The sequence below is a fragment of the Diaporthe citri genome, assembly GCF_014595645.1.
Source record: "Diaporthe citri strain NFHF-8-4 chromosome Unknown scaffold_1, whole genome shotgun sequence".
Lineage (NCBI taxonomy): Eukaryota > Fungi > Ascomycota > Sordariomycetes > Diaporthales > Diaporthaceae > Diaporthe > Diaporthe citri.
Genome location: NW_025064846.1, coordinates 4,193,998 through 4,313,662, shown reverse-complemented (window position 1 = coordinate 4,313,662; position 119,665 = coordinate 4,193,998). Strand labels below are relative to the sequence as shown.

The following is a 119,665-nucleotide window of genomic DNA, read 5'->3' as shown; positions in this document are numbered from 1 at the left end:
GTTCTGCCCTCTTAACTCCAGCCGTGCTACTGGGCTACTGAAAGCTTAATGGCTCACCCCGGCTTGTTCTAGAAGGAATTCTCGCAGGCTTCCCTCCACACCCTCAATTCCATCCCACCCCGAGACATGGAAAGATCCACAAGGTGACCTCTTGCGGCATTGCCTGCCATCCATTCCGACTTTCCCTCCTCAACACCACACTCCTTGGCGGGCACGCATTCCTTTCCTTGAACCCCCCCTGGCAATCCGGAAAAGGCGGCAGCAATGGCGACGCTGCGACTTCTGGTAAGCTCCACGAGCACCTGGGTGGTCCGTCGTGAGACGTCATAGCCCACCTGCGCCCTGTTTGGGTGCAATTGAACTCGAGCTGACCGCTGCTGCTCTTCCGTAGATGCGCAGCACATCGGCGCGACCGGTGCTCCCCTCAAAAGCTCAACAGCACCCCTACCGTCGACTCCAAGCCATTTCTGCCGCCCACCGTGCCTTTACTGCGAGCAGTTACCTCCGGGAGGGTCGTGACAAGAGCAAGGCTGAGGGCGAGTCCAAGTCACTCTTGGATGTCGTCGAGGAGGGCGCCAATGAGGGCACCAAGGGAGAGGACAAGAGTGCCGCCAGCACGACGTCAAGCGCTACCGCCGGCAAACCTTCCGTGACCTCCAAGATCCACAGATCCAGCGACTCGGGCCCGTCTGCCATCTCGTCGTTCAACGACACCGACGAGGACTGGGAGGCCAACCCTAACTGGAACATCAAGAACTTCAAGGAGCTTCCGCACAAGAACTTTGGCGTCAACCAGCACATCATCATCAATGCCGAGTTCAAGGAGGCCTTGCGCCAGATCCCCTGGCAGTTCCGCGCCCCCGTCCGCTACTGCTTCGCGTACGGCTCCGGCGTCTTCCCGCAGAGCAAGCCTGACGGCCATGTTGCCTCGGCCGAGGAGATCGCACGCGTCCACCCCAAGGCGCCCCCTGCGGTTCAGAAGGCCCAGGATGGCACTCCAAAGATGATCGATTTCATATTCGGCGTGACCTTCACCCAGCATTGGCACAGCTTGAACATGAACCAGCACCGCGATCACTACAGCGGGCTGGCTAGCTTGGGCTCTGGTGCCGTGTCGTATGTGCAGGACAAGATGGGCGCAGGCGTGTACTTCAACACGCACGTCGTGGTCAACGGCATCCTCATTAAGTATGGCGTGGTCAACATCGATGCCCTGTGCCATGACCTGACCGAGTGGGACACACTGTACCTGGCCGGCCGACTGCACAAGCCCGTCAAGATCCTGCGCGACGATGCCCGCGTGCGCCTCGCCAACCAGATCAACCTCCTCTCGGCGCTGCGCACCGCCCTCCTGCTGCTCCCGGATCGCTTCACGGAGCTGGAGTTGTACAACACCATCGCGGGCATCAGCTACCTCGGAGACCCGCGAATGACGCTGCCCACTGAGAACCCGCAGAAAGTCAGCAATATCGTCGGCAACAACCTGCCCAACTTCCGGCGCCTGTACACCCCTCTGATCGAGAATCTGTCCAACGTCGAGTTTGACGATCCGCGCTGTACCGAGCCCCACTGGGAGTGGGATGAGGATGCGAATCTGAAGCTCCAGCAGGACATGAACCCCATCAAGCGCGGCAACATGGTCCGTAGACTCCCCAAGTCGTTCCGCTCGCGGCTGTACTTTCAGTACCAGAAGAAGTTCGCGATCCCGCAGCTCGAGTTCGACGAGATGATGGCTGCCGACGCGTCCTCGTCGGCCAAGAAGCGGCTGGCCGGCGGTGGGTTTGAGACGAGGATCGCGCAGGACGACCCTGCGGAGCTGAGAAAGAATGTCCGGCGCGTCATCAAGCAGACGATCGGGTGGCCAAGCACTACGCAGAGCCTCAAGGGTCTACTTACAGGCGGTGTGACAAAGAGCTTTGGGTACGTGTGGGAGAAGATTGAGAAGTACCGCGCCGGCCAGAAGAAGCCAGCACCGGCGACGACTAAGGACGCGGGCGAGAAGAAGGATGCCGACGAAGCGAAGACGACCAGCTCTGATCCCAAGGCTGACAAGACGGAGAAGAAGGAGTGATTGAGTAGTGAGCCAATTGATTGACGAGCAGCAACCGTGCGGAAGCCAAGAACTTCCCAAAAATGAGCTGAAGCTCGGTATCTGGTTTCTGAGCTCCAACAATTTGATGCTGGAAGTTTGGAGGGGCAACCTTGCGACCGCTTTCCTTCCATGGTTGGGGAACCTCCTGTCCTATTCAGGAGAACGGCCAAGGTCATTCAAGCATCCATCCAGTACTTGCCATCTCGCGAATGCATCCGCAGCCTTTGGGAGCTAGCGCTGCTTCAACGGCACGGAGAGAGCAGACACTTGCCATTTCACACCGAAATGGCGCTTTCTTTTGTCTCATGGAGGATGCCATATCGGAATGGTCTTTGCATGATAGCGAGGGCATTTGATTATTTTGTACGAATGGGCGGGAATGGGTAGCAGCCCGCGAGTGGCTCCAAAAAAATCAGAAAAGAAGACCTGTGGCTCTGCATGTGGGTTGAAGCCCACGAGAGCTTTGCTCGAAGTGGAAGTATGCAGGCGGTGGTGCGCCCGGGTACCCACGAGGCCAGATCACGGTTCTCCTGGGCAAAGCCTCTATCGAGGGACATTGAAATCAATGACGGAGAAAATGTAACAAAACTTGCTGCCTTATGGCTAGCTATCACCAAATGACATTTTCACACGTTTTCGGCACCTCCAGTGACATGTTTGATCAAGCGCTTTCACTCGACAGATGCAGAGGGAAACCAGCCTCGAAGGTGGGATTAAATAAATGCCAGGTAACAAAACGCTTCGCTAAAATACATCAGGTATCTAATTGGAGCCGATGACGGTTCTCCAACAACACAAAGAAATATGGACCGTTGAACCGTGTCCTCGCCGCGCATCTCACCAGCCGGTGGTGACAATATCATCCATCCCTCGGTTTGTCATTCTCGTCTAAGGGCTGTTACGGACGGCGCGGCTGGGGTGGTCAAGAGCAACGATCAATGTGGGCGAGGGCATTACAGCGTCAGTGCCGCCCCAATTTCCCTCAACAGCATCTGTTGTGACGGTGTGCTCTCGCTAGCTGGGGCCGCAAAGTCGCTGCGCCCCTGGCTGGGTCCGGTGGGGCCATCCTCGCCAGTAAAAGGCCAGTTGTATTCGCTCTTGTCAGAAGAGGAGGAGAAGCTGCTTCCCGACGGCTGCTTGGCGCGGTGGCCAAAGTAGGAGGACTTGCTGGCCCTGCGGCGAGGGGGGTTACGGTTTGAGCCGGCCTGGCTCATCTTGGAGGTGTCGTGCTTGATGTCCGCGTTGGCGATGGTGTTGAGCTTGGAGTCACTGATGTAGGCGGTGTTGGTGGTTTTCATGGTGTAAAAGGAATCCATCTTGGGTGGGGTCTGAAGACTGAAGTTTTTTTGTCCTTGCAGATAGAGGCAGTGAGCGATGGAAGTGTCCGTGTGTTGTTGTTGAGAGGCGGCGGTGTGAGTGAGTGAGCTGTTGGCAGTTGTGGCGATGATGCAGAGGTGCTTGGGGAGTTGGCTACGCGGTCTCGACCGCTTCCTTTATATCTCGAGGAGCTTCACTTGAGGTCCCGATATCAGCCCGAGATGACTTCATGTCCACTCGAGTGCATATTCCAAATGGGCATCAAGTCCGGACACCACGTCGTACGGTTCCTCATGGCCCTGGTCTGGCCACATCATGACTCCCCTCTTCTCCGCGTTAGGGGTATGCGCGCGGCAACGCGAATGACATTGGCGAGAGCGCTTCATTTGGTATCCACATGCTTTGGACCACAGGCTGCCGGGACGACAGCGCCGGCTCCCGTTGGGGACAGCTCTGCCCCAACTCGAGGGCGTTGCCTCCAGGGATGCTGCCTTGTTCCTCCTGGCGTCAAGCCAGGTCTACGGACAAGGCGAAATCGTATCAATTCCAGCGTGGCGAGGAACGAGTCGTATTGCGAGCTGGAAGGCGGTCATTGTGGGGATGAACCGAAAGTCGAGGGGTTGAGATCAGGAACGACTTGGCCAGAATCAGGGTCGTCGGCTCACCAGGATGGGAGGACAAGCTTCATTGGCCTAGAATGACGCAGCATTGTTTCTGAGCCATTTGGCAGGGGCCTGTCATGGTGCTGGTCATGGCAGGGGGCCGTACGTAAGCTGATGGGCCAGGCATGCAGGGTCTTTATCGATATGGTTATCTAATCTCCCTCGCACAGCCTCGTTCCACGATGGCAGCTGCAGCCCATCATCACAAGAGCTTCCAAGGTTCTTTGTGGCTGGCCAACTCATCATGAAACGCGCAGCATCAACACAGTATCTCGAGGATGCCAACTGTGTACATTCGGATGTACTAGTATTGTAAACTCACTCGGATAATGAGAACCTGTCCTGCGGCATCAATCTACTGTACTGTGCTTCGGCACTTTGAGTGCATTCCTTCCAAGATGCGTCTGGAAGCCCCCCTCCACCTTCTCAACCCCTGATCATCCTCGGGTATGCAGTGCCTGGGGTATCCATCGTCTCAATCACCGCTGCCACAGCCGGGTGCAGTCCCGCAGCGACGGCCTTGGAAGCCCACTGGGCCATAGACGCCTCCCTGTACGGCTCCTTGCCCGCCCCAGCCATCGTCTTCATGTTGTCCAGCGGCAGGACCAGCTCCCCGACCTGGTGGACGTACGTCACAGGCTGCCGGGGCTCGTTCCCGACCACGTGCCGCACGATGTCGCTGACCGTGCTGTCCACGTACACGAGGTCCAACGCCCCCTTGGCATGTGTGCATTTGGGCACCGTCCGCAGCCTGTGCGAGTAGTCCACCAGCGCGTTCACCCAGTCCATCTCGGCTGCGCGGCCCACGGTGTCCTCGCCCTCGCGGATGATGGTCGACGGGCGGTGGATCCACACCTGAAGGCCGCACTGCTGGCTCACGCGCTCCAGGAAGCGCTCGTTGGTCCACTTGGAGGCGATGTAGCCGTGCGAGCCGCCTGGGGGCGGGCTCGCGTCGGTGGCCGACACGGCGGGGAAGGTGGCGCGGCCTGGCTTGAACAGCGAGACGCCCACGGACGACACGTAGTGGATCGGGGTGCGGCGCGCCAGGCACATGCGCGCCAGGTACCTTGTCGAGAGCACGTTGGCGGCCTTGATGTCGCGGTAGAACTTGAGGTGCGACGTGTCGGCCCCGTTGTGGATGACGGCGTCGACCTGGTCGGAGATGGCCACGGCGTCTGCCTCGGAGAGGCCCAGGCGAGGCTCGCGCAGGTCACCCTCGAAGTACGTGACGCGGTCGTCCTGACGGAGGTGGGGGAGACGTGCGGCGAGATCTCGCACAGCTATGCAAATGACCTTCTTCACCTGAGGCTGGTTGTCGAGCAAGTGGTTTAGCAGGTGGCGCCCAAGCAAGCCGCTGACACCCGTTAGGAGAATCGTCTCCGGCTTGGCTTTGGCCACAGACGCGCCCAAGGTCTCCCCGTGGAGGGCGAGGTGTGCAAAATCTGCTGGGAGGGTGGACTCGGCCTCGTAGTCAATCTTGCCGGTATCATCGATGTTCTGCTCCTGCAGGGAGCTCCCAGAAGTAGACTGGCCATCCGTCGTCAGGTCTCCGGACTGGCTGGATGGCGAGACGTCACTGCCCGACGTCTCTTCCTCGGGAGTCAGACTGCCGCTCAACTGGGGCACGATCTCCGGTGGTACGTTCTCCGCGACGTGCTCAGCAATATTGACCATGGTGTCGTTCCCCATGATTTTCAGCACGGGCACGCTGACATGGTAGTGTTTCAAGAACCAGGCACGCACGTCGACGGAAATCAGAGAGTCCGGGCCGATCTCGCTGCTTCGCATCGCCATGAGGTTCTCATCGGGCGTACTCATCTGGAGCACGTTTCGCAATTGTGCCGCAAACGTGTCTGGTGATTATCTTGTGTTAGCAAACACATCATGTTGTCATCTCGCCCGGCAGGGTACCACAAACCTTTGATGATCTTCAGGAGTTCGGCCTCAGTCTTGCAGCCTTTCAGCATATCTGCTATCGTTACGTTGGTGGCCTGCCCAGCACTGTCTCCGCCGGATCTTGTGCGGTGGTTGACAAAGAACGAGAATTTGGGGTCTTTGCACCACCTTGGCCTCTCTTCGGCCGCTGCGTCGATGTCCAATAGCCCTGTGGAGACCTCCGGTCCATGTTCAGCATTGGGCAGACCTGCTTCGATGCCCTCTGCGAACAGCTGGTGGAGGTCCTCTTCTGAAAGGTGCATTAAGGCCGTCTTGGAGACGGTGAGATCGAGCGCCTTTCTGGACTCTCTCTCCATGTACCCAGCACCTGTGATGGTGTCAACGTTCAGAGCCTGTTCAGGTTGTCACACGTTAGCCTAGTTGCTGCAGGAGCAGTACTTCTCCCATCACGTTCATATTCTGTACATATGAGAGGCTTGAAACCCCCAACGGGAAATTCACTTACCGAGCCAGTCAGACCACGCTTCCTCCGATTCGCCGCCATGGCACATATGAACATGTTTGCGGCGGCATAGTTTGCTTGCCCAAGATTGCCCACGACACAGTTGATCGACGAGAAGAAAATGAAAAAGTCCAGGGGCTGATGGTCGAATATACGGTCCAGGAAGATACTTCCGAGCACGCCGGACAAGCCCACCATCCAGTAGGTCTTGTCACCCTTGAACATCTGTGTCGAGTCCAGCCTGGAGATCTCGGCCGACTGCGTGGGGGACGTTGTCCAATCCACGATCGTCGAGAGGCCAAAGTTACCAACGAACTGTCCGTTGACGTCTTCCAAGGGCGCAGGGGTGATTTGGCTGTGACTGGCCTCTTCCGAGTGAACTTGAGCGTATCTCCAAGCCTTCTGTGCCAGCTGGCCCAGAGTGTCGTCTGGCCTGCCCGTGGACGGGTTTCCATCAATAGCGTACAGCGTGTGAGCAGTCTCCTTGCGGATATGCGGGGGAACGAGACCCATCATCGTCGTCTCGTTCTCGGATGCGCGTTCAGTGAGCCCGACGAAGGCCCTGGCGCCTGCGGGAATCAACGGGCTGGCCTGTGCCCTGCTGAGGTAGGCAGGGATCGAGGAGTCTGAGGTGTACGAGACGCTTACTCCCTTCTCAACCGACCGGGCATCTATGGCCTTGGAGATGTGACTCGGTGCGTTGTGCACAGCGAGCGTCTCACCAGCGAACATGGGAGCACAAATCGCCTCCGCGGTCACATAGGCAGCCGCCGACGAGAGGACAGTGGCTGGCGACCGACCGGCTAGGTCGATAGGGATTGCGTCCTTGACGGGGATGCTGAGAATAGGCGTCAAAGATGTGACAAGGGCCATGTACGTCTTCTGTCTAGCCTTCTCTTCGCCAATGATGATGTATTTGAATCTCAGGGACGTCCTGCTGGCATAGGGGAGCGAGTGCGTGATCCGAAGTTGGATTGTTGGCTCCGAGCCCTCCAACGAGGAGCCGTAGTGGGACAACTTCTTTAGGACGAAGTCTCTTGCCGGACTGTACCGCAGCTGGACCGCAGCCGAGTCGAGTTCAACTTCATGCTGGATCGGGCGGAAGACAGAGTTGTACCTGTCGTTCGGCTCGGAAATATCACGAAGCCGTGCGACATTGGAACGGCCCGAGGCGTCCAGGAGGACCTCTGACTCCACGGTCCACAGTATATCGGTTCTGTCTTCGGCAACCTCAACCTGGAGCCTGAGCAGGGTCTCCGCGACTTGTCGCGCGTCGACCTTAGTCGCATCCGGCACGTCCAAGAATTGGAGACGCAGGCCTGGCGTCTCGAGCATTGCCGTGCGTCCGAAGCCAACCATCATGTTCGCATAGGGCTCGTCAGCTTCTCGGCCACTAGTGAGCCACAGGAGTGTCTTTCCGACCTCGAACATTTGTTTGAGGTCCTGCCAAGTGTCCGGCTGGATGTCGTCGAGGACTGCGCCGTCGAGGTCAGCGAGACTGACGACCGTGGACGTCGCGTCAATCAGGTTGTAGTCCACATCAGCCAGGGTCTTGAACACGAGGGTATCGGCAGCATGAGCTCCCAACAGCGACTACAAGCCGTGGACGATGGGCTCAGTCTCGGGCGTCTTGCCACCCACGATGACGAGCTTTTCGATCCGATTAGCATCGGGCGACGAAGACAGGGGCTCGCGCAGGAACTGGACCTGCTGGTCGACGGCCTGGGTGACCCAGACGTTGACACCGTAGACATCCTCCTGCGTCTGCCGTGTGATGGTGTCGATCCCCGAGAAACCAGTCTTCTTCAGTATGTGGGTCCACTCCTCGCCGCTGACGAAGGGGGTCAGCGTCCGGCCCTCATCACTACCGAGCCACCAGCCGTCCAGAGGCCCGAAGATGAAACCGCCGGTTGTGCAGTTGTGACTTCCTTCGCCAATGACCAAGAAACCACCTGGCTTCAGAATCTTCCGGATCCGGAGCAATGTCTTCTCCAGCTCAGCCGTGACGTGCACGACGAGGGAGCCGACAATGACGTTGTAGGAGTTGGGCGCGTAACCCTGCCCAAGCGGATCTTTCTCTAGATCGAACACCTTATAACGCATTTGGTCGCCATAGTCTGCAAAAATGGTGGCGGCGTTCTCAAAGAAGCCGGCGGACACGTCGGTAAAGGTGTAGGTGAGGAAGTTGTTCCCTAGCGCGGGCAACATAATACTCTTCGTAGCACCGCCAGTATCAGGGTGAGATTTGGCAGGTATGAACAGGCCATTCGGGCTACAGCACTGTAGATATACCATGTTCTCACTCTGAATTGCAAGATACTTGCTTACCTACCCGATGTTCGCGGCACCTAGAATACCGAACTTCAAGGCGTCTGCTTTCTTCTCTGCAATGGGCGGGTTGTTCATCTGCCGCAGTCTCTGCACAAGTCCCAGAAATGAAGCCATCGCTACACTCGACGTTGGTTCGATACCAGGAGGCTCGGCTTGGCCGTCATTCAATCATGATAGGGAATGCAATTCAAACAAGTTAATGCGTGCCACCGCCATGCCATGAAATGAGAACCTGCCCGCGGGCGACGTCCTTCCACGACGAACCCCCCCCCCCCCGGGGGGCCGGAGGTGCTTCTATTCCTGCATTAGCACATATGCATGAAAGACGGTGTTGCATCTATAAGATGGTCGGTTGATTGCCCAGGTATGCACGTCATTCCTGGGCCGCAGTAGTTGCGGGCTACGGCTGCACGTTCGGAGTTGGCGTCAGCCTTGTCTTACCGAAGTACCTCTTTTGGTTTTGGAGGGTACCGTGATTCGGCCTCGGATGCCTTTAGAAATGCGGCCAGCTTTATGTCCGCAATGTCCGAGCCCGAGGGGGGTGCCACTCGCAGACGGGATTAACCTTCAATGTTTGAGATGCACAGGGTTTTGCAAAGTACCAGAATTAGGTATCTAGATGACAACGCGAGTGGCATACGGTGTCACTCTCTAGAATTCCATAGACGAACTATGGCCACACATGGCCTATAGGCTCTTCAACACACGCTACGCCTATCAACCAGAAATCTCAGCGATAGGATGTTGATTCGGCTCCAGTCTACTGTCTTCAGAACTTCCTCGCCGTGACTCGCATCCACTGATTGCTGATGTAAAGGATGGTGTAAAACTCGACGACCCACGGTTTTGTCACGTTGATCAGCTGGAAGTCGAATTCTCGCAAGAGCTGTTAGGAAAAGGCATATGTCAGCATGAATAAAAGCAAGCTTATACCAAAGGCCCGGGGACGACGGGTATGACAGGTCCAAACTCGAAACATGGAATACGGGCCTCGACGTAGACTTTGTTGAGCTCCATCACGGCCAGCGGCTTGCCAGAGCATATGTACCGACCATGTCCGAAGGACAGGTCCACTACCGAGGTCATCCTGTCGCGCTGGGCTGGTGAAACCCCCAGCCAACGCTCCGGGCGGAAGACGTCCGGGTCGGCGCCGAATAATTCCTGCACATAACGAGAATTAGCTCAATCTTCTGAAGACATGCGCTCCGGTCGAACCTGCGATGGAACTGACCTTGTTGCGCAACAGACCGCGCTGGTTGACGGCAATCTTGGTGCCCCCGGGGACGAATTGTCCAGCGAGCGTGTCGCCATTGGGAGGGACCACTCTGGGGAACGTGCCGATATTGATTGGGTGGTACCGCCGCGTCTCGTGGATGACGGCCTGCAGATAGGGCAGTGCCTTGGCCTCGGCGTTGGTGATGGGGGACGAGATTTTGCCCTCCGCAATGCCTTGGTTAATGTCCTCCTGCAGACGATGATAGGCGTGTGGGGTCGTGGTGAGGAAGAGCATTGTGCAGCGGATCGAGATGGCGGTGGAGTCAGATCCGGCGATAATTTGTAGGAGGGCTTCCTGCTCTACTTGAGGTTGGGTCAAGCCACTCCGAACGAAGGAACCCTAAGTAAATACTATACGTCAGTCCTTGTAGGAATCAAGTATTGAGTGCAAAGCTTGAGGATTTGCAAGCATGTCTGCCTGGTCCTTGGCATCTGAGTTGAATCTCTTGGACACGGCCTCTTTGGACAGCCTGCATAAAGAATACACGGGTCAGCTTCCATCTCAGTCCTTTTCAAGACACACCATCTATATCACTCACCGCATCAAAGGCCCAATACCCCTGGTATCCGTAGTCTTGGGCCCGATGAGCGCCAGAACAAACTTTGAAGTAAGGATAGCCCTCAAGATAGGGACTTTGGCGCATAGCGACATGAACTTCATGCCGGCTTTGGAGGACTCCACAAAGTCGTGAACATCTCGATTCGCCTCGATACACTCAAAGCTTTTGCCATAAGACACTCTCTAGAGCGTGTCCAGAGTGAAATACTCGGCCACGTTGCCCCAATCCATGGGGCGCGTGTCCTTATCTGTAGAGGGATAGGTGGACCGCAGCAAGGCCTTCAGCTCGGCGAGGGTATCGTTGATGGAGCTCTCAATGGCCGGGATCTCCCGGAGGGAGTAGCCGCCGTTGGTGCTCGACTTGACGAACGTGTGAAATGCATCGTCGGTGGTGCTGATCATGTTCTCCTCGTACGGATTGACGCGGAAGCTATGATACCAACTCGATCTTCGGTAGCCCGCACGTACGCTGTTGATCTGCCGCACGACGCCGGCGTCGTCCGTCACGAGCATATCAGGGGCGACGCGAACCAACGGACCGCCATACCGTTCCTGTGTTTCCTCATACTGGATGTCTGCTCGGTCCGACATGACAGTGCGGACCATCCAGAGGCGCGAGATTGATGCCCAAAAGGGACCTCGAAATTTGCGTAGTCGGTACCATGTCAGGAATGTGGATGCCACATAATATAGGATGCAGAGCCCCCCAAGAGTAGGAGCTAAGACCCCTGAGCTTAGGGGTTGGAGCGCCGACAGTGCCATTTGGAGTATCAGCTTTGTCAAAATGTTCTCACTCCAAGGCATATGCCGACAGTGAAGAACAATAATGGATACGGAGATTGTGTGAACTGGACGACTTGATAAGCTCAGTATGGCCATGCTGCATGTCAGTGTGGGGTTACCAACCTAAGGAGAACTTTGGAAGTTTGCGGGTTGTAAGAGCTCCCTCAAAGTAGTGGTACGACTATTGTCAGCCCGGTTGGTGTGCTGATCTTGTAAGACTCAAATGCCCTGGAAGATGGACATCGGCTTCTTAGCTGCATCGGAGCGGGCTTCCTTTCACTGGCAGGCGGATGTCTCATGCATTAGGTTGAGGGGATCTGCACGTCAGATAGGACACCAATGCAGACTTAACCAATACGAATAGCCCGTCATACGGACAAATTCATTTCTCTGGCGTTTTCTCGTAGTGCGATTCTTCCGGAGCTGTGCCGAGGAATTGAACTTGAAATGTGGTATGATGAAACTGAGCCCCCCTTGCATAAGTATGGGTGTGAGCTCCTTTAAAGTCGAGAGGCGATCCACGGCCAGAATGTCTTGAAGTCCAGCTTGTGTTACCATTATGTACTTAACTCTTCTACGACTAGTTCTGCGTTGACACAAAAGGAAAGCTGCCCAATTTTGCTAATACACAAGATCGGAAATCCTGACTGCACGTAATTGTAGGTACGGACGGACCTGTTCCTCAGTCCATTCCCAGAACTTCGCCGTTCCCCCAGTGCCACCCTCCGACTCTGGCTTCGTTGCTAAGTTCAGGTCCTGCCTGACAGGATATGTACGACCGAATGGGACGACTGGCAGAAGAGAATTAGCCACGATCTACGGTGTCGATTCAAACATAGGCGAGGAGGGGAAAAAGGCTTACCCCAGCACCCAGTCTTGCTGAGGGTGATATCCCGCGAGAGGCCACCGAACAGTTCCGTGTACGCTCCGTTGACCGGTGGGTACATCAAGATCTTGACAAAGATCTTCATGAGGAAGCCTTGGTCACGGTACAGTTCGGACTGAAGATTGCCTGGATTCAGGGGCACGCTTATGACGCCGTTGGCCTGCGGTCGCAAGGCATACTCTACGCCGTGGGCCCAGTTTCCCACTTTGCTGTACCAGTACCGCTCGCTGCCAGACTTCTTGGCCATGGTTCCGGTCTTCATTTCTGGCGTGGCACCGATGTTCTTCTCAGCGAACATTTCTCCCGCTACCGAGGATACCCACACAACGCGTACTGTGTTCGGTGGCGCCCTATTCTCACGAGGATCAGTCGGTACTCAGGTAATAACGTTGAATAAAACAAGGTGGAATGCGCTGCTATGGGGAGTGAGGGCGACAAGTCTTACGATTGGGCAGTCGATACTAGCACGGGCGTGAGCAGCTTCGCCGGCAAGAAGCCACCTAGCACGTTGACGCCGACGTGCTGCTCATAGCCCTGGGGCGTAGTGGTTCCAAAGCACATGTAGCTTGCTCTCCTGGGCGAGGAACTGCTCCACTGTGCGCTTGATGGAGGCGAGGTCCGCGAGGTCCAGACGCAGGTATTTCAAGGCGCCGGTGGAAGATGGCACGACTTTCTTGATGGCTTCGATGGCCTGTTTAGTCTTGTCGGCCGATCGAGCCAGCATGTAAACAGAGGCATTTCTTGGAGTAGAGTATGCGTGAGAATTCCTTGCCTGGTGAGAATGATTAATCAGTGGGGGACATGATGCTTGTAGAAGTGACTATAACCCACCAGCACCGGCATTTGCACCGGTTACGATGTAGACCCTACCAGACAGGTCACACAAATCTTTCTCCGTGAAGCTGGGCTTCGGCGGGAACGACTGTGTCAAGTTGCTCTTGATCGGCATGGTGATAATTATTCGTAGATAAGCAGCGGAGATGGGAGCAGAGTTGGAGTGAAAAGCTTGGAACTTGCAACGCGGAACCCTTCGAATCGAGTCGAGTCGCCTTTGCTCCCAACATACCAGGACGCAGATGGCGTGAGGAGGGGCAGGCAGGCCCCTCATAATTTGGAGACTTCTGCGTACGGAAACTTTTGTGACACGTTGGGTGGTGCCTGGCATGCAGTTCGAGTTACACAAGGCTGGCTTGGAATTCGAGTTACACGAGGCTGGCACCGGTGGGCTAAACTGAGTTGGGATCCTGGCCCCTGTCCGGAATGCCTTCCGATGCCTTATGCAGTCAAACGGATCGTAAGCTGCACGTTCGGAGGTCACATACAGGGGTTCATCATGAGGGGGCCCCAGTAGTTACAGGCAACGGAAAGTACTCCGCAGACGCTTCGTGCGTCTATTGAATACACGCAAAAGTTCAAAGCTGCACGTCCGGGTATTCCGTATAGACCGAAGGGCCGCTTCCATTTACAGCACATAGACCATACGTATCCAGATATTTCTTTTTAATGGCCACCCCTGCTTTGTCATTAATGAGCTTACCAGGAGGCACTCCAATGCATCGGGCACCGAAACCAGCAGGATTATAGTACTTTTACGTAGCGGTTCGCCACGTGCAGGGAGGTGCAGACGGGGCTTTGGAATGACAGCAAGCCAGGGATAAATGTCATATGCTTGTTTATTGTCTGCGTTCGGCACCTTATCTTGGCTTTATAGAACTAAAAGGTACCTGCAATGCCAGCAGCATGAGATAACCTTAGGACTGTATACTGGCTCCCTAACATTCAACAGTAGAGGGATTCCGGGTCCCCAGATGCTGCCTACGTAACCAGATGCTTGAGCATGTACTTGAGCACATATGAGTGGCAAGTAGATCCCGTCCGACTGCATCAGAGACACGGCCAATCAATGTTCTTGAATCCCGAGGGACTAGACCCAGCACCTGCCAGTGTAAAACAACACCAACTGCTTGTCTGGAGTATAATGTACTGTACCGTAGTGCCATGTGCAGACCCTAAGGATTCATCTGCATTGTACATGGTTCGCTTATTTGCATGATACGCAGCAGTATTATGCAACAAGATTAGTTTCATGCGTATGTAGACAACATGTAATTACAAAGTGTTGGTCATGGCCTGGGAATGAGCAAGCTGGCAGTGTGCATAGCCTTTACAACCAACGGACAACCAAAATTAGATGACCTTGCGTAGTTTTCCTAGAGAATCTCATGTGATCATCCTATTCCTAAACACAGCCAGCGGAGGCATGGTTCCGCTGTTCCCGGCGGCTGCCTATTCGAACGAGTTTCAACTCTACAAACTGCTGAAAAATCCTTGCGCTATTGGAGACTTCCAGCCGCCAGCCATACGAATGAAGGACAAGACTGCTACTTAGTAGGAAGGACGCAGGAGTCGGAGCATGTCCATAGTGGGGCTTGACAAATTGGCGGCAGCAAATCACCCAGCAAAACGGCGAGTGGGCAGGCCGCAGTTTTAGGCCCAGACGCGCCAGCGAATCGTGAAGAAAACAAAGTCACCGCAACACAGTGCGTCTGGTCAGATAGACAGGTATTTTTGAAGAAAGGGGGCCATCTGGGCCTATTTATGTCTGACCCTCTCGGCCCGAAGCGAAGTGGGTGGGTGCCAGGCGCCACAGCCGCTGCCTCACCAGGCATAAGTCAGGATTCAAGTAAAAGCCAAGAGCAGTAAGTCTCATTTAGAACATTGCGAGTGTATGTGGCACTGCATGGAGAAATGAAGTCTATCTAGTACAAAGAAACTTAAATAACCGGTACCCAACCGCATTTACACAGAGAATGGTCCGATCGTCTCCCCTCGGAGCTTTCCCTCTTTCTCCAAGGCACTGTTGATGTTTTGCATGAGCGACTGATGGATCATACGGAAGTCTGTGGTGTACGTTAGCAATATGACTTGGAAGCGGCATCAAGGAGTTTTTCATACCCCAAGCCGAAGACATGCAAGCGTAGATGCCCCAAACCCAGAGTGTTTTGCCATCGCTGATCTTGCGGACATCTATGGTATCCCACGCACCACCAACGATTCCGGGCCCGCTCTCCCCAGTATAATGGATCGGTACGTCGATTAACTCAAACCGCTCGAAGAAACCCTTCCTCAGTCGTTTGTGCGAGAGGTACTCCCCGCCCGAGTAGTCAACAAACTCAGTCAACAGCTCGGTGGTGGCGATCGGAGCCCCATTCTTGAAAGGATTAATGCCGTTTTCAGGATTTATATGGCCGTTTGCATATAAATCAAGAAATAGGTATTTCCTTTATTAATTGCACGCAAACGGCAGAGTGCTTGGAAATAACTATACCCAGAGATGGAAAGTCTGCAAATAAATAGTATGGGGATTCCCCCTCTTCTGGTAGCAAAATATCATCTCTCTATCGCCACTAAATCTAAGACCCATCGACCTCGCCCTGGAGTATTCGAGTCGGGTTGGTAGCATTGCCGCCGACTCGGGCCGGACTGGCACCCTGCCAGGCTGTATCGGTGACTACGATTTGCCGTTAGCTAGGTGTCCCAGGGTAGGGGACGGAAGGCGAAGTAGTGAAGGGGAAAAACCACTGACAGTTAGAGATGAGCTCCGTCAGATCCCCGGTATCAGCGAGAAAGACGGCATAAGTTGTTGAGATTTGGTAGAAGGTACCGTCCGGGCAGACACACGCCTCGGGTGTCGAGCTGCATGCAGGCAGCGAGGTGTTTGAACTCCGCCGGAAATTCGTGGAGCTCGGAAACGCAGCGCCGATCGCTCAAAGCGCGGACAAGACAAACAGTGCGGAAATCATGCTGGCTGTCAAGAAAACGAAAGACAAACAAAGCCTACTATAGTTGACAGACTCGAGAGATCATGAAAACACTGCACGGAATTCTCGCATTCTCACACTTGAAATATATACATGCACATATCGACATTGATATATATGAACGTGTATAGCCCCCATGAACTTAAGGCATAATTACTTTTGGTTATTGAAGGAGTTGATTATTCATTGAAGGACTGAATTATTTCAGCCCCGTTGCGCCACTCATGTCCTGTATTGGAGGATTGAGGCGCTGCCGCCTCCCAAGGAAGACCTTGTGTAACTGCTGAACGAGGCATTACTCTGGATCAAATGATGTTCATTTTTGGGTATTGCTGCAGTCAGCCGGACGGATTCCCGATCACTTCGGAGGTTGTTGGTGACAAAAGCCTGTCAGCCCAGTAAGATTACTTGAGTATTTGAACCGCTCAAGCCACATATATTTTTAATCATGATCTACTCGAGGGATCCCGTAGGCTGTTATCTGTGCTGTGAACTGAGTCCGCATTTCATAGCCCCCTGGATGCTCATTCAGCCTGCTCAGCTCCGCGAGAACGTCAACGTTGGCCGAATCCTTCTTCGGCAGGGGATGGTAGGGGTGTTTACTGGACCAGACGATGCATGCAACCTCCTGAGGTCAAAACCCCGTTGTGTGCTGTGTGCGTCTATGATCTTGGAGATATCTCATTAAACCCTACTGGTAATGGAGCTTCCTTCATTTGTTGCTCGTTGCTGCTTCAGCATCTGACTGGTTTGTCTTCTGGGTGGCTCTTGGAGTGAATGTGTAGCAGACCCTCAAATTACCAGAAATCAGGGCTTGTTTTGTCTCTGTGCTGTCAATGAGCAAAGGCTAGGTCCAATCAATTACCAAGGTTCAAGACTTGTCTTTTCGCCGCTCCTCTTTCTGATTCCAAAACTCACTGGCAGAACACCTGGAGAAATTGCCCCTGGACTACGACACCACTAGTCAAGCAAATAACCATTGAGAGCAAGCTTTAACGAAAATGCTATCTTTTCAGGGTAAGCTGAACTACCTTCAAGTAATCTAGGCTCAACAGTTAGGAGGCACTGCTTCTATATCAAGTAACAAACGCAGTACATTCTGAGCCGGTGCTTGGGTCTCTATCCAAAAAAAAAAAAAAAAAAAAAAAAAGCCTCCTCTTCCGAGGACCGCGAGAGGGTGCAGTTCTAATGCCACTCGGCGTGTATATTTCCCCTATTTATTAGACTCAAATTCATGGATGATATCTTTCACCTTGTCCAGCAACTCATTTTTGTATCCTTTTCAACCTCGGTCGTCGCGTCCAACCTATTTCACGACTTCTAGATGTCCTTTTGACTATCATTCATTATTCCTCCCACCCTCTTCATCAGCAAAAAGTCATCGACAGCGTTGTCCACTATATGGGATGTCCGAATAGTGCTTTTTCTCCCTCCATTCCCAGTCTTGAGGTCCCAAACCGCTTGCTCGCTAGGGGCGCATTGGCGAAAATGAGGATAGCTGCTTGTTTCTGCCTACTGAGTAGTATCCCAATTAACAGAACCTTACGGATTTTGGCACCAAGAACGTGGGGTTTGACTCTCTCCTTGTGAAGATAACATCGTTTGGCTCCTTGATGTGATCCGTGGAGCAGTTGGCTTTGGCCTGCAGCTAATTGTAGAGATTTAGGATTTGATGCTTTAGCCGAGCAACATTCGCAAGGTGGCCCTTTTGGGCAGCTTTTCCGGATGCAGCTTGGGCGACGCAAATGAAGAGTTGATCTTTCGGCGACAAGCTCCCCGTCTAAGAAGAAAGCGATGCAGTTTTCAAAACCACTTGAGAGCTTCCGGGCGGCTGGGACGACCACCGGATATTCCCAGCGTTGGAGTCCACCGCAGCGTAGCAATGGCTGCACCCTGTCGCTTGTGGGGACAACGTTCTACACCGCATGGGCACACAGCAGCCAATGGCGGCAGGCCTGTTGCGGCCCCTGACATGCAGCTCGGCGTCTACAGCACCTGCAGGAGAGGCTGGCATGCGGTGTCAGTAGACTCACAACAGAGCATGTACTTATCCGACGTCGGCAGCAGGACCGACAGACATTCGACAACCTCTTGGTCGGCATAGCCTCAACAAATTGCGTCTGCTTGACACCGACGCTTTCTTGTTTCGACTCTGGGCTCTGTTCTCGGTTCCTGGAGTTGTGAGCAAGTCCTGGGTGAACGTCTCCTTTGCTGTGGGGTGTCATGCTTAATCCACAAATAAGACTTTGATGAGACGAGGCGATAAGTGCTTGCCCGCCTGACGGCGCTCAACATCATCGGCAAGCTGACAGCAATATCTTCCAACTCTGTGGGGCGAGGCGACACGACAAGTGGCGGGGTTGTTCTAAGGTGCGCAACGAATCCGCCTACACGAGGAGCTTTAGTGTTCGACCCTTACCTGGTCATGCGAGCCTCGATTATGGGTGCACAGCAATGTTGTTTGGGCGTCATCCGGGTACCATTCGCCAGCATCTCGGGCCCCACGAGACCAGCCGCCGAGCAGGGAACGGGGGGAAAGCATTACGAAACTTGATGTTGGCCGTGGCTTATTGTTCTCTGAAACCAACAGTTGCCAATCCGTTCATTCCATGGACCTACCGCCCACTGTCCCGGACATCATCTCCCTCTAAGCGAGACAATGGTTACACGTCGTGTTCGGCAGCCCCGCCCGTGCTGCTCTCATAAGCCTGCAGAGCCTGTGCTTTGAGAAGGAAATCTCGGATCGATGGGCACTGATGTGGATTGTCTGCACAACACGATGCTGTGTGAGACTGCAGGTCACGAGCTTTCGCAGGGCGCCGCTGCTAAACACGCTTTGCAGATCATTGCAGCTATTGCTTGGAACCTCGACGCAATTGGAAGCAAGTGTGAGAGGACCCAGAACGCCCCCATATTTGCAATTGATGGTTGAGAACATCCCCAGCAAGCAGTGGGACAATGTGACGGAATCTGCAGCGGATGAGGATGATGGGCACGCGGCGGGCAGCCGCCTCGCAGACAAGCAGACAGCCGCTCAAGGGGAAGTTGCTGACATGGACGATGTCTTACCGCGCTTAAGGACATTTTCTCCGGCGGACCAGCCCTCTGGCGATAGCTAATGCTCCGCTCTTCAGACAACGGAAACGTGAGATGCAAGCCACGATCGATACTGTCCCTGCCCGCAGAGATCGTCTGCACGAGATCGAAGACCGTCCGCCGCGATACCAACTTAATCCCTACCACTGGCGGCCGGGGAGGGGATCCGATGGTGCAACGAGGAATCTGGGAAAACCGGAGGACGGCGATCAAAGCCGAGCATTGACTGGCCACGGTTGACGAGTACACACGCGCTGAGATTTGTGGCGTGCCTGTTTCGTGAGCCTGTGTATCGTCGGAGCCGTTCTGTGGACATCCTGGGCACCTTCACGATCAAATGTCAGTGGCAGAGTGGTGGACGGCCTTTGCCGTGCTCCGGCGGAATGTCCCTCTCCTCCCAAATTCGGGGCAACATTGGGAGAGCTCTGGCAAGCTTTGACGGACACCCGAACGGAAGCAAGTCCTTTGCCGAGATTTGCATTGACAATACTATCTATGGAGGGATTTGATATTTCGAGGACAAGAGGCAAGGACGAACTCGAAGTCGAGGGTAGCCTCCACATACACGCTTCTGGCTGGCTCTTGCATCGCTGGCGTCCTCGGAACTGGCTGAGAAAGACGTCGAACTCTCGGCGCCTTCCGACCATGTATGCGCTGTGAAAGGGCAACGAGAGACGAGCATCCTGGCAACTGCTACCAAGCATCAAGTGACGCCTGGTCGGGTCTCGCATTGCGGTTTTGGCCACGGTGCTTTGCTAACATGTCTAGCCTGGCCCAAGCAGGCTCTTTTTCGTCTCAGTCGTTAGTGTCAGATCTAAGCCTGTGCTTGTGAAGCGTGTGCAGGTGTCCCCTTGGTCTCAACGAATCGTCTCGGGCTGTGATCCGACAATGTGCTGTCAGCCTGTCTCGCAATGCTCGCACCATCACACCCACACCCACGTGCACAATTCGGTGTACTTGCACTTATGTGATCGTGCTCAGATGCCCAGGCGCGCATTACGGAGAAGTCATCATCATGTGGAAGAGGAGATGTGCGCTGTGGAGGACAGGAAGTCGCCGTCTGCGGGCTGCAGGCACAGCTCCTCTCCTCTCCCGTGGTTGATTCGTGGGATTGCTGTTTCGTTCCTGCCTCGTCGGGACCTGCTCTTGCTCCTGCATTTGCTAGTTGCGTCGGATCACTGTCGTGCCTCCCCTCCATCTGCCTCCTCGCATGGTGGCTGTCTGTGGTCCACTCGCGCCTTCCTCCCAGAGCATCATCTGCCCAACATAACACTGGACGGCCCAAGGCAAAACCCACGCTCCTTTCTGGCCGTGCCTTTTCATCCCTGGTGGTCTCTTCTTTTCTCTCATCTCCATCCTCTCCAGGAGTCAACAACCAGCAGTCTCTGTCCTCTGATATCTGACCTCTTTGTCTCGTGTGCCCGGCACCCTGAGCATCTCAACCAACTCCCAAAGCCACCCCTCAGCATCAGCCACTGTACCGCGACCGCCTCTATCCCCATCCTCACGATTGAAGCACCAACATCCAATTCAGCTCACAACTCTTCCCAGCCAACCAGCCACAATGCCTCCTCGTCCTTGGCAGAGGGGATCCGGGAATGGCCCCGACTCTAATGGAGAGGCTCTGATCTCGCAACCTCTGGGTCAGCGTTTTCCAGCCCCGGTCAAGGCTCACATCGCCGCAGCCACCAGCGAGTTCGTTGGAACCTTTCTCTTCCTTCTGGTCAGACTTTCTGTGTCCTTCTTCACATGGCTTGCTATGTTCAAAACTGGGCTGAGAACTGACTCTATCCAGTTCGCGCTGGGTGCCACCCACGCTGTCAACACGTCTCCTTCCGCCTTGGGAGGAGTAGTCGATATCGCCAGACTGCTCTACATTTCCTTGGCTTTCGGTATTTCCCTGGCTGTCAATGTCTGGTAAGAAGTCTCACTCCTCACTGCTCCCAGTCAAAGGCACCACGATCTGTCAACTGGAAGTTGGGCCAAGGAATCCTGCCTTCGGAGTGTCGCACCTCGGCTGAACAGCCGGTATGGCGCATCGCCGACTCAGTCCCCAGACTGATTTCCTGTCACAGGGCATTCTTCCGCATTGAGGGCGGCATGTTCAACCCTGCCGTTGCCATTGCCATGTTCGTCACTGGTGGTATCGGCCTGCTGCGTCTGGGCTTGGTCATCGTCGCCCAGCTTCTCGGTAGCATTGCTGCCTCGGCCCTTGTCGTTGGTCTCCTGCCTGGTGACGGCATCGCTGCTACGACTGGTCTCGCTAACGACACCTCTGTTGTTCGTGGCCTCTTCATCGAGGCATTTCTGACGGCGGAACTGGTCTTTGTCATCTTCATGCTGGCAACTGAGAAGCATCGAGCGACCGCTGTGGCTCCTGTCGCCGTTGGACTGGCTCTGTTTATTGCCGAACTGACGTGAGTAAATCAACCCGTTGTTGCCACCATCCAGCTGACGTGTATCACAGGGGCGTCCGGTACACCGGTGGCAGTCTGAACCCTGCGCGATCCTTCGGTCCTGCAGTCGTGACCCAGGGGGGTTTTCCCGGCTACCACTGGATCTACTGGCTCGGTCCGATCCTGGGCGCCTTACTTGCAGCCGGGTTCTACAAGTTCGTCAAGGCGATGGAGTTTGATCAGATATCCCCCAACATTGATGAACCAGCTCCCAAGAAATCCGGCCCACCAGCCGGGAGCAATGGAATCCGCCATGAGGAGGGTGAAGCAGCTTAAGTGCTGGAGTTTGATCTTCATTTTTCTGTGATGCTCTGCAGGACACGCTCAAAGCCTTGGTCTCTTCTATTCTTGTGGTATCTTGCCAGTGTGGCAGGACTGACCTTTACGTCACATTATCTCACGACTAGACGACACGTCATGGACGGTGGTGTTCGGACTGTGGTTGGGGTTGCGTTCCACCCACCGGATCGACGGACGGGTTCGACATTTTTACTATCGTTGGTTTTCTTCATTGCTTTCTGGCTGTTATACCCCATGCTTTCACCACATTGAACATACGGATACCGACAAATCAACTGCCTTGCTATTCTCAATACAAGTCTTTCACCTTCTCAGCGTCCTTTGCGTGTTCCGTGCCGTCAACGCCAATACTCAACGCTCTAGTCTCTGCAAACTCCTCCACTGTGCTCTCGGCCTTTGACCTTAGCACCTGCCAAGCGACTGCGCCCAGAGGAAACCTCAGTGGAACTGGCTTGCCGCGCGACGCCATTTCATAAATGGCCTTGGACATGGCCTCGGGCCGCGACCAAGATTTGCGAGCTTCAGGGTTGTCCACATAGGCCGCGAGAATTCGCGCCGGGCTATCTGCGGCGTCATAGGCAGGGTGTTTGGCCAGAGTCGACATGCTAGATGTCGCGTAATTAGTGTCGATACCGCCAGGCTCGGCAATGGTGAAGTGAACTGTCTCCATATTAGCGGACTGCTTCGTTCGATCCATAGTCTGTGATAGACAGGAGATGTCAGGTACTTACTATTCCAATGAGGCCGCACCTCGCGCCTGACACTCTCCGTAAAGCCCTCGACCCCGAATTTGGCAGCATGATAGTAGGCATTGCCAGGGAAGGCCATGAACCCACCCATGGAGGAAATCTGTATTACAAGACCCCCCTGCTTACCACCATTCCTAGCATTGTCCTCACGCATAATGCGCATCGCATGGAGGGTCATGGTAGCGGTGCCCCAGAAGTCGGTGTCCACTACGGCGCGGGCCTTGGAGTGCTCCTCGTCTGAGGAGTTTGGCACCGCAGGGGAGTAGGGCAGGGAAGACTCTGTGTCGCCCATCAATCCGTGGCCGGCGTTGTTCACTAATATCTTGATTAGACTCGGGTTGTTTGGGAAGGATGCTCAAGTAGCGAGATGGTGGGGGACTGGGGAGGACGCTCTCGTGGACGTACCGAGGACATCGACGCGTCCGAAATCAGGGTGCTCGAGGACCGTCCCAAGGGCTGAAGTGATGGAGCTCGGTGAGGTCACGTCCAGCGCAACGACCAGCACGCGGGAACTGGAAGGAAGGAGGCCCTTGATCTTGGCTGGGTTGCGGGCAGTGGCCACGACACGGTGCGCTGGGTGGGCGGCTATGAGCTGGGCCAGGGACAGGCCAAGGCCGGAGGAGCAACCGGTGATGAGCCAGACCGCATCGTCAGGGAGGGTGTAGCCGGCATTGTTGGGGCCTGTGAGTGCGATGTTGGAGAGACTTCCAGATGGTGGAGTCATGATTGGTGATATCAAATGGAGATGGGCTTAGCGTTGCGGTTATTTGGCCCGAGGGTGTGCTTGGTCTTTGTGGGAACATCATGAGGGCTGCTGTTTGTTCTTATACCATTTCGACCAAGGCGATGTGCAATAATTGACCCTGGCGGAATGCAGCTCCCACTGGCGACGATACTGGTACCAGCCAACAGACGCGGCCGATCCGCAGGGTGGACCGCGGAGAGGGTCCCGCTTAGATGGAGCTCTAACAAATTGGCTATCGTTTTCAGTTGGTGCAAGATAGCATGCTATTTGAAGACAACGCGCGAGTCTCCCCAGAGACGGCCGCCGGCCGCTGCGGGCAGGGCCGAACCTAGCGGACCCGACTGCGGTATCGCCGTGCGGCCGCATCTGCCGCCTCGGAGTTTCGCGATGACTGCTCCACAGATATTAGCCCTTCGTGACAAAGCGCCACAAACTAGTATGAGGTGGGTAAGCGCTCTGGTCGCTCGGCCGTCGTAACGTAAATTGGCCGAAAATATGATCGAGAGGGCCAATCATCTCCGAGATCAATTGGCTTCTGCTCCTTTGTCAAGCGTACCAGAAGGCCGGCGGTCCCAAGCCCCGAATAGGTCTTTTCACCTGGACCGATTGCCTCCTGCGCTGGCAAACTCGCCCGAAAAATATTTTCAGGTCGGTTGAATTTGGACAATTGAAAGATTCATGAATTAATGGCCACGGAGTGGTCATACAGGCAGGCACATGGTCAGCAGCTGGGCTCATGTAGTCCGGATAAAGGTCTTGGATTGCTCTCAATCTACTGGTCGGCAGTCTCTATGCGTGTGTCCCCGATCCAACACAGTACGGGACCGGGTAGGCTGTGCTATTGCAAAGTCGAATGGGTCCAGTGACCCATTGCATCCCAGTGTACTCCTGTGTCGAGTACGTGGTCGTCTGCCACGGCTCGTAGCTCGGGGAGTCCACGCATCCCGAGATATAGTTTCCCGTGACGCGACGAATGTACGGGTTGCTGACGACAAGCCCGTACTGCCCCTGGGGGACCTGGAACGTAAACGTCTGGTCATCACTCGTTGTCCAAGTCCAAGTCCCTTTGCCTGGCATGTCGACGCCAAGTAAAGTCTCCAGGAAGGACCGCGAGATCACGTTATTTCCCTATTGATTCTTGTCAGCCATGCTTGCCGAGCAACTTAATAATCCTGAGAGGTGAGCCTGGATCACGTACGTAGGCACTGTTGGCAACTGAATATCCTTTGGTTACGGCCACTGAAGCGCCAGTCGAGCCGATGTTTCCCACGACTGGCGACATTGCAACATCCCAGTCATTGAAGTTCGTGTCCTGTGATAAATGAGATCAGCCAGCGCCGTGGAAGTGTATGGAGAAATGTAGAGTAGACATGACTCGACGACTTGTCGACCGACCAATACATCTGACGGCTGACTAGGGCAGTTCGCGGAGTCATAATTGAATCGAGATTCCTACTCACCGACAGCACTTGATACTCTACACTCTCGTCACATCGACGTTGGTTTGCGTGGCTCTCTTGTCTGGTTGCAACGCGGACGGGGTCGACCATTCTGCCTTGCAGAGTCTCGCGTGCCTCTTTGAGCTCATATTCGTAGTCCTTCATTACAACAACCGAGCCATCACTACCAGCAACAATAACATCGTCATGCTGCAGCACTCTGGTTGTAGGCTTGGCACGACCAAGACCGAGCAAGGCCACGATAGCCACGCATGTCTGAGCCAGCATGTTGTCGCGAAATATATCGTTTTCGGGTGGATCGGTAAGGGCTCTCTTTGCCTGGAAGGCGAGGAGGTGCAGCGGCAATTCAAGACGGTGTAGGGGGATCGTGAGCCCTCGGGAGACGTGTCCAGAGCATGTAGATGTGACAGCCCTAAACGGAAATCAACTTCCGAAGTCTGCGATATTTGACTTAAAGAGCGGCTGAGGTCAGTTTAAAGGAGTGGATTGAGAGGATGCTCTCAAAGACCAACGAGGTTGGCCAGCGTCTACTTAATTATTAAGTGAGCGCAAGATTTAGACAAACATTTCGAAATGGAAACGGATTCTGCGGAAGCCGAACGTCTCTGGGGAAGGAATCAAGACGCGAGGGCGGGCGCATCCACTACTTTACGAGGTGCCCCGGGCGCTGCCTTCATCATCTTTGCACTGGGCTGAAGCATGGCTGGCAACACCAGCGAACCAGGTTTTGGCATGAACGGGTCCAAAGCCACGCTTCTACACCCGACGGGCCACGAACACGCAGAAACGAAATTCAGGGGGATAGGAGCGGAACAAGTGTTGGCTAACAGCCCCATCGGTGCCTGCGCCTGCAATGGAACATGATACCGATTTTGAACTAGGTTGTGGAGCTCTAACGGATGCCCAGTCCGGTGGAGCTCCTCCTTTGCTGAGAGGTATTCATCGTGAGCGGAAGAGGTCTTCCCGGTCGCTCAGATAGCAGCCTTGCACATCATTTAAGCTCACGTGCTGAATTGGACTCGACGTAAGTGCAAAGGCTTATTCTCAATACACTCGATGGTGTGATTCTTTTTCGCCGATCGGCTCGGGCTAGCCCTCCGTCGAGCTCTCGGATAGTGCCGATCCTCCGAGGTGGGTAACGACAGACGTCGTGAGAGTCATGATGCTGGTCGGTTCATTCGATTTACCTTCGCCGCACGTGCGGGTTTTCCGCATGGGGAAGTCCCTTTACCTAATTTGCGCCTCTGGTGTTTGGGGCTGGAATTCTGTCAGGCTCTTGGCGAACTGCGCAGAACGAAATACATTGCCCCCGGCCGACCCGTCACAGGGAATACCTCTGTATGATGATGTTCTGGACTCGAAGGGCTTGTCACGGACTCCGAGAAAAACGGCATCACGGCACGCATAAATGCCAGAGCTCTGACTAATGAGCACAAAAACATCCCATTGAGTTTATATTTAGGGAGGCCGGCTCGTTATTGCAGGCATACATGCAACAAGTAAATAGCAGGTAATGGCTAATATCACGCCTGAAGGGAGGGAAAGGGTGGAACGAGCGGAGGGATTATGTAGGCTGTAGTTTGACTCAATCACGAGAAAAAGCAATTGCGAGTCGCGAGACATATACATTTGCTGAAGCTATAATCGGCGCTGGAACTCCATGGCACCTGTTAACGTCCTGAGAAACAAACTCTGCACAAACGCTCGGGCCATACGTCTGTGGCGGCAAGGTGAGATATGGTGACTCTTAGCTTGCTATCATCAAGAGCCTGCAATGTTTACCATGTACGTATGTATCATTTACAGATCATGGCTTGCCCCTGTTTGAGAGTCGATCCTGCACACAAATGAGCATAGTCATGCCTCCTTTTTCGTACATGGCTTTTTCATGGCCCAACAGGTGATACAGCACACCCATATTGTGAGATGACCTGTAATTATTGATAGACAGGCTCCTCACAACGGCTCATATATCACGAAAAAGTCGATTACTTGCCTCAATGTCACTTCATTTTAGTAGTTATTGGCTACAAAGGCCAGGTAAAATGATGAACATGTGAGCTCCGTAATTTCTACTGCAGCCCGAAAAGCTAGATCCCAGTCCACGCCCACAATGGGACAACCATACTGCATCTTTGGTAACTTAGATCTGTCGTTAACAGAACACTCACCTTGGTATTGACACCAATCTTGTGGAGGCTTCCCTGGTTCCTGCAGTGTCTGTGAAAGTTATGCCTATGCCAGAGAAAGACTTCTAGGCACCCTCCATGGATGCTGTTAGTTTTATTCTCGAAGCCAATTCATATTGTTCTCCCTCAGCAACCCTGATGCACTACTGGAGGAACACTGATGATAATCTGTTTATGTTCCACGTTTGACTTTCGTTACAGTGTTGTTGATGATTTAACATGAAATCATCCCAGACCTACATATCGCCCTTAGAGCGATCACTATTAAGTCGTTGGATGTCCTGAGTCCATGTGGTTGGTATTCATATGCGAGATGGCAAAAGAATTTCAAGTATATGTCTTAACCCGGCCTCATGGCATTCAGAGGGTGGTGACATCGAGGACTACATCACTGATTACGATACTGGACCTATGAATCACATATCGTTGACCTTGAATTCAACTCCAACATACATGCATGCTGCAAAAACGCCATTCGCCTTCCAACCGCAAAATTGAAGTCTGTCACCAGGGGCCGGGAGCGTGGGCATAGCCACGCTCGATGAAAAGCTTCAACCAGGGTGTTCAACAGAACGCATATTCGACCATATCTTAGAATATGGGTGCTGCCGATAGATAACCTTGGCATATCACCCACCCTTCATGTGCATGTGGCTGCAACGGATCACAGGAATGGGAATCCGGAAGCTCGTCGTCCCGAGCCCATGCTGTACTACTAGTTGCGTCCGCCTGTCAGTACGAAGAACGCCCAAACAGCTAAGAGGGCAATCATTGTTCCAAGATTCACCGTACATGTGGTCCACGTGATTAGATCAGAAGCAATCCTGCCGTTCTCTGTCTCTACAATGTGCACTTTTGAAGGAAGTCTCTCTCGAGCCTATCTCCACAGACTTTTTAGTTTGGCCGAAACTTTCCACACCCAGATGTGACTGTACGGTAGGTGAGTTGGATGGATGGTTCTCAATTTTCTCGTTCAGGTGTCGAAACAAAACGGGGCCACATGACGTCCCGACACATCTGTTTCAGAAGCTTCTTCGAAGTCGTCGCCGAACCCCCACCAAGCCTTCCCGTGCTGTTCAAGCTTAAGCTCCGAGTATCAGTGAGCCGCATTTGAACATAAACCCACAAGCCGACCAACAAGCATAAATTACACGCCGGGGTAGAGCTGGATATTTGATGTGGTGGCATACACCACGCCATTCTGGAGGGGCACACCTCCATAAAAACGTCCTAGTATAGCCAAGATCCCTCGAGTTCAGCCGATCATCCAGCAAGTCAACTAGCTTGATGGGGATGTTCCATTGATGTCTCATCTCGAAATCACAGATAACAATACCGAACCCTATTGCTTGAAGATTAAATCTAAAGCCTGGCACTCATGCGTGCTACTGATTATTATCACAGCCAATGGTGCCTAATTTGTAGGCTGTGGCGGCAATGCATTCCTGTATGAAGCAAGAGGAACTGTCCAAGGAGGATATTCATGGACGGCGTGATGACAGTCCATCTTTCGCTCAGACATAACAAGCAGGCCTTGGACTGACTCCCCGATGCAGCCCTAATTTTGCCGTTGTTTCTCTGCTCCATTGATTCTTCTTTTCCTTGAATATCGATATTTGCCAGGACAACATGGCGCGGGATCGCTTGTCCTCTCCTAGCGAGACGCAGTCGGCAGTAGTAATTGAAGAAAACGGGATGGACGAGCTAAGGAAGGACTACAGTTATACCTCTTCGACAGAGATCACTCGAGAGAAGTCCCTCACTTCCATTCGCAGCGATGTTGAACGCGTGGGACCGGAGCCTCTGGTGGCCAACATGGAGGAAATGGCACTCAAAGCACTCCATGTTGATGACGACCCTACACTGAACCCCTGGACGTTCAGAGTTTTCTTTCTCGGTCTGCACCCTCCCTTCGCAATGTGGCTGCTGCCCATCTAATTGTGGTTACAGGTATTGGGCTGTCTGCCTTTGGTTCAGCGCTAGGGACCATCTTTTTATTCAAGCCCCAGAGTGTGTCTGTGTCGATAATTTTCCTCACGGTCATATCCTATGTTGGAGGAGTTGCTCTCGAGGCCATCGTTCCCCAGAAGGGGTTCATTGGCAGATGGTTTAACCCCCATGCGTAAGTCAGCGGCAATCCCCAACAGTACCATCCTGACCGGCCGCTAATATGCACGGCGCAAAGGTTCAACTCTAAGGAGCACCTTGCCATTGTAATCATGTCGAGCAGTGCAAGTGGGGCGGCCTATGCGACAGAAGTTCTGGCAGCGCAAAAGCTTTATTGTAAGTTGATCTGGACCCCTCTAGATGTTTACGAGCCACGGTAGATGACCGTCAGCTTGTGTTTCGCACGACTGTATCCCAAAACCGGAACAAAAAGACAATCACTAACCTCTCCGTCAAAAGACAATGTCGTCCCCGAACCAGTTGTTGCGATACTCCTGCTTTTCATCACAGCTACTTGGTTACGGCATGGCCGGTGTACTCCGCAAAAGCTTGGTTTATCCGACGAGAATGCTTTGGCCCTCGATCCTGCCTCTAAGCTCGTTAATCGAAACACTCCACCGAGAAAGAGCAGAGATGAAGAAAAAGTTCAACTTCTTCTGGGTTATTTTTGGTATTGTGGCTATCTGGGAGCTGTTCCCTCAATATATCATGCCAATCCTGGTTGGAGTTTCGGTCATCTGCCTCACGCAGCGAAACAGCCTTCTCGTTGCTAATGTGTTCGGCGGGTCCGCAGGCAACGAGGGGCTTGGGCTCCTGGTATGGGATTCTTCAACATCTCTTCTCTTGACTCAAGGATAAGTACTGATCGAGCGTCTAATTTTTTAGTCACTATGTTTCGACTGGCAGTACGTTGGCACATCATGCTTCTACCTGCCACTCCAGACTCTCACCAACGGCTTCATTGGGTACATAGGCTGCATCGGCCTATTCCTCGGGATGTACTATGGCAATGTCTGGAGCGCAATCAAGTTCCCTTTTCTATCCCAACAGCTTTTTTCGACCAACTCGACCTCGACCCTTTTTGAGATATACAACCAGTCCGCGATCCTGGACTCAAATTTCGAGCTGGATAGGAACGCATTGGAAGCACAGGGCTTACCGTTCTTCTCCGCTACGAATGGGGCTTATCTGCTGACCACAAACCTGGGCATCACCGCAACTATAACTCATATCATATTATGGAACCGTGATGCGGTCCGCAGCGCCTTTGATTTCGATTTCAAGTCCACTTTGACTTACATCAAACGCCCAAGCCTCCTATGGCAAAGGAAATCCGCACCGGTTTCTGAAACAGGACTTGATCCTCACTACCGCTTGATGCTTGTGTACAAAGAAGTACCTGCTTGGTGGTATATCCTCATCCTCCTCGTGTCCACGACTACAGGCATTGCCTGTATCTACGTTCTCGGATCGACGCTCCGTAAGTACCATCATTTTCCTTTCACGGTTCCCCGCCCGTCATGTTTTGGATTGTTCCAGAATGCATCACTTCAGGCTCCGCGGCAGGTGATTAACACGTACTCAGCATGGTGGGGTTTTATCATTGCCGTAACTCTTTCGTTCCTCGGCACACTGTTCTTTGGCGCAATGTCAGGTCTTCTCGGATTCCAGGTGCCGATCACATCGCTTATTCAACTCATCGGGGGATATCTGCACCCTGGAAAGCCCGTGGCCAATATGTTCTTCGTGTTATTTGGGGCAAATGCCCAGGCTCAGGCTTTGGGGCTGGTTGGAAGCCTCAAGCTTGGACAGTACGGAAAGTTGAGCCCGAGGTGCACTTTCACGTAAGTCAGCACCGAAGTGACACCCAACAGCATTGCAGCGAACTAACTCGGACGGATAAAGTATGCAAATCATCGGCACATTGTTTGGTGCTGTGATCAATTATATCCTTATGACCATCATTACAGAGAACCAACGAGAAATCCTTCTGTCCATACAAGGGACAAACATCTGGTCAGGCCAGGTGATACAATCTTTCAACTCCAACGTTAGTAATTCTCCTGGGCCTTCAGTCTACCTAATTCATCAGGTTGACCTTAATGTCAGGCAATTGCATTTGGAGCTCTTTCTGAGTTCATGTTCTCCATCGGGGTCAGTATAAGTCCTCCCCTGACAGAGTTCCCCGTCTGCTCTGTCTTGGAATGCCTCAGAATGCATGAATTTAGGGTCCGTGGCTAACATAGTACGGTAGCGTACCTACACGTGGATTGTCCTCGCACTGCCTCTTGGCTTCGTTTTCCCATTGCCTTTCTATTTCCTGCATCGTCGTTTCCCGACATTTGGCTTTGACTATTTCGTCACGCCGGTGCTATTGTGGTATCTCGGTTACCTTTCCGTGGGCATAAACTCGTCCGTTGGCATCTATTTTGCCATTGGCTTCTTTGTTCAGTTCTGGCTCCGGAAGAAGCATCCCGAGTGGTTCATCAAATACAACTACTTGCTGGCTGCAGCAATCAGCGGCGGCACCGAAATGCTGGTATTCATCTCTACTTTCGCCTTGCAGGGTGGCAGTGGAAAGGCTGTTCAGTTCCCTGCCTACTGGGGAAACAATTTCCAGTCAGGCAACCCTGACTATTGTGCTCTGAACCCGGCCTTAGGCGGATGATAAATCAACGGCGACTGCTCCTGGGGAGCGTATGTATTTCTGAACACTGAGGATGAATTAGGGAGGCACACATAGCTAGAGTATCTGATATATCAATCCCATTTATCTTGTTGTTTTAGAACTAGTCTCCACAGCGACTCAGCGCCAGCTAGAGTACATTCTGATTTCGTAGGTGCTCGATGGGCTAGAACATTGCCCAGAGACTCTCTTGAGTATGTCGATCGCCATGAGCAATGCACAGCCCCAGGCAGCAGGCTGGAATGTTGGTCTCATTCAGTCTAGTCGTGCGAAGTCCCACAGGGGCGGTTGAAATATCCTTGTTCAGAGCCCTACATTGAGACTCTTGAGGCTGACGCTGGTAGCAAACAAAGGAGAATTTGTCACAGGTTGCATATTACCTGTCATTCATCATATCCAGTAGTGTCTGAAACAAGACTTATTCTTGATTCCTTCACAAAATTTGTCAGGTCACCAAAGAAGCAAATTGAAAGACACCGCAGAAAACTGAATTTGAGGGTTGTTCCACGGCATGTAATAATACATATTCCCCGAAGCTGGAATTCCCTCCTAAAATTGAACTTTACTCAGTTTCGATATTTCAATCAACCAAGTTTCACGTGGAGAGAACAGTAAAGAGGCTAGTAATTTGCACCCAGTCCGAAGAACTCGAATCACCTGTCTGACAAGCGGCGAAGACGGCAAACCTCAACCCCGAAGCGGAAATCCCTACGATGGCCGGTGATGACTACCAGAGGAGACTACTGCTCTGGATCTCTGCATGTTCTTTTTTCGTCGTTTTCGTAACTTCCATCTGGTATTGGTTCTATCTCCATTATTACCAAAAGGAGAGCTCAAGCAGCTTACTTCCACGAGCGACTGAATACCACGATCAACAGACCCAATACGGAGATGCCCAACAACAAGGTTATCAGCGCCCTCAATTTCAAGGTGGATACGAAAGTCACGAGCTCGAAACAGTCCATGAAAATACCCGGTGGAAGGCTGGTGGTGAGATGGGCGCAGTTGTGCCCGTCGCTGTGCCACCCCGGTCGGCCGCTCGCAACTCTTGGGGCGGCTGCCAACGCGACCGATTCCACATGAACATTATCTCTCCCCTCGGCAAAGGAGGCGTCGACAAGTCTCGACATCATGCTAAAGACCAACACGCTATCGAGCTGGCTACTGCCAGTGATGGGCGTCGACACTACTCAGTCACCTGCCCGGACTCAAGCGGGACCCCTCAGCTGACGCCAGAGACGGGGTCCAGCGCAGCGCAGACACCAGAAGGGCAGCGAACACCTCTTCCCAGATACACATTGGAGCCCTGTGGTAAAGATCCTCCAATCTACGCCGAGTCTGAGCCCAGCGGTCATGCGGCTCGGGGCCTGCCGAGGCGTCCGACCTCCTGATCAGACCGGCGTTCTGTGATGATGTCCATGGTTTTTTTGGTTCTTCGGTCGAGGGCGTCGGAAGTGTCAATCTTCGAACAACAGGACGGGCTTGACGTGCGTGGGTCCTCGGGCGGCATAGCGGTCAGACAGTGTGTCCGTCATGGGTAATTTTGATACCGTGCTCACGGCTTAACTTGGCAGGAGGATGTAGCACGGTAAAGCATTGGGGACAGATTGTTAGAAAAGAGCCTTTGCATATATTATGGGTATCGGTGACAGTATTTTACAGGATCTCATGTACATCGTGGACCGCCTCTTTGGAAGAATTCCAACGTAGCCAGAGGTGATGAAGACAACTTCTTAGGTCCGTCGCAAAACCCAATCCGGGTTCAATAGCCGGTATATCACGACAAATTCGTGCATAGAGAGCATCTTCGTCTTGTGGTCTTTGATCACTAGGTGCCTGGCAATCTGCTCTGCCTGCGGGTCGGCAACCTTTAGGCACGCCTCCAGGGCATCTTTGACCTCCATGACAGGCCCGACAGGCGGGTCTTCGTTCAGCATCTCGTGAAAACACCATCGAATGGCTTCTTGACACCGTTTCTGGTGGTTCGTCGAGGCCATGGTCGTCCATAAGTGTAGATAAAGCTGCCTTGAGCGTGGTTCTTGGAACCTGGGCGGCATGCGCCAGATTTCCCAGAATCGTGTCCAATTGTCCTGCGCGGCATATGCATTCATCAACCGCATGACGGCATCCTCGCCCATGTACGGCAGGTCAGCCTGGAGTAGGAACTTTTCCAGGATCGTTTGAAGCTCGGTGGTCTGCTTGCCCTGAGACTCTGTCCGAGCTAGCGACTCAAGGAGCGACACGATAGCATCTGTAGCTATGATCGGCTCGCCACGCTCATACATGACGTTCAGTATCTCAAGAGCGACTTTCGACTGCTCTGACAACGGCACGGTGCTGTCAGTGGGTTCAAGGTAGACCGCTTGGAGCATTTCAATGTAGTGGCCGCGATGGCAGATGATGCCCAGAAGCTCCATCTCATGCACGAGTTCTCGCAGATGGGCCAGGTCAAAACGTCGCACCCCTAATTGGCGACCCGCCACGCACAACCACAGTCGGAATTGCCAGCTATGTTCGGGGCGCAGGCGCTGAATTGCTTGGTTCCAGGCGTTTGTGTATGCCGAAGGCTGTCCAGTTCTAGAGTTGTCTAGTGCCTCGAGTGCGTCCTCGTAGGAAAAGCCTGCAAATTGTGCCTGCAGTCGCTCCAGTTCTGCCACCTTGGTGGCTATGAAAGCTGCAGGGTCTAAGGTTGGGTTAACATGGTTGGTTATTGAGTCGCTGGTTGGCGGGTCAGTTACCTGGTCAGGCCGCCTGGAAGAAGTCGAGAGGAAGCGGCGCTGGGAAGGCGTTGCAAAGACCTTGGGCGAGCCTCCTTCGGTGAACAGAGATAATTCGTTGGGGTGAGTGTCGGCCTCGGTGTATTCCAGGTCGTCTGGGATGAGGCTGTCGTCGCCCCTGCGAGCCAGAATGCGGGACCAGAGGAGCTCAAGGTCCAGCTCTTTCCGCTTGGATTCGGTGAATGCCTGTACCACGATCGTCGTACCATTCTGCCTGGTGCCGAAGCCGGTCGCGGTTTCATACTCGACTGATTCCTGGGAGCCAGAGGAAAGTGTACCGAGATTTGTGCAGATCCAGCGCGTAGTGACGCCATCGTCGCGTCCCATGGGGGTGGCTGCAGTGCCGAGGAGTTTCGCCTTCCTTTGCTTGCGTCGCATCTTGATCTTGAATTCATTAGGGCCCAGAACGCCGTCGGCATGGGCATTTATGCCCTTCCTGCGCAGCCACGACACCAGATGGCGACCAGAGACATGCAGGTGACGCTCACTGCGGGCAGTGCCGAAGAGCATGATGAGGTTAGGCCCAAGAGCAGCTGGGGGATCCAAGGTCCGCAGGTCCAGTAGCTTCAGCTCGTCCAAGCCCATGTCCTCAGCGGCATACTTGACAAGGTCGTATAGGATCAGAGGGACATTGTCCGGTACCTCTGGAAGGGATTGACTTTGCTGGACCAGGGAGGGATGCCTGGGAGGCTCCTCCTGGAGATACCAGGGCTCTTCTTCTCGGCCGCCGCCTTCCTCTGCCTGTGAGGTTTGACTTCCGTCCTCGGTGGCCGCTGCAGTGGGCTTGCTGCTGGGCTCTGATTCAGCCTTGACCTCGGCCTCAGTCTGATCTACAGCTTTCTGAGAGGAGAAAAACCGTGCTCGGGTGGCGAGAGCAGCGGGAATAGCTTGATGTCGCAGGGCCGGCGACGCATGGGATGGCCATTGAGCCCCGGCGCCGACAGCAGGGCTGCAGGTTGGGGAGTAGTGGCCAAGGATGGATGCTCTACATGCTGAGCAGCCTGCTGCCGATGCCCGTAGTATTGGTCGCAGAGACATTGCTGCCACTCAGACACAACACGAACGGACGGACTGAGGGACAGTTTAACAGCAAGAACGCAATATGTTGAGAACTTGGAAGCCTGAGGGAGTCGAGCCAGATTTCTGTGCGTGATGAGCTGCTGAGACTTGGGAACTGTTTTGGTTGGGAAGTTGATGATATGAGACTGGACTGTTCTTGCTCATCAGCAGACTCGACGCTCTCCTCTCATTCTCTATTGCTACTGGAGCAGTTTGCGTCCTCGGTGGTAGTCCGGGTGGGTGGTGTGGGTCCTTGCCTGCCAGGCACAGCCAATCGATGACGGTACTGATAAGAGGGCCTATCTCCCATCCACGTCTGGTCGGCGCGCCATGAGCCATGACAAAAACTTTCTTTCCGAATTCTGCTGCACCAGCCACGCTTCTCCCATACATCACTTTACCTCTCCTTTTGATTCACTTAACTCCCTAGACCATTGCCATAGACTGTATTTCAGACTGCAGCTCATTATCTCCTTCAAATGAAGAATTAACCTTGCCTCTGCTCAGGCGGGCCTTCCATTGGCGCCCTGTTTGTTACAGTACACACACACACATAATCCCCATCGTCGCATCGCACACGACACACCGACCCTCCTCTCGTACACTGCCCACTGCCCAGTGCAGTGCGCGTTGTTACACCTCTGAAAAATGCTCGTCCGAACAACCTTCTCGAGGCAGAACTGCCGACTCGGCCGTTCTATATCTCGACTGTCCAACCTATCCGAGCCGCGATGCCGCATGCCCGCCACCCAAGCGACGGCTCTGCCTGCGAGCAAGCGTCTCGTCGCCACTTGCTCTCCATCACCGTCATGGCGAAGATCTCCAGCCAGTCCGCAGGCCTACGCCCCTGAGCGTGGGCTGGCCACAGTAGTGGGCGATGCCATGAGTGCCAAAGGCGCGACTGCCAGATCCATTTACGAACTCAGGGATTTCGATCCGGCCATGACCACGATCCTCCCAGAGCCCTTGCGTCCGCCCCCTGTGCAGAAAACGAATAAGCAGGGCATTCCGGGCGACTTTGAAACCGCCCTTCCGGTCTTCGACGCCTGTCTGCATGTCGGAAAGCTGGATAGGGCCGCAGCAGTCCTGGCGCGTGTCGAAACCCTGGGACAGGCTACCCCAGAGGTCTTGATGGACATGAACAACAGGTATCTCGAGGCGTGTCTGAGTGAGCTCAAGGCCAACCCAGGGCTAGGCAAGGCTGAGGACTTGCATGCCTGGTATGAACTGCACATCCACGGTGCTAAATTGCCACAAACACCCGACACAGTCGCCTACATGCTGAAAGCCTCTCTGTTGACCACCCCCACAACCGAAAATTCGCAAGGCCCATCGAGATTGGAGAGACTAGTGAAGCGATACATGGAAATGGTGACTCTAGAACAAGGTCTTAATGTCCTTTACTGCAACGAGATCTTGAATGACGCCGACGTTGCCACCATTACCAGATTCTATCCCGAGTACAACATCAAATTACAATACAAGGCGGAAGAGTCCTCCGATTTTGAAGAAGCCTTGCCCAACGCCACACTTGACTTTGGGGACTCAGTCGAAACCTCCGGGGACACAGGCTCCTTGCCCGAGGTACTCCCAACTCCCCAGAAAGGCATGGGTCTCCAATCGATCATGGCTACGCTTGATATCTTCCAGAAAATGAAAGATGGCTACGACATTTCGACTCTTCCCTTACACGAGAGACGGGAGTTTCAATCACGTCTGGAGCGCGACTGCATAGATGTGGCCGTGGTACGATGGCGGGAAGAGCACGAAGCGCTGCGCCAGAGGGGTCTTGCCACGTCCATGACGGCGCCAGGTCTGAATCCTCATATTTGGTCATGGCATCAGAGCCTGAAAGCTCTCGTTCAGAAAGAGTTCGATGCAATCGCGGAGACAGAGAAGCTGGCCAAGAAGGGGTTACAGGAGTTGGACCGCTGCATGTACGGTCCTGTCTTGTTGCAGACTACGCCCGACCGACTAGCTGCAGTCACCATCATGACCACGATGAGCTCTCTCGCCTTCACAGGCGCCGACAGGGGTATTTTGACAAGCAGCCTGCTGAACCACATTGCGAAGATGGTCGAAGAGGACATCCAGTCCAAGTTGCGTACGGATCAACAGCAAAAGGAGGCCCGGAAGGCTAAGGCACATCGACTGCTGATGAAGCAACTCCAGTCTATGGGAGGCGCGGACGCCAACCAAGGTCCTAAGCCTGAATTGACGCAGTTTGAAAAGTCAGCGGCGCCAACTCCCGAGAAGCCCCTTTCTGACACTGCTCCACCTATTATTGCCCCATGGTCAGTGTCTATGAGGGTGAAGATCGGTGCAATGTTGCTTTCGGCGCTTTCCGAAGTGCTCAAAATACCAGTCAGCTGTGAGCATCCCGAGACCAAGCAGAGGATCACCGCACTACAGCCCGGACTGGTGCGCACTACTCAGTTCAGACGGGGCAGACGGCTAGGTACAATCATGCCACATCCCCGATTGACTGAGATGCTGCGCGAGGAACCTCGAGGCGATTTCCTGGCAAGGCATCTGCCAATGGTTGTTGAGCCGTTGCCCTGGACTGGTTTCGAAAAAGGTGCCTACCAGGAATCCCCAGTACCTCTGGTCAGACTTAAGTCCGGCGAGAAAGACCAACGACTATACGCAGAAGCTGCCATCGCGCGTGGTGACATGGAACAGGTTGCCAAAGGCTTGGATGTTTTGGGAAGGACAGCATGGCGGATCAATCGGCCTGTATTGGCTGTGTTCCTTGAAGTGTGGAACTCGGGTGAAGCTGTCGCCGACATTCCACCGTTGCACCCGCAGATCGCTGTCCCTAAGGAGCCCGAGCCTTCCAGCGACTCACTCGTGCGGCGCAATTGGATCAAGGAAATCAAGACTGGTCAAAATCTCAAGCAGGCATATCACTCGGTTCGTTGTTTCATGAACTTCCAGCTGGAAATTGCAAGGGCATACCGGGACCAAGAGTTTTTCTTCCCCCACAATGTTGATTTCCGGGGGAGGGCATACCCTGTCCCGCCGTACTTGAACCACATGGGTGCGGATCATGTCCGCGGCCTTCTTCGCTTTTCCAAAGGCAAAGAGCTCGGTGAACGAGGCCTGATGTGGCTTAAAGTGCATCTATCAAACGTTTACGGTTACGACAAAGCCAGTCTGAAGGACAGGGAGTCTTTTGCCATGGAGAACCTCAACAACATCTTCGACTCTGCCCACAATCCACTGAAGGGCAAGAGATGGTGGCTTGAAGCGGAAGACCCTTGGCAGTGTCTCGCAGCTTGCATGGAGCTCACTGCGGCGCTGGAGTCTCCAGACCCAACCAAGTTCATTTCGCACCTTCCTGTTCATCAGGATGGAACCTGCAACGGCCTGCAGCATTACGCTGCCCTTGGTGGTGACTCATGGGGTGCTCGTCAAGTCAACTTGGTGCCAGGCGATAAACCAGCTGACGTGTATAGCGCCGTGGCCGACCTGGTCATCAAGGAGCTCGACGAGGACATGGCGCGCGGCAATGAGATGGCGGAGGCCTTGCATGGGAAGATCAAGCGCAAGGTTGTCAAACAGACCGTCATGACCAACGTCTACGGTGTGACCTTCTCGGGAGCAAAGAAGCAGGTTTTGAAGCAGCTCGATGCCCTCTACCCCGAGCTGAGCAAAGAATCAGGCATCGATGCTGGGCTCCTTTCCAGTTACGTGACCACAAAGATTTTCAAGGCGCTGTCCACGATGTTCCGAGGGGCTCACGACATCCAGTATTGGCTGGGAGAAATCGGGGGCCGGGTATGCCGTGCTCTAACGGCTGAGCAGCTCAAAATGATCGAAGAACAAGGGATCGAGCAGCCAACGACAGGTCATGCCAAGAGCACGTCCGACACTATCCTCTCAATGATGCGGTCAACAATCATCTGGACGACACCTCTTCGAATGCCGATTGTCCAGCCATATCGGAAAACCAGCAGCACGGTCATCTCAACTTGCATGCAAAGCCTTGTGCTCAACAAGCCGGATCGATTCGACCCTGTAAACCGTCGCAAGCAACTCCAAGCGTTCCCACCCAACTTTATCCACTCCCTCGATGCTAGTCACATGATCTTGTCTGCGCTGGAGTGTGATGAACTAGGGCTCACATTTGCGGCGGTGCACGACTCTTTCTGGACCCATGCTGCCGACGTTGACACAATGAATCGCGTCCTTCGCGACGCATTCATCCGTATCCATAGTGAGGACGTGATCAAGCGTTTAGCCTCGGAGTTTGAGGTCCGCTACCGGGGTGGCCTGTACATGGCACAAGTCGATGTGACGTCGGATGTGGGCAAGGCCATTCTAAAATGGCGCAGAGACAACAAGGATGTGTCATCTACGCTGAGAAGCGAGCTACTCATGGAGAAGAAAAGGCTCGACCTGCTGAATTCCCCTCGCAAAGCGGATAGGAAGAAGGGCAAGAAAATGGTCACCCCGGGCCAAATCTTCTCGAAATTCGCCTCTGAGAAGGAGGTTGCCAGGGAGGATATGGGTGGCACAACGCTAGGAAACCTGTCCGCTAGTAACACCAAAGCGAAAGGCGCCACCATGGGAAATACCGATGAAGGGGTTGAGGAGGCGGATCTGGATGGGGTGGATGGTGAGACGGTGCCGGAGGCAGGGGCTGACGCAACTTCTGAGCCTGACTTCAAGAAGTTCTACACCACTGTGTCACACTTTGAGGAGAAGTTGACAGGGTCAAAGCCCCTAAAGCAGCAGGTGAAAAAGCTCACGCCAGTTTGGAGCCCGCTCTCATTCCCCGACATCCCCGCGAAGGGCGACTTTGATGTCAAGAGCTTGAGAGACAGCGAGTACTTCTTTTCATGATGAGGTCAGAGCAGTGGGCAAAGGTGCTGCGGGAGTGTCATACCACACCCTGTCAAAACAGGCATTCGGCGGCGTTCTAAGCTAGACTTTTTGGGGGGCAGCATGGGTTAGGCGTTGATGGTTCAAGCAAGTGGGCAGCTGGAGGGATTGAGGCAGCATTGCATGTACATTGTCACGTATGTGTCACATGTACAATGCACACAAAATATACCCTGTCGTTCAAGGGAAATGACACATTATTTGACCAACTAGCACCAAATTGCTGATGAATCTCGACCTGTTGCGTCGAGTGGCTGAACCGTCCATTGAATGTTCACTTCAAAAATGGATGTTTTGAACGTTGGACTGCACTGCAATCACGACCAATGTGAATTCGAACCTCTAGCAGTTACAAGTCTCTCAAGAATCAACGCAATCTCAAAGAGATTCAGCGGTAGGTCCGTCATGTTTTGTGCAAGTTGACTGATTGCTCAATTCTGTCATAACTTTGGCCGGGTTCTATCTAAATCTCTACGCTTATCTGCGTTGACTCTAGCCCGAAGTCCTGGCCAGTTGTCACATATCCCACACAGAACAGTTTATCGGACAGTCGCGCTCTGCAGACTCTTGACTGTACACACGCCGCCAGCCTCTGTAAGCAGCTTACCAAGACCGGTCTTGCCCTCGAGCTGGTCGACAACGCCAGCGTCAAACGCGACCTCGAGGGCGTCGGTCGTGGTGAAGCCGGGCTGGAACGTCTCCCAGACCTTCTTCTTGGGGTTGAGCTGCTTCTCGGGCTCGCCCTTCCAGCCGTCGAAGTAGACGCGCTCGCCGGCCTTGGCCTCCGCGGGCGGGTTGACCAGCTCGACGGGGCCCTTGTGGTCGTCGGCCTCGCCCTCCTTGACCTTGGGGCTGGCGGCGAGCACCATGGCGGATGACTTGATGCCGCGCATCTTGACGGGCTTCAGGTTGCACACCACGACGACCTTGCGGCCCTGCATCTCCTCGAGGGGCACCAGGCCGTTCAGGCCCGAGCACACGGTCCGCACGACCTGGCCCTCGTACTCGTCCGTGTCGGGCGTGCCGGCGGGGTCGCCCATGGCGATGGTCGAGACATATAGTGAGTCGGCCTCCGGGTGCTTGATGGCCTTGAGGATGTGGCCGACGCGCAGGTCGATCAGCGCGGGGGACAGGGGCGCGGCGGGCGCGGGCGGGGGCTTCTGCTGCTTGGGCTGCTTCTCCTTCTTCTCCTTCTTCTTGCCGCCCTCGCCCGCGACGGCGCTGACCACGGCGTCCTTGACCTCGGCGGCCTTCTCCTTGGTGCGGTCCACGAGGGTCTTCTGCTCCCCGCCCGCCTCGGCGGCAGCCTTGGCGGCCTTCTCCTTCTTGAGGCGCTCCTTCTCCGCCTTGACGTCGACGGGCGGCTTCACGTAGAGGATCTCCTCGGCGTCGACCTTGACCTTGTCGGCCTCGGAGACGTTCAGGCCAAACAGGGCCGAGTTCTGCACAAAGTCGACGTGGCGCACGATGTTGGGGTGTCCCTTCTCACCGGTGCGCTGCTCGGGTGTCCAGCCCTTGACGATGGGGGCGAGGACGTTGTAGATCTCAAGGTCGGCCTTGGAGGGCTTCGTGCCGAGCAGGGTGGTGCGCGAGGCGAGATGGGTGTTGAGGGCCTCGAGGATGGAGGAGGACTCTGCGCTTGGGGACTTGAGCCGTTCCGAGGTGGTGAGCCATTGCTGGATCTCGGCCTCCTCGGTGGGAGTGTAGGACTGGGATGCGATGGCGGCCATGATCCTGTTTGCGAACGAGGTGCTTGCTGAGAACTGGCGGGGGATCGACACGCTTCGAAGCGCTGGACAAGCGAACCGGAGGGAGCACAGTTCGGCTGGGTGAGCTGAGGACGAGACCTCGAGCTTCTGGAAGTTCAATTGCTTGGTGAGTTGGTGGTAGTGGTGGCGGTGACTGTGGTAGCGGGGTTGCAGCAAAACTGGTATGAGTCGAATTTGTGAGCTCTGGATTTTCAGACACAGCAGCTGCCCCTCCTCATCCTCCACTGAGTCCCTCTCTGTCCCAGCTACCCCTCCCCCCGTCCACTGACTAAGTCCACCGCCCGCTTCAATTAAAGAATCATGCCCCGACGCGTTGAGGTCGCGTCGTGAACAGTGTACTGCTTTTTTGCTGCTGCCGCGTGCAGGGACTCCATTATGTCATTCATTTTGATTCCTTTCTTTGCCGTGTCTTGCCTCAATCACCACTTCGCACCTCCCCGCCACAGCCATGAATTCAATTAGCTGAACCCATTCTTTCTTTTGCACTATATATGGGATCGCGGTGTTCTGTTGCGTTTTGAAATCGTCTTTTAGCTGAACCGCAACCTTTACAGCACATTTTACACTTTGCATTTTGCGTTTGCGCCTCGCCTTCCGAACGCGACCGGGCAAAGTCAACCGCGCCAGTGGCAAACCTGCCCGTTTCCGTCACCACCGCCCCTGAACTTTGACTGCGTCAACTCTCCGACACTCTCGACATCACAATTGAACTGCTTGTCCCAATCGTTCGCAATGGCTGTAGACACGTCTTCGTCCGTCGATGGCGCGTCTCCCGCCGGCCAGGTCGACAACACTCCCCCGTCATCTCCACCAACTGATTCGTCCAAGGACGAACTTGCCCCCGATGGCAACTTCGAACGCGAAGAGGCAAAAGCACTGGAGCGAAACCTGGAGGCCGAGAGAAAACGCAAGGCGTCCTTGAAGCGAAAAAAGAAAGCCGTCACTCACGCCGAGCGGGAGGCAAAGGCGAAAGAACTTGACAAGCTTCTGAAGCAGAGTGCGGCCTTTGCCGACATCCTGCGTGGCAAGACCAATGTCCTGGGTCGAGTTGGCACCGCTCTTGATGGCAAGACCCTTGGTGATCACGACCTCCAAATGGCCACACAGCCCAAGTGCCTGGTGGGCGGTACAATGCGCGACTACCAGTTAGAAGGGGTTACTTGGATGTACGAGGTGTGCTTACAGGGCATGAGCGGTATCCTGGCCGACGAGATGGGCTTGGGTAAGCTTTCCTGCAACACGATGCCAAGCGAAAACTGACCCAGACAGGAAAAACCATCCAGACCATCGGCATCATTGGCCTGCTTCGCGAACAGGAAAATTACCTTGGACCTCACCTCATCATCGCACCCCTCAGTACCTTGTCGAATTGGATTGCTGAGTTTCAAAAATGGGCTCCTTCTATTCCAGTCCTCATGTACCATGGTACTCCGAAGGATCGGGAAAACCTTCGCAAGACGAAACTCTTTCCCAATCTAGACAAGATGGGCAAACCGACCAATCGATTTCCTGTGGTGTGTACAAGTTACGAAATGGTCATAAAAGACAGTTCTTCCTTGTCTAGGATTCAATGGGAATTCATCATTGTCGTAAGTCACGCTCCTTCCTGCTACCTTCCTGTGCTACCTTCCTGCTACTGAACCAATTGCTGATCTTGGTGTAGGATGAGGGTCACCGTCTAAAGAACGCCGAGGCTCGTCTGTTCCAGGAGATCTGCAAGTTTCGCAGTGCGACTCGTTTTCTCATCACTGGCACTCCTCTGCAGAACAACCTGAAGGAACTATGGTCGCTGCTCCACTTTCTAATGCCCAGGATCTTCACGGATTGGGAGGCATTTGAGACGTGGTTCGACTTCAGCGATCTCCAAGATGAGGAAGGTACAGAGCAATTTATTGAGGACAAGACCAAGCAGGACCTGGTGAAGAAGATTCACACGGTGCTCCAGCCGTTGCTTCTGCGTCGTGTCAAAGCCGATGTCGCAAACTACCTCCCAAAGAAACGCGAGTACGTCCTGTATGCTCCAATGACGAAGGAGCAGACAGATCTCTACAATGTCATCACAAACAAAAAGGAAGATACCAGAGCGTACCTCGAGCAAAAGGTTGTGGAGAGGTTGACGGGTACGACGAATACACCGGCTACGTCTAGGAAAGCCACCCCGAGCTCGTCAAGATCCGTGAGTGTCGTTAAGACGGAGAAAGAAGCCGATGATGATTCTACTAGAAAGTGTACCTTCTCTGGCAAGAATGCGTTTTCACTGTTGATGGGTCAGCCGAAAAAGCGAGGCAGGCCGGCTAAGAACGCGGCCAAGTCAAATAACAACGCCACAAAGCGAAAGGAGCCACCCACATCGGAGGTCTCGACCCCAAAATCTGCGCGAATCACGACAAACTCCACTCCAGCTCAATCCGCTAGAGGTAGGAGGCGCAAAGTCACCAGACGCTCGCTGAGACTGAATGAGTCCGATGATGACGACCTCTCTGATGACGAATTCGAGGCGAAACTTGCAGAGGAATTTGCTGAAGACGACGAAGCCGAGACCATAGGCACTCCGGAATCTACCGAGGAGATAGAGCGGGCAGCGACGCTCGAGCTTGCTAAGAAGGAAATTTCACGCAAAAAGCTCGGCAACGACCTAGTGCAGTTGCGGCTGACTTGCAATTCGCCTCATAACTTCTACCACCCGTGGGATAATGCGGAGGATATTGATGAGAGCATTGTCACCTCGTCGGGCAAGATGCTACTGCTAGATCGCCTCCTTCCTGCGCTTTTCGAGAGAGGAAGCAAGGTCCTGATCTTCTCTCAGTTCTCGACACAGCTCGACATACTCTGGGACTATTGTGCCGAGCTTCGAGGCTGGAAAACCTGTCGCATAAGTGGCAACGTCTCACAAGCGGAACGTCAAGCTCAGATTGAGGAATTCAACACGAACCCAGAGTGCAAAGTATTCATCCTGACCACACGTGCAGGAGGGCAAGGCATCAATCTCGCTAGCGCGGACACAGTCATTCTGTTTGATTCTGATTGGAACCCCCAACAGGATCTGCAGGCCCAGGATCGTGCCCATCGGATTGGCCAAAAGCGACCGGTCATCGTGTATCGACTGGCGACAAAAGGCACGGTGGAGGAGGAGCTTCTCATGAGCGCTGATGCCAAACGTCGTCTTGAGAAGCTCGTGATTCAGAAGGGCAGCTTCAAAAACATGGGACAGAAGAAGGACCTCAACGAGTATATGGACAAGGAGACGCTTCGATCCCTCCTCCTCAAGGATGGAGAGGTGTTCAAGTTCTCCGGTGATAAGACCATCATCAGCGATACGGACTTGGAAATACTATGCGACAGGTATGTTGGAGTCACTCTCAATACTTTCTCAATTGTTGTTGGCGTGGGGTACTAACGCATCGTTCAGGAGTGATGCTGCATACGATCGTGCTGCAGCAGGTGCTGGCAACGCGGCCGGATTCAAAGTCGTCGAAACTGGTGCCAACGGCCTCGTCACCAAAGGCTGAAAAAAGGCATTGGCCACACTCAGTTGTTTCATTACATCTTCAGGATCATCTGTGCTACGAAAAGTGGCTGTCTTCGGCTATTTGGCCTGATCTGATGTGCTCCCCCCCCCCTACCTTGTCCATCGATTGTAATCGACGACGAACAGTCTTTGTGCGGCGAGATGCCAGGAACGAACCATTCATCACAACACTTGATCAGAGAATCTTCTTGTGGTATTAGACCAGAGAAGGTGCAACTCAAGAGATCTGGGACGATATCACCTCCGTTGTCAATGCATTTTGGCTGTCAGCTTCGAGACGCACGCCACGTCGTCAGGGCTGTGCGAGTGAGATTGGTTGCTGCTATGTCTACAGCCTGTCATCAGCTTTACAACGAATCTGGCAGAGGCCCCTGTGCCCTCCAAATCGTTCATCTTGATCCCGTCAGCAATACCAGGCTGGTGTCTCATTGGAGTGGCACTGGTTTGGTAATTTTGAGCTTCAGCACGTCCAGTATTTAGATCGGACTGATCTTGTGTGTCTTGGTCTTGAAAAGTGCTTTTTGCGTGTGCTATAGCCGATTATCAAGCGCCGAGTTTCTGGCTGCTTTGAAAAGACATCCATGCTGTCAGGAGACGACACCACAAGTTGGCCAAAAGGGATATTTCACCTTGTTGCATAGCTTCTCATGAGGTATCAATAGACGTAGGAAAAGGAAACGTTACGGATTGCTTGCAGATGAATGTAAACATGCAATCTTGTTTGCGTGCGGAAGTGATTTGTGCTTAGCACGCCCTGTAGTCTAAGATTCTCGTCAATTGATGGCTTCCAAATCCGTTTAGCATCAGTGATCTCCTTTCATCCGTAAAACTTCTCTATTAGTTCACAGTTCGCTGAAAGTTCACGCTTCGCCTTGTGATTTCACTCCCTGCCACATTCCTCAATGCGACATACTGTCAGCCTCCCAGTAATTGTTACCCAAAATAGAGGATGAAGCTTTCTCTCTTCGTCATATTAGCTTGATCGGAATTTCGAGTTCCCTGGGGACAGTGCGGCTACTGGGTGCTGTCTGCCGAGGTATGTAGTTATGCAGCACGTTGGCTACGCACCAAGGCATACACATGCAGCCCAACGCCATGCAATCCACTGGCCTACCAGGGGGAGGGGGGGGTTTTCGTTTTGGTGCTGCAAGCAAGCCAATGGGATAGTGACATGATAGTGACATGCTATTAAGGTTTTGACAGTATGTTTTTTTGTGTGCCTTGCATTATTTACACATTACTAATATATACTCATTCCTAATATAGTTTTATTCTTGACATGCTGTGATATAATGTTAACCCTTAATATAGGGGGAAAAAAAAACTTTTTTTTTTCGTCCTTAACTTAACTACTTATTTCTTCTTTATTAGCTTAATTATTTATTATGAAAGGATTTATGGAATTATGGAAATATTTAAAAATAAAAATAGGTTTGGAGTTAATAAGGTTTAAATTAAAGCTTTTAATATAAAATTATAATAATATTAGCTAATATATAGTTAATACTAATATAAAGTTAATATTAATATAATTTAAAGCTTTAATATAATTTACTTTTAATAGTATTTTAATAGCCTTTTATTAGCATTTTGCTATAATGATAAAATTTTAATTAAATATCAAAACATGAGTGCATTGCGTAACCCAGTCGAAAACCCCCCCTCCCCCTGGTAGGCACAAGTCACCTTGCACTTGAAGAATCTTAACAACTGATTTCAAGGTTCTGTGGTGTAGCGGTCATTCTCTTGGGTTGGGACCCTGACTGTGAACCCTGCGCAGTCATCTTTCAATTCCCGCCTTGGTCACCCGGGCATCATTTCTGGGAAGATTTGCGCACGATCGTTGGCGATGAGGATCATTTTGCCCCTCGAGGAGATACCATCATCATTTATTTTCCATGGCCCCTCCTTTCTGGTCACATGAGATCAATCATCTGTAGACCATTCCCTCCCATCGCCGTCCATGCGTATGCCCCTCCCCCAAAACACTGATATGCATTGCTCACGCAGACTCAATGGCCAGACGCAAGGGCATCGTGTCAGCACTCATGCATATACATGGACACATAGAGCGTACATTCACCTAACTTGCATGGGGTGAACTTGGTGAATTGGCCATGACATCAGGACGGTGCAAGGGTGCAGCTAAATCTAGAGGCTGCCAACATTTGCGATGAGATGATTACAAGCAGGTGAGCAACATCATGCAAGCCACAAGTCGCCTTACACTGGGATGAAGCCAAACCACTATAACCAAGGTTCTGTGGTGTGGCGGTTATGGACTCTATTGCGCCATCCCATGCGAGATCATTTCCGTGAACCCTGTGTAGTCACCCGTTCAACTCCCGCCCTGGTGTCAGCTGGGCAGCATTTCTTCGACAATCTCTGGGGAGAGTGGGTGATTTGCGTACGATCTCTGACGATGCAGAACGTGGGAACCTTGGGACGGTGCCTGCCTTTTTTGCTCCTGGTCATCAATTATTTCGCCTATGTGGAACACTCCCCTCCACACCCCCCAAAGGGAGTCCATAAGCTACATTGTCTGCCCCAAGACGCAACTGGCGAACAAGTGAGATGCTTGAGGGAGACTTTTGACTTAAACATGTTCCTGTATGTCCCAGATGATTTCACATTGTGACTTTTCATTTGATACCACATCTTGATCCCAGACTACTCAGCTGCTATCCACCTAGGTAGGTATCTGGATCAGAGGATCGTCTGGCCCCGGCGCTGTGTTGATTTTCGTAAGATACTGATAGAAATTTGAGGACTACAAGACCTCGGTAGCAACGACAAAAGCAGTATGGAAAACCGCAGACACGATGACAGTGCTTAATCAACATGATCGATGCTGATGATGGCAGGGTGGAATTCAAAGATGGGTGGGTCTACCAGTGGTCAAGCAAATATATCCTCAATCCAGGTGGAGTCCATGGCTCCATCAGGGGCTCGAAACCCATACTCTGGAACAATGATATTGTTCCAGTTCTCGGTCGTGATATGAACTCCCTTGACTTGGTCAAGACGCCCGTCGACTTCGTAGCGAACCGGTCTGCCAACGTCGTCGGCGAAGTGCCGAGCCAACTGGTACTCAGGACGTCGCTTGCCGTCGTCATCACGAGGCAGACGTAGTGATGAGATCCGGGTGGGATCCTCCCAGTATACCCAGCCGAGCTCCTGCAGCTTTATTGCGCCACGGTCCAAGCTCTCGTCGCTGTTGTCCTCACACAGTGTGCCTCTCTGATTTTGCGCGGCAAGAAAGACAGAGTTGGCGCCTTTGAGTGGCATCGTCGCCCGCCCACGCCGTCGGCTCTCAGGATAGATCCAATCAGAATAACTGATGAACTCGTGGGGGTTGAGCCAGCATCTGTGGGGTCGGGAATCCGCCCAATTCACCACAGCGCCATGCAACTCGGGTCTGCCTCCAGCGTCCGACCGTAAGATATTCTGAAGGACTACCAAGCCAAGGCGGCTCATACCATCAACCCAATGTACTGATGGTCCCATGATAGTGCCCAAGCCACTCCACGAGATATGGGTAGGACACTGCGGCTCCTCACTCGTGGGGACTGGGAGCTGCTTGTACGCGGCATCATTCACGACCTCTGGAGCCGAGCCGCGCGATCCCCTGCCCAATCTATGGACGTCGACTAGGAACTCGCTCTGGACGTTCAGGTGTAGGAGTTCGTACTTCTTTTTATTGAACGTATGCGCGTACCGCAACAATCTCTTGCAATTCCCATGACGGCATGAGCTCCTTGACGATCCAGTGAGGGTCATCATCAGAGTATCCTCCAACGTTGAAAGCAGTGCAGTTTCTCAACATGAAGGGAGTGCCGAGCAGCCGGCAGCATAATTCGTATCTTGAGAGACCTCGATGTAGTCTAATTTGCTCGCTGGCAGAAAGAGATGGCCATCGCGTTGGGTCATCTGGAGGGTTCGAGAAGTCGAGCTTCTGGAGGCTCTCCTGCTGGCCCTGTGCGGTGTTGAATGAAAAGGCCCGTATGTCTTTCACGAATCGCTCGACTGTGCCATACATGACGGCGAGAGACTGAACGCGCTGCTTGAAAACCTCGGTCTCCTTCTCTGTAGGGACTCGGCTTGTCCCGGGTGTGAACCAGCGGTGCTCTTCACCCATAGGGCCGCCTGGTCGAGCACGGTTGGCAATGTCGATTTCGTGTTTGTAGAATCCGACTGCCAAACAGCGCCATTCCTCCCACCGAAGCTCCTCACAATCGTTGACGTCGTAGGGATCGTTGGCGTCGTATCCCCGGTCCGGCGCGCTGTTTCGATATTGCCCGCTCGAGGTGGATTAGTGAAACGAGAGAGGCTGACATACAAAGGGGCCACGAAATTGAAGTCGGCGTAGTTCGGGGCAGTCAATACTGCCACTTAATGGCAGAAGATTTCCGGTGAGATATGGCGCTCGAGAACGGAAGCAAGAATGGTCTCGCGGCTGCTCAGGAATGCGCCTAGGGCGATCGGGCCAGCACGCAGGGCCGCATAGAGGTCTTGAGGAGAGGCCATCTGCTGCAGAATCATGATGTGTATCTCGATTGGCAGCTCCTCGAACGAAGAGGCAGGCTGCGAGATTGGAAGGGCGGGCCTCGTGGAGGATGAGTCCTCCCCTGTGGAGGCTGCCTCCAATGCGTTTGACATAATCGGCGGCGACAGCGCAAGAGGACGTGGGAAGAGGAGTTGCACTGGTGATGATGACAGCAGCTGTGGTGATCTGCGAAATGAGGAAAAATGTGGCTGGCTGTGTTGCAAGTACCGAAGAGGAAAGGAAAGGAATAGATCGAATGGGTTGTCCTGTGGGCTATAAATAGTGGTTAGAGTGGTCTGTGACTGGAGGGTTGAGTGAATGTAACTATTCACCGTATCACGGCGGCGGCGGCGGCGCCCGAAGGACGCAGAATCTTGTACAATAAATGTGAGTTATTCACTCATGAAACGACACACAGAGAATTGATGGATTTGTGCTGAATCCCCAAGTGCTTGGGCAGTGAAGCTGCCCTGGTTTTACTTACCAGGACGAGTTGGTCGGAAGTGTAACAGTATCAAACGCAGGCTTTGTTTGCATTTCACACAAACCTGAGAGCAGCTGGTTTCATTGCAAACGAAATATAGTCGCTGACTGAATGAGGCAATTGGCAGTATGTCGCCTGTATCTATGGCAACTTGTCAGAGACAGCTTGACAGAGGACAACTCTTAGACGTTGGTCAACTCATCCACCCTGTCCTCTTGAAAAAGAGAGCACTCCGTGATGATAAACCTCAGAGTATTAAGATGAGCCACGACCACGTACGGTGTGTCGATTGCCAGTATTATGGTATTAAAAGGCCTGGTTGTGTTTTACTGTATTCCAGCGCAGAGGTTTCCAATGGCCTAGACGAGGGCTGCTCGCGGACAGGCAACATTGATCACCTTGGCGATATTTCGAGGGCTAAGATACTTTGTAAATACGTGAGTAGTGGTGAACCTAAAAGAAAGCATAAATATACCCACCGTTGAATTTGAAGCATGAGAATTCGTAGTCAGAGTGGTTCTACCTCCGTCCCTGATGCCCTTATCATTTGCAATCTGAGGCAGGTCTTCCTCCCATCTCCTTTAGACGAGCAGAGCTTGAATGTTTCTAACTTGCCTGTTTGGACCTGATCCGAAAAGCTGCCCTCCCAGCCACCCGAAAACTTTGGACCACCTCGACTGATGTGCAACTTTACCAGCAACAACTTCTCAAAAAGTAACGAATTAGACCATTCAAGCTCGACGACGATTACAATCTGACTTAATTCTTCTCTTGACCAGCTACGACTATCTGGCACTGGCTGCCATAATTCAACCCTTGATCGACTCGTAATACCCAACAGCCCTCTTCATTCATTCTCATCTCTTCGAATTCCCCTCCCCTCTTCACTCCGACAGAAACACTCACCATGGCCTTCAACCTCACCAACGAAGAGCTCCAGAGACTCCAACATCTCCAAAGACTCCACCTTGCCCAGCAGCTCCAGCAAGCGGCAGCGTCTCACCAATCCCAAACCAATAACCACGCCGCCCAACACGCCGCCCGAGATACCCAGGGACGGCGCCGACGCAGACAGGCGGCCGGCGACACCGCCACCGAACGAATGATCAGCGAGGTCGGCCTCCTCAACCGCCGAAACCGCCACGCCTTCAAGGCCTGGTACCGCCGCCACAAACAGGCCCTGCGGGGCGAGCTGGCGCAGAGCTGGGCCAGGATGTCGGCGGACGCGGGGCGCTACGGCGTGTCCCGCCCGGAGTGGTTCATCATGGTGTCGAGCGGCGACGAGCTGAGAGACTTCCTCCAGGGCCTCGCCGGCGGGCAGAAGCTGGCCCTGTTCGACCTGGCGATGGTGCGTCAGGCGGAGAAGGGCGATATCACCCACGACAAGGTCGCCGTCTTCAACACTGTCAATGGAAGGCCGGGAGACCTGCCCCTGGGCACGGCCTAAGGGATGCGGGACATGTTCGCTGGGACAGACCGTGAAGAGGAGTTGGGGGATACCACTGGGAGTCTGGGTTTCGTGAGGGCTTTGGCAGAGGGGTATTACATGATACTTTGACGTGGAGGAGGTACCGTACTGCGAGGACTCTAAGTACAGAGAGCAGAATTCGACGGCATAGCTCAGTGCGAATGACAAATAATACACAACTTCGAAGTCCCCTACGCTCTTTTGGTTTTGCGCACCACCTAATATACACTTTTCCGTCCAATCTCGTGTCCCTTAGCTTCATCCTAGAGTCCAGCCCGAAGCTGGATTCAGACAGCCGCGCGCGGATGAAACCTGACGTTCAGATCCGGCTTCTTCCACAGGATGTGATTCTTGCAAGCACTATTCCAATCCTGAACGTCCGAAGCGGACTCGAGATCAAAAGCCCACAGCAACTTCGCCACCGAGACTCGCATCTCCAGATACGCAAGGTTAATGCCTAAACATCCCCTTGGCCCGCTTGAGAAGGGCTGGAACGCGCGCTTATCGTCCCCGGCGAAGCCCTCGCCGATCCAGCGCTCCGGCCTGAACGATGTGGGATCAACCCAGTATCTCGGGTCGAATGTCATAGCGTAGTTCTCGTTGGCCACAATTGTTCCCTCGGGAATGAAGTGGCCGTCAATGACCGCGCCGGGGCAGTCGCGTGGCAGGCCGAACGCCAGGGGTGGGAATACTCGAAGCCCCTCCTCTATACAGCCGTGGAGGTATGGTAGTGCGGCGGTGGCGTCACCAGTGATTTCGTCGGGGGAGTTGAATGCTCCGCGAATCTCATCGGTGAGTTGTCTGAGACAAGACGGGTTGTTGAGCAGGTACCAAGTGAGGCCCGACAGGGCTGTAGCAGTGGTCTCTGAGCCGGCGATGATCAGTGTGTCTGCGTTGCCCATTAAAGCGTCCTCCGTCAGGGTTCCATTCTTGATGAGGTGGTCGAAGAAGTCGTACCGGCCCAGGCTGCCGCGGTCCATGCGCCTCTTTGCTTTGTCCTTGCTTATTCTTATGTGCTCGTCATGGTTCTCGATCATGCGTTTCGAGAAGCACCAGCGGAGGAAGAGACCACCCAATACAGGACCTAGGTTGCGAGCTGCTCTTCGCCCTGCAGAGTACATGAGGTAGTCGAAGTTGACGCTGACTTCGTGGCTTGAGCCCCCAGAGAGGCAGCCAAAGGGCTCGCCGAACGCCAAGTCTCCTGCGCGACAGGTCAGAAATTGGGGTCTGGTGAGAAAAGCAGTGTCAGTCACGGGGGAGTCTTACCGATGACATCGAAAGTAAGCCAATTCCAGACCTCTGTGGCGTTCACAGCTATCTTGCCACCGGCCCCAAGCGAATTGAGCTGCTTCAGAAGGAGATCCACGTAATGGTGGACAACGTCCTCCTGGTCCCGAAGGGCATGGGCGCTGAAGGCGTGCGAGAGGGTCCTCCTCTGCTCGGCGTGTACCACCGGATCACGGACCCTAACAATGCGCGGCTCGTCGGCCTCGTACCATTTGTTCTTGAGAAACCTCTTCTTACCGTGTGTCACGTGGCCATATATATCACGGTACGATTGTGGCGTTGAGAAGGACAGGGAGTTGGGGCCCACGCGTACCACATCGCCTGAGGAGACAGGTCAGTCCGCGGCAGCGCCAGGTGGAGGGGAGGCCAACACACCATACTTTCGATGGAGATCCGTCATGACGAAGCACTGTCGACCGGTGAAGGAAAGCCATATTTGCCAGAGCTGTGTAACAGCGGCAAGTTTTGGACCGGGATACTTGGCGAGGGGGTGGAAGAAGAGCAGATGTGCACATTTCGCCAGGACATATATCGTAACCTGCCCGGATTGTCAACTGCGGCCCGCGACAGCAGGGGTTGATGGGAGGCACTCACGGTGGCCAATCCAAGGAGACAGATGCTGCTTGGAGACAGGGTCCTGAGCTGGAGGATTGGGGACATTCTGCCTGTGGTAGGAGGAGCCGGGGCACAGGGGAGGGGGATAAATGACGGCCAGGTGTCGCGAGTCAACGGGCGCGAGGGAGTAGCATCGCTCTTATATAGTCGGGCTGATGCCCCTCCCCGTCACCCTGCTACTCATTCACCACGGTGACACGGGGAGGCAGTCGGTGGAGACAGTCCACGTCGCAGCTGTCAGCTCCAAAGCAGCAGGGCCGAGGACTGCATGGGCTATCTCACGCCACTGGGCTTAGGAGGCTGCAGGCCGGTGGCCATGATGGCGACGACCCAACCAGCTGGTCCGCGATTATGGCAGATGCCGGGCTCTCTCTCGCACCCGTGCTGCAGGATGCAAAGGGGGGAGATTTGTCTGGGTCGCATGCGTTAGTGACCGGAACCGACGCGGAGCCGGCCAACTGTTGTGGACGGGGAAGGACTGTGCCTGCATCAAAGGATCAACATTCAAGCTGGAGCCTATGCCCTCATTTCCCGTCCACCCTTCTTCTTTCTTCTGACAGCATCTTGCATGGCCAGATCTGGCGGGTTGTTCCACCAAGGACCTTCCTGTTGGGACCTGTCGCCGATTGACGCATGCGCAGCTGCGCCGTCAAGGAAGCTCGCCACGGTGAGCAGGTCGCAGTATGCACAGGTGAAATCAAGCAGTAACACACACATGCACAGGAAAGAAGCGCATGGAACGGCGTTGAATGGCATGCCAAAGGCCGCACGCACATGTCTCTCAGCTTGCACCCGACGGTGCCGGGGTGAGCACACCTCGCAGGGGTTACGGGGATACAGACAGACACTCGATATTCCATATGAGCAGACAGGCAAAAGTATTTAGCCCATAATGCCCTGCACGTCATCATCTTCCAAGACACTGCACAGGAGATTGTATCATGGCAAGACATACAGTGCTCTTCGGGTCAGATGTCCCCCATGTCGTCCTCCGCTAGTCTTGTTGCAACATAAGATTGCGCTCCCGCCCTGCTTTCGATGGATGATCGGTCAGTGGTCTGTCAGTGGCAGCCGGTGAGAGTCCATGTCCGACCACAAGGGCCAACAAAATGTTGTTTTCCAGCAAAGACTGGGCGGCCGCAATTGCAGTAGCCCCCGGGCTCCTGTGGCGCTTGCGTGCCGAGCAGCTGGGCGACGTTGTGTTAGACTAGACCGTTGGAAGTCGACAGGAGAATGCGAGCGAGCAGCACGCAGCTCGGCAGCCAGATGTGCGCGGCTGAGTACCTGCGCCAACGGGAGGGCGCATCAAGCATATAGAGCACTAACTCGTCCCCGGCAAGGCGTCACCCGGCGTCGGTAAGGTGCTAAGCGATGCGCCTTGCCGAAAGCTTCGACGGCGTGTTCCAGGGACAAACCGCGACTCCGATTTTTTTCTGGGTGGCACCTCCGAAATCCAACGTCGGTCAACCGAGTGGTGCTACTACTGCCGCTGGTGCGACTGCTGCTACTGCAGCTATGCGCCCGGGACGCTTTCTTCACCTGTGATCCTCGACGCGGCCTGCGCCCCAGAGCTCTTGCTCCTGCTCCCATCTGACTTGAGAATGGCCAGGAAGAAGAACAAGCAGAGGAAGGACCCCCCAGATGGGGGCAATGGCGACCCCAGCGGCGGCATTGTCGCGCCCCTTGGCCCGGGGCTGGACGGGCCCGGCCCTGCCTCCAAGAAAGACGTTGTCACAACCACCGCCACCAACACCAACACCAACACCAACAACACCAGCGCCAGCACCGGATCCAATTCAAGGCCTAGGGCCGCTGCGCCCGCAGTGCCCCAGCCGCCAGCTTCTCCTGCCCTCATCATATGTCGGAACAAGTCAGTCGTGCCTTCCTATTGCTCATTGTCGCATCATTTGCAGGTGGCGCTCGACTCATCGCATCGTGCGCGGGGCGTTCGCGATGGGACAAAGCTACCTTCTCTTTGCGCGGCGCTCCCTTGACAACCCCACCACTCGCGATGCGCCAGGCCCAATTGCTGATCAATTGAAACCACAGACACTGGCGTTACATCTCTTCCTTTCACGGGCCATGGCTGCAGCTTCCCCACGAGATCCTCGAGACCCTCGTTAACATCAACTACAACACGCCCCGCCCCCGCCCAATCGACCCCGCCGTCTTCTACGACCTGGTCAAGATCCGCCGACTCGTCGACGATGCGACCGACCTCGCTGTCCGCGCCGCAAGTGGCGTCGTATCCCTCAATAGCCTGAATAACTCCCACCCTGCTGCCGCCCTGGGGCTGGGCTTTGGCGGGGGGAACCAGCCAAAGCTAAGCCCCGAGCGCAAGCACAAATTACGGGAGCAGGCGACCCAGAAACTGGCCAGGGCATATCGACTCGACGAAATAGCATGTAGTGTGGCCACAATGCAGAGCGCATCGGCCCTTGAGGACGTCGCGAGTTTGGTGTTGAAGAGGGACCCCAACAATCTGGATGCTAAGTACGTGCACTTTTTCCATGAAAAGATCCCCAGCCGCCAGCTGGCCGAATCGACAAGCTTGGACACCTTAGACGACGTGATATCAGGACAACAGTCCGAAGGCGAACCCCTAAGGACACGGGCGACCGTGCGCGTCTTCAAGGAGGACTATGATGGTGCCGCCAGGGACTTGACGGAGGCCCTGCAGGTGTTCCGGGCACACAAGGCCCACAGCATGGCCGGTAAGTCGAGGCAACTCCAAGTAGTCGAGCCTGGCGGGCGGCGGCTGGACGTCAAACTAGACGAGGATCAGCAGCCAAGCAGCCTGGAGATACAACTCCTATTTGCACGCGCCGGTGTCTATCTCAGCATAGCTTGTTTACATGTGAATGAGGCCCTACTACCCATACCGACGGCCGCTAAGTCAAAAGACCCGGAGAGCGAGAACATCGCACAGCCGACAGACGGTCTTGGAGACCAAGCAGACGTGGGAGATGGGGCTGGGTCAGGAACCTCAACGCCCGCAACGGATGCGCTACCCCCCGAGCTCACTTCGGCAGAGAAAGAGTCGCAGAGGCGCGTGCTTGAGGCCAGAAAGTTCGTCAAGTCCAATGCCAAGAAGGCGCTTCGGGACTACATGGCCTACCTGTCCAACTTTGACTACTCACCAAATCTGCCCACAGATATCGCCGAGGACTTCACGAGGAAGGTGAAGGCCGGAAAGAACAAAGGCAGGCGGCCAGCTTCTCACATACGCAGTGATTCTCCTAGTGGTGGAATCGCCCACACCGTTTATACACTGAATGAGCTCTTCGCCGCGACGCCTCCAGCGGACCTACCACCTTACCCTCCTACGGACGTCACGTTGGCGGGACCGGAACCAGGCATTGAGGCGACATATGTTGGGACGACCATGGAGCTGGTGACATACCACCCACTCATGACAGACGCGCTGCATGCTCTGCTCCTGTGTCACGTTCTCGTGCAGACCTCAACAAAGGAACTGCAACGTCACGCGTACATGGTTGCGCGCCTCGCCCGGCTCGCAGACGGCTACCCGATGTTCCAGGCGAGTCGGAGCCCAGCACGCGCAGATTGGATCGAGGTCCTCCGTAGAGGCGAGAACTGGATCGGCCTGGCGGTGCCGTGGGAAAGCCTGTGCGCAGCTGCGCCGCTGTACCCCGGGCAGAGCTCCCAGAACAACGGCCCCAATCCCAGTTCTAAGCAAGGCCAGAAGGCCCTGCCCGCGCCTGAGGCGGTGAGAGAAGTCAAGAAGGACATCGACGACGAGGACCGTGAAAGGATCAACCAGCAGGCCTTGATGCGAGCCATCGAAGACGACCGCGTCGGCGACGAGGCGACGCTTCGCGCGGCAATCAGCGCGCACCGGAAGCGGGCCGAGGATGACCTGAGGGCGGAGCGAATGGACGGCAGCGGCGAAGCCAACGGCGCCATCGTCCCAGTCGCCAACGGCGGGTCCAAGCCCGCCTCGCCGGCCCCACATGAACCGGGCAGCGACAAGGCCCCGTCCTCGTCGTCCTCCAGCGGCCGCGCCCCCTCGCCCGGAACGGCGCACCGCCGCTGGGCCATGGACGAGGGCCGCGAGTACCCCATCCTGACAGAGCGCGCCTCGGCTGTGGCGCGCTGGCTCCGCGAGGCCCCTCCCGGGGCCGGGTGGTCGTGGTGGTCACTCCAAGAAGAAGAAGAAAGCTGCCGCCCCTGCTGCTTGAAGCGGCTGTATACAGATAATGGGCGTAGAATTCTAAAAAGCATTGCTGAAGATGACTGAGTCCTCCATGACCCTATAACCACATTTGTAACACCTCGGACTGGGATCGGAAGCCGCCTTGTAAATTAATGTCTGCCGTCTTTGCCTGTCGCCCGGGATTACTCTTTACCCACACCAGACTTGGCTGATAGATCAGCTCTAACGTCGCAGGTCCCAGTCTCCTCCCAACATTCTTGTCTCCCCTACGTATCAAAGGCACAAGCACCACTGTACTGGCGCAGTTACAGCGCCACATATACAGGAGGTATAGGTGTCTAGCGCAAGACTGTTCACTGGGCAGATACTGAGTAGACGTGTCAGGTCTGTCCAGGCATAGGTTATCCAGCGCAGGTCCCGTAAGTATGAGCATGATAATTTTCCTACCATCAAACTCAATGTGAACGAGAGGTGTCACAAGCTAGGCAGATTTCGGTTCTCCTCAGGTACACTGTTCCTCCAGCGGACGAAGACCATAACACCCAGAGATGAGCGCGCATTCTCCCCCTTGGCGTCCTGCCGCATAAATGCACAGGTGTCGACACATGAGATTGCATATACTGGCACATGACTCCTGCCCAAAACAACGTTCAAAATTGCAACCTAAGCTATGCTCCTTGTTCTCATCTCAGTTCCACCTGATATTCCCGTCCGGTCCGGGTGCGCCCCCAAGACCACTCAAGTCCATCCCCAGGAAGTTGTTGATCTCGCCTACGCCGTCCGTCTCGAGGATGTTCATCAGTTCCATCTGCTGGTCGGCACTCAAGCTTCCGTGTCGCTGCGCCGCAAAGCCGAATCCTTGCGGCATGCCGTGGCCTCCGCCGCCACCGCCGCCAAACCCTCCCGGAACGCTGGTCGGACTCGTACTTTCATAGCTACCACCACCCATGATTCCTGAGAAGGCGGCGTTGGATGCGGCGGAATCATTCCAGACCCCGTGCGGCGAGTTCATCCCGTTGAATGCGTACGGTGAGATGAATGGCGGTGGAGGGGAGAACCAGTCGCCGAGTGTCGCTTGTTGTGGCAAGGGCCTTTGCTGCTGCTGCTGGGGGTGTTGCTGGTGCTGCTGCTGCTGATTTTGCCGTTGGCCATTGATAACGTGAAGAGGCAATGGAGGGACTGTGAATGTCGGCGTGCGATGGGTCGGTTGCTGCGGCGTTTGTTGCGGTGTCGGCTGGGCGTTGGGAGTCGACGGTGGGTCGAATCCCATGTCATCTGGAGCCGGCTCGTATTTGATGTGTGCTGGAGGTACAGATTGCTGCTGATTTGCGCCGACAGGCATGGGGCTGCTGTATGTCATCTTCGGTGTAGGGCTGCCAGTCGCGTCCGAGTACGAAGTTGGCGGTGGCGAGAAAGTGTTCGGGGCCGTGTTCATTGATTCCGGCGGTGTCGGAAGCTGATTCTGCGTCACGCCGACTGGCGATGATTGAGCAGGCGGATGAGCTGCGCCGCTTGGATTTAAGGGGTCGCCCACGTGGGGAGGTTCGCCCGGTGACGGCTGCTTGAAATCAGGCGGGAAGTATCCGAATGAAGGGCGGCGACCCTCAGTTGGCTCGCTGGAAGGATTTTTGAAGATCGAATTGGAGCGGAATGTGGGCTGCCGGAAGGGGTTTGAGTCAAAATTGAAAACATTCATGTCTTCTGCTGATTCCACAGTGTAACCAAACACAGGCTGCGTGAACACAGGTCGTTGCTGATTCTGTGCATAGGCTGATCCGTTTGATACGGTGGTGGGTACAGAGTTCTCCGATGCGGCTGGCGAATCATTGTCCACCAGTAACGGAGACGTGTAGGCGCTCGTAATGGAAGAGTCCGATGGGTCGTCATTGGTGTCGTAACTTTGCAGGCAGGCACGGCCGAAAACAGAGTAGAGTTGCGACGCATTCTTGGTCCCAGGCCACCGTTCAGAACATTGATCGATGACGTCCAGCGCAACATTGACGATGTTTTCCACGTCATCTTTGGAGTGGACTTCGCGGACCTCGCGGTACGAGATGGCCCACAAGAGAACATTCAGCGACATGTTCAGGGTAAGAACGAAGACCCACGTGATGTCGACCGCCGACTTCTTCACCTGTTGATTAGAGAGGTTGATTATATAGACCGCGGAGTCATAGCAAATTGCAGCTGAGCGACTCGACGGCCTTGGAATCTGAGGGGACGGCCGATGCAAACTTATAACCATGGTGTGGTACCGCCCGGTGAACCTTCACTTTTGTCAGTACCTATGAATTCTACCTTGGCATCATGAGGGAAGACGTCCTTACCATGGTTTGCACCATACTGGCTCTTTCGGGGCCGTATCGATCCAGTCCTTGATTTTCCGTTCCATTTCGATGAAAATGGGACTTTCAGCGTCCTTGGGCTCCGGTCGCTTTTTCTCGTACAGACACCTTCGAATCTCGGCCTGGCGTACACGCATCTTGCAGAAATGGATCGCGACCAACTTTTTCTCGCTTGCTGGGCCAGGGAGGATACCGTCCGGCGTGATATTCTCGTCATCAACAGTCTCGAAGAATTGGACATCCACGAAGTCGTCTCCTTTTGCAAAACCATTGGGTCGACCCATAGAATGCGCCAGTCCGAGTTCATTGCCAGTGACGATCCAACTCATCCGGCGACGCAGGTCCATCTGAAGAGGGTCAATCAACCCCATTGAGTACCCGGCGGATATTGTTTTCTCGTCAGCCAGGCCGAGTTGTTGACAGATCTTGGTCGCCAAGCCGATAATGTGGTACACAACGGTCCGGGTCGGGGTCAGAAGCGAATATGTACCGATAAGGACCAAGCACTGAAGCGTTTTGAGGTCCTTGGGACGGATGACATCTTCAAAGTACGCCATGGCAGCTACGTAATAGCTATCGGCGAGGCCGGCGTATTGAATATCGAGCTTCTGTAAGCTTATTGCAAGGACCATGCGAACCACGAAGTTTTTGTACGGGTCAGCATTGCCATTGTAGACATCTTGAAGGTCTGTGTCAAACTGCTTTTCATGCAGTGTCGGCGTGAAATACTGGGCTGCCACAATGTTAGTGAGCCGAGACTTGCGCGCAATGTGGCATGTGCCTGGGTGCAATGTTTACCTCGGGAGTTGAACACTTCGACGAGCTTGTCTGCCACCTGTCGTGCCGGTAGTGTCTGGGCCGGAATCTCGCTGACCATCGGGAAATTCTTCTTCCTGGCAGCCATTCCAGACGGACCACTGACACTTGCGCCCATGTGGACAATGCTTTGCATCCTGTCGAGACGATCCATTCTTCTCGCACGAACATCGGGGAACAGCTCTGATATGCGCTGGGAGTCTGTATATCGCTTGGCCTGGTCCATGAGCAATCTTGTCATGGCTATGCCAGAGCTAGGGCCCAGATAGCGCGGCGTCTCATCTGACTCGCTGAGTTTGACAAGACCGCCTGGACGCACGATGTCCTCTGCGCTTTCGGGGTGATCATTATCGTCGTCGGTGTACTGAGACAGCTCCGCCTCCAACTGACGTACCTTTTGTTGAAGGTGGACGACATAGTTGCGGTTTATCTTCTTGTTCCTCGTGGTATCAAAGTATTCGCAGACTGAGCCGGATCGTTCGCAAGGCAGACATCTGGGGAGCGTTGGGTCGCACCTCGTTTTGCGCTGTAGCGAGGAGATTCTGTCAGCCTCGTCACCACTCTCAAAAGTTCCCAAAGCCCAATAGAAGGAGGTCAAAGACCAGGAAATCAGTCCGGGATCAGCGAGTCCTCGGCGTCAGCGACCGCGTGTATGCAACAGCGGCTGGGAACAGAGACAGAACATGGATCCGCGAGCAAGGGAAAAACAAGGTACTTGCCTGTCTGCAGCGACAACATGCGGTCAGGGTGTGCGCGATGCGGTGTGAGTTGACGTCGCTCTCGTCATCCCGCTGTTGGGTGGGCGGCCTGCGCAACGACGGAGCAGACTGGGGCGGTTGGGAAGTGCGAGGAGGACCGGGAGGGTTGTAGAAGTACTGGGGAGGCCGAGGAATCGCGGAACCGAGCCCTTGCCGGAAGACGTCTGCGGCATCCATATGCGAGGGTTGCAACTCCTAAGAGGCCGAAAGAGGATCGATCGACTTGGTCCGCCGCGGCGCGTGTTATGGTTTGCAGGCTGGCAGGCTGAGCAGCCGGGGGTTTAGCAGTTGGATGCTGTGTGCTGTGTCTAAGGCGCGAGAGAGGATGGTGGAGGGCGTGGTTCTGAAGGCATGAGGCTGTACGAATGTTCGGAGACGGGTGGGGTCCACTGTCGGTTGTCGAAGGTTTGGGAGCTCTCGCGTGTGCTCTGCTATACAAATGGGTTACGTGATAGCAGAAGAGCAAGAGCCGAGCCGATAAAGTCAAAGATGGTCGATCGGAAAGGAGGAAAGGCGGTGGCGATGGCGTGCGGCCAGGAGGTGTGGGCTTGTGCGCTGCTCTGTCGTTGGTGGTGGTGGTGGTGGTGATGGTGGTGGTGGTGGCTACGGTTCGGGATGAGGACGAGGTTGTGGTTGAGGTTGTGTAGAGTGGTGGTGTGCCTCGATGTGCCTCGCCTGGCCTTGCGCTGGCCTGCTCTGCTCGGATCTGCGTTGCTCGTCAAGGCTGCTTGCTGCACACGATGCAGACGGGACGAGGTACAGTAGAATACGGGACTAGACTGGATATGTGCATGTTCCCCCAGTCAGCCAGTCCACAGTTCTTTTCTCAGCGGAGCAAGCACGGGATACGGCAGCAACTGCCAGGACGTCAGGTCGACTCAAAGGTGCAGGAACGTGGGGAGCAGGAGCACAGGTGGAGCCTCGCCCCACATTGCACGAGGGAGAAGCCAGGAAGGTCCTGTTCAACTCCCGAACAGGCTAGCACACTCAAGCCCGGCGGGGTTCCCCTTCTGCCCTGGCCTTCCTGGCACCTCTGCACCTCTGCTGGGCAGGCGCCATCTTGTTTTAGGAGCTCCCAATGCCTGTCACCAAACATCTTCTAGAAGGGTCAGGGTATATTCGCTCAAATATCAAGTCGGGCACTCCGTACTCTGACTAGACCGTATGGTCTTGTCTTGCTGGTCAGGACGAGGAAGAGAGAGACACAGGCAGGGCATGGCAGGGCATGGCAGGGCATGGCAGGGCAGGGCAGGGCAGGGCAGGGCAGGTCCCTCAGCGAGACGTGCAGTCTCCCACATCTTCTCTCGCCGCTGTGTGTGTTCCTTTTTGTCTCCGCCATATGGGGGCGATGACTTGAACCGGCAAACTCTCTGCCCGCTAGCCTTCCCTGTTCGAGATGTCAATCGTGAACTAAATCGTCTCGGTCGCTTGGCAGCGCCTGTCAAAATGCTTCAAGAAACACTCGCGAGCTGACGGGCGGGCGGACGGACGTGATGAACCGTCTCGCATTCGGTTTCCTGAGCGTTGGGGGCCGGGCCTGTGAGCCTGTGAACCTGTGACCCTTCCCGCCCCTTCGTCCACGGAAGAGACGAGTCCCTTCAACAACCCGAAACCAGCAGGCTGCAGGCTGCAGTGCACAGTTCGACCTGGCCTGGGCATCTCATCCGCCATCAGTTTCGCACCGTGGCCTGCCGCTCCTCGTGCTGGACATGACGCGCAGCGCAGCGCACGGCACAGACAGGACGTGGGCAGAGGGCCGACAGATACATCCCCCCCAAGAGCTTCATCTCGTCCTCCGAGCCAGCACAGCCTGCTGCTCGGGTTGAGTCGCGCAGGGTCTGGGATCGCCAAACCCACCGACCAACGAAACCGGCACGCGACTCTGAGATACTCCGCTACACAACCCGTCTCCCGACTCCCTCCACTGGAGCCTCATCATTTCGGAGCCCGGGCGTTGGACGTGCTACCTCCATTGCGTCACATGCCCGAAGCCGCCCATTGCAAACAGAGTTCAGCCTGCATCCTGCTCATTGTCAAGGCCGGCATGTCGCTGCGTGCTAAGCATCCATACAGGAACCTTGGAAGTCAGTGACGGTGCTCAGGCCTTGCGGCGTGGATGCTCGTTCCCTGGAGTGGGCAACCATCGACCCGATGTTCTGCCGTGGTGCAACATCTGGAGACGGCACATGGCGCGGTGGCGATGGCTTCCCTGCCGCGAGATCTCATATTAGATCCAATGCTCAACGGCCCAAGATCTTGGTGTCGCATTTGAAGCGCGCGACCATTACGAGCATCCGTGGACGACAGGTACAAGCATCCCTGGGAGGGGCCCGAGTACTTTGTGCTGGGGGCTTTGCACGTGCTAAGCCTGCCACAGCCTGACTGTTGGTGAACACATACGCGCACATGTGCAATACATAGTACCGATTCGTTACTGAGGAGGGTTTCGTCCTAATCTGGTGTCTTGCCTACCACACAGCGCCCGCTCACGTTCCAGCCGGCAAGCATGGGATGTTTATATGACTGCCGTTGGATGTATTCCGTCTGATTTCAGAAGACGAGTCGCCAACAACAAACTTCCCCGACATTCCGGGATACCTTGTTTGCCGCACGACCAAGGCTGTCATGTATTTGCTGTTCGGGTTCACCACACAGTATATAGCATTTCACATGCCTGTTAGACTACACCTCGTCTAGTCTATTATTAGACAGAACAGAGATGAGAGACAAAGCATCGGCATTAGAACCCGCATTCAAATAACCCTGGACAGCGGAAGACCTAGGCCCAGAGGGGCGATGGTCAGCAGCTTGTACCTTGGTGCCGCGGTACCCAAGTACCGTATGCCCTGCAGAAATACCACCGTGGTGGGGTCGTGTCTTCTGTCACCACTTGCCCAGGACGAACCTAGGGCGGCTTGCCCCCCAACCCCACCCTGCCCATTCGGTCTGGGAGGCTCGTTAGGCAAATCACCGCGCCGTCGGGTTCTCTCTCGTCGCACTGGCCGCTGCTATCCCAAGGCTGTCTCCTCGTCGCCGTCGCCTGTCGCAAACGAAGCTTCCTCGCCCATCCCGAATCAACACAGCCTTCATTGCTTCGCTATCAATCGCACCCTGCCTCTGACTCAGGTCGCCCGCCTTGTGTCTGTTTTCGACCCGTATTCCACTTGACCTTGAACGTGCCCGGCCCCAGGATCCCGCCCACCCCCTGGCAAACGCGAGCAAGGCCAACAAACGGCCAAGCTCTGTACCGTGGCGAGCCATCTTGCGCCAGACACTATTCACATCCTGCACTCTCATACAGTACCTGTGAAGCCAGTATTCGGACCCCTCTCCCTTTTCCATAGAACGAGGCTGTCCTTGCCGACGCCCACCTCAAAGGGTCTCTCGCAGTGCTGAGCTGGACTGGACTAGACTGGACACAGTCGCCCTCAACCCAGTGAATCAGATCCAAAGGAGCAGCGCCCCTATCTTCAAATATAGCAGCAAGACGAATGCCTAGGTCAAGCTTCTCGGATAACCCATTGTTACGGGTCTCGAGACCTGTATCCGCGTGCTCGAGATGTGAGACGGCGCCTCCCCCGCCTTTACCCTTGGTCCCTTTGTTCCGTCACTGACTCTTGCCCACTCAGGTCGAGCTGCGAAAGTGAAGGTGATTGGTCATTTCTCTCCCACCCGAGGTTCTTATGCTGAAACCATGTAGTGTGATGGCAAGCTCCCAGCTTGCACGGCCTGCGAGAAGGCCGGTCGCGAGAATGAGTGCTCTGCCGCAAACGACCAGTTCGCTCGTGGCAAGGAACGGAGGTACGATGATGTGGTGCTGCTCAGTGCCGGTTTCTGTCTGCTCCTCTCAAGACACGACTGACTGACACGCGCCCAGCTATGTGGCCGCACTCGAGCTGCGCATCGAAAAGCTTGAGCGGCGACTGAATTATGCTCGCTCGCGGAAGGCCTCGGTGGCTAATCACGAGCAGGACGGCCCGCTGTCCAGGGCACAGCCGCAGGACCGTAAAGACTCGCTCGCGAACATCCGGGCAGCCATACACCGAAAGGCTGAACGGAAACGAGAAAACTCGGATGTCAACTCCTTGATATCCGACTTTGGCTACATGTAGGTGCCGACCCCGTTGCAATGGCCTTATTTCTGGACTGACCCGGATCAAGGTCCATCAATGCCACTACCCGCGACTTTGAGCCCACCCTCAGCAACATGACCTTTGCTCGTCTTATTCTTGCGGCCGTGATCAATGATCCCTTGCCTGAGCCACAGTCCCAAAGCTTGCCAGAGAAGCAGGCCGCTCATTCTATCGTCCAGTACTACATGGCCAACATTTATCCTCTGTTTCCACTATTTCCTGGAACAGTGCTGCTGTCGGCACTTGAGGACATGTACCAGCAAGAGCGCCACGTCAATAGCGCAAGCAAGTGGCTTGTATACATGGTACTGGCGACAGGTTCCATGGCTCAGTCGCGGAGCACCCAAGATGACTTCTACAAGAACGGCGTAGACTTCGCGTCTCACGCCCTCCAACTAGCCGATCGTGCTCTGCAGCCTGGCCATGCCACTCAAATACAATCTCTCGCTGTCTTCACTCAGTACGCCATGCTGGACCCAGCGCATTTCGACAGCTGGCACTTGATTGGATTCACGTGCCGCGCCGTTGTCGATCTGGGCTTCCACCAGGACCCGCCAAATCAGAGCCAAGCCGACAGGGCGGCGCTCGATATGAGGCGCAGGACCTTTTATTGCGTATACGCGCTGGACAGGTTCGTTCATTCGAGGCTTGCTCCATTCCCCCGGCGTCAGGCACTGACAAAATTGGTTTCGCAGGGCAATCAGCATGGTGCACGCCCGCGCATTCTCTTTCAGCGACGATGCCATCAGGGTCGATTTGCCGGCCATGTCTGGCATAGGTCGCATAGCCTCCGTCGCCGGTACAATAACAGGCCCGCAGTCGCATGATCCTGCCATTCTGCTATTCCAACTCCGCCGCATCCAATCGCAATGGTACCAGACCTTGATTCAGTCCGACCCCAGCCAGCCTATCGAAGGTCACGACGGAGATGTCACATCTTTCATCTGGCAGATGTGCCAGGATATGCGCGAGTGGGATGAGTCCCTTCCAGATACGCTGCCCATCGGCATTCGGGAACTCTTTGATCTGGAGTTGAAGTACAGCTATGTCTACTGCTTGGCCCCGAGTGCTCGTGCGCCAGTTATGACGGCTTACGGGCGAATGTTGATCTTTGAGTATGCCATTGCTTACCTTGATCACATCTATGGCATTGCGCATGGAAGCCCAGACCCCAATCCATCTCTCTACACCTACCATGATGCGTTGAGGGTCTTCTTTATGGGCAGTCAGTTCATGGCAGTCCTACGAGACGCCGGTGACTCCATTCTTGCAGGGGCATCCGTCCCTATGCCACTGGCTTTACCGGGAAGGGCGCCGCCACCACCCTTTCCCACACGGACCAGTAACGATGACAACCTGACGAGAAGCATTCGCTGCCTTGAACGAGTCAAGTTGACCCTACAGAAGTACGGCGAGAGGTGGACCAATGCACAAAGCTTGATGCAGAGTTTCAACACAATCAGTGAAGATCTCCTCGAGAGTCTCAAGACGAAACAGCAGCAGGGTTTCCAATACGCTGTCGCTGCGCAAGCTCAGGCACAGGCTCAGGCACAGGCACAGGCTCAGGCTCAGGCACAGGCACAGGCACAGGCACAGGCACAGGCACAAGCCCAAGCCCAAGCCCAAGCCCAGGCCCAAGCCCAGGCCCAGGCACAAGCCCAGGCACAAGCCCAGATGCACCACCAGCATCAATATCATCACTCTCCGCCTCCACGACAATACCAACAGATTCCAGGCACGATGGCGGGAGCCATGTCCGGTCAGATGCCCCTGCCAGGGACAGGTCAAATCCACCCTCAGATGCATCATGGGCAGTACACCATGTCAATGCAACAGCAGCCGATGTATGTAACAACGAGCCCGCCGATGCACCAAATGCAGATGCCTCCCCCTCCCCAAGGGCCGCCGATGCATCACATCCCCCAGCGGGGGTCGCCTAATCAGGACGTCAAGTGGGAAAACGTCGACATCTCGCAGATGATGGGAGGAGGCGGCATGTGAAGGCAGAGCACTCGGTCTTTTGATTTCTTACATTGTTAAAGAGGGTCTGCTACGGCGTTGGTGAGCGAAGCACCTTCTATGGGATCTGGCGGCAAGAACGGGAGAGACAGGGTTACGACAATGTCTTTGCTGTTTATTGGATACTTCATGATAATAACGAATGCATCAATCGGAGTTGCATTCTGTCTGGGCTCGATTCTACTGGCCGAGTCCGTAATTTTCAAGTGGAGTTTGCATGGAGTATCTTGACATGCGAGCTCCCGTACTGCTGGCAAGATGACAAACAGATGTGCAGACAATAGAAGACCGACAATGCGACTGCGGACTAAGTTTTACGTGCCTGATATTCTCCGTCCAGTTTTCTTCCGCTTTGTTCCGCACATACCTAGGCGTCAATGCATCCTATGTCACCTCTTCCACGACCGCTCAGGAACGCCACCGCCACGTCTTTGCGCCGCCGGTTGGCGGTGCTACCCAAATATGCTTAGGCAGTTCCCGCATTTGGGCCTGTCCAGGGCCTCTTTGTACATGGAGCTCCGTCGTGTATCGTCCTCCGCGTAGGAACTCTCAAATTGAGCCATCGTGGCGCCCTTTTCAGATTATTAAAGTCCGGACACGGGGTCTCACGAGGCAAATGGCACGGGTCTAAATACAAAACCTAGCATTTAATAGCGATGAGAGCTCCAAAGCAGTTGTTCGCCCGTCAGCAGCTTGAGCAGATGCCATCATGGTGGCCACGGCGCGCCAGGGGCAGGATTCCTAGCAGAGAATCGCTGTGGACGAAGGGCTGCCAACTAAGAATGGAACAGGATATGAGCTAGCTCTTGGGTATCACGGGCCTGTCAAAGAGTCTATCCAGCGAGACAAGGATGGTCCTTAACTCGACTAAGCCTTAGGCCTAGGTGTTCGCCGGCCCGGCACGGTGGGGTGGATAAAAGAACTAGTAAACCAATATTGGTGGACAATGGACATTCGCGAACAAGTTGCAACACAATGGCCTCGTTATAGGGACCAAAGGACTTATTGTATGGCTGGGCCGCTCTTGTAAAAAGGTGCGCTTGATTATTTATATGCGTTGGTAGGATTCAGATGTCGATCAAAGATTCCGGTCAAGAGCAGGTAACTGCTGGAGCCTCGGTTTGAATCTACTAGTGAGAAGAAGGCATTCTAGTCATACAATCTAGAGGCTTCACAATGTCTAATCCCACTTTGCCATTCATGTTGCACCCAAAGTACTCTAGTTGGCAGCCAGGCCAAGCCGGCAAAACAGCCGGGTCTCAGCAGTATTCATACTCCGAGACGGAGACTATGAGCACGGATGGGGACAGAGCCGAATTTCTGCAGTACAGAAAGTACAAGTACGGTCAGTCACATCAGTCCAGTATGAATCTACTGGAGGAGATGAGTAAGGCCCAGGTGAACGACAAGCCCTGGCCGGAGAGTACTTGGGTTCTTGGAGGCGAAGTTCGTCAGGTATCTAGACAGCAACAACAAGTGGAAGAAGTTCGGGGCCTGCGTGCCTTTTCTGATGGGTACCCGAAAGGAACTCGTAGTAAAGTCAACAATCCCAAGAATACAACTACCGTTCCAACAACTGCTCCAACTTCTTCAACGCGCACCACTCACCAGCCACAACAACAGGTTGGTAGGATGCTCGGTCTCGGCGGCACCACACACTTGGGGCCTACCCGGGCTCGGTCCCAGAACCAGGCAGGAAATTCCACGCTGACAATCCGGACAACGAGAGCTCAAGAACTGAGGGCTCAGGCTGTGCGAAATGGGGTGACGACCAACACCCCTCGCGGCCGAGCAACGAATACCTCTCGTGCCCAACCGTCAGATCCTCAAAGCCCGTCTTCGAGGAGAGGTACGAAGGATGCAAATCGACCTAGTTCTTCTGTACGCAATCAACCCGACGGCGCTTCCACCAGAGGCACACCCTCTTCCCCGCCAGGTAGTTCCAACGGGGGAAGATCTGGTCTATTCGAAGGTTCGCAAGGCCAAAATCTTGGAGGGCTCGACTCGCGGCCAAGTAGCGCCAACTCGGTGAGTGTACCCAGCAATGTCCCAGACAAGTCGAGAAATACTAACTCAGGACTCCAAGACACTCCGGATGCGAGCGTCCAAGTGGGTGTTGAAATTGAGTTTCTCGTCGCACTCGAAATGAAACACAACGTTGGACCACCTCAGGAAAGGCCAGTTGATGAGCGGTACTTCATCCCCTTGGAGCAGCAAAAAGCGACGACGATAGTGGACGGCATCCCGGCTCGGCAATATATCTCACAGCTCCTCAGGAACTCAGGCATCCCAGCCGTGTCTGACCACGATCAGCGCGACGAAGTCCGTCAGGCCGCGGCCTGTTTCGAAGGCCCGCTAAACGAGGAGGATGAGTACGCGTTCTGGTCAGTTAAGTGCGAACCGGCTGGCATGGTCATGGGACTTGATGCAGATATATTCGACTATGTAGGGCTCGAGTTTGCATCGCGAAAACTCCGGGCCAACGCGGAGGGCTTCAAGGAGATTCAAAGCGTTATCCGTATCTTGCGGCGTCACGTCCTCGTCGCCACGAGCACGTCTTGTGGTGTACACGTCCACGTCGATGCTGCCACGCTCAATCTCCAAGAACGTAAGCACTTTGTTTGTCTCTATCTCTTGGCCGAGAAGGAGCTGTTCTCGCTGACCGCGCCGCACAGGAGAGGGAACAACACGTGGTGTGGACCCGTCGTTGAGAAGACAAAGTTGGCTGAGGACGCAGAAGATATCCTGGAGGAGGCGGGCGCTGATGACGGCGAGGATGGCCAGCCCCCAAGCGCTCGGAAAATGCTCACCATGAAAGCACTCATTCAGGAGTGTGCGAGCACAGAGGACCTACAGAGTGCCCTGTCCAGGAACAAACTCCCACCTTTTCACCGCGCAGCTCTTAATCTGAAGGAAGTTGGAGAACGGAGCTACACGTTCGAGTTCAGGCACTTCCAGGCGTCTTTGGACCCCGAAGTGATAGAGCAATTTGTCCGCCTTTGCGTGGCATTGGTCATGTCTGCGAAGGGCCTCGGTGGCCCCGAGCGGCCCTCTTTTGACGAAGTATATGAGGCATTTGGCCAGATCAAGGAGTGGAGGGACCTGCTGACAACCATAGGCCTGCAAGGTGCAATTAGCCATTGGGAAAAATTGCTCCAAGCATACCCTGCCGCAATGGAGGACAGTCCCTCCGACTCGTCTCGCATGGAAGAAGATGGTAGGCCATCGTCATTTTTCCCTCCATTAGATTAATTCCGGGTGTCGTTCGACTGCAAGATTTGGCTACGCAGATAATGAGTTGACTAGGCAGCGCGTTAACGATTTTCGGGATTTACTTTTGTAGTCTATTATTTCATCAGTTTTAGCATCTAGCAAAACTAATCACGCTTTGTTTACAGATCCATTCTAATTGATTATGGATAGTATTAAATGTGCTCGACTACGTGTCATTCTTCCGATGTGACTAGACGTAAGCGTAACTTGAAATTGCCACTTTTTGTTATTCGCTTCATTTCTTGATGTAGTGGTTGTAAGTTTTGAAATCGGGTTCCCTTTGATGTTTCTCCTTTTGAGATGGTCTAACTGTATTGTGCGAACTTGCCGTTGGACTTCTTCCTTAGTCTCCGTTCTTCGGTCGTGTGTTCGTGCTATGGCTTCAGCTTCTTAAGAGCTGTCAATGCCTGATCATGAAGATTGAATTTGTCGAACTAGCTGGCTTATACAATTCGGGGAGCAAGATTGGAAAATGTTTGGCTCGTAAGGTCATCTCCATGATTTTGAACTTCAATCGAGGCCAGACTCGTCTCGGAATTCTCTTGTCTCATTGGAAACAGTATCACTGGCTACGACGGAAGGTGTTTCAGTATGGAAGTTTTAGCATGCTGGTTTCTCTGCAGATATCACGCTCGCCCTATTTAGGTACCCGGCTGTCATTTCCAAGGTGGTCATCTCACTAGCATTCCTCATGAGCCTCGGTCTCCCCTGGTTCGGATCCAGAAGTTGTCCAACAGTCGCTCCCTCGGCCACACTTGCCTTTCGATTAACCACATCACCAGCGTCGAACGAGGGCGGCATTGACCTCAATTGAAAGATCTCACCGGGTGCCGGCTCCGAGATGGGGCTCTGATCCACTGACTGATCACCGCTATTTGCCACTGCGGTTAAATCGGAATTACCAGAACTTCCCGCGGTCGGTCGAGGCGGTGCTGGAAATGACGTCGCATAATGATTTTCGTGGGAGCCAGACGTGCTCTTGACAATTTTGGTGATGAGTTCGGCCATGTTCACTAATTCATGCTAATTAGTTTCCACTTTCTTTCCGGGTAGATGGGATATTGAATAGGGGCCAGTCTTGAATACTAACTCTCAATCGCTAATTTGATCAGGTACATTAGTGGATGAAATTGGATGTAGCTGTAGACTCTGTAGGAAAAATGCACAGTTAGAAAAGTGAGACGGATGCGCTGCTGCGTATATTTGCACGAGCTGGGAGGTTGATTCTCTACAAAGGCTAGTAAAGCTTGCTTACACGAAACTGTCGGGTAAAGACATGATGCCAATGAGTATAACCTGAACACTCGTCAGCTCATTTCTGACATTTTACCACAAGCAGCGTTTGGTCAAGCTCACATCTAACGACAAGGAACAAAAAATCATCACAAGATTGAATTTGTACAATGTTTCGTACTTGGTCAACCCATGAGCGACAAGCTCTGATCGAACCAAATATATGAAATATAGGTTGAGGCCGAGGTCCATCATTGCGAAGATGCCCTTCTCAACCCGATCCCATATCTCATTGAAATGGATCCAGGCCGGGCTGACCTGCAGGCGTGCAGGCATCCAAACAATGAAGACGCTGACGTTGACCAACCCGAGCAGTAGGGCGACTGCCCACTTCAGTCGGTTCACTCTACGCCCATCGTAAATGATGAGTGCGATACGGTTGATGATGATGTGCATAAGACATTGGGTCTGGCGTCACTGTGTCAGAACTGATGTTCCAGGTTTCAATAGCCGTGGCACGAGACTGACCTGTATTGTCCAAAGGCAGACTAGAAGAGAGGATACTGGGATTCAGCATAGATTTTGAGCCGTGTAGATACGTTTGGAAACTTACGGATGGCGAAGAACAGCCAGAAACTGCAAGGCTCGGGAGTCAGTGCACTGTCGACGTCGACCGGCTTCTTCAAGGGCTGGACGGTAGGTACCTTGGGGGTATCACGCTGTGGACGTATAGGTACGAAATGAGAGAATAAACGACGCTGGCCAGCCACACCGTCGTTATCATCAAGACGTAAGGATGGGTAAATAGTCGCTTGGAGCGATACAAGATCCGATATGCCTGGGCAACGATAGTGGTGGCCGTAAAAACGGCGCAAGCAGACGAAAAGCCGAACAGAAAAGTGATCAGGGTCAATGATGATGGAGGTGTTACTTCTTGCTTGTACCAAGGAGGGATGAGAAGTCCATTCATAGTGCTGGCATTGAATGCGCCGAATCAATGACATGTACTCCACACGTTTATAATGGAGTACTCTGCCATGAAATCCATCAGGTGCTTACAGACGGGTGAGAAGGGGAGTGGGACCGTAGGTTCTTAAGAATAAACCGATATCAATGGATATCAATGGCACGGGAACTACATTGTTTTACGTTGCGTCACTGTGGGCATTCTCGCAGGTCGGGTGGGTTCGAGGAGGGTGAGATAAACTTTCGCTTCCCAAACAACTCCCAGTGCGGCTCAGACTTCTGGGCCCCACCAGAGGGAGGGGGACCAAATCATTTCGTCTCTTTTGTGTTGGAGTCTGCAAGTGGCTTGCAGATCATCGGGAGCAACACTCGGATAGGAGAAAGCCTCTGCTTCACGCATTTTGACTGTGCAACTGACGACAAGGGCCGCACGAGGGGAAGGTGATCGGCAGCTCTTCAACGACAGGAAAATTTGTAGAAATCTGCCCGAGGGGTCCAAACTTTAAAGGAAGGCAGACGCGGGCGAGATCATACCCATTCCAAGTTATTGGCCTCTGACGTAGTCCGGAAGCTAATCACCCTTTCGATGACTTTACTCCAACATGGCGAGTCAGGCACTGACTCGGCAGGGTCCTCTAGCTGGTTGATGGCAATGCGTTGAAAGACATGAATGGACATGACCGGCGGCAGCAACCTGACGGGTCGCAGCCGTTCCTATTAAGGTTTATACCCGGGTTCGTTGTGACAGTGGGTCAGGAGACATGAACCGCCCCCGAAACTCTGCTCTTGGTGAGGAAATTAAGCATACCGCGTCGCTGCGGCATGGGAAAGTAGAATTTGGGTTCACGAGAACTGTTTCCAGATATTGTCAAAGCAGATTCATCATCAGCTTTGAGGTCATCACGATGTCATCATGGTAACTTGGAGAGCGGAACAGAGCCCGTGCAAAGCATTACTAGAGTCTAGACCTTGGGATCTCTTCTCACGCTGATCATGGCTAGGACTTGGTTGATCACGAATACATGTTGAAGACGTGAACTCGTTCCGCCGCCACCACCAAGGTAGACTTGCTTCCTTAAGAAGCCCTCGCACAGGCGCAAAATCTCTGGGAATATTTTCAAAGAGTATACGGCTTACTTTTGATACTCATCAGCGCCTCGAATGGTTCCCGTTCCGCCGGGACCGTAATTGCGGTGAGGAGCTTGCCAGCGGCCACTCCCAGAAGCGGTCCATGGAACTCCTAACTTCATCAATGCTTGCCGGTGATGTCACGGCTTGAGGAATTCGCAACGGTAGGATCTCGTGAGCCAATTTGCGTTACGTCCGCCTAGGGTTACATCTTACAACACGAACAGGAGGAGGATAGAGCTTGGCAGCACGGGAGCACATAGAAGACAGGTTGGAGGCGAAAACTCTATTCTTCAAAGCCAAGATCGCCAATCTGTGGGGGCGAGAAAGCGAACGAAGATGCGGAAAATACATGCCTCAGGCTGCCCACGGGTCAGGTCCAACCACTGCGCAGCATAGTGGAAGGGCCAACTTGAAAAGATGTACTTCGGGTAAACAAATAGCGTGGTGTTGGTCAAGAACTCTTCGGATAAGCTTCTCAGTTCAGCGAGTTCACTTTCCATCTTGACAAACTAGCCTTTCTACAGAATCTAGCCTTTACTTAGTGCAAACTTCCAATGTTTTATCAAGTGCTTCCTCCAACTACCGGAATTCGGGTTTTGGCTTCAATGATGCAAAAGAACACACGCAAGTGGGAGCTCACAGCCGAATTTCCAAATTCCCATGAGTCTTCGTATTAAATCTGTACGATCTGAAGCATTCTACCCACATTATTCGTCCAGTATCCATTGAAAGCACCAGTCATGATATCCCAAGTACAATTCCTTCCCAAACTCCTCTAAGCAATGTTCGCATACAGTACCAGTCTATAGGTATAAATGCGTAACGGGACATGAGTCTCCATTCCGCTTTTCTCTCTCTGCAATCATCTCGTCGACCTCGGCGGTGACCTCGTCAACCTTGGCCACCATGTCCGGCTTTTCAGCGCTGGAGCCCTTCAATATCCTGCCAAATACTGCCTTCGCCAGTGCGTCGACATCTCTGGCGTTGCCCCAGTCCGGCAGCGCGCACAGCCTCTCGAAGGAGCTCTGCAGTTTGTCTTTGACCGGGGCAGGCTTCACCGCCGTGACGTCAAGTTTCTGCTCCTCGAGGCGTTGGACGAATAGTTGCACGCAGTCCTTGGGCTTGAGGCTCTCGAACTGGATCACTTCTGGGAACCGACTGCCCAGCCCAACGTTTACCTTCAGGAGCTTGTTGATGTCGTCGTTGTAGCCAGCGAGGATGACCACGAGTTTGTTCTTGTACGCCTCTTTGGTCAGGAGGTTAAGCATCTCGATGAGGGCTTCCTTTCCGAAACAGTCGTCGTCATTGAGTCGGTACGCCTCGTCGATGAAGAGAACCTTGCCAAGTGCTCTCTGGAAGACCTTCTGGGTCTTGGGTCCCGTGTGACCGCGGAACTCGCCGATAAGGTCTGTTGTTGAGCAATCGTACACTTGATTGGTGGCCAACAGCCCCATGTCGTAGAAGACCTGCCCGATTCTCCGAGCTGTCGTAGTCTTGCCCGTGCCTACAAATTCTGTTAGTTCGCGGATTCTGCTGCGATCTGGGTGGGAACCTTACCTGGAGGCCCTCTGAAGAGGTAGTTGAAGGGAATTTGTGCGCGCGGATCCATGTCCAACGCCTTTGCGTTTTGCGCCATACGTGAGTAGGCCACAAGCTTCTCGACAAGATCGTTGGCACCCACAAAGTCCTTGAACAGGTCTCGGATGCGGACCTCAGCTTGGGTAGGTCTGTCGAAGTCGGCGTCGAAGTCCTGAGACTCCAGCAAGAACGGGTCATACTCTTCGGTGCACGAGGCGAGCCGGCCCTGCTGCAGCTCTTTAGCCCTGTTGAGGAGAATGTCGATCTCGCCGGCGTTTCCAAAGTTGCGGTGGTTCCTTGCTCGGGCGAGCACCTCCATCGCAACGTTCTTGGCGTCGTCCGGTGCGGTGTAGCTCTGTTCCTTTAGCTTCAGGTCGAGGATCTCGCGCAGTTCCTCATCCGTGAAGTCGTCAAACTCGAAAGCGGATGACATTGGGAACCTGCGGGTTAGGCCAGGGTTCGAGGCCTGGAACATTCGCTCCATTCTGTCCCTATATCCGAGCAGCAAGATGCACTCGTTGGGGCCGCCCTGGATGTTGGCGACCAGAGTGTCAATGATGGCGGTCTTGTAGATGTTTCCAGACCCGTGCTCGTTCGCCTCGTCACTGCTGTCGCTGAGCGCATAAGCCTCATCGATAATGAGGACTTTGCCTCTCGTTGAAGCGAGAATCCTTTTTGTGATGTTCTCCGACTCACCCAAATACTCCCCTATAAAGTCGGCCGGGCTCTTCACCACGACTTCTCCGTCGGTGAGCAGCCCAATGTCGACCATGATCTGTCCGTAGAATTTTGCCACGGTGGTCTTGCCAGTTCCAGGATTTCCGAGAAAGATTCTATTCATTGGGCAGTCCACAATGGGCTTCTCAGCGAGCTCACGGTCGTAGTTGATCTGGAGCCGATGTACCAGGGCCTTGAGGGACTCCTTCACGGACTTGAGCCCGACCATGGCTTGAAGATTCTTCCAGGCCTTGCTCTTCTCCAGAGCAGCTGTAGGTGGTGGTCCAACGATGTCCTCCATAGTGAGGAAAAGGTCATCGACCTTCTTCTCCGCTTTGATGGACTCTTCCAGTCGAGCGGCTTGTCTGAACAATATTCGCAGCAGTGTGTTCTCAACCTCACGGGCATTTCCGAAGCTGGAAGGTCCCCGACACCTGCCAATACGACGGGCTACGATTCGCATGTACACACCACTGGAACCTTTGTCGACCTTCATCTTGCCATTGAACTTGTCGTGAAGCTGCTTCTCAAGGATCTGGAGCAGCTCCACATCCTGATAGTCGTCAAAGCTGATTGTGAACGGAACCCGGCTCTGCAGGCTCTTGTTGTGGGTCATGAATGTCTCCATGTCCTTTCCGGACCCCGTGAAGATGAAGATGACTTGCCCTTGTAGCCTGTCCATCTCAGTCACGAGATAGTCGAGCACTTTGCGGCCTGTGCAGCTGATATCAGGACGGAGAATGTGGGCATCGTCTATGAACACGACACCTCTCTCATCGATTGCGCTGATAGCGTTCTTGAGTTCGTTGATGCCCTCGTACACGAGTTTTGAGCCGGAAGAGGTTGTCAACATATCGTCGGCAAGCTCAAGTGATGACAGGAATTTGGCGTAATGTTTGGCTAGAGTTGTCTTCCCGGTGCCAGAGTTTCCCACCAAGACAGTGTTGAATCGCTCTTTGGACAGATTGACGTCCTGGCGCCGGGCAGTGTCGACCAGGGTCTTGATTTCGAGCATCTTGGTCTTCACAGACTCGAGCCCGATAAAGTCCATGATTCCGTCAAGGTGAGTGTTAGATTCCTCCCTTGACTTCTTCCGGTCCTCCCATTCCTGCTTCGCCTTGGAGCTGAGGGTGGGCCAGGCGTTGTTATCCTCTGGCTCGCTCTCCTTGTCCACGTCAGCTGCTGCGGAATCAGACTCTTTTTTGTCTGGGTCGGCATCGTTGTCTTCTGCGTATTTATCTTCCGCTTCCGCAGTTGGTGTTGCCTTCTCTGGCGATGCCTCTTCCTCTGCGTCCTCCTCGTCGTCACTCGTCACGTACTCATCGTCTTCGAGCTCCTTCTGGCATAGGCGCTCCAGTTGTTTCTGAAGTGCTTGTAGCTTTTGCTTTTGCTTTTTCTGGTCTCGTCGTGACCGGAGGACTTCTCGTTGGTGGGAAATCTCCTCCATCAAGTCCTCGACCTGCTCCTCATGCTCCTTCTTCCTTTCTTCTCTCTTTTTCTTCAGCGCAGCGGACCGCTGTGACTTGGCATCTTTGCTTAGCTTCTTCGCTACGCTATTTGCCGGAGTCTCGTCCTTTGCTCTGGGGTGCGATGCTGATTCCGATACTCGACTAAAGTCTAGCTCCGGCTCCCCGGTTGACTTAACGGCCTCGTGCGCCGTTTCGATTGCAGCTTCCACCGGCTTGGCGTTCTCGCTATTTGGGGCTGCGGGTGGTGGAGAATCTTTTGCAGGGGTTTCTGTGCGATCTTCCCCTGGGTCCTTCTCGGACGGAATCAAGAGGCTTGGCTTTAAGGTGTTGACTTGATTCCCTCCTTCAGCGTTGTTTCGGGTCTCTGATACGTCATCTTTGGCTTTCGCTACCAGGTCATCTGCACTGTTCGAATCCGCTACCGAACTGGCATCACTGGAGCTGTCCTTTGATTCCGAAGTGGCAACAGAATCATCACTTCCGGTTTGACTTGAGTCTGATGTCGAAGAACAATCCGAGTGGTCTTGCGTCGTATTCTTGTCGCATTCTGAGCCGAGCTTCAATATAGTGCCCTTGAGAAGTGCATTTTGCAGAGCCAAAGCATAGAGCCGAGGAGTCGGGTCGTTCTGTGCAACCGTTGTTTGCAAAGTGCAGCCTGCTGCCTCACAAGGCTTCAGGGCGTCCCTAAATTTGGATGTCAACAACACAGCTTGCTACGCCTATCGCGCCAGAGAGAACATGGTTGAAGGCGGAATAGATGCCTCGATTGGTCACTTACCTCTGCACTAGTCCCGCATCCTGGCTGTACTCGACAGAGAAGTTGCCGGATAATCTCAAGACAGCCTTGGTATTCTTGTGATTTTCGCAGGCTACCTCAATGCATGTGTTCAACGCATACTGGCCTTGCCCAAGATCTACACCGGTTTGGGGGAACGACTCCTTGGTCGTTTCAGACGTTGGACTCTGATGCACAGATTCCCTAGTAACCGCCATGTCGAAATGCCAGTAGTTGGGTAACACAAAGAATTCAATTCGGGCAGAATGAAGATCCCAGAGATCGAGGGCGAAAGTGCATTTTTCTCCTTGTTGCCAATCCGGGGAACAGGAACGGCAGCCTATTAGTACCGTGCGGTCCGGCACCGACGAAGAGCCTCATCCGGGGTAATTCGTACACTTCCAGGCAGTACTGAGGCATCCATTCACGCTGGGGCTGAGACCCTTGAGGCCAACAATACCCACTCATGCAGGCAGCTAGGCCAATGTGTCACGAGTCTACGGGCTTACGCGCATGCAAGTGATTGAGGGCGCCGCGTCTCATTGGCCGCATCACGCTGCAACACCTGCAACGAAAGACTGCGCCGCTCCAGGTGGCCGATGCAATGCAGCCGTTGCTGCCTAAGCCGACCTGCGTTGGCGGCCTTTCTCTGCGCAGCGAAGCAGGCAGAATCTGAGGCTGACTTGAAAAGCGGCCTGGTATGCACAAGGGTCCCAAACTGTTGGTCCATCTAAGCGAATCTGGGCGCGCGCCACGACCAGTCAACATGCGGTGCGCATGCGCAGATTGTACTCGTCACTCGTCGACCCACGCAACCCCCGGCAATGAGTCGCCTTGCCGAAAAGCGGCTGGACATCGATTCTTCATCCACAACTGAGACGTGGCCAAAGGCGGTCGATTCATTTTGCTTTTTTGGCGCCACGGGGTCGCACTTTTACCAAGTCATGGGCGGCCCACATGAAGGACGAGGCACTGCATTGATTAAATGGTATGACAAGTCTGACCATAGTTATTGTGGCACCTTCTGGCCAGAATGCAAAAACTACGGATAACCATGCCCGTGAGGTATTGTACCTATGTAGTCATCAGTAGGTAGGTAGTACGAATCCGCGTTCAAGTAAATGACACTGCGTATAATCAACCTTGGAACTGGCCCGAAGAACGGAAGATAGATTGTATAATGGCGGGTCCAACGTATATCGCGGATACGGGGCCACGAGACTATAGAATATCGAGTGGACAAGAACCACTGTACAACTGTGGAAGTTGCCCGTAACGAAAGTGCCAAAATGCGGCACGGCCGATGAAGATGGCAAAATTGTCGACAGTGCACGATCGGTCTTTGCGTGATAACGAGTGGTTCCGTTAAATGACCCCTGCGTTAAGATCGCGGGAAAGGAGACAAGCTCTAATAGTATGGAGTATTATCTCTTGGAATTACATACGATTTGTTACAGTCTATCTTGCGTGCGCTGATACCTATGACTTTCCAGCTTTCGACCGATGATAATCAGACGAGATTCAAATGGAATTGATCTGGAGTCACTCGATGCACACTACTACAATTTCATCTGTGGATAACGGACACCAACTGTCGCTCCACATGCAGTGAACCTCCGAGGTGCCTGACCTTTGGTAGAGAAGGCCAGGCAGAGCCCATGGACCAAGATCACAGACGTAATTGGAGATGTATCCTTCAAGCTGGGATTGAACAGGAGCGAACGTCAGACTACATCGCAGCAGGATTATTCCAAACGCTCCATGCGAGCACATACCTGTTGTTGTCCCGGTGTGAACACCAGTGTTCAATTCTGGGATTGGCTTGGAACGATAAGTTAATGGAATGAAGATAGACACCCATGTCATGACGCATGAAGCTTCTCGCGATAATCCTCATTTAGATATATTAAACACCTATCAACCAGTCGCGCAAATCAGGCCGGAGTATTCACTTTGTTTCAAGGAACCTGACACTGTTTTTAGCACCCCAATGAACGTCACCGTTTCGGAAGCTCCCACGGTTTGGATGGGCAGCCAAGATGATTGGGCTCTGCTCGGATCCCCCGAAACCCCCGTCCAACGGTCCCGGCGACCGAGTCGGTCAGCATCTAAATCAGAATCCCCGAGTGCGTCTGTTCGTACGCATGTTCATGCCCACGTGCGAGCCGGCAGGGCCATTCCCTGCGCGGGTTGAGGCTGGCGACCCCGGGACTGACTCGGCCATTCTGGGTCGTCTGTCCTTGGCAGGAGGCGCGAGATCGTTGGATGCGCGGCCTATCGCCCGATGGGAGATTGTCATCCCCCTCCTTTCTTGAAAATGAAGGCCTCCAGACGGGAATCCGAGCCCCTCCTCCGCATAGGATGGATCGGGCCCGCTTCGGATGAAATTTACCAATCTCGATACTTCCGATGCAATGCGACCAATCTCAAAATTGGTAGTTGCTGGTCTTTGGAACCTGCGTTCTTTGAGCATTACTCGGTCCCTCACCGTAGATAGCATAGTCGGTATTTCTCTCACCGGGCTCCGAGGGCTGTGTGTTCTTCCGGAGGACCAACACTCACAAATTGTGGGGCGCGAATGTCGGCAATGGGGAACAACGTCAGTGAACGTCTCTTTGTGGGTTCAATACGGGACCGACTTCAAGAGAGGCTAGAGCGTCCGGCCGCTAACCAGTATCTGTGGCGGTGGATGTTAGCGCTCGGTGTGTGTTTCAAGGAGGTTCCAACGGAAGCCCTTGTCACAACGCGGTTCAAAGAGAATTCCAACTCAAAGCCAGAACTCCGAGAGAAGTCCTGGCGAAACAAAGTGAAGCGACCACAAGGCGAATTCGTGCGCGGGGAGTCTGCGGTCTTGCAATAGGAGTTGGTAATATGTATTCATCCAGCCAACCGAATCGAAATCTACATCAAGTAGTTATAGCCTCATTACATGGAACAGCGATGCGATCGTTTCCCAGTCCCGACCCCATGTCGCTGTGTCTATTTCCCAATAATATGCAAAAGCTCATCATCGTGTATGTCATCATCCGTCCGCCCAACCCCCGCCTCGTCGCCCAAACAATGCGCACCACCGCATCATCAGTGTTTCGCGGCAGCAGGCTCAGCAGCAGCCGGCTCAGCAGCGGCACCGGCACCACCCAGGGAGCTCATGCCGGCCGCGGACAAGGACAGGACGTTCTCCGAGCCGGGGGCGTTCTGAGCGAAGCGGGCGTTGTGGCCAATGACGCTGCGCGCGGCCTTGTACGTGTCGAGGGTCACCGAGAGCGGCTCAGATGCGACAAACCAGCTGACGCCTTCGGAGCACGGGGGAGTAGTCAGGGACCCGGAGTAGCTGAGAGACGTCATGTTAGCACAAGGTACTCACTTGTTAATAGATGTGACGGGATTCTTTTTGTTTTAGTCTTACCTCTGGAAGGTGGTCTCGCCGAGCATGGCAACGAGGCCGGACATGGCGAAAGCCGGTGTCTTTGTGGCGGTGCCAGGGTTTGAGATGTCACCGACGGACGACAGGACGGTCTCGAGCATCTCGGATGCGACTTCGGCTGGAGTAGCGGTAGGTTCAGCATCCACATCGATCACTTCTGGGGCTTGAGAGTTTGACGCGCGCGCTCGGGAACATTTCTTGCCACTCCTCTTCTCGCTCCGGGATTGGGGTGTGCTTGGTGTTCTTACCGGCTTGACGCTTGGCCTTCTTAGCACCAGGTACGGCGGCGGCGGCGGGGACTGCGGCGGCGGCGGCAGTGTTGATGTCGAGGTAGACGCCCATGACGGCGATCTGGGCGTCCGCGCTGGCGAAGACCATGTGCATCTCCATGGCCATGCTGGTGCCGTTGTCGAGATGCTCGCTGGGCAGGTGGAAGTGGAACTGCTGGAACTCAAAGGTCTGGTTGCTGCTGGCAAGTCTCATGCTGCCGCCCTCGCCGACGACCTCGACGGTCGTGCCCAGGTTCTCAAAGGTAGCACCCTCAGCAAAGTCCGGGATCTCGACGGCGAGCTCAGAGCCAGCAACCTCTGTGAAGGTACCGGCCGTCATGTCGATGGGTGACTGGTTTGTCCCTGTTGCGCAAGCGCCGTTGGTGGTAGTGTTCAACAAGTGCCAGCTTGCGGGTCCCTTTTGTGAAGTCCTGTCAGTAAATATTCCAAAAAAGTTTTCAGAATGAGATGTGTAGCATACGATAGTACCACTGTAGCCAAAAGTATTCACAGGGACCTCTCCCTCCTCAGCACGAGGCATCAGGGGAGTGCCATATGCGCAGGAGGCAGCGACCTCTGTTGCGGCAAAGGCCGCAACCAGCGCGGTCCGGAGCATAGACATTGTGTATATGTCGAAATTGTACAGAGTGAGATCTCGTGGCCGGAAGAGTGTGGCGCAACAACAACAAGGATATTGGCAATGTAAGCACAAATAGCTTAAAAGAGAGAGAGACTTCTTGTAAGTGCAAGAGAGCGATTGGCTATCTGTGCCCGGCTGGTCGGATGCGTGAGATGAAGGAACGAAATCGACCCATTTTGGCTTTGAGGATCGGGATTCTTATTATTCTTTATACGCGCCGAGAGAAATCCGGAAGGGGGGGGGGTTGGTCCTCTTACCGGGGAGTGTTTGTGGTGTGGTGGTTCCGAAGCGAAGGAGGCCCTGAGGGGGGACGACACAGGCTGTTGCTTGGCAGCCCCCCGGAGCCCACAGAAGAGACCGTTACTCGATACCCCATCCGGCTTGGAAATCGGACCACATTTCGCACCCAGCAGTTAATACATTGTTTATGGATCACCCAGCTTACATGACAAGTTGTCGCCAAGTGCTGGCGCTGACGTCGTGCTGATTATCTCGTTGGCACGAGGCCGTAAAGCCCCTCCTAGGTCCGCCGCGCTACGGACGAGGTCGGGTTCTCCATGCTGCCAGGACTGCATAACAAGGGGCTGGACTGGGGAAGATAGTCGAGCGCCTGCGAATGATACGCGAGGCAAATGCACGAATATGGAAACAATCACCATGCCGCCAAGATCCAGCGCCACCAACAAATTCCCTAGTCCAACTTCCCCAGTCAGATGCAGGCGGTGGCAGGCAGACAGGCCTGACAGGGCAGACAGGGCAGAGGCAAGACAGAACAAGACAGGAGCCAGGAGCCAGGGTACCGGGGTGGGAGGTGAATTGACGTGGGAATTGACGTGGAGACTCGAGGCATTGGACGAGATCTGGGCTTCTGCTCCGCCCACCCCAGCGCCCCCGGCAACTCCAGCAGGGCAGCCAGGGCAGCAAGGACAGTCGCTGACCCGCCAGATTGGAATGGTGGTTCCTGGGTGATGCACGCACCACTGGATGATTGAGCGGCGGAGATCAAGGCCGGGGGTGATCCACTGCTTTAGGTTCAGGATGGATATAGAAGCCACGGCTAAAAGCAATCAGTTTCAGACTTCAGATGACCTTGGAGAAGGGCTGAGTAACGTGCTGTGGAATAAACGAATGCTTTACATAGAAGCTGTGGCGGCAGCCAAGTCGAACCAATTAATCAATTCGCTGGTATTTCCAACGTGAGCGCCAACTTTGTTGTCATCGCGTGTTTCGCCCGCTTGGTGTGTTGTCGGCCGCCCACAAAGCGCTAGGAACTCGCAGCAGCGCAAAAGTCTGGTAGACTATGGGACGGCAGCACTAGCACTAGGGACGGGAGGAGGGTGCACACACCAGACCAGGGAGGGGTTGGCGACGGGTTTCTGGCTGGACCGCCCGCCGGATCTCCCAGCATGACCGCTGGGCGGCCTGTAGGCTCCCCTGCCAAGCTCTCCCAGACTGCCTGGCGGTTCCCTTAAAACTCGGGGCAAGGTGAGTGAGCCGTGTAATCCTCTCCCTCACATTTCTCAACCAGGAGCCCCAGAGCAGGGGTCGCCGTCTAAGGATTGTCGAATCCTTGGCCGCCTGATAAATGACCCTCCGCCGCGTCGAGCTCCCTCACATTCCCTCGCATCACAGGCATCGTGTTCTTGGCCAGGCAGGCTGACGACAGCGATCAATCCGACAGAGAAGCAGGACGCAAAGGCAAAAGCAGCTGCCGGACCGGGGCCCTTCGACCTGCTCACCAGCACCAGCTTCACCCATCCGAGTGCGAGTCGCCCTTTTCCGTGTGCCCAGGCTGCCGAGCGCACCGCAACGGGGCCCTTCCAATCGTATTGACTCGCTTGCGCCGACCCCTTCAACTTCCTCGCAGGGTCTTCTGTCTGCAATGTCTTGGCCGTCAGGCCCTCCAGCGCGGCCGGCCCAGTCCAGATGCCACCACAGTCAAACCCGGCGTAGGCAGTCAGCACTCTGAAGCTGTTTCAGCCAGCCGCCACGTGCTGACAAGACCTGTCGCTACCAACCACCTGGTCCCGCGTAGTATTCACCTCCATAGGCTCTTCACCCAATTGAGCACAGACTGCGGGCGCAATACCACCTTGTAAAACGGCTGAGCCGCGCACAAATGGGAAAAAAGAAATGATATTCACTTCTCCCACTTGGTCGCCTGCAGGCCTCAGTCAACGCCGGCTAGAGCATGCTTGACTTCCACCACCTTCTAGCCATCCACTCGGCCAGTCTGCCCTACCAACGTGGCACATGAGCACATGCAACGAGCAAGTTTTTATTCCGGACAACGTCTGTTCTTGCCCAAAATCACCTCGGCATTCAATATTGACTTTGATCTAAGTGTCACTGGGTGCACTAGTTGGTCTTGGTGGGGCTGACTTTTGAGATGTTCGAATGTTGGAGGCTTGGGGTACCCCCAAGTGCCCCATGGGGTTCGCTTGGGGTTCATGCAAGCCTCTCATACAAAGCCAAGTCGGTACTAGTCCGAGATCATCAGGAACTCCTTTCTTTTTCCGTGCCCACTGTTGACTTAAGTATCAGTTGGCTGTATACGATGCCAAGCATATACACGCAAGACATGTCGGCGGACGGTGGTCATGGGTGCACTCCGCTGCCCTCGCCAATCTTCTCATTCCGATTGACGCGTGTGATTTTTGAGTTTTGCGGCCTTGGAACTCCACCTATATTCTCTTGGCCAGGTTTTCTTCCCTGTGGGAATGGTGTCGAACAGAACACGTGCTCTTGTGCTATCTTGCTGCCGACGGTTATCATTAGTTGCTGTTGTTGTTCAAAGCGACCGGCCCTGAGGGTCTCCGTTGAAAGATGCTACCAAATTTTCTCATGTTCTCGCCTTCCCATCTTGATCACTCTCGTCTTCACAAGATACCTGTCAGAAAATAAGGTGCACAGGTAGAGTGATAGGGCCAAATAGCCCCCATGGGCCAAAGCAATAGTTAAATCTAAGGTCTAAGTATCTCTAAGGGCGCGTACATTGCGCAGAAGCCTCTAAATAGTGGCTATTTCTCTTGGCATTTGGGGCCCGAAGGGCCCGAAGGGCCCACGTGACGTTGATCCCTGACAATACCTTTCATATTTCCCACCCAAGCAGCCCGGAGTGTCAGTTTCCGCTTCGCCGCGCCTTGTCAAGCACAAGCAATTGCACTGGAAACTTTGAGGCCTCGCGTATCTCGGTCCACAATTCTTGCTTCGGATCTTGATCAAGGAGGCCAAGCGGACGCGTGTCACAAACTCTACGCTTCAAGGAGTTGTCGCCAAACGCGGAAGGACAAGGGCTTCCGCCTAGACGCCCAGGCCCTCACACCCTGATTGCTTGCCGCCCTACATGAAACTAGTCAACTCCATAGAAGCTTCGTTAGAACCTTCCGCAGTATCTCCGTGGAGAGGAAAATGGCGTGATGTTGACATTGGCGCCTACAAGCCTTTGGTGTGGTGTGACACCCACCGTTTAGCCCGCCCTTGCAACACGGCACGCATGTCAGTGGTATACTGCCGACTTCACGATGCCTCACGTCGTAAGGGGTAGCGCGCGCCCGGGCCGGAGGCGAGGCTTCGGCCAGGTGAACAAGAGGAAGCTAGCCGGTCTCGACGTGGAACAAGTCGTTCCGAGAACGACGAACGCTGGATACCCGGTTGCAACTCCCCCAAGGCTACGCGTCCGCGATAAGGCTCCCTCCCAGGTTGTCTTCCGTTCTGGAATATTCCCAAGCCGGGGTGAGGCTCGCATGCTTTTCGCCCAGATGCCGGAACAAAGTATGACCGTTCCATGCGGATCCATCATTCCGGCCCTACCTGGTACACAAGCGCAGTCTATGACCCTGTCATTCACCCCGGGTGATCAGATTTGCTTTCCGATCTTATTAAAGTAAGGAGTCAGCAACAATGCTTGACCAAACAAAAAAGAGAATCGGCCATGTGATCACCTCCGGCATCATGTTGGGTGCTCCACATTGTCAGTCGTATGGAGGTGAGCAGGGCCCGGAGCAGACGCGGCACGCTCTTCGAAAGGGCTGGATAAAGGTTTGATCCTCGGCGCAATTTCTTACGGAGAATCACCTAGCACGTAAGGATTGCGCCTAGTCGAATTGTTCATCAAACTAGCCGGCTGCACCATCTCATTGTGTCTATTTTGTCCTGTCCAACGACTACGGAAATGAACGCACTGGTGTGTGTGGTTGAATGAAATCCAGTCTGAGGAGTTTGGTTCACGGTTTGAAGTAACATATGCACAGCAGATTGAATTTAGGAAGTTGGAAGCATGCAAGACTTACAATCCCTCAGGCTCTCCCCAGAATCGAATCTGGCAAGGCCTTCAAGTTAGCATAAGATCCAAACCACACAGGATATAGAGTGCTGAAATGTTGGGGGGAAAGAGAAGAGTAACGATTACGTACTTGCAAATTGCACTGAGAAGTGAATAGAATACGATGATCAGCATTGACCTTGGTCAGATTCACCCAGAAAAAACAGTGTTTCAGCTGCTGAGCTTCTTGAACACAGTAAAGCTTTCTGCCAATATGCACTGAGAAAGCATCAACATGGCATTGCTCATACCTAAAGAAGCGATACACAGAATTGTTTTCGTGTAACCCAGAACCGTGCGGACCAAGTTCAACCAAGCCAGAGCATCTTGAGTCTGAGCCTTACTGTTCTGTCTGTGGCTCAGAGCTAGCAATTGTCCGTGAATACTTGGCACCAAAAACGTGTACAGTGAATGGATAGTGAGTTGTGCCACCTCAAGGAAGCGGCATACAACGAGCAAAGCACTTTCCACTTATGTGGTTCACTTTTCAAATGACTTTCAACTTGTTGAAGACGGACTGTGAGCAAAAGAGACCTGAGCTGTTTCCAACACTGTGAAGGTGAGTACACCGGTGGTGATGGGACTCACAGCGCCCAGCCGGGCCGTCAAGCTCCACTGCAGGAGCGTCTGGTTAAGTGACGGTACGAGAGCTCTGGTAGAACTAATCGATGCGCCATTGGAGGCTATACGAGTCTATTCAAGCAAAACATGGAGAGCTCAATCATGGTCTCAACCACCCCCAGCATTTCTTAGGCCGCCCAGAACAGGAATGTCATGATTTTGGTGGTGCTAGTCATTTTAAGTGAGCTGAATAGGTGCATTACCAACAATTATGACATTTCATTCGCTGTGGTTCCCAAAGACATGTGAGAAGCTTTGGACCCTGTGACCAGTTCATATGATACTAGAGCACTGCGTACTTCGGCTCGCGTCCTTCTCCGTCGATTTTCTTGATGATCAATTTGTCCACCTCTAGCCCGGTCACCATCCTTAGCTAAATTTGTGTCAGTGTACAGACCACACAATTGAATAATAGTGGGGTGTCAAAGAAGGGAAAAGTTTCTTGATGTTGCTCACGTTGACTCCCATGATGACGGGTAACTTCTCCCCCTTTGCCTCCGCTTCAAGCTCCGCCCCCTTCGGCGGGCTTAGGACCTCAAAAAGCACACTGCTTCCGCATTCTTTGCAGAAGTCGTGCTTGACATTTTTGTTTCCAAACCTATATGACCCTATGGCCTCCTCTGAACCGTCTCCGAATTTCAGGTTCTCCTTGATCGGGTACACCAGCAGGTACCCGTTGCGCTGGCAGATAGAGCAGTTGCATACAACGACAGGATACTCCTCGAGAGGCGGTGAGATGGAGAAGGTGAACTTGACTGCACCGCAGTGACAATTGGCCTTGTGCTCTGAATATTCCCCGGTTGGAGCTGGAAAAGGAGGTGACGGCATGGTTGAAGTGAGGTTGAATGTAAGTCGAAGGTGTTCCTTCGTCCCGGGGTTCTGGTTCCGACTTTTGATTGTAGGCAGAAGGAACTAATGAAGCGCTACTCGAAACAGATGACACATCGGCCTCTTTATATTTGGGCCGTTAGACGGACGTCCGACCCCCCGCTTGGCGCCGGTGCCGATCCATGAGCGCTGGAGTCGGAAGTGTCCGAAAACTCGCCGACGACAGCTGGTGGCCGCATCTGCAATGATGTTATTTACTCTATCTGACCTTTTTAAACCTTTATTTTGTACCTCTAGACTACAATTCGCCAGAGTACCAGGATAGAGAGGTCGAAAGGCTGCTCAGTGTCATGTCCCACCGAGGGCTGTAGATGAAAAGGCTTCCCAATTATCCTCTTCTGGCCAATACTGGAACAAATTGGCGATAATATGGCTCTTGTCAGATTCAAGAGCCGCGTGATGATCTCTGATATTGGCTTACCAGGTTGCAAGTCTACGTTGCAAAATCTCTGTCACCAACTGCCAGTACTTCGCATACTCAGGGACCAAATGGAAGTCGTTGTGGCGGTGCAATACGAAAAGAGCTATCGCATCGATAACCGTTTTTACAAGTGACGAAATCAGGTATGTCAATAGAAAATGTCCTTGTTTGGGCTCTCTAAGGTCTTGCCTTAGTATTCTCTTTTTGGCCCCGGGTGTCTCTCATCCAGGCTAGGCAGACGTCAAGTTCTTTCCCAGATACCTATGAAATATCTGTGATGATAAGAGAATCAGCTCTGGGTTATTGAGTCTGTTCAGCTTGTACAGGAGGGAGAAATGAGAGACCTGAGTGGAATGGACCAAGCCCTGCAAAGAGCTTCGTGGCTGTTACAGAATGATTATAGTTCAAGGGCTCATCACTTTTGGGTCTCCTTCGGCAGGTACCTATGAGCCTTCTCGACTGGGGAAACCATAGATCCCGGGGTGGATATTGCAAGTCGATAGCATCATAGGCTGTATTTTCAGGACGACGTGCCTATAATTCCGCGCGTCCACGAGTAGCTCTTCGTGTAATTACCAATACTTTGCAGTCATCAGTCGGTCGATGAAATAGCATTACAAATGAATGTGGCAAGATTTCGCATCGTGAGAAAACGAAGGGCGCATCTGGTAGTTCATCTAGTAATTGAGTTGCTGTTCATCTAGGTGTGCCCCAAAACAAAGGCTTCAAACCGAGTTACCCATGTTGGGGCCAATCTCTCTAGGCGTGGAAACCACGTTGTGTTGTCACAGGTTCAGAAGCAATATGAAACAGCAATGCATTGCGAAACTGCCATCTTATGGAAATGCTATTGTGTGTAGACGTTTGAATTCTCTGGAAAGAGCAGCCCTGGAGTCAAGCTTGGGCTCTTGGTTAGGAATTTCGGGATGGGGCAGCTGATGTCCAAATCACAAGCCGAACTCTCTGCCACTCAGGAGAGTAGGTCAGACGGGCCTGACTGCCTGCAAATCAGTCAATTGACAGTGTAACCATTTGCGATAAGTGCAGGGCACATCGACAGTTATCGACAAGCAACTGAGAACATGCCAAGTGGCCCCTGCAGCCAGCGAGGTCAGGTCTCCGGTGCTTACTCGGTAAGAAGTTACAGGGCAAAGGACAGGCGAGCGATCTCAACCAGCCCTTGTCTTCAATGCGTGTGTTCTCAATGGAGTGGTGACTCGAGCTGGGCCGTGCGATTCCGAACGTTGGGGCAAGGCAGCGGTGACCGGTGGCTGCCTGGAAGAGCCTGCGTGGACCACGAAAGAGGCAGGCTCGAGACGAGTCCTTATTGACGTAAGCAGTCCGTGGCCAGCATGTTGAGAAAAGCATCGTGAATGAGGTTTAGAGGGTGGGAGCGAAGTCTGGCTCCTGAAAACCTGGACGTCATAAGGATCAGCCCGGAGGTGCACACCACGCAGTCACGAGCGCACTGGTAGGTGCCCAGATGATACCGCGTACGAGCAAAGACTGCCGTTGCTCATAGGATGCAGAGAAACTGTTGGGTGTGAAGGCTTCCAGGTAATCATGAGGCACGACCTCAGGAAGAAGCGATCAAGGGCTCAGCCTACTGTCCATTCCACCCATGAGTAGACCTGAATGCTACGCGCCATGTGCGCGGATCACATTTTCAATTCGTATTGGGCCAAGAGAGCAATTCGGGATGTCGGGCACTCGTATGCAGGCGAGTATGTTGGCGGGTGAACCGTGACGAAGATGTTTAAGCATGCGAGGCCGGAATCGTTCCATGGGATGGGCGCGGTAATGGTGAGGCTTTCGAGTTGAGGTCAAGAGAGTGGGAGCAGGGGAAGAATGGAGGAGTCTCCTGGCGTGTTGAGACCGAAAGCGCTGGATTGGCGTTTTTTGTCGCGGAGACAGGAGCTGCAACACCTGCGGTTGCTTGGCAACATTCGAGGTTCGGGTCGACGAATCTTGGGCAGAACTGTGTCTGATTGTGATTGTTGTCCGGGCGGTTAACAGGCGTGTCAGGGCCAACAGTCGACTTGCAGTGGACCAGGTGAACAATTGAATAGAGGCAACACAGGCAGCAGGAGCGAGTTGAGACCAGGGCGTCGCTTGGGGGGCGCGGGCAGATGGTGAGACCTTGCTCAACCATGCACACTGAGTGACACCATCCACCATTCCACGCAAAGCAAAGCAGGACACGGGCAAGCCAAACGGCAGCCGCCGTTTGGCTTGCACAAGTTGATTGACGCATGCGAAAGGTCTTCTTCCTCACGTCCCAGGCAAGCCTGAGACAGCAATGAAAAAGGAGGTTCGCGTCACTCGGAGGCAGTGTGATACCGAGGACACAGTGGAGGTCGACCGTGGGCAAGCCCAGAGGGCCGTCCTCCCAAAGACAAAAATTAGAATAATCACGATTGTACTCCGTAGAGTACTTTCAGAGATTAAACTGAAAAGAACAGATACTACACTTGATCTAAGCCCTGTTTCACGATAGCGGTTAGCACACGAGATCAGAGACATGGGGCCAATGTTGGGGGGCGACGTACAAAAGGCAAAGAGAGCTAAAGAAGAAAAAGAGAAAGGAAGGGAAATGGAGGGGAGGGACGAGGGTTTAAATATTCCACCACCATGAATTCTGCCGCTTGTGCAGACGTTTTCTGACCGCCTTCCTGGTTCAACGGTCGGGTCGGAGAGATCTTAGTCCGGCTGTTGGGCGCCTGTGCAAGGCTCGCTCTGGTGCACCGCCGTGCTTACGTAACGAGGATGCGTCTCGCAGGGTTCCCAAGTACGGGAAGCTACTTCTCCCAAAGGGGGCAAGCCCAACGTTCATTTACATGGAAACGTGAGGCTAACTCCTGCCCTGCAGCAGCCATAGCTTAGCTTCCTTCCCTCAACACACACACAAACGAACGCTTCATGCATAATCAATCGAATTGGCTGTATAAACCCCAATATACCGTCGCCGTACGAGTGATTTAAAGCCTGCTGTGCCCTTATATGGTAGCTACAACTTTGGTTACCTATTCTCGCCGTTTTCACGATGAGAATCGATCGCCAACAGCCCTCTGGGCTGCCTACAAGTCTACCCATCGATCAGCAGCACTCACGATCCCTTCGTCGACTGGCCTTGGTCAAGCTGGAGGCCTTGCGGACGTCGCAGAATTGCGCGCGTCCCTAAACGACCCTCGCCCAAGTAGGCACGTCTACCCATCACGGCCGAGCAGCCCCGACTTTTCCAGCTGTCGGATCCCCTCGATTGATTGATCTTCATCGATGCTCCTACGCATATGCATACTAGGTCTTCCACACGCAGAAGAAACGACCACACATGGGCATCCGCCCTGCGAACGGCATTCAAGCTGGAGAGAGTAACGACGCCATCGAATCCCGATTACTCGATGTCTCCAACTGTGCAGGAAGCCCACGTCGTGCTCTTCACGATGACATCGCGGCTTCCATATCGGTGCTTCGTGCTCCCTCCAGAAGCCGCGCCTTCCCAAAGCCTCCCAACCCCATGCCTTCCTTACCTTTTCCCCCACAACATCAGGATGTCCCTCTTTCTGACTCTTCTCTGCTTCCGCTTCCCGCTTCCCACTTCCCCCATCACCCACCTCCTCGTCGTTCCAAAGCCCGGCATGGCTGACTTCAACTCATCTGACATCGAGTTCGACGAACCTGAGCCTCGCTTCCCCAACCTGGCCAGGAACGCCATCGCCAAAATCGTCGAGGATGCCGCCTCAGCACGCATCTCATCCAAGAAGACGGTCAAGAACCTACAGCTGACCACCTCCCCCGGCGTCGACTACGCCCGAGCTGGCTGGGAGAACAAGTTCGAGGCTTTCTGCATCAACACCCTGCGTCACAAGTAAGTAACTACCACGTTTACGTCTTTCTTTGAGGAACTTGGTAGTTCCACGAAGCAGATTGGACGTCGTCCATTGGGGAACCACCAAATTGAGGAACTGGGCAGTTCCACGGCAACTGCGAGGCAGACTCACTTGTGATGCATAGTGGTTGCAATCTGCTGACACGTCGCTAGGCCTGGACAGGCACCCGATCCCGAGGCGATCCTCCGCTTCTTCTCTGCGCTCCCAGACTACGTCCACAACCGCCGCCGCAATGAGGACACCACGGCAGTCACCATCGGCCACTTTGAGCAGGGCCTCCGGCATATCCTGAACCTGCTCTGCTTCAAGCATACCGACTTCAGCAAGACTTTGGGAAAGAGCTTTGCTCTGCGAGCCCGTGAGTAGTTCCCCCGGGGGCCCCTTCCCGAAGCCCCCTTCCCGAAGCCCCCTTCCCAGGACCCTCTTCCCAGGACTACCACACCGTGGCTACAAGGACATCCTAGAAGCCACGGTGTGGAAGTCGTGGGAGCTACGGTGTGGAATCCCACACCGTGGCTGCCCGCGTTCGCACTTGAGATAATTGCAAGCTAACGGCTGCCCAGAGTCCCTCTTCAATCAGCTAGTCAACGACGGGAAGATATCCAAGTCTCCAACTCGCGAGAAGCAGAGGATTGGCGTTCACACGATGCTGGAGATGAACGTCGGCTTACTGCGGCAGGGTCTGAAGGATTCGTACTCGTGGGACGTCACCATCCAGAGGCTCGCCACGCTGGCATGTCAGACAGCCTTCGCCAGCCGGGCCGGTGATTTCATGAAGTCCCCCCACTGGGACGGCCAGCACACTATGAAGTGGAAGCACCTCGAGTTCAAGCTTATCAAGGACGATCTCCTGGGCGAGGTACTCGAGGGGGTCTTCACCCTGACCAATTGCAAGGGCGACAAGGACGACGAGTATCACAACGAGACTGTCAGAGTCTCCAGCACCAAGGCCGAGCACAGCCTCCTGTGTCCCCTGCGTCTTCTCGTCAGCCTGGCGATCCGGACTCGGCAGGTAGTTCCCACGACTGCTTCTGACCTCTTCCAGCAGCTACGGACTTCCCAGAGCGGACGCATCGTCTGGTCTAGCCCGGAAGCCCCCATCTTCGTCCAGATCGGCAGAAGGAGTTCGAGCCTCGTGCCTGACACCACGGCGCCGGCTGCACAGGTCTTGGACACCTTGCGGAAGGCTGCAGATATCGCGGGGTTCACCTGCTTGCCGGTGACCCACGACATCCGCAGGGGAAGTGCCAAGGAGATCTCCAAACTCACGGGCGCCGAAGTGCCGAACTTGCAGCTTGCGGGTCAGGCCATCTTCCACAAGGCCAGGTCCACAAACCTCGGAACCACCAAGGAATACACTGGAGGCCTCGACTACGACCACCACAACGCCCGTTTGGAGCAAGCACTAGCCACGTACAAGTTTGGAGCGCCCAAACGTGCGCCCGCGTCCTACAAACCTGTCGGTCGGCTGCCACAGGAGCAAATCACCCAGCTCTGTGAGCAATACCTGCTGGATCCGGCGAAGCAGCAAGACCGGGCCAAGGCAGCAGAGTGGTTCAAGAAGGACCATAGAAAGAAGTGGGGTGAGGAACAGGAGGCCAAGCTGGACCAGCCCATTGATTTGGAAGAAGAAGCTGATGCCGATGCTGTTGAAACCCTCCCGGAACTCCCCGATGTCCTCACCAATTCGGGCGACGTCCAAGCCTCCATCGACTACTTCGCCAGCCTCGTCGACCGGAAGCGTCGTCGCAGGGCCAATACTGTGGCTGGTCCCCTCAAGAAGCCCCGCAGTGCCGGGAATGGGGAAGACTCGCTGGGTAGTCGCAAGAAATGTCCCGAGTCCAGTTGCGCGTTTCAAAAGGGGGACTTCATTTCGAAGAAAAGGCTCAGGGATCATCTGCAGAAAATGCACGGCAAATCCGAGGAGGACGCTGCGAGAATTGTCCTGGCCCTGACGGACCCGTCGTTCGTCGTGGATGGGGCAGAGGAAGACAGTGACGATGACGACGAGGTCACCCTTCCTGTGAGAAGCAAGCCTGCCCCCCGGAATCAAAAGGCCAGTGCCTCGAAGACCATAAGCACGGCAAAGAGTAAGACCACCACCTCCCTCGCTGTGGATGTCGACTTGGACGTCGTCCAAAACCCCGGCCCCGTGGAAGCCCCCAGCCAGAGAGCCAGTCGCAGGGCAAAAAGCAATGCCATCACCGCCCTGGAAGTGAATACGGATATCCACGGGGTTGAGGCCGCTGCCAACGTGAACCCCTTCATCGAAGAATTGGACGACGATGACTGGTCTCCTTACGATTGAGAGCATTGGGGATTGGACAGGCTTGTCATGGAATGGGGGGTAATGGAGGGTTCTTATTGCTATTTGTTCTACGCCTAGGGCACAGTTGAACTTGGGCAGCAGCCTGTAATTGCTTCTAGGAAGTGGGTTCTGTATCTTTTGGGCGACACAAATGTCTGCATCTAGGTGACCTTCCGGAAGTAGGGTAGTGTCAATGACGAAAAGTATTCAGCTTCCAGCACCTCCTGCGCACCGTTCATCACATCACACAACCACAACTTCAGAAAATGGTAGTGGCTGCCAAGTGACACGATCGACGCGCTTACAGAGTGAGCATGAGCGTATCAGGAGGTGCTTCCGGCGATCGTGAAAAGCGACCCGGAAGATCAACCCGGAGCGCAGCGAAGGGGCTTGATCTGGGTCGCCTCTACACGATACGATCGCCGGGAGTACTGACGCTCTGTTATTCATCACTTCGCTCAAAAAATGGCGTGGGTTGGCGAGTGATGCTCGCCCAAGAGAATGGTTGCAACAGAGTATTGGAATTCTGCCGGTTTTATTTCAGCTTACGTCATGACGTCATATAACCACAACCACACAACCACAACCTGCCTTTTGGCGTCAGCCTTTTGGCGTCTACAAGGCCATATCTACGCCATTGGAAGCTGGAAACGAAGACCCAACGCCGCGTTCCCTCTTGGTGACCTCCCAGCGCGACGCACGAAACCTGCCAAACCGAAAAGCCCGGCCATGTCAACCACAACCTACTCCAGACAACCGACTGTGTAATTTAGCAGGCCTGCGCCACTGAGTGGGTCACAGTACACTCAGTATGTCACTATCGTGTGTGACTCAGGGCAGGACTGTTCCAGCTCGAGAATAGCAGGTGTGGGTGGTGTAGTCGATCATCGGCGGCCACAGACGGTGAAGGCACAATGAGACCAAGCATTGCACGTCGAAGAGCATGATATGCTCGCATATGACACTCGCTGGAGCCATGCACATGGGGGTGATAGGTTCAACGTTCACATTAATAGAAAAAAGTATGTTGACTCGGTCTTGGGGGCCGCGTGGGGGCCGAGTCTGCCGGCGCCGAATCCAGCCTTCGAGATTGGCGGCTAAATTAAGAAGCCTGCCTATGGAAATGGGAAACCGACATGGTTTTCCAGATAATGAAGTTGCACTGCCGATGGATGCTGTTGCCTGCTGCGCTGTGAAACGTGCATTATTACTCTGCAGCACAGCGTTGGAATGTCTTCTGCATGATGCGACATTTACGCCCACCCTAACTATAAAAAGGGGCTGTGGATTTCGGCTCTCTTTACTTGACTTGCATACAAACGTTGTTGATCCGCTTATGGTAGCACAGCTTTGGCCAGGCAAAGAGAGATGCATTGGCACACTAACTTGAGCAGAACCACTCAGGCCGATCCTTCGGTGCTACCCCTTACACCTGAACACACTTCCAAGAGAACAGCTGAATGGCCGGTCGACGGTTGCATGTCAGGTGAGTGGCATGCAGACCATAGGAAAACTCATTCAAAATGGACCAGCAGTTCTCGCCTCTCGCTCTCACCTGAGTGCTTTGCTCATTCTGCGGCATAGCTGTGGTTTTCTGTAGAGAGTGCACTGTTCCAGATTCATACGCCTCATTCACGCCAATCTGAGTTCTAGAAGAAGTATCCACGATGGTCAACGGAACAGCATGGGCAGGGGCTGTCGAGACCGTGAAATACGGCGTGTACCTCGGCATGTGGACAAACTGGTCCCGTGGGCGAGTCCTGGGAGCGACTCTTACCCTGTCCCGGGAGGACGGAAACTATGTTCTCGCGTTCACAGCCTTCTTCATAGGACTAGTATCGACGCGTTTCTGGCGTATCCTTTGTTTTATTCTGCACAACTCATTCTCGACATCAGCACCTCGCGACGCCCTCTATCATCAACAACAAGCCATACTCCGCAATTCCGACTCGGCCGACGCAGGCCTCTTGGTATTCTCTCATCTCGCCTGGGCGTGGCGCAAGACCGCGAAACGGGCATGTCTCCGTGCGTTACCTGTCATCGCAACGGCGGCCTTGTCTACAGTCGCCTTTACGATTGCCGGAGGTTTCTCTTCATCCATATCCACGGGCGTCGGCAACGATGTTCTTCTGGATGGCTCTAACTGCGCCTTGGTTGATACTGGATATCCTGACATCGGGGCTGCGAGTGTCATACAACAATACGTATCACGACGGTCAAATAGTGCCGCAAATTATGCCCAGCAGTGCTACTCCACCAACACGTCCGGCATTCTGAATTGTGGAACGTTTGTCAAGGCCAGGATCCCCAGCTCTGTCGACAACCAGACGGCCTGTCCATTTGCCGAAGGCCTGTGTCAAAGTGATGCGAATATGCGCCTTGATACTGGATACATTGACAGTCACGAACACCTCGGATTGAATGCCCCCCCCCCCGACTGTTGGAATATTCTAGATATCTAGGCTATTATTAATACGGGATATCCTTTTCCCCATACGTTTGCCACTGTATGGAGGATAATAACTATAAATAGGGGCCTTCCCTCCCGTTGAATAAACGTTAGCTAGCCTAATTAACTAAGCATTTAACGCTATTATTTCAGAGGTTATGAGCCCGGAGCTAACCCAAAACGGCAATGCTAACCCAATACGGAAAACGCATATCACGTGACACCCTTAATCGCCATTACTTCTTAAACCTTTTAAATAAGATAAGCTTTACACTTAAAGATACACCTTTTAACTAATTACCTAATTAGGCTAATTAATAAGCTCTCGACTAATTAGATCGCCCCATTTAACGTTACAAATCAACCTTGTTTCCTAACCTAAAGCCTATATATAAAAACCATACTATATCTACCTAAACACTTAACCATTTCTTTACCAATACTTAACCTATTTATATAATTTATATATCATTTAAGAGCCCTTATTAAGAATAATAAGAGCATTTCTTTAAATTTTAAAAACCATATTAAATTAACATTAAAAACGCAAATTTTAACAAAACCATAATAATCCTTAAACTCCCTTAAAAATACTTAACCATATCTTAGCTATCTTTAATTTATAATATTTTAAAAATATATTATTTAAAAGCCCTTCTTTTTCTCTTTATAATTATACCATTTTAATATTTATATCTTTATTCCTTAACTTATTAAACTTATTTAGAATTTATTATATCTTTTTCTTTATTATCTTAATTATCTTAATAAATACTTTACTTATTTACCTTAAAATAGCATTCCTTAATAAGTATGGTATTCTACTTCTTAATAGAATGGAAAACTATATATATTGGAGTGTTAAAATTTAAGCCTGGCTTAAGAAAGAAAATGTTATTAGGAATGATCTTAAGAATCTTTTTTAAGGCTTATCTTTAGCTTAAAATAAGAGAATTCTTATTAATATTAAACTTATATATAGGTAGGGGCTTATTATGTTTATAAAAGATATAAATAATACTTAAGAAGCGTAGGATATACTTAAATTTTATTATAAACTCTTTAAGTTTATAAGCTAATATTACTTTATAAAGAGTTTTTTAATATTAGTTTTTATAATTTTAAGATTATGGAAGAATATATTAATAAGTTAAAGCTCTTTTTAAAGGATTTAAAGGCTAATAATATAATTCTTTTTAAATAAGTTATAATTAGCTAAATTCTTTATAGCTTAAATAATGAATATACTGGCTTTATTTAAAATATAACTTAGAGTCTTAGAAAAGATTTAAATGCTTATATAATTGAATTTTTCTTTTTTAGCTTATTAAATAAAAGCAGAGGTAAATTCTTTAAATTATTTGCAAAAGCTTTATATATAAAGAGCAAGAAAGATAAGAAAAAGATTATTATATGCCTTAATTATAAAATAAAGGGCTATACTTAAGAGAATTATTATTTTCTTTATTTAAATAAGGCATTTGCTAACTAGAAAATAAATAAATAAAGAAAAGAAAAGGAAAAAACTACTTTTTTAAGGAAGAATATAAGTTGAGAGAAACGGGAGAAAATGCAAAAGCAACTCCTAGCTTTATTAACTAGCATAAAGTTTCCTTTGGCTTTAAAAGGCGCTTAGGAAGAACCTATGGCTTATATAGTTATAAATAATTTAATAGAAAATATTAAATATAATAAGAATTTATTAAATTTCTTATAACTTTCTTTTAATAACTTAATGGAAATTAAGGTAAATAACCCCTTATATACCTTATATATATATATAATAACGATAGCAGTTAATAATAAATTTATAGGAAATTAACAATATATAAATTTCGTAAAAATAGCTATAAATATTGCTGTAAATATAATAAATTTCTAAGATATTTATTTCTTTAATACTATATATATAATTAATAAAACTATAAAATGGGGAAATGCAGGTATTATATTCGTAAATAAAATAGGGGACTTAATAATTAAGTTTCCAGAAATAAATATTATAAAGAAATTCTTAAATATATATTATATGCCTTTTTTAAGTTTAAATATACTTAGTTATAAGTGTATAAGTAATAAAGTTAAACTTAAATTAAAAGGAAATATTATTAAATTATACTTTTAAGAAATAAATAAATTAATAATTTAAGGATATTAAAAAGACGGCTTATATTTTGTAAGAATTAATATAATAAAACAAATAAATAAGCCAAAATATACACCTTGAAAAATATATATAACTTAATAAAATATAAATATAAATAATAAGAATAAAGACGAAATATATAAATGGCATTGTAAATTAGGCTATATAAATATTTAAGCCTTAGAAATATTTCTTTAAAAATATAAAATAAATATATTAATAAATAAATTTATTTGAAAATATATAAATAATTGTGAGATATGCTTAAAAGTTAAATATATAATTAAAATAAATAAGATTAGCTTAAATAATTGAGTATATAATATACTTGAAAGAGTATATAGCGATATAGGCGGTCCTTTAAAACCTATATACGATAAATATAAATATTATATATTATTCCTTGATAAAAGAACTTGATATTTAGAGGTTTCTTTGCTTAGAAATAAAGACGAGGCATTAAAAGCCTTTAGTAATTATAAAAATAAAGTAGAAAGTAAATATAACAAAAGAATAAAAGAGTTTTTTACGGATAATGGAGGCGAATATATAAATAAAAGATTTAAAATTTTATTAAATAAATACTTTATAACTTACCATATTACGCCCCTATATATAAAAGAACTTAATGGCTTAATAGAAAGACTGAATTTAATTATAATGAATAAAGTTAAAAGTCTTTTATATACGGCAAATTTACTTATATACTTATGGGGAGAAGTAATAAAATATGCTGTATATTTATATAATATTACACCTTATAAAAGCCTAGGGTATAAAAGCTTATATAAAGTAATAAATAAAAAGAAGCCTTATATAAATAACTTAAAAATATGGGGATTTATTGTATATTTTTAGAATAATAATTATAAAATAAAATTAAAGCCTAGAAATAACAAGGGCATATTATTAAATATAGTTTTAAAATTTAATATATATTGAGTATGGGATATAAATAACCATAAACCTTTATTAATTTGGGATATTTAAATATTAAAAGGATAATATATTAATAATAAAATAATATATGATAATAATAATAATAATAAAAATACATATATATTCCTAGAACTTAAATAAGATAATAAGAAAGAAAATAGGGAAGAAAATTTTCCTTTTATTTTAAATGAAATAATAGTTTAAGGGAATTTAAAAGATTATATATATACTATATAAGATACATTATTAAATAACTAAATATTTATATTAAATTCCTAAGAGAATATATTAAAATATTGCTTAACGGCAGTTAATATTAATAAATCTTCTTCTTTAAAAGAGGTATTAAATAGCCTAGAAAAGTCCTTATGGGTAAAATTTATATTAAATGAAATAAATAATTTATAAGAACAAAATACCTATATAATAATGGATTTACCACCTAGCCGTATGGCTTTAAGGGGGAAATAAGTATATAAAAAGAAATATATAAATAACTTAATTATTATAAAGCTTAGTTGGGTAGTAAATAATGAAAATAATATTAAATTTAAATTTAAATGGGTTATTCAGGGATATAATTAGAAATTAAGCGTAGATTATTTAAAGACTTTTTCCATAATCTGCCGCCTTAAGACTTACATTATGCTATTAATAATAGCAATAAATAAAGGATACTATATATATAGTTACGACGTTAAAAACGCGTTTTTACACTTTAATATTGATTTTGAAATATATATAAAATTACCCTCTTATATATATAATAAACCAAAATATAAAAATAAAGTTATAAAATTAAATAAAGCTTTATACGGGCTAAAACAATTACCTATGCTTTAATATAAATACTTAAAAAATATATTAACCAAGCTAGGATTTATTATTTGCTCATATAATGAAGGGGTATTTATATACCTTAATAAACAAATTATATTTATATGTTATATAGATAATATCATCGTTATAAGACCTAATAAAAATGATATAAATTTAATAATTAATAAATTATATAAAGATATAAACTTGGATTTTCAAGGAGATTTAATGGATTTCCTGGAAAACGATATATATATAAATAGAGAAAATAAACAAATAACTATAAATTAAAATAAATATTGAAAACAAGCCACTTAAATAAATGGGGGATAGGTTTTGCTAAACCCTCTTAAGGATAACTTAAGGAGGAGCTTTAACGCGATAAAGAGGGAAGATAGGAATAAAAAGGAGTTAGAAAAGGGAAAAGGCAAGTTTTTTAAAAATTCTTAAAAATAAGAAAAGCTTAATTAAAGCATTAAATATATAAGAAAAGAAAAGAATTAATTTCTTTAAAAAAGTATTTAAAAAAGTAAAAGAGCTAGTTTTTTATAGCTAGCTAGAATTTAATGCAATACCATTTTTCCTTGCATTTCCTTATACTTGCTAACATACCCCTTTTTAAGCACTTTATAATAAGTATTATAAAGATTATTAAAATAAAACTTTATTACCTTTAATTAAGCCTTTAAGCTTTAAAATTTACCTTATTATAATTTAAATTACTATTATTATCTTTAATCCCTTACTTACTTATTTCATTATAGCTTTTACTTTTCCGCAAAAGCTTTAAACATTTTTAAAACCTGCTTAATAGCATACTTACTAATTATATCCTTCCAGCCATTAAAGTTTGCTTTAATAGCTAGCATAAATATAGCTATTAAAGATTTAAATACCTTTATAAAACGGGAAGCAAATTTATTCTTCCTTTTAATCATTATATTAAGCATAGTATATTAGCTTTACTAGCTTTTACTCTTATTTCTTATAAAGCTTTTGCTTTTAAATCCTATACCTTACATTTTATTACTTAATTAACTTATTAATAAGCTTATTAAATTATTCTTAAGCAAACTTTATTATTGTTTTAAACTTTATTGCTACTTTAATTACTTAGGATTAGCTAATATGCTTTAAGTTTTATTTATATTTATTATTAAGAAAGGTAAGTAAGAAAGATCCTTATATATATTAAGGTAAGCATTTCTTATTAATTTTAAAATATCTTATAATATAATATTTAAATTAAAGGCTTATTTAATTAAAATTATGCTTAGTTAGTTTTAAGTTATATAAAAGTTTATACCTTACTATATATTAAATATTTAAAATTAGGTTGTTAAATTAATTTATATTAAAAGTATTATTTCCCTTATATCTTTTTTTTAGCTAGCAGCAATCTTGGTATATTATAATTTAAATAGCCGCTATTAAATGATTTCCCTTTATAATAAAAGCTTATTTCTTACTTTAATTACTCTTATATTATTAATTTTAATAAGGGGAATTAATATAGGCGTTTAAATAGCTTCTTTAATTTCGTTAAGCTTTAATTAAATAGTAAATATTTAAGTGGCAATGCTAGCAGTAGCTTTAGGCATCTTAAGGTATGTAGTTTTAATTAAAGCAGCCTTAGCTTAGTTTTATACCTTTTAATTATTCTTTCCTTAATTCTTTCTAAAGTAATTTTTAATAAACTTAGCAGTATATTATTTGTAAAATATTTTATTAATTTATCTTAATTTAAATATAAACTCCCTGTTAAAATCTTATATTTTATTCTTTAAGATAGCTATTAAATATTTATAAATAAGCACTTTAGTATCCTTATTTATCTTACTATTTTTATCTTTTAATGTAAGATTATTCCATAGTAAATAATGATTATTAATTTTATTAAAAATTACTATTATTTAATAATTAAGCATATAAATAAATATAATAATAAATTTATAATCTTTTATTAATTTATATTATTAATATTTTATAAGCAAGAATTAATTATAATGCAAAGGCTCTTTAAGCAAGAATATAATATTTTAAAAGTTAAAAAGCTGCTAAGTTATAAAGGCTATAATATACCAAGTTCTTAACTCCTTATATTTATAAAGCATTCCTTTTATATTAAAGAAATTAAAAGTAAGAAAGGCTTAATATTATTTTATTAAGTTTATTAACCTAGCTAGTTTTCTTAACTTAAGGTAAAAATTAATACCTAAAAAGTATTCTTATATTATCTTTATAAGCTTATTATTAAACGCTATTTATTTTATATTAAAAAATAATGAATAATTAAGGGTTTAAGTTTGTTAAATATTATTTAAGTAAACCTTATTTATAATAATTTTTATTTTAAAAAGATTTTTAAAAAAGTTAGCACTTACCTTTTAAGTAAAGTTTTATTAATTTTATATATTTATAATATTTAAAAATTGCAATGCTTTGCTAAGTAGGTTTTTAAAGTTATTAAAATAAGGAAGTTTTATAATTGCTAATATAGAATTATTTTCTCTTAAAGCAATAAATTTAATTATTAAAATTAAGGCGTTAAGGTTTTAAGGTACCTTATAACGCAAGGGTAATTAAAATTGCTTCTTTACTTTTCCTTTTTAATTAAAAGATATCTTGGCTTTTAATTATAAGGAAGGGAGGTAAAAAAGATAAAAGGTAAAGTAAAAAGGGGTAATAAAATTTTAAATAATAAAAAGGGGAGGTATAGTAATGAAAAGAGCCTTGCACCCTTAGGGATTGCTATATAAGTAATTAAGGTAAAAAGGGTTAAAAATAAGGAAAAGAAGTATTTAGCGCTTAGCTATAGCTTTAAGTAGCTTTTATAAATAATTATTACCTATCCTTAAATAAGAATTAAGTAAGGGAAAAGATTAATATATTAAAAGTATACTTTTTATTAAGATAGCTAAGTAATAGCTAACCTTTAACCTTTAATTAATGGTAATGTAAAGGTAGGAAGAAGAAGAAAGAAAGAAAGGTAGGAAGAAAGTTTAGCTGTAAATAAATAAGTATGGCAATGCATATAAGTTTAAAGTAGTAAAAGCTAATAACTTACTACCCTTAAGTTAAATAATTATATTAATTAAAAGAAAGAAGCAATAAGGAGGCTTATAAATTATTATTAAAAGCCATTGGTTTATTATTTTGTTAATGATTAAAATAAAAGGAGTGTATAATCTCCCATTTTTCTTAAATAGCAGCTAATTGTAAAGTACTCTCCTTTTAATTCATAAGTTTATTAAGCATAGGTTAAAATAAGTTACCTAGCTAAAATTCCTTTATAACGAAAAAATAAATAACTTCTTTATAAGCAAGGAATTAAAGGTAAATAACCCTTTCCAAGCAATAAACTAACCTTAATTAAAAGCAAGGTAATAAATTACTTTTTCTAGTAATAAGGTAGCTCGTTATTAGCATTACCTGCCTCCTTTTATTATAGCAACTTTATATATATAAATTTCCTTTTCTCTCTTAAGTTTCTTTTTCTTCCTTCCTCTTCCTAATATCCTCTTAACTTTAATTAGCCTTTAAGTTAAGCTAAAATCAAAGTAAAATATTATAATCCTCTTATTTTTAAATATCTTCTTATAATAATATCTTTATTAATAAACCTTCTTTAATTAAGGATAAAAAGTTTAATATAAGAGGATTCCCCCTTTCCTTTCTAAGCTATTTATTATAACCTATAAGTTAAGCAAGTCTTAATTAAAAGCATTTATACTTTCTTTAAGCTAAAAGGCATCCTTAATAAAGATTAATTTATTAAAATTATTCTTTATAATGCTTTTATAAAAGGCATTTAAGTATATAAGATTATTAATATTAAATAAAATTAATATTTTGCTTAATAACTTATTAATCCTATCTTTTAAAAGGTAATTAAAGAATTATTTAATGGATTTCTTAATAAGCCATAAAAGAAGTAGTTTTTAAATAATATTAAGAATTTAATTAAAAGCTATATAAATATTATTATTATTAAGGGAAGTAATAAGGCTCTTTATAAAAAGTATATAATAGCAATATATAATTACTTTAATTACCATTATTAAGCAGCTTTGTTTATAGCCTTTTATAGCTATTAAAACGCTTCCCCTTATAAGTGCTACCTAAAGTGCATAGATTATAACTTTTCCTTAATTATAAATAAAAACATTTTTATTATAATCCTTTTTTTTAATTGCCGCTCTTTGCATAATTTTTATAATAATACTTACGTTAATTGCATTTATTATATTAAGGGATTTAATTATACCTTTAATAAATATAATAATATAAAGGAGGTATAAAAAGTAATAATAGCTAAGTAGGTAAAGTTTAAAGATATGCCTAGCTTTAAGATTATTATTAGCAAGATAGCATAGCTTAGAAAAATAATTAGCTTTAATATTATTTAAAATAAGGAAGCTAGCATTATTTAAGATTAATAACCGCAACTTTATAATGTAAAATTTCTATTACATTAACCATGAGAATAGGCTTTTAACAAGGGCATAAGGAGTAATTAGGTTAAAAGAAAAGAAAACTTAAATAAATTAAATAATTAAATGTTTTTAATTGCAAAAAGGTTTTAAAATAAATAAAGCAAAATAATAAATAAATATGCATTAACCCTTTATAATGCATTTTAAAAATCTAATATCCTTATTTTAAAAATCAAGTAAGATTTAATTAAAGATAAACAAGTATAATGTATAAAAAAGAAATGCAATATTATAATATAATAAATATATATATAGTTGCGTAGAAAAGGAAAAACCCCCCCCCTTGCTAAATAAATACCTAAGCTAAGATTTTAAAGTATTGCTAAGCTAGTTATATTAAGAACGTTAAGGGTTGTTTAATTAAAGCAAAGGAATATTAATAAACCATGTAGGCTTGTTTATTAAACTTCTTTATTTTATGCGTAAGCATATTATAAGTTTAATATCTTAAGTATTAAAGTTTAAAGAATGTAATAAATTTAAGCTTGTAAATAATTAATATGCTTAAATAAATAATAAAGATATATTTAATTAATATTAATAATAATTAAAGTTAAGGTTATTTAAGTTAAAATTAAATGAAGTGAAATTTATTAAAATATTTAAAAAGGGATTATTATTTATAATACTTATAAGGTTGGTTTCTTAAAGTAAATAAGATTTAAGTTTTTATATTTTGGAATGGTTAATAAATCTTTTTAATTATTTTAATGGAAATATGCTTAAAAGGTAAATATTATTAAGTATTTAAAGTTTATAAATATTATTATAATAAATTTTATAAATAATAAAAGGATTAAATTAATAATATATTAATTTTTTAAATAAGGAATGATTAACCTTTCTTTGCTTATTAATAAGCAAAATTAAGTTATCTTTTTTTAAGGGAATAAGTTAAGGGAAATTATAATGTATATCTTATTGCGTAGCTTTCTTTCTATAATTAAAAACTGATTTAATTGCTGCTTTTATATTTTATAAAAGATTAAGAAGTAATTAAAATTAGGAATTAAGAGCATTCTAAGTAGATATATTTAAAGTCCAAGCTTGGATACGCTATATAAAAATAGTAATCTTAATTAAAATAATTAATTTAAAGCTATAAAAAAAATAAAAGGAATTCTTTTTATAAAATTTTTTAAGTAAAGTTTAATTAGTAAAGAAAGCATAAAGTAAGATTTATATTTAGCCTTTAATTCCTTTATTAAGCATCTTTTTAATAGCAGCTATAATGATAAAGTATTTATATTTAACAATATTATTAGCATAAAAGTTATATATTAAAATTATAATCTTCTTAACTTTAATTATTAAGAAATATTAAGTAAATTAATTTATATTTTCTTATCCTTTATTTATTACTACCTTTATTAAAAGCCCTTATTTAAAAAGGAATTTTTAAATAAAGAACTTTTTAATGCTTTTTAAGTTAACTACTTTAAAAGGCATAACTTTAACCCATCTTATTAAGTTATATTATCCTTTAACCAGCTTATTATATCTTTAATTAAAAGATAAATATTAAATATTAATATAAATTTTAATAAATAATTAATTTAGCATAGTTAGAATAATTTTATTATTATAGATTTAGGTATTTTATTTATTATAATAAGAGCAGCTAGCAATGGCCTTTTTAATATTAATATATATTCCTTTTTAATAATATATAGCTTGGATTTAAAAATAAGTAGCGTCCCTTTTATAATACTTAAGAAGAGCATAATAGTTTTTAATAATTTCTTATCTTTAATTAGGGTTATTTATAACTTACCGTTATGGCAAATCCTTTTTAGGTTGTTTTTAAAGAGTTTTTTTATAAATAAAGAAATAATAAGCCTTTTTGCAAAAAAATGATTGCTATTATAGTGTTAGGTTTTTAAAATAGGTTTTATAGCGAAGGTATTGGGCAATCTTAAGTAATTCCTTTAACTAGAAATAACTATTAAATAGTAGTAGTTTTTGGTTAAATAACTAGGGTTAAGATAATTAATTAAGAAAGGCATTACATTAATTCTTAATATTTCCTTTAAATTCTTAATCTACCTTATTTAACGGCCTTAATAGCTTTTTAAAAAGTGTGTTTGCAATGATATTTTTAAAGCCTTTAATATAATAAATAGTAAAATTATATATTTTAATTACTGTTAGCTACCTTATAATATAGGCGCCCAATATATTAAAGCAAATCCTTTAAGTTGCTAAATTAAGATATTTAAATTTGTTTTTAGGATGAAATAAACGCTATAAATATAAAAGCATAAGCGCTTAATTGCATATAGGATAGCTTTACATTCTTGCTTTATTGCATTATATAGTTTTTCAGCCTTTATTTAGGTACTACTTTTATATTAAATTAAGTGTTGCATTTTATTTTTAATTTATATAAGGCATGCACTTTATCCCTTAAGACTTGCATTTATTATAAGAATAATCTTATTATTAAAATAGTTAATATTAATTAAATATGGCTTTAAAGTAATTATAGCTTTAAGAATATTTATAGCTTCTTAGCAATTTAGGGTTTATTAATAGGAAACTCCCTTTTTTAAAAGGTTAAATAGTGGCCTAGCAATAATCCTATAAAAAGGCATCCATGCTTTATAGAAGTTTACTAAGCTTAAAAAGGATTTAAGCTTAATTACATTCTTATAGGTATTTTACTTATTAATTTTAATAATCTTCTTATTTAATGAAAATTAACTAAGTATTCCATAGGTATAGCTAATGATATTAGCTTATTACTTGCATTATTCCAATTTAGCAGCACTAATTACCCCTTTAGCTAGCTTAGAATTATAGAAAATATTATTAAGATTCTTAATATACTTAGCTATATATTTTTAAACCCTTAATAAGGTAGGTATTTCTTTATTCCCATAGCTTATTTTTAAGCCCTTAATTGCAATATTATTAAGAAAGGGTTTGTATATTATAGGAATTAGGTTATAAAAGATTCGGATTATATATTATATGAATTAGGCGATGGAATTTATGGCTCCTATAGATAAGCTGCATTATTGGAATAATTTAATTAAAGTAAAAAAGGTTATAATATCTTAGCTTTTCTTATTTAGCTTAATTTAATTATATCTTAAGAAGAAGTTAAGGAGGGATAATATTTTGCATATTGCAAACTCCTTAGCAAACTTATTTGTTGATAGCGAAATAAAGGCATTTTTAATTATAACTTTATTGGCTTTTAAGATATTATTAATAAGTTAATAATTAAAATCCTTCTTTTTTATAAGAAACCATTAATTCCTATATATAGCATAGAATTTCTTAATAACTTTATTAGCTTATTAATTTTTAAGCATTTTAATAGCTATTTTTCTTAAAGCTTTTAAGAGCTAAATCGTTTTTGCTTAGTATGCTTTATAAGGAATTATTTAGATAGATTACGGTGGCGTTATGTTAATATTAATTTAAGTAATATAAGATTAATTTCATGCTAAAGATTTCTCTTAATTAAGGAGTAAATAAGTAAACATTTCTTTTTTTTGCTTTAAAAAGGAGTTATAATTTTTTTATAAAAAAGCATTTAGTTAATTAGGCATTAATCTTAATCCTTTATTAATTAAAGAGAACTTAGGCTGAATCCAGGCATTATATTTGCTTTCATAATTCTTATTCATGGCTTATTTAACTTCTTTCTTATAGGCAAGTTTTTAATTAACTATGCCTTTAGGAATAATATTATTAAAAGGATAATTATCCATAAGATAAACTTTAACGCCTACCCGCTTATAAAGAGTCCTAATTAAAGGTTAAACCGTTTTATTAATTAATTTAGCAGCAATTAAAGCAAAAGGAATCTTATTAACCCATTTTTTAATATATGCAGCTCTTTTCCATAAATAAGCATTATAAATATAAGTTAATATTTATTAACCTTTCCTTTTAGCTTAATAAATCTTTTAAACTTTAACTTAAAAGTTTTTTATAAATGCAGAAACCAAACTTCTTATATTCTCATTTAAGAGGATACTTAAAAGCTTTTTATCTTCTTTCATAATTATATTTAAATATATTAGCGTAATTAATATACTAATTAATATTAAGCTTTAATTAAAGTATAAAGAAAGTAAAGAAATGCTTTTAAAAGCTAATAGGTACTTTTAAGAAACTTAAGCTCCCTTAAGTAGAGCTACTTTAAAGAGCTTTTAGTTCTTTCATCTTAAACCATATATTACCTTAGTATTGCTAAGGGTAAGATGGGCATAAAGGTATCCCTTAAATCATTTAAATATTAAGTTTATATTTAGGAAAAAGGGCATTCCTAAAAGGATATAATATAAGGTATTAAGGGCTTTATTATTAATAATAAAGAATATTGCTTTGATTTTATTTAAATTAATGCAAACCTACTCTTTTATAACTTTAATTAAAAATAAAGAATCCCTATTATATATTATTAAGTTTATATTATTAAGCGGAGCATATAAAAGTTTGTTATATTTGCAATATAATAAGGGCAAGAAATTTATCTTAGCTTTAATATTTAGAAAAGTAAGTTAAAGAAAGTAACTATCCGCTCTTATGCAAACTATTAAGTAGGCTAAACCCAAACATCCTTAATTAACTATATCTATAATAAATACAGCAATAAAGTTAATTTAGTATTAAATAATTTGCAATAAATTAATTAAAATATTAGCCTTAATATTATCTCTTAAGAGCGTAATTGCGTTAACTTTAAGAAATAGGTCTTTAGCGTACTCCTTAAGATATACCAACTTAAAAAATACCTTTAATAAGATATGCACCTTAAACTATATTGCTAATAAGTGCTTAATTAGGGTTGAATTAGTATTGCTAAGCGTTAGGATGTTTATAGCACTTATTTTAATAATTATGGCTAAAATTGCTTAAGCTGCTTTTTCCTTAAATAATAGGGGTTATTAAGCATACTTCTTTAATTTTAGGTTTATTATACTTATTAAGCTTGCTCTTATTATGGGAAACTTAGCATTTTTCTTTAGGGTTTAATTTTAATTAATAAATAGGTTTTTCCTTTCCCTTATTTTCTTCTTATCTTTTAGCTATAACTTATTATTAATAATTTAAGATTAATTATCTTCCGCCTTTTTAAAGTTTTTAAGTTAAGCTTAATTAGCCTTTATAATTTTTATAACTTTATTTTAATTTTTAATATCCTTAGCTATATGCTTCCTTTTAATTATAGCAATATTTATTTAGGAAAGCTTATTATTGCTTATAATTATAAGCTTTTTCTTAATATAAATTATATAATTTATAAGATTTATAGGTATTAAGATTAAGCTAACTTTCTTTTAATTATTAAGCTTTTAAACTACCTTTAGGGCTCTTAATAAGGCTTTTCTTTTAAATAAAGGATTTACCTTAATAAGCTTGCAATATTTAACTATATAAAGTAAATTAAACCTTTTCTTTTTAAATAAAAACTTTAACTAGCTATAAATATATTTTTCCAAACCATAGCTATTTTAATTACGGTATAATTAGATGTAAATAGGGTTTAAATACTTTAAAAGGCTAGCTTAAGCATCTTTAAGTAAGCTAAGAAATATTAATAATCTCTTTAGCTTTAAAGCTATTAATAAGCTATTTAAGGAAAGCCGTTTAAGCTTATTGCATTAATATGCATTATAATCTTAGGAAGTATAGCTATAGCAAATTTTAAGTAACTCATCCTTTTTAAAAAAAAGCGCTAAAACTATAGCTTATGCCTTATTATTATTAAGGTTACTTTAATTAAGTCTTATTAAAGGCTATTAAATAAAATTTATAATCCTTAATTTAGTTATCTTAAGATTGCTTTACCATTTATTATAAGAAAGAGCTTTAATATCTTATTAAAATGCCTTAAATTTATCTTTAAACTTAATTAAGTTAAGCTTTAATTTTGTAAACCTTTTAATAAGTTTATTTATATTTTATAAATCTTAACTATGTTTTTTAATAATATTAATATAATTAAATTTAAATAAAGGCTATTAAGCTTATAGGTTTTTATTTTAAAGGTAATTTAAAGAATTAAAATTATTTTAGCTTTCTTAAAGGAAATTTAGCCTTTTTATATTAAGTGGATTTTAATTAAAATTATTTTGTATAAATAGGTAATTATCTTGCTTAAAATACTTAAGCTTTTAATTAATAATTTTTAGCAAGGTATGCTTAAAATCTAGCTAAAAAATATTCCTTGCTAACTTATAAGTAATTCCTTTCCTTGCTAGCTACTTTTTTAAATATAATAAAAGCATCTTATAAAAGGGCTAAGTTATAAGGGGAAAGATATTGTTTATGTTATTAAGTTCTTAGTTATATTCCGCAATCTTTCTTTTTTATGCTTTTAAGTTGTTATAAAGGTTATTGTAAATAATATTTTTAATAATTGCTATTAAGTTTGTATAGCAAATTTAATTATTTAATTTATAAAAGGCAAAAAGCTTTTTCTTTTAGTTTTTTTAAATATATTATTTAGTAATAATGCTTTTAATTACTTTAGCTAGGTTTAAAGTAGTGCAGCGTTATTTAAGTAATTTTAAGATTTAATTATTTAAGTAGGAAAATTAATAAGCAATAATTTTAAGGCTATTTAAAACCTTAATAATATTAATCTTATTAAACTTTAGGATATTTAAATTATAAATTATAAATAAAGCTATTTATGGCAAAACTATTGCATTAGCGAAAAGTAAGACTTTTAAAATATTAATTTAAGTCCTTAACTTATTGCTAATAATAAATTATAGGGTTTAATTAAAGCAAGGTTAGTGCTTTAGCTAGTAGTAAGTAGGATTGGGTTTCTCTTTTCCCTTAATAGGTTTCTTAGGATTCCTTTCTTAGCTTTAGGTAGAAAAGGATGGATGGTTTTTAGGGTTTAAAGGTACTTTTAAAATAAGAGCAGGTTTAAGAGGGCTTTAAGCTGGAAAATGCAATATATATGCTATGGTAGTTTTTATTAAAATAATAGCAGAATGAAAAAACTTAAAAGCAGTGGTGTCTTTAATTAAAGCAGCTGCTTTTAAGAAATTTATCTTTAGTATTATTATAGGATACTTAAATTAAAGCTTGAAAGATAAAGGTATTAATAAGTATAATAAATAAAATAAACTTAGTAAAAGGATATTTTATTAAAAGATAAGTATTATAAGATTATAATAAAGGAAGCCTTTTAAATTTATATTTAATATCTTATTTATTAATATTATATTAAACCCTTAGCAATTTAAATTTAAGCTTAATTAAAGCCTAAGCAAGGTTATATTTTAAGTTTAAACCTTTTATATAATTTAATTAATATAAGATATATAGTATAATGCTACTTATTAAACTTATAAGCAAGCAAGGTAGGCGCCTTAATTCCACATTACAGCTCCTTTACTTTAAACTTAAGGTTGTAATAATAATAGCGGATATTAATTAAGAGTTTAAAAGCACCTTTAATTAGTATTAAGTAATGTTTATAAGTTTAAATTTATTATTTTGGGTTTCATGCCTATATTATCGCCATATTTAAGCATAGTTTTTAATAAGAAACTTGGAATAAGTTTAGAGCTTAATAGCGTATAAATATAAGACTAAGGTGGTATTTTATTTAAATATTAAAAGCATAAGAAATATCTTAAGATTAAAAAATAATCTTAAGATATTTATAATATTATTACAAGTTTAATTATATTTAACTCTTTTTTATAATAAGTTAAAGATAAACGCAAGCTTTAATTAAAGCTCTAAGCTAAGATATAGAATAATTTAGCAATATTTAATATGAAAATGAAAAAAGAGATAAAATTAAAAGATAATTAACTTATAACTAACTTCCTATTTTTTTCGTCACTAATTAAAGATGCATAAGACTAAAATCATACTTAGGCTAGATTATTAGTGAAAACAAGCTACTTAAATAAATAGGGGATAGGTTTTGCTAAACCCTCTTAAGGATAACTTAAGGAAGAGCTTTAACGCGATAAAGAGGGAAGATAGGAATAAAAGGGAGTTGGAAAAGGGAAAAGGCAAGTTTTTTAAAAATTCTTAAAAATAAGAAAAGCTTAATTAAAGCATTAAATATATAAGAAAAGAAAAGAATTAATTTCTTTAAAAGAGTATTTAAAAGAGTGAAAGAGCTAGTTTTTTATAGCCAGCTAGAATTTAACGTAATACTATTTTTCCCTGCATTTCCTTGTACTTGCCAACAATATATAGATAAAATAATAAATAAATTTAATATACCAGAAAAAGTTAAGAAAAAGGAAATAATTCCTTAACTTACTCCATATACCCTAAATAGAAAATTAAAAAAATATACGGATGAATTTAATAAAAATATTATAGAATTATATTAACAATAAATAAGGTTTATATTATATGCTAGCTTAAAAACTAAGCTAAATCTAACTTATTTTATAAATAAGTTAGCTAGATATATGGCAAACCCAGGGCCAAAGCATATAAAAGAATTAAATAAAATGTAGGGATATATATATAAATTCCCACATATATTTAAAATATATAATTACTCTGGAAATAATTTATAATTAATAAGCTATATAAATTTAAACTAGGGTAACGATATATCCACTGGAAAGAGCACACCTTTAGTTATATATTTAACCTACATAATATTAATAATAATAATAATAAAATAAATCCTATAAGCTGGAATTCTCAGCTACAGAAAACACCAGCACTTTCCTCTGTAGAAGCAGAATATATAGCTTTAAGAGAAGCTATAAAAGAAGCTGAATATCTATATAATTTACTTAAATATTTTAATAATAATTTAACTATTAGCTTTAATCTCAAGCCCCCTACTATATATATAGATAATAATAGGGCTAAGAAATTAGCTAAAAATACCTTATTTCATAAAAGAACTAAATATATAAATATTGCATATTATTATATAAGAAAAGCAATAAAAAATAATAAAGTAATATTAAAACATATAAATTTTAAGCAAAATTTAGCAGACTAGCTTACAAAACCAATAGATAAACTACACTATAGAGAGTTCAAAGAAAAGTGTAGTTTAATAGAAAAATAATATAAAAATATTAAGCCAGAGAATAGAGAGATTTTCCACCTATATTATAATGCGCGTAAAATAAATTAAGGTGTTTACTCTCTAATAACTAGGGTTAAGATTTTTTCCTCCACTTATAAAATATATAAATAAATAAAGCGGACTCAATTATATATACATATAATATTACCGTAAATACTGGAGGTTTTCCCCTAGAAGAAATAACTAAAATAATAAAGGTTTTTCCTGAAAAATAAGCGTCACTTACACGGCCCATATATACCATATATACACACAGTCAAAATATACCTACACTGCGTTTATATACGTCTAATTCTACACAAAAAACGTATTTCCGTAGTGTATATAGTATAAATAAAATGACGTGTGACTTTAATATGTAAAAATGCCGTAATATACCGTAGCCATTATAAAATAACTAGTAAATCCCATATAAAACCATAATCTAATATGTAATACCCTACTGGCTACAAGTTCAAGTTTAAGTGACAGCAAATTTTTGGGTTTTTTGCCTAAATATATAAACACTTAATAAGTGAGTTTTTCCCTTTTTATAAGGTTTTCTCACTATATAACTGAATATTCCTCTTTTATAAACTAAATCCCTTATATATAAAATAAAATAAATAAAAGGAAATTAGTTTAAGGGGGGCTGTTAGAATATTCTAGATATCTAGGCTATTATTAATACGGGATATCCTTTTCCCCATACGTTTGCCACTGTATGGAGGATAATAACTATAAATAGGGGCCTTCCCTCCCGTTGAATAGACGTTAGCTAGCCTAATTGACTAAGCATCCAACGCTATTATTTCAGACCGACGAGAGGATCATCTTCCGCACCGTCTTTCAATGTGCTCCTCTTGTGACCGAAGGATACACCGAAAACATCAGCACTTCGGGCGAGAACTACACAGCGTACTATTACGGCCCTGACACGTCAGGGCACAATTATACGTACAAGACAAGCACCTTGGATGCTCAGTATCACCAGACAAATGGGAACGAGTTCATCCTACGGTAAGAAAATATCATTTCCCGTGTACCGGCTCTATGCTGCTTCTTTGGATGCTCTGCTGACTCTATCGGCTCAATCTCAGTGCTTTATTGGCTCCGACTCTCAATGGAAATACATCTCGGAATGCCGCTTTCACACCTACTCCTGGCCTCTTTCCAACAGACGGTGACCTGATGCTCACGTTCCTAGTTGGAAACGGAGTCCATTTTATGGAAAGGGCTCAGGACCCATGGTATCGTGGCACTGTGCCAGGAAAGAACGTTACCTGGAACGGCGCGAACGGTAAGTTATCAAAATTGAGCTACACGACGGAGCAAGCCGCCTCGCCCATGGCTTGCCTGCGGCAGTTCCAATTCTGCAACCCTGCTCTTCCGGAAGATAGGCGCTGTGGTCCGCTGGCGAGCGCTCTCGACGCGCAGGTCCAGGCGGCGCACCTGTTCAACATGACAGAAGACCAGATAGCAAACAGCGACATCCCAGACACGCCATCCGGCTCGCGTTACGTCTGGTTCCTGGAGTTCCTGGCAACAATAGGCTACGGGCCGGACATCCTGGTCAACTATCTCGGGCCGAACTCGCTGGCGTCTCAATCAAGCTTGTCTCGGTATCCGGGCCTTCTGGGCGCCATACCAAGTAACCAGTGGCAACTCGACGTGGAGAACTGGTGGGCTATTCACATGGCTACCCTGCAGGCGGGCATGGTCGCTATTGCCTATGGTAATCACGACCCGGCGCTTAAGCCGTTCGAAATCCCGCCTTTCAATGCCCATTACCAGAAGTTGTGCAACAACCAAGTAAGTAATGCTGGCGCATACGTCGAAGTCACCCACACCTTCTAGTCGATAACACCATGCATACATCTTTGTCATTTTCCAACGTCCTGGGTTCGCAAATTAAAGCAAAACTAACATATCTTCTTTCCCCTATCCCATAGAAAATCGTCAGCACTGACTACACTTCCTTCAGTGTTTTCGGTATATGCTTCATTTATGTCACCGGCGCTCTGATCATCGCCATCTCATACCTCCTAGAACAGATCCAGGCCTGGCTGTACCGTCGTCGGAAGGTGAACGAGTACGCCTACCTCGAATGGACAGCCAACGAGACCCTTCAACTGCAGAGGATGGCCTACCAGGGCGTCGGATCAGGCAACTGGTCCCGTTATACCGACCGCATTCCGCTGACGGAAACAGGCGATATATTGGCTGATCTGCCTCGAAGCTACCCCTTGGACAAGAAGGAGGGGGCCGACGTCGAGCAGGGAAATTTGGTTGAGCAGCGGACTGGTACCACCGTTACTACTGTGCAGACTGCGCCCCTGAGGCAGGTCGAGACTGACGGAAGCTCTGCGACACCGTGCGATGAGAATTCCCAAGTGGATCAGACTGGCGTAGGAGGGAGGCAGTCGGTGGAGGTAGTTTCACCCGGACACATTCCGCAGGATGACAGCATTCACTCGCCGGTTCTCCCTCATATGGATGCGAACCCTCGACCGCCTGCAGATGCAGCACCCATGAAGGTTGAGGAACTCGAACCACAAGTTTCGAAGGATCCTGTTAAAACCACGCCGGTATTGTGATGAAGGACCAGCACGCGATCTAAGTTGCTTTCCAGTCCAAGATAGAAGCGGAAGCCAATGTTTAAAATTGAAGGAAATTCTTTTTTCAAACTTAAAGTAATGTGCTTATAAGTGCAAGGCAAAAACTTGGAGGCAGTTTATTCATATAATATGCTGGCCGAGGACAACAAGTCTGAGAATGAATGGGTTGGCCTCTTACATTTGTCGTCTTAGCTGACCCCTGTGACGTGGTTTAATAGGGAAGTTTACCGGCTCATCTCGTTCTCAACGACGTCTGGGATCTTGGCGGTTTTCGCATGATCGACTTGACTCTGTTGACAATTGATCTACCTACGTTGCACCAGAATTTATACAAGTATCCATCCAGACAGCAATAATTTCCTGTGTATTAGGACCTACGATGCGGGTTTCCACCTTCCTTCCTACCCGAAGCTGCCTGAAGGGCTCTGGGCACTCTTGCCAGCAGGGCATACTCCGTTGTGTTTTGTGGAATGCTTGAGATTGAAGCACATCAACCCGATCAACCTCAAGTGAGGCTACGTGTCTGTGTCACAACATGCTTGCAGATAAGATTTCCCTATGACAGGAGCGATCATGGCTTGAAGTGTCGGAGGGATGGTCTTCGACCAGTCTAGGTGCATTGTGCCCGGTTTGGCTTCGGGTGGGTTGGAGGCGTCAATGATACCGCACAGTGGTCCAGATGATGGAGAGGGTACTTGGAATTCAATGAGCCTGGGAACGTTTGAACTGGATCTGAGCCGTATCTGGTCAGATTTGAAAACAGAGGAGCCAGTTCGAGAGGGTTGGGACGGTAACTCATCCCCGAGCCTATGAATG

At 49.0% G+C, this 119,665-nt stretch overlaps 29 protein-coding genes across 29 annotated transcripts; 12 read left to right on the top strand and 17 right to left on the bottom strand.

Annotated features, from left to right (window-relative positions):
* Positions 1-264: 264 nt before the first annotated feature.
* On the top strand, positions 265-2,071 carry INS49_001185 (uncharacterized protein; the record flags this gene model as incomplete). The annotated part of the gene is made up of 2 exons (XM_043162018.1): positions 265-285; positions 392-2,071. The coding sequence occupies 2 exons, from the start codon at positions 265-267 to the stop codon at positions 2,069-2,071; spliced, it is 1,701 nt and encodes a 566-aa protein (XP_043030524.1).
* A 974-nt stretch (positions 2,072-3,045) lies between these two features.
* Positions 3,046-3,408, bottom strand: INS49_001184 (uncharacterized protein; the record flags this gene model as incomplete). Its single annotated transcript, XM_043162017.1, has 1 exon — positions 3,046-3,408. One exon carries the CDS (start codon positions 3,406-3,408, stop codon positions 3,046-3,048), a length of 363 nt encoding a protein of 120 aa, XP_043030523.1.
* Positions 3,409-4,497: 1,089 nt separating this feature from the next.
* INS49_001183 (uncharacterized protein) lies at positions 4,498-8,875 on the bottom strand (the record flags this gene model as incomplete). Its single annotated transcript, XM_043162016.1, has 5 exons — positions 4,498-5,924; positions 5,990-6,359; positions 6,473-8,020; positions 8,078-8,741; positions 8,802-8,875. The coding sequence occupies 5 exons, from the start codon at positions 8,873-8,875 to the stop codon at positions 4,498-4,500; spliced, it is 4,083 nt and encodes a 1,360-aa protein (XP_043030522.1).
* A 694-nt stretch (positions 8,876-9,569) lies between these two features.
* Positions 9,570-10,310, bottom strand: INS49_001182 (uncharacterized protein; the record flags this gene model as incomplete). The annotated part of the gene is made up of 3 exons (XM_043162015.1): positions 9,570-9,686; positions 9,797-9,961; positions 10,032-10,310. The coding sequence occupies 3 exons, from the start codon at positions 10,308-10,310 to the stop codon at positions 9,570-9,572; spliced, it is 561 nt and encodes a 186-aa protein (XP_043030521.1).
* Positions 10,311-10,433: 123 nt separating this feature from the next.
* On the bottom strand, positions 10,434-10,736 carry INS49_001181 (uncharacterized protein; the record flags this gene model as incomplete). The annotated part of the gene is made up of 2 exons (XM_043162014.1): positions 10,434-10,545; positions 10,615-10,736. The coding sequence occupies 2 exons, from the start codon at positions 10,734-10,736 to the stop codon at positions 10,434-10,436; spliced, it is 234 nt and encodes a 77-aa protein (XP_043030520.1).
* Positions 10,737-10,817: 81 nt separating this feature from the next.
* INS49_001180 (uncharacterized protein) lies at positions 10,818-13,027 on the bottom strand (the record flags this gene model as incomplete). Its single annotated transcript, XM_043162013.1, has 5 exons — positions 10,818-11,186; positions 12,093-12,208; positions 12,280-12,653; positions 12,749-12,837; positions 12,899-13,027. 5 exons carry the CDS (start codon positions 13,025-13,027, stop codon positions 10,818-10,820), a joined length of 1,077 nt encoding a protein of 358 aa, XP_043030519.1.
* Positions 13,028-15,102: 2,075 nt separating this feature from the next.
* On the bottom strand, positions 15,103-16,106 carry INS49_001179 (uncharacterized protein; the record flags this gene model as incomplete). Its single annotated transcript, XM_043162012.1, has 5 exons — positions 15,103-15,203; positions 15,259-15,514; positions 15,732-15,814; positions 15,890-15,999; positions 16,093-16,106. The coding sequence occupies 5 exons, from the start codon at positions 16,104-16,106 to the stop codon at positions 15,103-15,105; spliced, it is 564 nt and encodes a 187-aa protein (XP_043030518.1).
* A 4,678-nt stretch (positions 16,107-20,784) lies between these two features.
* INS49_001178 (uncharacterized protein) lies at positions 20,785-21,952 on the top strand (the record flags this gene model as incomplete). Its single annotated transcript, XM_043162011.1, has 3 exons — positions 20,785-21,137; positions 21,296-21,637; positions 21,688-21,952. The coding sequence occupies 3 exons, from the start codon at positions 20,785-20,787 to the stop codon at positions 21,950-21,952; spliced, it is 960 nt and encodes a 319-aa protein (XP_043030517.1).
* A 313-nt stretch (positions 21,953-22,265) lies between these two features.
* Positions 22,266-23,449, bottom strand: INS49_001177 (uncharacterized protein; the record flags this gene model as incomplete). The annotated part of the gene is made up of 3 exons (XM_043162010.1): positions 22,266-22,636; positions 22,708-23,040; positions 23,131-23,449. The coding sequence occupies 3 exons, from the start codon at positions 23,447-23,449 to the stop codon at positions 22,266-22,268; spliced, it is 1,023 nt and encodes a 340-aa protein (XP_043030516.1).
* An 810-nt stretch (positions 23,450-24,259) lies between these two features.
* INS49_001176 (uncharacterized protein) lies at positions 24,260-25,197 on the bottom strand (the record flags this gene model as incomplete). Its single annotated transcript, XM_043162009.1, has 3 exons — positions 24,260-24,598; positions 24,669-24,782; positions 24,931-25,197. 3 exons carry the CDS (start codon positions 25,195-25,197, stop codon positions 24,260-24,262), a joined length of 720 nt encoding a protein of 239 aa, XP_043030515.1.
* Positions 25,198-28,748: 3,551 nt separating this feature from the next.
* Positions 28,749-31,734, top strand: INS49_001175 (uncharacterized protein; the record flags this gene model as incomplete). Its single annotated transcript, XM_043162008.1, has 9 exons — positions 28,749-29,016; positions 29,070-29,241; positions 29,305-29,402; positions 29,860-29,882; positions 29,952-30,546; positions 30,652-30,910; positions 30,972-31,116; positions 31,176-31,220; positions 31,321-31,734. 9 exons carry the CDS (start codon positions 28,749-28,751, stop codon positions 31,732-31,734), a joined length of 2,019 nt encoding a protein of 672 aa, XP_043030514.1.
* Positions 31,735-33,485: 1,751 nt separating this feature from the next.
* INS49_001174 (uncharacterized protein) lies at positions 33,486-35,454 on the bottom strand (the record flags this gene model as incomplete). The annotated part of the gene is made up of 2 exons (XM_043162007.1): positions 33,486-35,369; positions 35,440-35,454. 2 exons carry the CDS (start codon positions 35,452-35,454, stop codon positions 33,486-33,488), a joined length of 1,899 nt encoding a protein of 632 aa, XP_043030513.1.
* A 782-nt stretch (positions 35,455-36,236) lies between these two features.
* On the top strand, positions 36,237-40,436 carry INS49_001173 (uncharacterized protein; the record flags this gene model as incomplete). The annotated part of the gene is made up of 1 exon (XM_043162006.1): positions 36,237-40,436. One exon carries the CDS (start codon positions 36,237-36,239, stop codon positions 40,434-40,436), a length of 4,200 nt encoding a protein of 1,399 aa, XP_043030512.1.
* A 578-nt stretch (positions 40,437-41,014) lies between these two features.
* INS49_001172 (uncharacterized protein) lies at positions 41,015-42,205 on the bottom strand (the record flags this gene model as incomplete). The annotated part of the gene is made up of 1 exon (XM_043162005.1): positions 41,015-42,205. One exon carries the CDS (start codon positions 42,203-42,205, stop codon positions 41,015-41,017), a length of 1,191 nt encoding a protein of 396 aa, XP_043030511.1.
* A 771-nt stretch (positions 42,206-42,976) lies between these two features.
* On the top strand, positions 42,977-45,753 carry INS49_001171 (uncharacterized protein; the record flags this gene model as incomplete). The annotated part of the gene is made up of 4 exons (XM_043162004.1): positions 42,977-43,466; positions 43,514-43,833; positions 43,908-45,586; positions 45,654-45,753. The coding sequence occupies 4 exons, from the start codon at positions 42,977-42,979 to the stop codon at positions 45,751-45,753; spliced, it is 2,589 nt and encodes an 862-aa protein (XP_043030510.1).
* A 2,918-nt stretch (positions 45,754-48,671) lies between these two features.
* Positions 48,672-49,911, bottom strand: INS49_001170 (uncharacterized protein; the record flags this gene model as incomplete). Its single annotated transcript, XM_043162003.1, has 2 exons — positions 48,672-49,013; positions 49,492-49,911. The coding sequence occupies 2 exons, from the start codon at positions 49,909-49,911 to the stop codon at positions 48,672-48,674; spliced, it is 762 nt and encodes a 253-aa protein (XP_043030509.1).
* Positions 49,912-51,710: 1,799 nt separating this feature from the next.
* On the top strand, positions 51,711-52,250 carry INS49_001169 (uncharacterized protein; the record flags this gene model as incomplete). The annotated part of the gene is made up of 1 exon (XM_043162002.1): positions 51,711-52,250. One exon carries the CDS (start codon positions 51,711-51,713, stop codon positions 52,248-52,250), a length of 540 nt encoding a protein of 179 aa, XP_043030508.1.
* A 308-nt stretch (positions 52,251-52,558) lies between these two features.
* Positions 52,559-54,218, bottom strand: INS49_001168 (uncharacterized protein; the record flags this gene model as incomplete). Its single annotated transcript, XM_043162001.1, has 4 exons — positions 52,559-53,472; positions 53,538-53,879; positions 53,934-54,096; positions 54,153-54,218. The coding sequence occupies 4 exons, from the start codon at positions 54,216-54,218 to the stop codon at positions 52,559-52,561; spliced, it is 1,485 nt and encodes a 494-aa protein (XP_043030507.1).
* A 1,556-nt stretch (positions 54,219-55,774) lies between these two features.
* On the top strand, positions 55,775-58,434 carry INS49_001167 (uncharacterized protein; the record flags this gene model as incomplete). The annotated part of the gene is made up of 2 exons (XM_043162000.1): positions 55,775-56,043; positions 56,223-58,434. The coding sequence occupies 2 exons, from the start codon at positions 55,775-55,777 to the stop codon at positions 58,432-58,434; spliced, it is 2,481 nt and encodes an 826-aa protein (XP_043030506.1).
* Positions 58,435-59,038: 604 nt separating this feature from the next.
* INS49_001166 (uncharacterized protein) lies at positions 59,039-62,249 on the bottom strand (the record flags this gene model as incomplete). The annotated part of the gene is made up of 5 exons (XM_043161999.1): positions 59,039-60,484; positions 60,695-61,428; positions 61,494-61,976; positions 62,027-62,037; positions 62,227-62,249. The coding sequence occupies 5 exons, from the start codon at positions 62,247-62,249 to the stop codon at positions 59,039-59,041; spliced, it is 2,697 nt and encodes an 898-aa protein (XP_043030505.1).
* Positions 62,250-65,760: 3,511 nt separating this feature from the next.
* On the top strand, positions 65,761-68,403 carry INS49_001165 (uncharacterized protein; the record flags this gene model as incomplete). Its single annotated transcript, XM_043161998.1, has 6 exons — positions 65,761-65,830; positions 65,899-65,918; positions 65,970-66,070; positions 66,147-66,377; positions 66,431-67,033; positions 67,098-68,403. 6 exons carry the CDS (start codon positions 65,761-65,763, stop codon positions 68,401-68,403), a joined length of 2,331 nt encoding a protein of 776 aa, XP_043030504.1.
* Positions 68,404-69,597: 1,194 nt separating this feature from the next.
* Positions 69,598-71,739, top strand: INS49_001164 (uncharacterized protein; the record flags this gene model as incomplete). The annotated part of the gene is made up of 3 exons (XM_043161997.1): positions 69,598-69,766; positions 70,508-71,638; positions 71,732-71,739. The coding sequence occupies 3 exons, from the start codon at positions 69,598-69,600 to the stop codon at positions 71,737-71,739; spliced, it is 1,308 nt and encodes a 435-aa protein (XP_043030503.1).
* Positions 71,740-72,294: 555 nt separating this feature from the next.
* INS49_001163 (uncharacterized protein) lies at positions 72,295-73,897 on the bottom strand (the record flags this gene model as incomplete). The annotated part of the gene is made up of 7 exons (XM_043161996.1): positions 72,295-72,707; positions 72,785-72,843; positions 72,950-72,990; positions 73,051-73,395; positions 73,456-73,475; positions 73,541-73,563; positions 73,632-73,897. 7 exons carry the CDS (start codon positions 73,895-73,897, stop codon positions 72,295-72,297), a joined length of 1,167 nt encoding a protein of 388 aa, XP_043030502.1.
* A 1,930-nt stretch (positions 73,898-75,827) lies between these two features.
* On the bottom strand, positions 75,828-79,781 carry INS49_001162 (uncharacterized protein; the record flags this gene model as incomplete). The annotated part of the gene is made up of 3 exons (XM_043161995.1): positions 75,828-76,528; positions 76,582-79,472; positions 79,567-79,781. The coding sequence occupies 3 exons, from the start codon at positions 79,779-79,781 to the stop codon at positions 75,828-75,830; spliced, it is 3,807 nt and encodes a 1,268-aa protein (XP_043030501.1).
* Positions 79,782-82,641: 2,860 nt separating this feature from the next.
* On the bottom strand, positions 82,642-83,878 carry INS49_001161 (uncharacterized protein; the record flags this gene model as incomplete). Its single annotated transcript, XM_043161994.1, has 4 exons — positions 82,642-82,894; positions 82,970-83,105; positions 83,143-83,674; positions 83,738-83,878. The coding sequence occupies 4 exons, from the start codon at positions 83,876-83,878 to the stop codon at positions 82,642-82,644; spliced, it is 1,062 nt and encodes a 353-aa protein (XP_043030500.1).
* A 5,246-nt stretch (positions 83,879-89,124) lies between these two features.
* INS49_001160 (uncharacterized protein) lies at positions 89,125-89,669 on the bottom strand (the record flags this gene model as incomplete). Its single annotated transcript, XM_043161993.1, has 2 exons — positions 89,125-89,214; positions 89,298-89,669. 2 exons carry the CDS (start codon positions 89,667-89,669, stop codon positions 89,125-89,127), a joined length of 462 nt encoding a protein of 153 aa, XP_043030499.1.
* A 4,032-nt stretch (positions 89,670-93,701) lies between these two features.
* INS49_001159 (uncharacterized protein) lies at positions 93,702-96,348 on the top strand (the record flags this gene model as incomplete). Its single annotated transcript, XM_043161992.1, has 4 exons — positions 93,702-94,018; positions 94,193-94,398; positions 94,472-94,512; positions 94,606-96,348. 4 exons carry the CDS (start codon positions 93,702-93,704, stop codon positions 96,346-96,348), a joined length of 2,307 nt encoding a protein of 768 aa, XP_043030498.1.
* A 1,667-nt stretch (positions 96,349-98,015) lies between these two features.
* On the top strand, positions 98,016-98,810 carry INS49_001158 (uncharacterized protein; the record flags this gene model as incomplete). The annotated part of the gene is made up of 1 exon (XM_043161991.1): positions 98,016-98,810. One exon carries the CDS (start codon positions 98,016-98,018, stop codon positions 98,808-98,810), a length of 795 nt encoding a protein of 264 aa, XP_043030497.1.
* Positions 98,811-116,280: 17,470 nt separating this feature from the next.
* Positions 116,281-118,828, top strand: INS49_001157 (uncharacterized protein; the record flags this gene model as incomplete). Its single annotated transcript, XM_043161990.1, has 4 exons — positions 116,281-116,286; positions 117,049-117,251; positions 117,332-118,043; positions 118,184-118,828. The coding sequence occupies 4 exons, from the start codon at positions 116,281-116,283 to the stop codon at positions 118,826-118,828; spliced, it is 1,566 nt and encodes a 521-aa protein (XP_043030496.1).
* Between the last annotated feature and the right edge of the window lie 837 nt (positions 118,829-119,665).